Genomic DNA, 144,179 nt, shown 5'->3' on the forward strand with positions numbered 1-144,179 from the left:
GTGTCGTCCACAGCCCCACGAGGCGTTACATATCTCTCCCGTGTGTCCTCCACAGCCCAACGAGGCGTGACATTCCTCTCTCGTGTGTCGTCCACAGCCCAAAGAGGCGTTACATATCTCTCCCGTGTGTCCACCACAGCCCCACGAGGCGTGACATTCCTCTCCCGTGTGTCCTCCACAGCCCCATGAGGAGTTACATTCCTCCCCGTGTGTCCTCCACAGCCCCACGAGGCGTTACATATCTCTCCCGTGTGTCCTTCACAGCCCCATGAGGCGTGACATTCCTCCCCGTGTGTCTACATCAACTCCATGAGGCGTGACATTCCTCCACCGTGTGTCCTCCACAGCCCTATGAGGAGTGACATTCCTCCCCGTGTGTTTACCACAGCCCCATGAGGCGTTCTACATTGACTTGTAAAAGGGGGGGGTCCAGAGGACCCCAAAAAATTATTTTAAGAGCCGTCCCATGCAGTGAGTCCAGTAAAGTAGTGAAATGGTGTAGTCTTTTTTACAGTTAGATAATTGTCAAATGGCATCACCCCTCAACAACCTATGCCTCGTACGAGGTGATTTTGTGGGTCAGTGGACTCGGCGACGTTGCTCATATTATCAATCTCGGGTTTGCTTGTCCAAATGTCATTATTTACATGCCATGAAAACGCTTCACGACTGTGGCGTTGAACATTAATCGCTCACTCATAATTATGTAATAATGGAGTTTGATACAAATAGGTCATTCCGTACAGTTTGTTTCATATACATCAGTTAGTCACGTGGTTTTGTGAAACAGTTTCAGCTTATAGAAGATAAATGTTTTAAGAAAATAGCATTATATTTTATCACATCAGTCATATCTCAATTGAGAAGATGTATCATCTATTGCCTCTCTTTATGCTTAATACACAATTCAAGAAGACAGGTTCTTCTAACATGTTGATAACCATCGCAAATCAACAAAACCTGAAATTCATCTTCGATATGACACTACAACATTTTGTGCACACTCCATTAACAACATCGATATCCTTAGACCAACGAACTACTTTTGGATAGTACTTCAGAATTATGCAAGGAAATTTGAGTGTGACGTTAAAAAAAACAAGCAAACAAACAAACATATTGTAAACCGAATCATGATGATCACGATACGTAACCAGGAAGTGAATTCGGACTGACTGATATAGGAGATTTAACGTGCGCTTTCCGACTGTAGCGTATTTCGCACTCGGAGCAAAACAGGGAAATAAATAAAAGATGAACCTGTGTATTTAACCCTGCATCACAAATGCAGAGATAAAAGGTGTGCTCGTCATGCTCTGCTCTTCAAACTGAACGGTCTTATATATATAAACACACACAGGGAACGCTAGTTTCGATTTGAATGCTGTACGCCCATATAAACATTCCCTCCCCACTCCACAGTCGGTGCATGTCAATGTGCAATGGCTATAGTTATTCTGTTTCTCGAAGTAATAGCAGGTGAGTTGACATTATTTTGTTTGTTTCTTATTTGTAATTTAACGTCGCACTCGGCAATATTTCATCTGTATGACGGCGAGTTGACATTATTGATACCAGCATGGATTCCGGGGAAGAAACTAGATCCCCAGCAACTGCCTGACGTAAGTGGCGACTCAATAGGTCGTGTGGTCAGACTCGGTGACTTGGTTGTTTGAACGTCATCGCATCCTAGCTGCGTGGATCGTTGCTCATGTCAATCATTGGATTGTCTGACCAGACTCGTTTATTTAAAGAATGCCGTCATAAAAAAAATCATTGAACGGCGAATATGCTTGTCGTAAGAGACGACTACCGGGATCGGGTGGTCAGGCTCGCTGACTTGGATGATGCATGTCATCGATCCCAATTGCGTGGATCGATGCTCACGATGTCAATCACTGGATTGTCTGGTCCAGACTCGATTTTTTTTCCAAACCGCCGTCATACAGTTCGAATATTGCTGAGTGCGGCGTTAAACAACAAACAACAACTATATCTGTTTAAGGTCTTGAAGGCCAGAAACATTCACTTACCGAAGGCATCTGGATATGAATATTTGTGAATATGTGAAGTGGACATCGAAACGTTGGTTCTACTCGTAAACAATATCTTCCGTGTAAATGCTATTACACTACTTACTGGGGTTTCCGGATAGAATAAGTTACAAATACCCCACGCTCGTTGGAAGAGGTGAGGTGAGGTGAAATTGGGTTTAACGTCGCGTCCAAGATTATTGCACTTACATAGCGACGTGCATGTACGTGTGTGTGTTTGTGTGGCTGCTTGTACTAGTCCGGACTGATGCCGATTTATAGTGCTGGCCCACGGAGATACCATGCCGCAGTTTAACATGAATACCCCACTCAGACACAGTATACTGACTCCGAGCCGACCAGTCCTTGTTTTAGCCCCCTAATGCCGAGCGCCAGACAGGGTAACAACAAGTACCATCTTTTAACGTCTTTTGGTATGACGGGGTCGGGGATCGAACCCCGGACCTTCCGCTCTCTGGGCGGACGCTCTACCACTAGACCACAGATGCGGTCTCGTTGTAAGAGGAGACAGAAAGGGATAGGGTAGCCAAGCTCGATGATTTGGCTGATTGTGCGTCATCGTTCTCATAGATTCAGTGGTCTGCCTACACATTATATACAAGCCGATTTAGTACTGCTGTAATAGTGCTGAGGACAATACCCATTGACTTTCTTTAAACTATATTTGGGAGATATCCTAATCCCTACTACACTCTTCAAAACAAGAAACGCACAGGTAGTACGTAGTTCATTGAACAAGATTACACAAAAATCCGGTATATAAATTGGATATATGTTATTGGAAATAAGTTGTTGGTGGTCTGATATTCGACAAAAACGCAGCCATTGTCGAGTTGCAATGTCTTAAACGGCTTTGTTTTCACACTTGTTCAAAAATGTCATGGAGGGAAACAGTAAAGCCAAATGCACGTGCAAGTTATGGCATTCGTAACTCGTGGTAGTGGCTATAAAAAGGCAAGCATAAGCCAATAATTTGTCATTCAACTGCCAACATTTTTCAAGTTCGAAAATGCCGAAACTCAGCGCTGCCGATCGGAACATCCCCATAGGACGTACGCAAAGAGGGGAATCGCAGTCTTCTGTTGCACGCCACTTCAACGTCCACCACAGCACTGTTTGCCGCCTTTGGGACCGATACACACAGTTCAATTCCACTGTAGACCGTCCGAGCACCGGCCGACCAAGAGTTACCAGCCCTGCACAGGATCGCTACATTCAACTGTTCCACCTACACCATTGCAATGCCACGGCTACGGAGACTGCAGGATGCATCCCTGGTTTGAGGAGGATATCGGACAAGACTGTCAGAAACCATCTTCGCGAGGCTCGAATCCGACCCAGAAGACCAGTTATCGTCCCTGTTTTGCAGATCCAGATCCATCGACAGCGACGCTTGCGTTGGTGCCATACCTGACAGCCTTGGCAATTTGAGAAACTGGAGACGAGTATGGTTTAGCGATGAATCACGATTTCTTCTTCACCGGCGAGACAACGTGTTTATCGTCGTCGAAATGAGCGTTTTGCCCCACATTATGTACGTGAATTCGACAATTTCGGTGGCGGTAGTGTCATGGTGTAGGGGGCCATATCCTACATCACTAGATCTGACATGGTTGTGGTTCAGGGAAATTTGACAGCAAATCGCTACATGAATCAAATTCTTCAACCTCACCTTCTTCCAATCATTGACCGCGAGAGGGAGCTGTTTCAACAGGACAAGGCTCCACCGCACACAGTTCGTGTCACGGTTAACTTCATAATGCCAACATCAACGTCTTGCCCTGGCCGTCGAGATCTCCAGATCTCAACCCAATCGAACACCTCTGAGATAAACTCGATCGCGCCGCAGACACTCCCACAACTGGCCAACGCCTTACAATCAGAATGGCGCAGAATTCCGCAGGACAGAAATCGTATCCAGTCAGTGCCGAGGAGACGCAGAGCCGTGATTGCTGCCCGGGTCGCGTCAAACGAAATACTGAGTTCAGCGCAATCTTGTGGCCTTATGTGACATGACAAGGAACAGTTTTCAATGCCTTTGTATAACGACAACATCGAGCTCCAAAATGTCATCTTTGTATCTAATTTTCAATTACATATATCGACTTTATTATACACATAATTTTACTAAACATCTACCTGTGCGTTTCTTTTTTTGAAGAGGGCATAAAGTACACCGTAACATATTTTCTTCAGGTGTTCTAAATGAGGATGCTCGTCACTGAATTTCAATGAAAATATTACTAAAATGACGTGTCACAGGTCTCTTTCCCATGATGAGTGTTCATAAAAGGCTCGTCACACCACGGCAAACCCATTCATTTCTATGGTTTGATAACATGTCCTTTGAGTCATACGCCCATATGAAGTATTGGGCGATTATTTACACACCGTTGCCAATGTATGTCACGTTGTTGAGCTGAGTTTTTTTTATCAGTTGTCAAACGCTTATACACACACTCACCTGACTTTTTTCACGTCAATTTCAGTGCTCTCGGTGGGAGCTGAAGGGGCGTCGTGTGACGAGTGCTGGGCGACTTACAATGCTGCCACCAAAACATGCACGTAAGAAAAAAACCGTCATCGTGTACTAGTCATCATACAACTAAACTACTTTTGACAAAACAAATTGGAAAGAACCAAATGGTTAGTGGAAAAGTCGTGTTTATGACATAGGAGGAAACGTACTAAGGATGCTTATTGAGATGGTTGTATCTCTTGGGTTTTGAGAAAAGGGACAAATTGATATGCGCGTGTGCCAATTGTAACTTATTTAAGGAACAAATTATATCCTTTTTTTAAACAGACAAAAGGCAGTTTTCTAGCATTTCCAACAGTACTTTACATGTTCTGTACAGAATGACTGTTCACAATACCGATGAATTCTGGCAGATAACTAAGTGAAGATGATTGACTGTTGACATTACTCTGTAAAAAGGCTTTGACCGGTTATACCATACCGTTTATGATTCACGTTTGGTCATGCAGGTGGGGGCCTACAGATAACTGTGTAGATAATGATTCACATTTGGTCATGCAGGTGGGTACCTACAGATAACTGTGTAGATAATGATTCACATTTGGTCATGCAGGTGGGTACCTACAGATAACTATGTAGATAATGATTCACATTTGGCCATGCAGGTGGGGACCTACAGATAACTGTGTAGATAATGATTCACATTTGGCCATGCAGGTGGGTACCTACAGATAACTATGTAGGTAATGATTCACATTTGACCATGCAGGTGGGTACCTTCAGATAACTATTTAGATAATGATTGACTGTCGACCATGCGGTTGAGTACCTACAGATAACTATGTAGATAATGATTGACTGTTGACCATGCAGGTGGGTACCTACAGATAACTATTTTGATAATGATTGACTGTCGACCATGCAGGTGGGTACCTACAGATAACTATTTTGATAATGATTGACTGTCGACCATGCAGGTGGGGACCTACAGATAACTATTTTGATAATGATTGACTGTCGACCATGCAGGTGGGTACCTACAGATAACTATGTAGATAATGATTGACTGTTGACCATGCAGGTAAGTACCTACAGATAACTATGTAGATAATGATTGACTGTCGACCATATTCGTAATAACTGACAGAAAACTGTATGGAAGATTATTTCTTGTTGGTAATTACTTGCTCACAATAATGAAGAGGATGGCTGACTGTTGATTATAGGTAAATACTGACAGGTACGACGCCCCTTGAACAACATACAGAACTGATTTACCGTAGACTACAGCGAATAACCACTTTCGGAGACATCGGTTAATGTCGACTTCAACAAGGAAACTCATATATGGTTTTAAAGAGGTTCATTCTGAGACTTCTACAAGGTTTTAAAAGCAATACGTGGGATGTATGTTTGGAACATTAGAAAATGAAAGAGTTCACTATCTCAATCATTACAGTGGCAAAGACTAGCACCGTGTATGTCAACCATTTGCCAGAATGACTGAACAACACCACCATGGAACAAATAAGCCTGCGGATGGCATCTTGTTGAACGGCAGCCCATTCGCTATGCAGATTCTGTAGCCCTGGTTGATGTTAAGTAAACGTACTGCAAGCTCATCCAATAGATACTCACTTGGGTTTAGATCCTATAGTTACTTATTTCTAATACCTTGGTCTTGTGTTTACACCCTCGGCTATTTTTTCAGAATCTCAAAACACTTTATCTGAACAGGCAAAAAAAAAGCTTCATTTTCATTGTACAGAGTTATTAATAGTAATAAGTATATTTCTGTTGATATCCAGTTCTAGTTATTTCAATCATTTATTCAACCCATATTGTTTTATGGATGTGAGGTGTGGGGTTTTAGGGAGGCTAATGCAATTGAAAGAGTACATCTTAGATTTATTAAAAAGATACTAGGTGTTAAATTATCTACACCATCGACATAATTATGTTAATGGTGAATTCGGAGTACTACGATTGATAAGTGTGCGGTTTATTAGAATTATTAAATATTGGATGAAAATCTTAAAGTGTGATCCAAAACGATATTTTAGAATTGTGCGTGAAGGTCTTTTAGAAATGATGTTAAGTCATCCAAATGAAGAAAGTTGGGCTGTTTTGGTTCGGATATGTTTGGTTGGGTCAAGTTATTGTAAATGAAACTGGATTTTTGTAGGAATTTAAGCAGCGAATTCATGATATATATTTACAGATGTGGAAAAAACAATTATCAAGTCTTAGCGAAACCAGACTACGCCTATCAATGAAGGATTTCGTATGATTTGAAATGTATCTTAATAGTATTGATGTTGGTAAATACCGAGTAGCTCTAGCACGTTTTAGGCTCAGTTCATGTCCATGACTGAAAATGGGAGATGGGTTAAACCCAAATTACAGCAAGAACAGCGTTATATTCATTTTGTGAAACTGATATAGAGGACGAATACCATGTTTTAATAATGTGTCCAAAATATACAGAGTTGATACGGCTGTTTTTGCCAAATTACTCATAGTTATACCCTAGTGTTTCCAAATGTCCAGTTAATGCAAGACTGTCGCAGAGATGTCATTGTTCGATTGGCAAAGTGTGTGTACCACATTATGAATGGAAGAAAGAATTCATTATTATCAAGATATGAAAATATTTGTAATTATGTATACACTAAGGCAACTAGTGGATGGGTGGGTCGGGATTAGTAGGGGAGCAAGTCTCAAGTCGTGTTTTATCTGAAATGTTGTGGCGCGCATCGTGCGCTTGGATGTGTACTGTGTGTTACCATTTGTGTCTGGCCTGAGGCCTATAAATAAAGTTTGACTTGACTTGTGACCCGAGCTCGACGGCCACGACAGCACGTTCATGTTCTGAGCGCCCTCGAAACCTATGATTATGGGTTCGAATCCCGGTTCGCCCTGATTATGTTTCTAGGTTTGTCAGCACCATACCTGTGCTCGTGGGTTTCATCGAAGTGTTAAACGTCTGAGACTTGCATCAAGTCGGGCTTTCCTTCCACATTAAGCTGACACGCCGTGATATAACTGAAATACTGTTAAAAGCGGCGTTAAACCCAACTCACTTACTCACTCACTCGAAATCAATACAGACTCGTACCTGTGTGGAAGAGCATTGTCGTGCTGAAAGATGGCGCCTAGTGCTTGCAAAGTCTGGATAATGTGAGGGCGTACGTTCTCGTCAAGATAACGCACACCTGTTAAGTTATCCTGACTGTGAACAAAATCTGTTTTTCACCCATGGGACATTGGTCCTGACATCATGACACTTCCTCCGCCGAATCGACCCACTTCTAGTACGCAACATCCGATATAAGGTTCATTTGCATACCTGTAACTATGCATGCGTGTGTGCTATATTGACAACTTGGTGGGATGTATCGGTCAGCACTCGACCGTTTCTTGCTGTTTCGAACAAGATTACTATTATTGAAAGCTGAAAACAGATTTTTGCTGATTTCTATCAAACAAAACAAGATAGAATATGGAAAGGTACAGCATGATGAAGCCTGTATTAGTAGCTTTTATTTGATATGTAACATAGGTAACATTGAATATTTTTAAAAAAATGAATATTTATATTTTTCTATGAAAATACCAGTTAATCGGCATAGTAAAGATGACTGAATTTGAAAATGTTCCCTAACTTAGATTTTTTCTATATATTTGATATGATGTTAAGGAGGGCTTGTTAGATATGAATCAACTAAAAACATTTCTGCTGCAATTTGTGGTTGGTCTGTCGTTATTTTGACCGGACAATCATTCTGTCGCCGATATACACGGATTCGTCACCATCTCTTCTTCGAACGTTGTGGAAGCCACTGTTAACGTTAGAGAATTCACTACAGCCGCTGAAGTCGATTACTTTGAGGTACAATAACACCAACGTTGCTCAGAATCCGGCAGCTCGTAAACGATTACGGACAGTCTGGCCATAAATGAGACGTAATCCAGAAAAGTGCGTTGCAGTTTACGTTGCAGTTTACGCTGCAGTGAGTGTCCTGATTCGAAGGTGAAGGACCCGGATGTAGCGATTCTGGTGACCGGGGTTTCCCTGATCCTGGAAGGTTTCCAGTTGTGCGATGTTGACGATATCTTATGCCGATGACTTGTTCTAAACTCTCTTTCCCTGGAGGGTATATGCTACAGTCAAAGTGTAAAATGACTAAAGTTTTCACTTAGGCAATTTACAAGACGCAGAAATATTTCATTCTACAGTTATTTTACCGTCAGATTGACTAAAAGTTATTAAGAAGTTCAAAAGAACTTAAAAACATCGCAATAGACTAATAATGCCAGAATTAGAAGCAAAACAAATATTTTATATATATATATATATTGACTTTCGGGTTTTTTTTAATCCTATCATATTCAGTCACTGGGTGATGAAATAGAGCTTGTTTGGAATTCGTTTTCACGAATGGAAAAATAATTGGAAAATTTCAGTCATTTTACACATTGACCATATATATGCACGTATATCGCCTTGTGTAACATGTCCAAGGTAATACTTCTTTTACATACTTCATGTGTGTTTCATCATGTCCTATTACTATATGTATCGCCTTGTGTAACATGTTCAAGGTAATACTTCTTTTACATACTTCATGTATGTTTCTTCATGTCCTATTACTATATATCGCCTTGTGTAACATGTCCAAGGTAATACTTCTTTTACATACTTCATGTATGTTTCTTCATGCCCTATTACTATATATCACCTTGTGTAACATGTCCAAGGTAATACTTCTTTTACATACTTCATGTGTGTTTCATCATGTCCTATTACTATATATATATCGCCTTGTGTAACATGTCCAAGGTAATACTTCTTTTACATACTTCATGTATGTTTCATCATGTCATATTACTATTTATATCGCCTTGTGTAACATGTCCAAGGTAATATTTCTTTTACATACTTCATGTATGTTTCATCATGTCATATTACTATTTATATCGCCTTGTGTAACATGTCCAAGGTAATACGTAACTTCTTTTACTTACTTCATGTGTGTTTCATCATGTCCTATTACTTTATATATCGCCTTGCGTAACAAGTCCAAGGTAATACTTCTTTTACATACTTCATGTATGTTTCATCATGTCCTATTACTATATGTATCGCCTTGTGTAACATGTCCAAGGTAATACTTCTTTTACATACTTCATGTGTGTTTCATCATGTCCTATTACTATATGTATCGCCTTGTGTAACATGTCCAAGGTAATACTTCTTTTACATACTTCATGTGTGTTTCATCATGTCCTATTACTATATGTATCGCCTTGTGTAACATGTCCAAGGTAATACTTCTTTTACATACTTCATGTGTGTTTCATCATGTCCTATCACTATATATATATCGCCTTGTGTAACATGTCCAAGGTAATACTTCTTTTACATACTTCATGTATGTTTCATCATGTCCTATTACTATTTATATCGCCTTGTGTAACATGTCCAAGGTAATGCTTCTTTTACATACTTCATGTATGTTTCATCATGTCCTATTACTATTTATATCGCCTTGCGTAACAAGTCCAAGGTAATGCTTCTTTTACATACTTCATGTATGTTTCATCATGTCCTATTACTATATATCGCCTTGTGTAACATGTTCAAGGTAATACTTCTTTTACATACTTCATGTATGTTTCATCATGTCCTATTACTATATGTATCGCCTTGTGTAACATGTCCAAGGTAATACTTCTTTTACATACTTCATGTATGTTTCATCATGTCCTATTACTATATATATATCGCCTTGTGTAACATGTCCAAGGTAATACTTCTTTTACATACTTCATGTATGTTTCATCATGTCATATTACTATTTATATCGCCTTGTGTAACATGTCCAAGGTAATACGTAACTTCTTTTACATACTTCATGTGTGTTTCATCATGTCCTATTACTTTATATATCGCCTTGCGTAACAAGTCCAAGGTAATACTTCTTTTACATACTTCATGTATGTTTCATCATGTCCTATTACTATATATCGCCTTGTGTAACATGTTCAAGGTAATACTTCTTTTACATACTTCATGTGTGTTTCATCATGTCCTATTACTATATGTATCGCCTTGTGTAACATGTCCAAGGTAATACTTCTTTTACATACTTCATGTGTGTTTCATCATGTCCTATTACTATATGTATCGCCTTGTGTAACATGTCCAAGGTAATACTTCTTTTACATACTTCATGTATGTTTCATCATGTCCTATTACTATGACAATGATTGACTGGTACCACATAGCTCGAGAATCATATATAGAAGTGAATAATCGATTGCTCCCGAGTTATATCATAATTACTCATCACGAAACAGATGAGGACCGACGACTACACTGTAAAAACGTGTTTAGATCCCACAACACCAACCTAAACACGTTCCTTGACGCATACTTTTGACATGTTTAGGTCTGACCATGTTAAGTATAATGCGTTTAAGAGCTAAACGTGTTTAAGGTCTTACTGTTTGAAGGAACTGCATCCCCCCCCCCCCCCCCCCCCCCTTGAAATTCATTGTAGGTAATTTATCATAGTAATCAGTTATACTTTCATTGTCAGCTTCTGTTCTTGTATGAGAGAAATACCATTGTCATACAGCAGCAACACATTATCGACCACAACACTTTTAAAAACTAGGCGGGATACGTTCTTCACTCTAGTACCTGTGTGTCACCTTTCCAAGTCATTATGAAATTAGCTTGGGTTATTTGTACAGTTTATGTCTTTATTGTACCAAGTTCGTGCTAAGCCCTGGTGGTATATGTGTTATGCAAGTGCCAGTGAGTCTGATTTGCACATCTGATTTCAGTATATAGTATGCATCTTATCCATATTCATCTCAATTACCAATGGCCTTACATAACATCCAGGTACGTTAATAAATTAAAAACATATTTAGGTTAATAGGATTATACATAATGATACTAGTAAGCATTTTGTCGTAAACATTTTGAAACATATTTAAATTCTAAAAAATATGCAAAGTATGACTGATAACACCGGGTGCAAGATTCGAATGACATCATCTGTACATTTCAAAGTAATCCTTCTTTTCTGTTCACATTGATCTCTATATTATATTTCAGTGTTGCCTATGCCTTCATTACGTGTATGGAGGATGCCGTAGATCCCGGATGTCCAACATCGGGTCTCAACATGGCTTCGTTTATTGGACAAATTGGAGGCTGTGGTGAGTAATACTTTCTACTGATCTCATCCGCAACAATAACACTACAACACAGCATCAGGCGGTAAAGTTTCAATGTGATGTTCTCTTTTTCCAACGCAAACTGTAAATATCCCAACTGATCTAGTGAGAAGGGTTAAAACATTACAATCCTTAAACACCTGTCCCTTGAAGTTTATATCTTAATCTATAACAAGTGTGTAAGGTTATATTAGAGTGTGCTCAAGTATGTTTGCATCACGTTTACTCTTGAGAGTAATCCAAAATTACATCTCTGATGGTTTACTTCATGTATAGTATATTTAAGAAACAAACGACGAGTGGGAGTTGTTTATCGTAAAATAAAACACTGCAGGGAGAATATACCATGAGTCGTTTATTTCTTTTATGAGATATCAACGTTATGTACAGCCTCTTTAAGGATGGCGATAGATAGTACAAGCTTTAAAAACATTTGCCCGTATGTAAATAATGATGACTCCCTCAATAGAATCCGACCTCGGCAATGTCGGACAAGTCCATCTTATGCACCGGTGGGTATTTCCCGCATATTCTCCCAATCCTCACTTCAATGACCTGTATCTTTTCTCCCGATACGATTATCATATCTCTATAGCTTTGGGATGCGGTCGTTCTGCCATCGCGTTTATCTGCGTTGTCCAGCTTCATGGGAACAACATACAGGACACTCCCCTCTCAAAAATAAACGTCGTCATATATACGACGTCATCAAGTTGCAAGCGCATGTTCGAATCTCCAGAAATGGCGTCATGATAGAACAATGTTTTATCGTGAAATAAACCACGCTTCGTTCTTTATTATTCTTTGGGATTTATTGCGTGGCTGTCATACCAGGTTCAAGCGATCTTGGGTTCGAAATCCCAGATTCACCGAGATTATGGTCACTGGTCTTTCATCACAAAACTCATGTGTGTGAGAGTGCTTTCCTATTGCAGTAGGCGTAATGTCACAAAGTATGACATATAGCAATTTATAGAATATAGGAATATATGACATGTGATGATGTATAACAACTGGCAACGTGTCCAATGTAGTGATGTAGGGCATTTCAACTGTGTATGTCTTTTAGACTATCACTGAAAACTGTTCTATTATTATACTTCTCTTACCTTTCAGCTCAGACCGCCCTGTGTACCTGTCAAAAAGACCACCTCCTTCGGTGGTCCCAGGGTACACCCAGTCTATGCGAGTAAGTAGTGTTTCAAACACACACAATGGTATTTGGGTATTTTACCACACACAGACACGAACGTAGGCGCGCAAACATACAAACGCACACACGGAAGCAAACATATATCATGGATTATAACGCAGGTTCAGCTATAGGGCACGGATCAGTGTGGACCTGTAGACGAAAACGTCTGGACGCTGATACTCTTCTTGGAAGCTCCAAAATGACAACTCTTGTCCTTCAACGAGTTTTAAACACAAACGGAACCTGCCATCTGTTTGCATGAACCAATATGCATGAGTATCGCACCAATATTATTGGAGCCATTTGTGTGACCTTGGTTAGAATCTGCTGTTCTTATATCATAATAAATAAAACATGTTGACTATGTACTTATTGTTACCATGGTTGCATATCTGATCAATACGGCGAAGACATTCCCCATCTGGAAAGCCATTGATGGACTACTGGGTCACAATGCATGCCCCCAAACTGTGAATCTGGTTCGTCGTTAAGCGCCGCCTTAAATACTATTTCAGTCATATCAGAGGAGTCAGCTCAAATTCAGCGAATTTAATGTGACGTAGGTCGTAGACTACCTTACAATTAAAAGTGGTTCAAGCAACAAGCATGACGCTGGTGCTGACAAATCAAAGAGCAGCATAACAGAGAAATATCGGATTTAAACCACGATCAGCGTTTCCTGGCGTGGCTAAGGGACGCAACTATGTACATTGACTTGCGGCATCGTAAACCTTTAGGTCAGACTTGTCTCCTCTCGTCGACGGGTCCAAGTAGCTGTACAAATATGTACATAAAAAGGTGTTACTTAGTTTCAACTAATACTGTCATACAACCCACTTATGACTTGAGATGTCTGTTGACAGGAGTGAGAAGCAGAAACTTGGATGTATTGGTGGAGTGACAGATGCGGCGTGCGACACCACTACCAAAGGCCACACTATAGCCACTTCCACAGAAACAGACATCAATGCTATTGGAGGCTGTGCAGCAGGTGCGTTGACTTCTCTTCTGTTGTATCATGTTATGACATAACCTCACATTACGTTGACTTCTGTTGTATCTGACTGTTTCTGCAGTGACATTAGTTACATTATCTCCAGGCCATACAGATGGTATGTTGACTTCTTTGCATCAGTCTGTGTCTGTAGTAACACAGATATAGTCTTACATTACCCCCAGGACATGCAGATGGTATGTTGACTTCTTTGCATCAGTCTGTGTCTGTAGTAACACAGATATGGCCTCACATTACCTCCAGGCCGTGCAGCTGGTATGTTGACTTCTTTGCATCAGTCTGTGTCTGTAGTAACACAGATATGGCCTCACATTACCCCCAGGCCGTGCAGCTGGTATGTTGACTTTTTTGCATCAGTCTGTGTCTGTAGTAACACAGATATGGCCTTACATTACCTCCAGGCCGTGCAGCTGGTATGTTGACTTCTTTGCATCAGTCTGTGTCTGTAGTAACACAGATATGGCCTTACATTACCTCCATGCTGTGCAGCTGGCATGTTGGTATGTGTTAAATCAGGCGGTGTCGATGCACGTAATATACGACAACACATAACGTGAATCAAAGGTTTTGAAACTGGTACTTTGACCCTGTAGTATTAGATGTGTCTGCAGAAGCGCAGCGATTGAAAGTTTCGACTGTAAATAAAGACAATTACTGAAATCAGCCATACAAATCTCCCAACCTAGTCAATACATATCGATTTATGCGCTGAAAACACCACGATGCGAATATGCATTGAATGTTTTCTAATGCCAATGAGTAATCCCAGAAGTAATTGCAGAGTCCCCCTCCCTCGATATTAATAACAAACAATATAAACCAGATACATTCGTTGTCAATTGGAATAACGTATTTGAAGAATACCGTCTCTTTAGGGCTCATTTGGAATGGTGTTGTTTGCAAGTTATTTTCTCTTATTGTGTCGCTCGCCGTTTGAGTTCTCCATGCTGTGTTATTCCAGGGTTCACGGACACGTGTCAGTGTGAGAAGACTTACGCCCTCGCGGATATCTCCGTCACGGCCACCAGATGCACGTGAGTGTGTGGGAAGAGTGGTGTAGTGGTACAGTCAAACCGGTCAACACACATAAGTAAAAACATGAAAAAGTCAAAACGAAGATAAAGTAAATAATGTTATGAGAATTAATGTCACTCATAAATGCACATACTATTTGTGAATTACAAAACTTTTGTATAGATTGTAACATTTTCTTCTTGCTACCACTTCACATTATTTTAGTTCATAAGCATTTGAAAATATAAATTATGAGTTCGTCGCAGTTTAAGCTGTTTTCTTTTGCTTTTTGAGGTTTGAATCAACGTCGCATAGAACAGAAAATATAAACAGATACACTTTAATCCTAAATTCGAATCTTTACAACTTTTAGAAGCTGTTGATTAAGAAGACGACTGCATTGATTGAAGGGTTAAGTCCCTTTAAATAACTTGTATGTCTTTCAAAGTGAAGCACATACAGGGAAAGTAATTCATTTTCTTTTTGAAAAAATGATTCTATTTCACTGTTAAACCAAAAGCCTCATGTAAAAATGCTTTAAAAATACCACAGAAATTCGAAAGTTGCACTAAAAACACTTGAGATCAGAAAACAAACCTTTTTCTAAATTTTCTTTTTTGGTAATATTATGAATAACCTGGTCGGAAGAATGTATTATCTGTCTCTCGAGAATTAATATTGAATTTTTCTTCGCCAAGATTCAAAACTTACAAAAGGAATTCATTCGGGACAGACGATCCGTAATTCCTCGTAGATCAGGGTTTTCTGTAATTGTTAGTGATCGATATGTCATACACACACAAGTTGCTGTATTGCTGATATGGCAGTGATGCATGTTAATGTGTGTTTTTGGTCATATGTTCTACATTTACGACACGCCTCCAGCTAAAGTATTAACGTATGTTACCAGTGTAAAGAAAACGTTTGTGGATTGCCTCAAAGACAAAACTGCTGCCACTTGTAAGGCGAGTGAAACAGTTATCTCCCTTGCAACAACTGTTGGTAGTACCATCGAAACTGATTGTACAGGTGAGTTATCTTTCGCTCTTACCGACTTGTGGTTCTGTACTACGTGGAATTCACTGTTAACCAATATTTCAATGGTTATTGGTGAGTTAATTTCATCACTGTCATGAGTGAGTTGCGTTCCAGAGAAGTGACGAATCCCCCTTGACTGGTTGTGACTTTGTTCGTCACGGTCATGTAATCAATTGATATTTTGTTGTTGAACGCCGTACTCGGACATATTCCAGCTATATAACGTCGGCCTGTAAACAATCGATCTGGCACAGGCAATCCAGTGATTAATGTAAGGAGTAACGATCCACGCCGTCAGGGTACAATGACACGCAATCAACAAAGCCACTGAGTCTGACCACCCGAACCATTAAGTCGTCATTTACAACCAGCGCAGGGACTTGGTGACCTTTTCCCACGGGTTCAAGGTCATGTACCTTTACATGTCAAGCTGTCTGCTTGTGTATTATGGGGAATCGTCTAGCAATGTACTCTACTGATAACATACCTGTTGTTGTTAAAATGTAACAAAGTTGAAAGTGTCACTATAAAGCTAAATAATGATTAGGCGTCTAAATGAAATAGATTGTGCACTGAAATGTCATTACACCTTTTTTCAGGTTTCACTTCCTCAGCCTGTTCCTGTGAGCTGGAGTATGCCAAGGCTGACGTATCCTCGGCGGCAAATAGATGCACGTAAGTGCTGTACATGTGTTCCTTAAAATAACGAGAATGCCATTAATGTAGAATATTACTTGTGTTTTTGTATTGTCTCCAAAATTCTGCTTAATATAGTGTTTGTTTGCATTTATCTACTGTCAATACCGTCTCAACTACTATTTTGCCTTTTACGTCTTTCACGGCCATTCTCTGGCGTTAACGTTTTATTTTGTATTTGTATATGATTTGCTGATATTGAAGGTCAATATCATTCATAACGATGGGGTGAAGGGGAAGTGGGGTTAAAGGTCATGTTCAAGATTATAGCACTTATATTAAAGAATTGACTTTTACTTTGTGTGAGTTCATTGGAGTATGAACCTTCATAGAGTGAGGGCCAAACTGTATGAACATCGGTGCTTACGAGCATACTCAAATGAACTCACACAAAGTGAAAGTCAATTCTTCTAATTTTTATATCGCTATTCTCAGCTACAATGGACGTATACACAATTATATTTAGTTCGTGTGACTTCATGTTTACACTGACAGCCATACATGAACCTGCTGAAATAGTTCCTCAAAACGGCAAGTGACATGAGCTTATGTATGCTCAACATGCTCAACAGGGACAACTTCTGTAGTTTCTTCTGAACAAATGTACTCAAGTAATATCCTCATTAGATTAGAAAGGTCTGTTAAGAACTTCCTCAGTAAGTCAGTCACAAATGACATAGCGTCGCAATACATTTACATAAAGTACAAGACGTCAAAATGGCCGACACGATAAATGTGACGGGAGAGATTTCGGAAGTTGTTAATGAACCTGTGGCGGTTACATGTTTTAGTCATCATTGATCAACTGGCCGATCATTGTAAGGTGATTAAAGATGTGTCAAATAGACAGTAAGGTAAATTCATAGATTGCTGTAGACTGTCAGTATCAGCCTAGACACGGATCAAGTCTATACTACTATACTTTGGATGTGCATTTCTTCGTTTTGTTCATTAGGACCTCATTGGGTCGTAGCGAGGATATTCGTGAACAATCATGCAAACTCTCTTACGTTTCTCGACGATACTGAAACGCTGAGTTCAAGATTAAAGGGTCTAAATGATCAGAAAGAACGCTTCTGTATATATTCGTGCTAGGGATTCCCCAGGGGTTTCCCCAGGAGTCCGTCCGTGTTTACGTCCGTGTTTACGTCATTTCAAGAATACGGTCTTGTGAACAACGTATGAACATCCAATTGTGTCGTCAAATCCCTATATCGTGTAAACTTCAATTAAAAAAATATATCAACGTGCATACGCATGTATGTTTGTATGTCTCTGTTTGTGAGCGTGCGTGCGTGCGTCCGTGCGTGCGTGCGTGCGTGCCGATACCACGTCGCAGTTTATCATGGATACCCAATTCAGACAGTATATGCCTTATTTTGTGCGTTTGCGCCAGCATTGACGCCCTGCTTGACATGTTTGTCTGAATTTGTCTACCGCCGTTTCCTAATTACATTGTGGGTGACATCTGGCTAGCCCATCAAGCGGCACATGTACATACTGAAACATGCGGAAACCTCGAGAAGGTCAGAGACGCAGAGACTTTATATAAAAAGAGCGTTGGAACATTTCTCAAATATCATTTGCTGACATGAAACTCAAACTTTGAGGGAATTCGCGGGGAGTGGTGCAATCCCTGCAATGTCCAAAGTTAAAGGTTGCGATGGTGCTCCTGTTTTTTATTCCTTGTATATTGTAGTTTATTTATCCAAATATGTAATTCCTCAGGGCTCAACTGAACCTGGTATCCTGCCTGAAGGGCAAGACGGGTGCAGGATGTATAGGGGGCACCACCCACTCCCTAGCCACCACCGCCTTCGACACCACCATCCCTGCTATCACCTCATCAGGAACTACCTGTGGTATGTCTCATTTGTAGTTTCCAGAATGACCCTATTTGTCAACCCTCGTTTCTCCTCAAAGTAATTGCCAATACTTGTGTCAAATAGTTCCAATGTAAGTGATGTTAAACCCACATTCACTCATTCAGTTGGTACCAGCAAAGGATTATAAGAAACCCGAAAGGAAATGTTTGTTGATGACTGCTTTGTTTCATTATATACTATGTACAACAATGTTTCAAAGTGAGTACACCCAAATTAAGTGCATCATTACATGTTACAAACTGTGTACAACTATACGAAGTTCACTACTGGATTTCACCAGCTGTGTACACCCAAACTAAACCCACCATTACGGTACTCAAACTATGAACACCCAAACTAAACCCACCATTACGGTACTCAAACTATGAACACCCATACCAAGTCCACCATTACGGTACTCAAACTATGAACACCCAAACTAAACCCACCATTACGGTATTCAAACTATGAACACCCAAACTAAACCCACCATTACGGTACTCAAACTATGAACACCCAAACTAAACCCACCATTACGGTACTCAAACTATGAACACCCAAACTAAACCCACCATTACGGTACTCAAACTATGAACACCCAAACTAAACCCACCATTACGGTACTCAAACTATGAACACCCAAACTAAACCCACCATTACGGTACTCAAACTATGAACACCCAAACTAAACCCACCATTACGGTACTCAAACTATGAACACCCAAACTAAACCCACCATTACGGTACTCAAACTATGAACACCCAAACTAAACCCACCATTACGGTACTCAAACTATGAACACCCAAACTAAACCCACCATTACGGTACTCAAACTATGAACACCCAAACTAAACCCACCATTACGGTACTCAAACTATGAACACCCAAACTAAACCCACCATTACGGTACTCAAACTATGAACACCCAAACTAAACCCACCATTACGGTACTCAAACTATGAACACCCAAACTAAACCCACCATTACGGTACTCAAACTATGAACACCCATACTAAACCCACCATTACGGTATTCAAACTATGAACACCCATACCAAGTCCACCATTACGGTATTCAAACTATGAACACCCAAACTAAACCCACCATTACGGTACTCAAACTATGAACACCAATACTAAACCCACCATTACGCTATTCAAACTATGAACACCCATACCAAGTCCACCATTACGGTATTCAAACTATGAACACCCATACCAAGTCCACCATTACGGTACTCAAACTATGAACACCCATACCAAGTCCACCATTACGGTACTCAAACTATGAACACCCATACCAAGTCCACCATTACGGTACTCAAACTATGAACACCCATACCAAGTCCACCATTACGGTACTCAAACTATGAACACCCATACCAAGTCCACCATTACGGTACTCAAACTATGAACACCCATACCAAGTCCACCATTACGGTACTCAAACTATGAACACCCAAACTAAACCCACCATTACGGTACTCAAACTATGAACACCCATACTAAACCCACCATTACGGTACTGAAACTATGAACACCCAAACTAAACCCACCATTACGGTACTCAAACTATGAACACCCATACCAAGTCCACCATTACGGTATTCAAACTATGAACACCCAAACTAAACCCACCATTACGGTACTCAAACTATGAACACCCATACCAAGTCCACCATTACGGTATTCAAACTATGAACACCCAAACTAAACCCACCATTACGGTACTCAAACTATGAACACCCAAACTAAACCCACCATTACGGTACTCAAACTATGAACACCCAAACTAAACCCACCATTACGGTACTCAAACTATGAACACCCATACCAAGTCCACCATTACGGTACTCAAACTATGAACACCCATACCAAGTCCACCATTACGGTACTCAAACTATGAACACCCATACCAAGTCCACCATTACGGTACTCAAACTATGAACACCCATACCAAGTCCACCATTACGGTACTGAAACTATGAACACCCATACCAAGTCCACCATTACGGTACTCAAACTATGAACACCCATACCAAGTCCACCATTACGGTAATCAAACTATGAACACCCATACCAAGTCCACCATTACGGTATTCAAACTATGAACACCCATACCAAGTCCACCATTACGGTATTCAAACTATGAACACCCATACCAAGTCCACCATTACGGTACTCAAACTATGAACACCCATACCAAGTCCACCATTACGGTACTCAAACTATGAACACCCATACCAAGTCCACCAGTATATGCCACAAACTGTTCCATTTTCCAGCTCCATCTGATACCTGTACATGCGAGGCCACGTATGCGAAGACTGACATCTCATCTGATCATTGCAGGTAAACGTATTAAGATATGGATGACGTTGTGTTGCGAGGTGTCATCTTTCCGTGACGCAAAGGATTTACTTCTATGGATTTACATACATGATTTCTCTGTCAGGAAGGGGTATCATTTAGTATATTTTTTATTAACAGGAAACTTTATGAAAGCTTGAGTTTAAGTCGTCTTGTTGATGTTGGTAAGAGATTAGAAGAATGTAATTCATGTCTACTTTTGAGTCTTCGCTTCTAAAGGCTACCTTGTTGAAAACAATCACACACCAGTCCTATTATAGAATGAGCGAAATTCAAAACTGGTTTTCATTAGCTGCATTTTGTTTAGTAAGTAGCACTGCATGACACCGACCACAGAAGTCTCACACATCTTTCAGTTGACGTTATCCAGACTTTTGTCGTGTGTGCGTGAGTGAGTTCTTTTAATAGTATTTAGATAATATCAAGGCAAGTCAGGTTGGTGTGTGTGGAACGGTCTAAGACGTTTTGTAATTTGAAAGTTATGGGGACAGACATTTTCGTCAGACAGCAAATGTGTTTGTTCTGTTGATATTTTAAGCTCGGTCACAGCAGTATATCTTGTTACATATCTGAACAATACCAGATGCAGTTCCCCTAAATGATTTACTATAATTGCAAAAGAACAATGTCGAAGCGGATGTGGCATTTACATAAACCCGTGGACTTGCCTGCCTATTCTTCTCTAGTTTATATTTTCATAAAGGGGCCATGTTTGGGTGTTTCAAAATGATACTTTCTTCTCAATATATATTCCTAGACTACCTGAAGCTTATTGAAATTTTATGACAGTGTTGATGTTGTGCCTCTGGTCATTTTTCCAGTGCGATGAAGACCTTTGTGAACTGCCTGAAAGACAAAACAGCAGCTACTTGCAAAAGTGGCGACACAGTCATCAGCCTTGCAACTGCTATTGAAACTACCATTGGGACTGGGTGTACAGGTAAGATACAGTATTCTGACTGTACGATTGCATCAAGTTTATGCACACCCGGTGACCCAGGCAACCCTGTTTGTAGGCTGACTTCACATGATATTGTTTTGCTGGTGTACCTTTCAACACAATTTCACAAATTACGTCATAGGGTATTATTAGGTGATTATAAAGTTTGGGGTGCAGGGCCCCGTTCCACAAGGCGATGGTAGCGCATCGACAGTCTATGTAAATATAACAGTTTTAAGAGTTGTACAAGGCAAGTAATAAATTAAAGACTAAATATGCCCCCGTGTAATACCAGTTTTATGAAACTCGAGCGAAAGCGAATCATATAACAGAACTATTCACTCGTTTATAAAAAATTGTATAAAACGGTAGCGGGTTTAATGTTCTATGAACAGCCAGTTTTAAGATGTGAATGGTGTGCTTGAAAAATACTAAATTTGCTAATAATGTAGCTTGCCTTAAAAATGTTTTTTGAGAGTTCTGATCCAACTGATTCAATCCCTCCGATGTTTAAATCTCATTGACCTTTGAATGAACTTTCCATGATATCGCAATGCGTGTTTCAGATTTTGCTACATCAGCTTGTTCCTGTGAGTTGGGGTATGCCAAGGCTGATGTGTCCCCAGCTGCCGCTAGATGCACGTGAGTGTGCCATGGCAACGTCGACATTTCATTCATGTACTTTACGTCCACTTTGAGGTTTACCTTACCATCCTATAAATCGTCTGATTTCATGAGCTATCGTGCGCTAAATTGTACTCTGGATTGGCAGGATGTCCTGAAAGAATACCTTGTTTCAAATATATTGCTTAAAAAGGAATAACATGTTTTATTGGGTTAACAAAAATATCCTGTCTCTAACAAGAATCATCAAACCCCGCCCAGACCCACCCCACCCAGTAAAAATGGTGATTCCCTTACAACACTAATCTTCAGAGAGTTAAATAATCAAAAGCTTTGCTTGAAAAATCTCCATTTGTTGCTAGACACAGAGAGCATTATCACGTAAATACAATCCGTAACACTTGTCATGTCACTCGTGCGGATGACGTTAATTAACTATTCCATGTTACTGCCACAGGGCTCAACTGAATCTGGTATCCTGCCTGAAGGGGAAGACAGGTGCTGGGTGTACTGCTGGCACAGCCAGCACCTTGGCCACCACCGCCGTCGAAACCACCATCCCTGATATCGTCTCATCAGGAACTGCCTGTGGTATGTCTCATTTGTATTTGCAGTTTTTAGCAATTGTCATTTCATGTAACTTCAATATATCTTTCTTCTCATATCCAGCTCATATCATGAAACTGGCCATAAGGATATTCCACTCCGCTTACAACGTTGCAATGTGTAGGCAGTATGCCAGGTCTTGCTCCTCCATTAGTGCTATCTATCGTCTCATATTAGAGAGGGGGAGAGAGAGACTTATTGTTTTAAGTATCATTTAGGTATCATTTTCTTTACATCCATATCTATCGTCGCATATTAGAGAGAGGGGGGTGGGGGGGTGGGGGGGAGGGACAGACAGACAGACAGACATACAGGAAGACAGAGAGAGACACACACACACAGAGAGAGATATATTGTTTTAACTATCATTTTAAGTATTATTTTCTTTACATTCATATCGTGAACATTACATTTTTGTTGGTAACAAATACAGTAAATAGCTAAGTGTAGAGAAACCATACAATCCAATAACTACACTACACTACACTACACTACAATACAATTGCACGTGATCACGCACGATCATACTTACACATGCTCTATCACAAACACGTGCACACACACGCACACACAGACACAGAGGAAAACACATACTGTTATCAGTTCCAACACATACTATGCTATAACATGTATTATAACAGAAACAATATCATGTATCAGTAAAACGGGCACGACAACATTTGACGTCGTTGATACATGGCTAAACGGTATTTCAAAGTTTACCAATAATGCGTATTCAAGAGTTGCATGAACGTTTTGGCTGATGAGGAGTTGTTTAAAGACTGAATCATGTCATTCGACTTCAATGCTGTAAACGTTTCATAGCGTAAGTCAGTGTACATATCACTTTCTATGAGGAAATGTATTTCATTTTCTTCTTCATCAGGACAGAAAGGGCTCAAGTGTACCCTGTCGTTGGGGGGTACTGGGGTCAACTGTACCTTACAGTGTAGTTTTTCTATAGTTTTTACAGGCTGCCGCAAAGAAGAAGAAAAAATAACTTTCTGTTTTTCGAGGAAAAGATTTACTTTGTACGTAGGCTTCAGGTTTCAAGTCTTTCCTTGTGAGGCGGTATGTCCGGGGTGTGTTGCCGTTAGGGTCACCTTAGGGAACCAATTACTTTCATCTAGCTGATATAACCGGCGTCGAATATTATGTAAATCCATACAAGGCACATCCACGAAGTCATAAATGTTTAACCTTTTTCACACATTTTCCCCACGAGTGACCTTTGAGGGTAGACCACAAATGAATACAGACATTGGCAGTCCATGACGGATCCCCACCAAGAACCGCCTTGGGATGCTATGTGTCTCTATGTCATCCCTATTAACATTAATCTTTGTCTAAAAGATATTGTTTACAGCTTTGTATAGCTTTATCCATGTGAAATATGTGTGCATGTATGACATAAATTAAAACAACAATAACTAGACATTGAAAGATATCCGATACGTCGACACATACGAATCTGACTTACATGAGGTCAAACATTTTCAACGAGCCTATATCAAGACCTAGTTTCCACCCTTGCTGTTTCAAATTTCAAGCCGACTTTTCTTGCCTCGATCGTGGCGCCATATCCAATGAGATTGCTCTTCTTTTTTCGAATGGATATATAAAGATGACAACAATAGCAGGCGACCTGGTCGATCAGATAACGAAGAGTTTTGAGATTTTACATTTGACCGATAAAACAGAATGACAGATTCCCCCAGTAAACCTACTTATTGATGCTGCAGTACAACAATAGAGACATACAAACTACACAGTATCAAGTAACACTGCACTTCGCGGTGACATGAAACGCTCTGTAGGGCTCGACTAAACCTAGCACTGCATCTCAATCACTGCCATAAGCGTCCAGTCGTTCGATTTAAGAATACCCAATGACGTTTGCACTCAAATATATATAAGTACCTGGGCGAGTTGATTGAAAACGTTGAACCACTTCGAAAATATTTGTCTTCGCAAAAGTTTTGGAATAATTTCAGCGCATTAGCGACACACACGAAAATATCTTACATGGAGTCATACAGTGACACATATTCAACATGTGGACACATACAAAACTATCTTACTTGGATTCATACATCGATACATATACGATATGTAGACACATTCGAAAATATCTTACATGGAGTCATACATCGGCACACACAAAATACTTTACATGGAGTCATACATCGACACACACGAAAATACTTTACACGTGGTCATACATCGACACATACGTAAATACTTTACATGGAGTCATATGTGGACCCACACACGAAAATTCTTTACACGGGGTCATACATAGACACACACGAAAATACCTTACATGGAGGCATACATCGACACACACGAAAATACTTTACACGTGGTCATACATCGACACATACGTAAATACTTTACATGGATTCATATGTGGACCCACACACGAAAATAACTTACACGGGGTCATACATAGACACACACGAAAATACCTTACATGGAGGCATACATCGACACACACGAAAATACCTTACACGGAGTCAAACATCGACACACACGAAAATACTTTACACGGGGTCATACATCGACACACACGAAAATAACTTACACGGAGTCATACATCGACACACACGAAAATACTTTACACGGGGTCATACATCGACACACACGAAAATACCTTACATGGAGTCATACATCGACACTCACGAAAATACTTTACACGGAGTCAAACATCGACACACACGAAAATAACTTACACGGAGTCATACATCGACACACACGAAAATACTTTACACGGGGTCATACATCGGCACACACGAAAATACTTTACACAGAGTCAAACATCGACACACACGAAAATAACTTACACGGAGTCATACATTGACACACACGAAAATACCTTACATGGAGTCATACATCGACACACACGAAAATACTTTACATGGAGTCATACATCGACACACACGAAAATACCTTACATGGAGTCAAACATCGACACACACGAAAATACTTTACACGGAGTCATACATCGACACACACGAAAATAACTTACATGGAGTCATACATCGACACACACGAAAATACTTTACACGGGTTCATACATCGACACACACGAAAATACCTTACATGGAGTCATACATCGACACTCACGAAAATACTTTACATGGAGTCAAACATCGACACACACGAAAATAACTTACACGGAGTCATACATCGACACTCACGAAAATACTTTACACGGGGTCATACATCGGCAAACACGAAAATACTTTACACGGAGTCAAACATCGACACACACGAAAATAACTTACACGGAGTCATACATCGACACACACGAAAATACCTTACATGGAGTCATACATCGACACACACGAAAATACTTTACATGGAGTCATACATCGACACACACGAAAATACTTTACACAGAGTCATACATCGACACTCACGAAAATACTTTACATGGAGTCATACATCGACACTCACGAAAATACTTTACACGGAGTCATACATCGACACACACGAAAATACTTTACACAGAGTCATACATCGACACACACGAAAATACTTTACATGGAGTCAAACATCGACACACACGAAAATAACTTACATGGAGTCATACATCGACACACACGAAAATACTTTACACGGGGTCATACATCGGCACACACGAAAATACTTTACACGGAGTCAAACATCGACACACACGAAAATAACTTACACGGAGTCATACATTGACACACACGAAAATACCTTACATGGAGTCATACATCGACACACACGAAAATACTTTACACGGAGTCATACATCGACACACACGAAAATACTTTACACGGAGTCATACATCGACACTCACGAAAATACTTTATACGGAGTCATACATCGACACACACGAAAATACTTTACACGGAGTCATACATCGACACACACGAAAATACTTTACATGGAGTCATACATCGACACACACGAAAATACTTTACATGGAGTCATACATCGACACACACGAAAATACTTTACACGGAGTCATACATCGACACTCACGAAAAAAACTTTACACGGAGTCATACATCGACACACACGAAAATACTTTACACGGAGTCATACATCGACACTCACGAAAATAACTTACACGGAGTCATACATCGACACACACGAAAATACTTTACATGGAGTCAAACATCGACAGACACGGAGTCATACATGGGCAAAGGCCAGGGTTCCGCTGGAATGATGGAATTACTTTGTCCTGACATCCGCACATCGTGTTAGAAAAAACTAGTACGTGAGTTAGTTGGGTCTTACGCCGTTCTCAGCAACATGCCAGCAACATCACGAGAAACCAGAAACGGGATTCACTGGGAATTGGGCTTCACACACTGTAACATGTCCGGGATAGAATCAAATCCGGCGTGAATAACGAATGATTTAACCACTGGGCTACTCCAGATAACCAAGCGTGGAATGACAAATCTCTATTTTTTACAAATGGTTATTTTCCACCAGTCCTTAATGTAGGGTCAAAGATTCATTCGTTTCAGTTTGTTTTCCTCACACCACAAGGCCTATGTTGTATGTACATATTGACTACGATCACCTTCATATATAAGCAGTGTTCCTATGCACTCAGTATGTTTTACAGAGATAACTAGTGTCCGGCCATGTTTAGTTCCTGTCTTTTCTCCCCTCCAGCTCTGACGGACAGCTATACATGCGAGACTAACTACATGTTGTATGTACATAGTGACTATGATCACTTTCATATGTGTGCAATAGAAGCAGTGTTCCTAAGCACTCAGTATGTTTTACAGAGATAACTAGTGTCCGGACATGTTTAGTTCCTGTCTTTTCTTCCCTCCAGCTCTGACGGACAGCTATACATGCGAGACTAACTACATGTTGTATGTACATAGTGACTATGATCACTTTCATATGTGTGCAATAGAAGCAGTGTTCCTAAGCACTCAGTATGTTTTACAGAGATAACTAGTGTCCGGACATGTTTAGTTCCTGTCTTTTCTTCCCTCCAGCTCTGACGGACAGCTATACATGCGAGACTAACTACATGTTGTATGTACATAGTGACTATGATCACTTTCATATGTGTGCAATAGAAGCAGTGTTCCTAAGCACTCAGTATGTTTTACAGAGATAACTAGTGTCCGGACATGTTTAGTTCCTGTCTTTTCTCCCCTCCAGCTCTGACGGACACCTGTACATGCGAGGCTAACTACGCCAAGGCTGACATATCATCCGATACTAATCACTGCACGTAAGTAGATCCGCATGGAAGACAGGTCACTTAATTACTGTCGCCTGAATGTTCTCAGTAGTTTGTTGTCCTAAAAGACTAATACCGTAAATATCGTAAATGATCAATACACTGAAGACTCGTGTCTAAGTTTTAAGCTCGTTCACAGCAGTATATCTTGATACATATGTGAACAATACCAGATGCAGTTCCCCTAAATGATGCCAGGATTTACTATAATTGTAAAGGAACAATGTCGAAGCGGATGTGACATTCACATAAACCCGCGGACTTAATATGCCTGCCTATACCTCTCTTTCGATATTTTCAAATGAAGACTCGTTTTAAAATTATGTAGGTTCAATTCACTAATTCTGTCATAGTTTTAATTTTCTAATGCTGATTCATTTTCTCCTCTGGACAACTAATCAGTTTTCTTGTTTATTCGGGATATTCAAAACGAGTGCAACCTAATTTTGTTGCCCTAATCTGACTTTACATCAGCATATATTACACATAAAATACACATATGACCTTTACTGTACAGAGCACTTGGGACATTTGTGTCGTGTCTGAAGACAAAGACTGATACTGGCTGCATGGGCTCTTCAGTGACGGCTCTCGGCCTTTCCGCAGAGACAGCATACGGTACCCTGACATCTCAGTGCGGTGAGTTAGACACACATATCTATATTACACCAACACTGCAAGAAAGATATTTGATTCCTTGACTTCATGTAAAACGATCCTAAGCGCCTGTCGCGGCGAATAGCTGCTGCTCAATGTTCTATAGAAATCTGAAATCCTGCCTTCAAGATGACTACTGATACGTCGAATAATATTAAGGGTACAGCCCATCATTTGATGATTTAAACTGAGGAAGTAACGGATTTCACTGTATATCATCTTGATTCAACCAATTGTTCTTAGCAGGTATTGTTGCAGTCAATTTGAAATGTATCAATAAAGAACTGCCAATTGGCAATAAGATGGCGACGACAACATCGGAAGCTATGTAATCTTACACTGTATGGGAGTGATGAGATTAGCGACCACACAGTGCATCATCTCCAACGGTTTGTGTTGGACACAATTTCAGTAATTCTTATATATTGTTTTGGTCAATTTACAGCTATTACCACCAAAACGTGTGGCTGTGAAGTTGCCTATGTCAAGATGCCATACTCTTCAGATGGCGAGAAGTGCACGTAAGATTCCATGAACTTTATCCTTAATCATATCACAAAACCAGCGCCAAAATCATATTCTTCAACAAATGATGCCATCGTGAACGCTAAAACATGTACTAGTATTTGTGCATTTTGTATTTTCGAATGCTTTCCTTTGATACTCAGAATCAAATCAGTGAAGCCGTGGTTATTAACTGATCAGACTAGACTGATAAAAACATTAGAGGCGTCTTCTTAGAGATTATGTTTCAAATGGCCTTAGTATTATGTACAGATTCAAATAAAAATGCAGCAAAGAGGGTTTGTGGTGATCCTGGCACAGTCAGGCTGGTTAGACTCATCATCAGGCCAGGGCCTTTGCCCCCTCTACACGCAGCCCAGCCAGTGAATGGGACTTCTTCCAGGAAGCACTGCCTAGTCAAACCCACATAAAACTTTTCAGAGAAAGTGAAGACTCTAACAACACTGCATCCTTCTGAATTACCAAGATTGTCAGATGGGCTGTATTCGGACAATTCTTCTTATTATTCTTCTTCTTATTTCAAAGGTGTACATTGCAAGTCAGTTTAACCATATAATTGTCCTCCTAAAGGATATTAAGTCGGGCCTCGAGCTGGAAAAGCTTTGAGTGACCTACGCGTCAGGCCAAGGTCACAGTTAATTTCGTGTGCAAAGTATTTCTAGCTATTTGTTTTTCCTTTTATTAATTCAATATGATGTCTGTTGTGTGATATAATAATGAGCAGGATGAACAGGATTTGTATTTATGGAGAACAAGTGATGAGAACTGTCATTGCAGCGCTAGGTCATTCAGTCTTCCTTTATACGTTGTCCAATTGAAGGTGCACGTTTCGGATTTACTTGTCCTGTGTTGTATAATCAGCCAAATGATAACAAGGGGGCAGTTATTTTTGAGGAGTCAATTGTCCGGGTGGCAGTTTTCAGGAGTCAAATGTCCGGGTGGCAGTTTTCAGGAGTCAATTGTCCGGGTGGCAGTTTTCAGGGGCAATTGTTATGATGGCTGTTTTATTAGGGCATTTGTCCGGGTGGCAGTTTTCAGGGACAATTGTCTAGTTACAACACACATGGATAGCAGCAGTATCCATATAGCAGCAGTACTAACTCGTTTGTTTACATAACACAATAAGAATTAATTTTACTCTAGGTAGATAATGTTGATACATCTCACACTCTCACAATCGCGACAACTATAGTAAATCACAAATTACTGGTTCAATCTGGTAGACTGGCTGTGACATTTAGTATGTCACAAACCATGAGTATACCATGGACATTTAATACCATGAGTATACCACGGACACTAAACAACATGAGTATACTATAGACACTTAATACCATGAGTAAACTATGGACACCTAATACCATGAGTATACCATGGGCACTAAATAACATGAGTATACCATGAACACTTAATACCATGAGTATACCATGAACACTTAATACCATGAATATATCACGGACACTTAATACCATGAGCATACCATGGTCACTTAAAACCATGAGTAAACCATGGTCACTTAATACCATGAATATACCATGAACACTTAATACCATGAGTATATCACGGGCACATTATACCATGAATATACCATGGTCACTTAATGCCATGAGTATTTCATGGACACTTAGTACCATGACAATACCATAAACACTTAATACCATGAATATACCATGGTCACTTTATACCATGAGTATATCACGGACACTTAATACGATGCGTACACCATGGTCACCTTATACCATGAGTATATCACGGACACTTAATACCATGAATATACCATGAACACTTAATACCATGAGTATATCACGGGTTCTTTATACCATAAGTATACCATGGTCACTTAATGTCATGAGTATTTCATTGACACTTAATACCATGAGTATACCATGGTCACTTTATACCATGAGTATATCACGGACACTTATTACCATGAGTATAACATGGTCATTTTATACCATGAGTATATCACGGACACTTAATACCATGAGTATACCATGATCACTTTATACCATGAGTATATCACGGACACTTAATACCATGAGTATACCATGGTCACTTTATACCATGAGTATATCACGGACACTTATTACCATGAGTATACCATGGACACTTAATGCCATGAGTATACCATGGACAGTTCGTACCATGAGAATATCATGGACACTTGTAAGAGTACCAGATCTACGTGTGACTACAGGGTTCTCGCGAACCGAACACCGATTTTCGTGTCCATCCATTTAATTTTCACCGCTATTTTGCCTTTCACGCCGAATGGAATCTGTTCGGCGGATAATCGAGACTTGTTATTCCCTGGCGTAGACGTTTATTATTTATGAAACATATATTAGATAGGTCCATGGCTCATGTCAGAAAGAACCCTTCCCCCCCCCCCCCCCCCCCCCCCCCACCCCCTTCCATGACATTTTGATAAGTAGCATGTGCCCCGCTCCATCAGTGAACAACTGGGAACAAATATACCCCGCTATCATGGCAACGTCCATTGTCCTGTATTTGAAATCCATGCTGGATACAGCGAAACAACGCCGCGTTATGTATTTTAGCATTGATTTAAGATTTACGTAATGCGTGAAACATAATCATGTTTTCGTCTGGCTATATGGCGACAAATAACGCTTCCTATCTCAACCTCCGCTTTTCTCAAATTGTGGTATCACAATAATACGGACCGACTCGGTTACACGGAAACAGAGAGGATAGATTCAACCGTATATCCCAGCGGTCTACAACTGTGAACATCTATATTCACATGACAGGTTTTGCCAGCGTACCATCAAGCGGTTTACTTTTGATACATCATTCGTGCGTTGGGCTACCCTCAGTGCTGTGTGTTCATGTTGTAAGGCCACAAGATATTCACTGGTAAGCAGCGAAAGTCTCACTTCATTCTCTTACAGAGCTGAGATGACTCTCGTGTCGTGTCTCAAAGGTAAAGAGCCCGCAGATATGAGTTGTGATGGTGCATACACTTCTATTGCCCTGGCAACTGCAGCAGGGGGACAATTTGACACAATTACATCTTGTTGTAAGTTACTTTATTTGTAGATTAACAGTATGTTATATTGTTTCAGTGATGTATTTTCTTCCCTGTTCGTCCCATTGTCTTCTCCTCAGTGGTGTAGTGGACAGAGCGTCCGCCCTGTGAGCGGACGTCGGTGGTTTGATCCCCGGGCCGCATCATACCACAATACGTTAAAAGATGGTAGTTGGTGTTACCTGTCCGTGAGATATCCATGGTATGCTATGTGATGGTATCTCATTTGGACAGCACAATAAAACTGTACATGCATGTGGCTATATGAATAAAAAATCTTGAACGCGACGTTAAACCCCATTTAACTTCAACTCAAGTACCAATTTCCCAAAAGCAATACAAGTAAAGCATTATATAAGCAGGGGAAACCTATTTATATGTAACCAATATATTATCAGAATAAGTGGATGTTAACAGAGTACTTCATGTTGATTGTTGTCTTACAATTATTGAGCTTTGTGACCTCGACAAGGCCTGGGTTTGATTCCCGAACATGAGTACAATGTGTGAAGCCCATTTCCGGTGTCCCCTACCATTGCTGTCATATTGCTAAATGCGGCGCTGACATCATACTCACTCACTCACTCACTGATTCACTCATACTATTATGTACATATTTGCTTTGTGGAGTGGTCGAAATTGAAATGTAAGATAACTAATGTCTTAATGATTTTGTTCTGATTGTATGTATAAGGCATAATAACGACGTCAGTTTTTGTCACAGGTGTACATAATCAATGTATTCATTATCTTTTAAGCTCCAACTGACACATGCACGGCTTGCGAGCTGGTGTATGCTAAGGCTAGCATCAACGATCCTACAAACAAGTGCTCGTAAGTACTCAACTTGATTAATCTGAGCACGAGTGTGTGTCGAGGTGTGTGCAAGGTCCCGTAGTCTAGTGAGCAGGGATTCGAATCTCATGTTCGTCCGAATAATGGTCCTTTGTTTGACAGCCAAGTACCATGTGTAAAGGTTGTCTCGAAGACCTGCATCACTTTGGCGTTTCATGCCATGTGAAGTGGCCACGCCGTAAAATAACCTAAAATTCAATGTTTAACCCTCCTCACACTGTCGTGACAGAAGTTGCGCTATGCTTTCCATGCTTATATAACACATTGTTTTCCAGGGCTTTGGCAGCATATATAGGATGTCTGCGAACAAAAACAGCGGCTGGCTGTGTGAGCACCGACACTGTGTCCACCTTAGCGGCAACAGCTGAAACAGATTTCAAGGCCAGCTGCAGTAAATATTCTACTCGTTTTTAATAAGCTTGAACCCTCATTTATATATTTCTTTCTTTATTTAATCACAAACCAACATGTATTTATCGGTACAAACATATGCGTGACAGTGTTTATAAACACGGTAAGTAAAGTTAATGCATATGTGTGCGCAGTTTAAAGCTGAAGCTGGGGCGGTAGCCTAGTTGTTAAAGCGTTTGCTCGTCAGGCCGAACGCCCTGGTTCGATTCCGCACATGGGTACAATGTGGGTAATAATTTCTGGTTTCCCCCGCCGTGATATTGCTGTAATATTGCTAATTGCGGCGTACAACCAACTCACTCACTCACTTTAAGATGGATGTAGAAATGGTCTATTGGTCAGTTGGTAGAGATTTCGTTGAAAGTAAGCTGATGATGGAAATTGGTTTGCTGCCTTTAGTTGCAGATGTAACACCCACGTGTCAGTGTGAGATTGACTATGCCAAGGCAACCAGAACGTCGGACGCCGATAAATGCACGTGAGTAAATTTCTAGTGTCGCGACGTGTTCATGTTAAATGTGGGACAGAGAGGGAGGGAAAATATCTTTCTTTGTGTCTGAACATGGCCATGTTGGATGTAGAGTAGAAGGGTGGGGAGTATCTTTCTATGTGTCTGAACATGTCCATGTTGGATGTAGAGTAGAAGGGCGGGGAGTATATTGTCATGTGTCAGAACATGTCAACGTTGAATGTTGGGCAGAGAGAGTTGGGAGTATATTGTAATGTGTCTGAACATGTCCATGTTGGATGTAGAGCAGAAGGGTGGGGAGTATATTGTAATGTGTCAGAACATGCCCATGTTGGATGTAGAGCAGAAGGGTGGGAGGTATATTGTAATGTGTCTGAACATGTCCATGTTGGATGTAGAGCAGAAGGGTGGAGAGTATATTGTAATGTGTCAGAACATGCCCATGTTGGATGTAGAGCAGAAGGGTGGGAGGTATATTGTAATGTGTCAGAACATGTCCATGTTGGATGTCGAGCAGAAGGGCGGGGAGTATATTGTAATGTGTCAGAACATGTCCATGTTGGATGTAGAGCAGAAGGGTGGGGAGTATATTGTAATGTGTCAGAACATGTCCATGTTGGATGTAGAGCAGAAGGGTGGGGAGTATATTGTAATGTGTCAGAACATGTCCATGTTGGATGTAGAGCAGGAGGGTGGGGAGTATATTGTAATGTGTCAGAACATGTCCATGTTGGATGTAGAGCAGAAGGGCGGGGAGTATATTGTAATGTGTCAGAACATGTCCATGTTGGATGTAGAGCAGAAGGGTGGGGAGTATATTGTAATGTGTCAGAACATGTCCATGTTGGATGTAGAGCAGAAGGGTGGGGAGTATATTGTAATGTGTCAGAACATGTCCATGTTGGATGTAGAGCAGGAGGGTGGGGAGTATATTGTAATGTGTCAGAACATGTCCATGTTGGATGTAGAGCAGAAGGGCGGGGAGTATATTGTAATGTGTCAGAACATGTCCATGTTGGATGTAGAGCAGAAGGGTGGGGAGTATATTGTAATGTGTCAGAACATGTCCATGTTGGATGTAGAGCAGAAGGGTGGGGAGTATATTGTAATGTGTCAGAACATGTCCATGTTGGATGTAGAGTAGAAGGGTGGGGAGTATCTTTCTATGTGTCTGAACATGTCCATGTTGGATGTAGAGCAGAAGGGCGGGGAGTATATTGTAATGTGTCAGAACATGTCCATGTTGGATGTAGAGCAGAAGGGTGGGAGGTATATTGTAATGTGTCTGAACATGTCCATGTTGGATGTAGAGCAGAAGGGTGGAGAGTATATTGTAATGTGTCAGAACATGTCCATGTTGGATGTAGAGCAGAAGGGTGGGGAGTATATTGTAATGTGTCAGAACATGCCCATGTTGGATGTAGAGCAGAAGGGTGGGAGGTATATTGTAATGTGTCTGAACATGTCCATGTTGGATGTAGAGCAGAAGGGTGGAGAGTATATTGTAATGTGTCAGAACATGCCCATGTTGGATGTAGAGCAGAAGGGTGGGAGGTATATTGTAATGTGTCAGAACATGTCCATGTTGGATGTAGAGCAGAAGGGCGGGGAGTATATTGTAATGTGTCTGAACATGTCCATGTTGGATGTAGAGCAGAAGGGTGGGGAGTATATTGTAATGTGTCAGAACATGTCCATGTTGGATGTAGAGCAGAAGGGTGGGGAGTATATTGTAATGTGTCAGAACATGTCCATGTTGGACGTAGAGCAGGAGGGTGGGGAGTATATTGTAATGTGTCAGAACATGTCCATGTTGGATGTAGAGCAGAAGGGCGGGGAGTATATTGTAATGTGTCAGAACATGTCCATGTTGGATGTAGAGCAGAAGGGTGGGGAGTATATTGTAATGTGTCAGAACATGTCCATGTTGGATGTAGAGCAGAAGGGTGGGGAGTATATTGTAATGTGTCAGAACATGTCCATGTTGGATGTAGAGTAGAAGGGTGGGGAGTATCTTTCTATGTGTCTGAACATGTCCATGTTGGATGTAGAGCAGAAGGGCGGGGAGTATATTGTAATGTGTCAGAACATGTCCATGTTGGATGTAGAGCAGAAGGGTGGGGAGTATATTGTAATGTGTCAGAACATGTCCATGTTGGATGTAGAGTAGAAGGGTGGGGAGTATCTTTCTATGTGTCTGAACATGTCCATGTTGGATGTAGAGCAGAAGGGCGGGGAGTATATTGTAATGTGTCAGAACATGTCCATGTTGGATGTAGAGCAGAAGGGTGGGAGGTATATTGTAATGTGTCAGAACATGTCCATGTTGGATGTAGAGCAGAAGGGCGGGGAGTATATTGTAATGTGTCAGAACATGTCCATGTTGGATGTAGAGCAGAAGGGTGGGGAGTATATTGTAATGTGTCAGAACATGTCCATGTTGGATGTAGAGCAGAAGGGCGGGGAGTATATTGTAATGTGTCAGAACATGTCCATGTTGGATGTAGAGCAGAAGGGCGGGGAGTATATTGTAATGTGTCAGAACATGTCCATGTTGGATGTAGAGCAGAAGGGTGGGGAGTATATTGTAATGTGTCAGAACATGTCCATGTTGGATGTAGAGCAGAAGGGTGGGGAGTATATTGTAATGTGTCAGAACATGTCCATGTTGGATGTAGAGCAGAAGGGTGGGGAGTATATTGTAATGTGTCAGAACATGTCCATGTTGGATGTAGAGCAGAAGGGTGGGGATTATATTGTAATGTGTCAGAACATGTCCATGTTGGATGTAGAGCAGAAGGGTGGGGAGTATATTGTCATGTGTCAGAACATGTCCATGTTGGATGTAGAGCAGAAGGGTGGGGAGTATATTGTAATGTGTCAGAACATGTCCATGTTGGATGTAGAGCAGAAGGGTGGGGAGTATATTGTAATGTGTCAGAACATGTCCTTTTTGGATGTAGAGCAGAAGGGTGGGGAGTATATTGTAATGTGTCAGAACATGTCCATGTTGGATGTAGAGCAGAAGGGTGGGGAGTATATTGTAATGTGTCAGAACATGTCCATGTTGGATGTAGAGCAGAAGGGTGGGGAGTATATTGTAATGTGTCAGAACATGTCCATGTTGGATGTAGAGCAGAAGGGCGGGGAGTATATTGTAATGTGTCAGAACATGTCCATGTTGGATGTAGAGCAGAAGGGTGGGGAGTATATTGTAATGTGTCAGAACATGTCCATGTTGGATGTAGAGCAGAAGGGTGGGAGGTATATTGTAATGTGTCTGAACATGTCCATGTTGGATGTAGAGCAGAAGGGTGGGGAGTATATTGTAATGTGTCTGAACATGTCCATGTTGGATGTAGAACAGAAGGGCGGGGAGTATATTGTAATGTGTCAGAACATGTCCATGTTGGATGTAGAGCAGAAGGGTGGGGAGTATATTGTAATGTGTCAGAACATGTCCATGTTGGATGTAGAGCAGAAGGGCGGGGAGTATATTGTAATGTGTCAGAACATGTCCATGTTGGATGTAGAGCAGAAGGGTGGGGAGTATATTGTAATGTGTCAGAACATGTCCATGTTGGATGTAGAGCAGAAGGGTGGGGAGTATATTGTAATGTGTCAGAACATGTCCATGTTGAATGTAGAGCAGAAGGGTGGGGAGTATATTGTAATGTGTCAGAACATGCCCATGTTGAATGTAGAGCAGAAGGGCGGGGAGTATATTGTAATGTGTCAGAACATGCCCATGTTGGATGTAGAGTAGAAGGGCGGGGAGTATATTGTAATGTGTCAGAACATGTCCATGTTGGATGTAGAGCAGAAGGGTGGGGAGTATATTGTAATGTGTCTGAACATGTCAACGTTGAATGTTGGGCAGAGAGGGTGGGGAGTATATTGTAATGTGTCTGAACATTTCCATGTTGAATGTTGGGCAGAGAGCGTGGGGAGTATATTTCTATGTGTCAGGACATGTCCACGTTGAATGTTAGGCAGAGAGGGTGGGGAGTATCTTTCTGTGTGTCGGGACATGTCCATGTTGAATGTTAGGCAGAGAGGGTGGGGAGTATCTTTCTATGTGTCAGGACATGTCCACGTTGAATGTTAGGCAGAGAGGGTGGGGAGTATCTTTCTATGTGTCGGGACATGTCCATGTTGAATGTTAGGCAGAGAGGGTGGGGAGTATCTTTCTATGTGTCAGGACATGTCCACGTTGAATGTTAGGCAGAGAGGGCGGGGAGTATCTTTCTATGTGTCGGGACATGTCCATGTTGAATGTTAGGCAGAGAGGGTGGGGAGTATCTTTCTATGTGTCAGGACATGTCAACGTTGAATGTTAGGCAGAGAGGGCGGGGAGTATCTTTCTATGTGTCAGGACATGTCCACGTTGAATGTTAGGCAGAGAGAGTGGGGAGTATCTTTCTATGTGTCAGGACATGTCCACGTTGAATGTTAGGCAGAGAGGGTGGGGAGTATCTTTCTATGTGTCAGGACATGTCAACGTTGAATGTTAGGCAGAGAGTGTGGGGAGTATCTTTCTATGTGTCAGGACATGTCAACGTTGAATGTTAGGCAGAGAGGGTGGGGAGTATCTTTCTGTGTGTCAGGACATGTCCATGTTGAATGTTAGGCAGAGAGTGTGGGGAGTATCTTTCTATGTGTCATGACATGTCAACGTTGAATGTTAGGCAGAGAGGGCGGGGAGTATCTTTCTATGTGTCGGGACATGTCCATGTTGAATGTTGAGCAGAGAGTGTGGGAAGTATCTTTCTATATGAAAGCAAATGTCTATGTTGAATGTTAGGCAGAGAGGGTGATGAGTATATTGTAATGTGTCTGAACATGTCCATGTTGAATGTTGAGCAGAGAGGGTGAGGAGTATCTTTCTATGTGTCAGGAGAACACTATTGCTATTTGTCAGGGTACAGGTATGCCCTGGTTTGTGTGTTGCAGACAGGATGAACGAATATGTTTCTATGTTACAGGATATGTTGAATTGGGGTTTGAAAGGAACAATGCTTTTCTGTGTGACCACACAATAACTCATTATGTAAATAACATCTGGCTATTTACATTTGTGTTCTGCTGTAGCGCAAGTAAGACTCTCGTAAGATGCTTGGAAGGGAAGACCGATGTATCGTGTGATACTACTACAAAGCCTTCAGATCTTGCAGGGATGGCGGAGACTACAATGGCAGGCATCGCTAACTGTCGTAAGTGTGGTCCGGTATTGTTTTAGAACTTCTGACAGAAATCACAGACGCCTCTCAGCCAAACGAAGCACGTGTAGTGTAGAGGTCCTGTACTTAACCGCTACAACGGTTAGGTGGAAGTAGCACGGACACTGGGTCTTTTACTGATCCACTTCAGCAAATAGGTGGAAGTGGAACCTAAGTGAACGCACATACACTGGGCCTCAAACTTATCCGCTGCAACAGATAGGTGGAAGTAGAACCTACGCATACGCACATACACTGGGCCTCAAACTTATCCGCTGCAACAGATAGGTGGAGGTAGAACCTAAGTGAACGCACAGAAACTGGGCCTCAAACTTATCCGCTGCAACAGATTTGTGGCGATAGAACCTAAGTGAACACCGAGACACTGGGCCAAATGCTGACCACGTGCAACATTTCAATTCAATGATATTGCTTGGTGACAATGTTAATATATGTCAAGTACATAATTTGATAATAGTGGTTGGTGAAAATGTACATGGTGTTCAAGTAGATATATATCAATTGTTATGCTTGAAAGCTTGGTGACTATGAGTGTCAAATGTCCATCGTTTCAGTTTCCGACACGTGCCAGTGTGAGGTCGATTACGTCAAAGCAGACCACACGGTTTCAGGAAACATTTGCGGGTAAACAGAATCATATCTTATTTTTGTTTACATATAATCTCCTATAGTTATGCAAAGGTGGTCATCGGGCAGATACTCCTTTATATAAGCTCTATCCATGGACACCATGGATGCTTGATTTATGAACTGTTGTCTAACGTTCACAATACGTTTAACTCCAGGCGTGTTTGAGTTTCTGAAAACAAACACGGCAACCTCTTGCATTTCATTACAACATGGTTTCTAAATTAACTTCATTGAATTTAATTACTTCGTACACATAGATACGTTTTATAATGATGCTATATGATACAGAGATTATTACCCTCGCGTATCGCAACTACCATATTTAGGGAACAAACATATTTCCTCATGCACGATTTTACAATACGGAATAACAATCGGCTAATGATGTCTCTTTCTGTTAACTATTTCCAATTTACCAACAATTTCATTAGTACCTGATGCTCATGCATAGTATGATGTTTCCACTGAATCGTCCAACTCTTGAGTTACATATTGAAGAACTTGGTTATTCAATCAACTGTTAATTCTGTGAGTTCTGAACAGGTTTCTTCTTCCCTTTGATAAGCTGATCATGGAACACGTATGGTGTATTTGTTACAGAGCAAAGACAGACTTCCTGGATTGTATGTCCCAGTCATTTGCAGTAGGCTGCGACGGAACTAAACGACATGTCTTTGCCCAAGCCTTGGACTTAACCTCATGCAGTATGTATACTGACATTAACACAGACCACAATCAGACGTGCTTGGAGAATGACGTATAGTTATAGAATCAACTATACATAAATACATTGGTTAAATTCCCCACAGTTTGTCGGAGACCCAGAAGCGTCATAATAGCTAAGTCTAAGCTACGATATCATGATTCTTTGAGAGCCCTGAATTAAGAGATAAACCTGTTGTATCATTAACAAAGAGCTATGTTACGCGTAGATGTGACAGCGTTGTATTGACTCGGGAACCGAGCGCACAGCATGGTGATGTCATATCAACATAGATGTACATTAAAAGCACAGATGTATAGATATTCCATCATGTCAAATTAAAAGCGAACGTTTTGGTGTCCGTGACGATAATGTGTGAAGCGGCATGAATGGATGTTTTGAGATGGTTGCCGATTAAATTAAGTTAACACGATAGTGTGTGGCGTTGTCACTTACTTACTTACAGTAACTTATATTGGAGATTTAACGTGCGCTTTCCGACTGCAAGCGTATGTCGCACACGGGCACGGCCAGGCCATTTAATGTGTTTCCAAAAAGGGAAAAAGTGAGTTTGTGCAACCCAGAAGGAGGTCTTAATGGGTTGCTTATATAGTAATTTTGAGATTTTGAGATTTGGAAAGAATGCCAAGAGTGGGTGGGGGACGAACTAAGGGAGCTGTGTGTGTTGGGTGGTTGTTAGATAAGGTAGGTTTGGTTTTAATATTTTATTTGGGGTTTAAATGCGACTAATTAGTCCTGTTTTAATTAGGTATATGCCTAAGGCTTTGAATTTTTCTAATTTATTTTGTTCATTTAGGATTGATTCTAGTGCAAGTCCGGTTTTAAGATTTAGGGCGGTCTGTAGTGTTTTTCGGTGTGTTTGGTAGAGTGTGCAGTGAATGAGTACGTGTTCTGATGTTTCATGTTGTTTGCAATGTGGGCAGTTTCCTGTTGTGTGTAGATTAGCTATTTTATGGTGATTATTTAGTTAGGTGTGGCCTGTTTGTAGTGCGCTGTCACTGCTCGGGCACTGGTCTTTACGTTGCGTTACGGTCCTGTCAGTCAGAGAGAAGCGTCCAGCACTAAATTTCCCTGCTCTGTTGATAGATCTCTATCGTTATGTTGGTTGCAACTGATATATCCTTCTGTAGTGTTGTGTTCAGTTTATATATCCTTCTGTGGTATTGGTTTCAGTTAATATATCCTTCTGTTGTATTGGTTTCAGCTGATATATCCTGATGTATTAGTTACAGTTAATATATCATTCTGTTGTATTGGGTTCAGTTAATATATCCTTCTGTGGTATTGGTTTCAGTTAATATATCCTTCTGTGGAATTGGTTTCATTTAATATATCCTTCTGTGGTATTGGTTTCAGCTGATATATCCTATGTATTGGTTTCAGTTGATATATCCTGATGTATTTATTTCAGTTTCGATACCACGTAATATTGGTTTCAGTTGAGATATCCTTATGTATTGGTTTCAGTGGATATATCCTGTTTATGTGTTTAAGCTAATATATCCTTCTGTTGTATTGGTTTCAGTTGATCTATTCTTCTGCTGTATTGATTTCAGCTGATATATCCTTATGTATTGGTTTAAGCTGATATATACTGATTTATTGGTTACAGTTACGATATCACTTAATAATGTTTTCAATTGAGATATCCTGTTGAATTGGTTTCAGTGGAAACATTCTTCTGCTGTACTGATCTCAGCTGATATATCCTTCTATTGTATTGGTTTCTGCTAATATATCCCTGTATTGTATTGGTTCATCTCATAAATCACACCGTTGTGTTTGTTTCAGTTGATATATCCTTCTGTTGTATTGTTTTCAGCTACACCCTCGGGTGTATGCGCCTGTCAGGAGACATATGCCAAGGTAGACAACACGGACACGACTGCCCATTGCACGTAAGTAGACTGACCCAATCATATGGTCAGTATAAGCCAGACACTAACAGATGTGTTGTTTATTCTGTGATATTGTGGCACAACGTATGTCTTGTTTTATGATCGTCACGCTTTTGTAAACATGAAATCAACAAAGTAGACTGGAGTATGAGACTGTGTGACAAGATCAACGTTGGACCAATACATGCCTCAATATTATCACTATTCCTGTGATGTTCTCATGTGTGTGTGTGGCGGTTGGGTAGCCTAGTGGGTAAGCGTGCGCTCGTCACGTCAAAGACCCGGTTCAATTTCCGACAGGGGTACAATGTGTAAAGCCCATTTCTGGTGTCCTTCACCACGTGATATTGCTGGGATATTGCCCAAAGCGGCGTCAAACCATACTCACTCATTCTCGTTTGTATTACGCAGCGCAATAATGGCTCATCTAGACTGCTTGAACACTGAGGTTGCTACAACAGCCTGCAAGGCAGCTACATCTGTCCAGACACTGGCAGCTCTCATGGAAACACAGATAGGAACGACGTCCGGCTGTGGTGAGAAACATCGTTTCCATTTACGTTGAAAATATTTGGAAGTATAATATGATTTTAAAGAAATGACAACCCTAAAGATAACCCGACAGAGGATTTGTTTTCTCTGATGTTTAAATGACTCGCCATTGAACACTTATTGTCAATATTTGAATACGACCTTTTAAAAGACAGAAGTCTTTTGATTTCTTGTCAATTCCCATGTGCGCTGTTTTTGACCACTCGGAAAGTGTAGTTTTAGTGTTCTTATGTTCAGAAATAATATTTGATTAAGTATCGTAATTGTGTTGTTGTAAAGTATTAATACTGCTGAAACAATGAACTGGTTCTTGTGTTCGTTGCTGTTACATTTATATCTGATAGAATAATGTCATGATATAACTGTTTGTATAAGTGTTTTATCATGAACATACAATCACGTATAATCTTAAATATATACATACAAGTTGCAACTTATAATAACAAACAAAAACAATTCCAGTGCCAGGATAGCAAGAACTGATTGGAATAAGTTAGGGTAGATCAAAGCTTGAGGTTTCACTGTATAGCGTATTCGAATAAATAATTAATTACACACGTTTTTTTAACAGCCACCCTGACGTCAACTTGTCAATGTCAAGTCAATTACCTGAAACACACACGCTCAAATGATGCAGAAACGTGCACGTGAGTCCGAATCTGACATATTTTTGCAAAATACATTTGTTTATTTGTTTGTGTTTATTTCAGGTTTCTTCTTAAATAACATACACATACATCATTCCTTTCTACACACACACCTATCTGTTCAAACGCAATTCAAGGATTTATATTGAGACCAATGGTGTAACACATGTGTGCATTATCTGAAATGAGAACGCATCATGCAGTGTGACGAGTTGTCTTTAGAGAGAAACACATGCTACAACAGACATTAATAAAGACGTTTCACGTTTCACGCTTGATTAGAGGAGATTCAATCACACTATGGTTAAGACATTTAGATGTCCGTGTATTCATTCGGAATGTCATATCTGAGACCATGTCCATTCTCGTAACATTTTCAAAAATGTAGAATTTTTTCTATTTTATCTTCATACGAAATGTGCATTGGTTAGCAAGCTTAGTCATTCATAAACTGTTTTCAACTGAGAACACGTGTTTGATTAAAAAATAAATAGTTTATGTTGAATGTTATGATAAAATGTGTTAACAATTGTTGTTTTCTTTTAATAGTGTTGTTGATGATGATGATGATGATGATAAAAGTTTATGATGATGGAGATGCACTCGGCGTATGTAATTGATAAAAATGAGAAGTTATTAGTAAGTTGAAAACGTGCCTTTAGAAATAGTTTTGAGGAAATGCAGAGGTCAGCTTACTGGGCTAATAATGGAAAATGGGTTCTAACTGAGGTCAAGTTCCTTGGCAATAGATATAACATATACCAGTTGATTTGAATCAAATTCAACAAGTCCAGATGGATAACCATCAATTTCGTTCAGAGAGTGAGGGGTTGAAAATCACATTGGAAATACTTTAGCGTGTTCTCCAGGTTGAGTATACAGTTTCACCGGAACTATTTAACGTTGTGTACTGTACACCTTACACAATATAAATTAGTACTAGCTGATTGTACACATGTCTCTGTGCTTACCTGAAGGGTTTGGTATACACTTCTGTTCTGCAGCGCTAGCAAGGTGCGGCTGGATTGCCTGATGACGGCAAAGGACAATGCCTGTGATGGCACAACTCAAAGGAACACCGTTGTCACGGCTGTAAAAACACCTCCAACCTCTTGCACGTTCAGTAAGATCATTTATTTCTGAAGAATCAAACCTCAGTTTATTAAGATAAAGATAAATTAAAAACTGCAGAAGAATATTGATAAGATTCATAATCATTTCATTAAGCGGGTAGTTTTCTTTCTGGATCATATAATTGTTTCAGTAGGCACAGTAGATGGTGTCGTCTAAAGAGTCGCTTTTTTCTATGAAAAAATGTGGATTTCCCAATTGTGGGTTCGAATCCAAGAGATTCGCCCTGATTATGGCCTTAACACAACGCTGCCGGCACTATACCCATTGTCGTAGGTTTTACCTGAAGGTTAGTCTGTCATACAGACTCTGAAACAAATATATCCAAAGCAGCCCATGCAAGTCTATAACGTTTGGCAAGTCTAAATTACCACATTATCTGAAAGTGAAGGAAGTCTCTGGGCTCCTTTTATTATATGTTATAACTATAATTTAACAACTGTTTTTTTCGGTAAAATATGTTCATTTCAGAGACAAGATGTCTACCGAAAAGGTTAAACGTCTACGATAGCATCACGTTTAACTCTTTTACGTCGTGATATAATTGAAACTCGATCCAACTCACTCACTCACTTATTAATGTTTCCTGGGTCATTCTCAGAAACTAGGAACTGTTTAACCTTGTTTCAGCGGCTACCTGCACTGGTTGCATGATTCCTTATGGCGAGGCTGCATATACAGATGCTACGGCTCATTGTGGGTAAGTATATTTGTGAAATATACATGCGTCTCTCATGGTGACGCTAAATGTCCTCTTCAGTCATGAATTACTCTAAGACATGGTGTGATTTGTTTGTTTTAGACATGCCCACAGTCACCATTTTGAAAATCTTCCAAAACTGTGTAGTTAACCTCGCGCCCAAGATTGCACAAATTGTAACATTTCCCACTCTTGTAAATGTATCATACAGGGTCATAGCTTGTCGGCTCTTGTAAATGTATCACTATGAGGCGTGACTCTTGTAAATGTATCACTATGAGGCGTGACTCTTGTAAATGTATCACTATGAGGCGTGACTCTTGTAAATGTATCACTATGAGGCGTGACTCTTGTAAATGTATCACTATGAGGCGTGACTCTTGTAAATGTATCACCATGAGGCGTAACCGTGACTCTTGTAATGAATCACCATGAGGCGTGACTCTTGTAAATGTATCACCATGAGACGTAGCTCTTGTAATGTATCACTATGAGGCGTAACTCTTGTAATGAATCACCATGACGCGTGACTCTTGTAAATGTATCACCATGAGGCGTAACTTTTGTGAATGTATCACCGTGAGGCGTAATTCTTGTAATGAATCACCATGACGCGTGACTCTTGTAAATGTATCACCATGAGACGTAACTCTTGTGAATGTATCACTATGAGGCGTACCTCTTGTAAATGTATCACCATGAGGCGTAACTCTTGTAAATGTATCACCATGAGGCGTAACTCTTGTAAATGTATCACTATGAGGCGTAACTCTTGTAAATGTATCACCATGAGGCGTGACTCTTGTAAATGTATCACCGTGAGGCGTAACTCTTGTAATGTATCACCATGAGGCGTAACTCTTGTAAATGTATCACCATGAGGCGTAACTCTTGTAAATGTATCACCATAAGGCGTAACTCTTGTAATGTATCACCATCAGGCGTACCTCTTGTAAATGTATCACCATGAGGCGTAACTCTTGTAATGTATCACCATGAGGCGTAACTCTTGTAAATGTATCACTATGAGGCGTAACTCTTGTAAATGTATCACCATGAGGCGTGACTCTTGTAAATGTATCACCATGAGGCGTACCTCTTGTAAATGTATCACCATGACGCATGACTCTTGTAAATGTATCACCATGAGGCGTAACTCTTGTAAATGTATCACCATCAGGCGTACCTCTTGTAAATGTATCACCATGAGGCGTAACTCTTGTAATGTATCACCATGAGGCGTAACTCTTGTAAATGTATCACCATGAGGCGTACCTCTTGTAAATGTATCACCATCAGGCGTACCTCTTGTAAATGTATCACCATCAGGCGTAACTCTTGTAATGTATCACCATGAGGCGTAACTCTTGTAAATGTATCACCATGAGGCGTACCTCTTGTAAATGTATCACCATCAGGCGTACCTCTTGTAAATGTATCACCATCAGGCGTAACTCTTGTAATGTATCACCATGAGGCGTAAATCTTGTAAATGTACCACCATGGTGTGTAGCTCTTGTAAATGGGGTGTAGCTTCTGGGATCTTGAAAATGTATCACTCTGGGCGTAGCTTGTCGGCTCTTGCAAATTTATGTCCATGGGCGGTAGATCTTGTAAATGAATCACCCTGGGTCGTAGCTTGTCGGGTCTTGTAAGACCCAAAGACATTTGTCACTATTGTAAATATGCATACATTTAAAAAGGTATTTGCCACAAAGAATACGGAACAAATAAAATCACTATGTCTGTTTATTATCATGCTTACGAAAGAAGAAAGTATTTGCTGAACAATATTTAAAATGATGTATATTGCCACAACCATACTTCATAATGTGTTTTTTATATGGGCCTGTGGCCTGAATAAAGTATTGATTGAATGAATAAATCAACTAGTGATGAAACCCAGCGTTCGTGAAAGGTGAGCGTGTCCTACCCCACCAGTTGCATCCTTCATAAACACATGCAAAGGAATGTCAAACATTCTCTACATTATGTGAAGGAAGTACTATAGCGGACGATTATGAAAGGATTTTATCCCCTTTATTCACGTCCTGAACGAGACGCAGACAGGAATGGTAGCCTAGGAAAAATCTAGGAATGGTGTGCTTGTGCAAGTTACCTTTGCCATTTTATTGTTAGTGAGGCAGGTAACTGCTGAAGTATATAATATATTGCCTGAGAAAAGAAAGCGCCCCACTTACTAACAGCATGCTACTGGTACAGATTACTGACTTCCAAGCTTAACTGGTTCGGTAACTTAGATTATGGTACTGAGTTTTAAAATACATGCTAATAATTATACTGGCTGTGACATGTATACGCTATACTATTAATAAAATAGATCTTGAGATTATTCCTGAATTATGATTGTAATATTTCACTTTTATGACACAAACAATAGACTATCAAACAATCCCCATACCTCCTTATCCGTTAAGGCAACGATGATTTATTAAGTACATTCTTGACGCTGGATGCAAGTCAGGATCATCTTGACAAATCTGAAATTAATCTGACTTGATGATAGCATGAAACTGGTCGAAACGATGTCGAGTTGAACTGAAAAAGCGAGTGACCAGATACAAATTATGTCATAACTTTACTATAATTTACAGCGCTTTGAAAACCTACGTGTCATGTTTGGCTGGTGAGACAGGCAGTGGTTGTGACGGCGCTACAAAGCCATGGACCTTGGCCGCAGTTGCTAAGGCTTCCCTTGACGATATCGGTACCACTACCTGTCGTAAGTAAAGATTTTCAGCAACAAACAATCTTTAATTGTTTATGTCAATTGTCTTAGAGCAGGACATGCTCATCAGTAGGGCACATAACTGGTTTTTTACCCATTATTTCTTGATTCTGTTTAGAAAAGACACTGATCACCACCTATGTCTCAGAAACACACAATTTGTCGAATGACGTCAAGAATATTCAGCTGTAACATTGACCTAGTGTGACGTAATTTCGACCTTACGCCACAATAAGATTCGAATGACGTCAACTATGCCTTTTGAATGACGGAATCAATAACCTGGTGCACGAGCAGTGATATTTGCGCCAGTGCACAAACGATTTTTATTAACTCTGTTATGTCTAACCCTATGGGTAATAGATATTGAATATATGACCTCACATAAGCTTCCGCGATAGACAAAGACGAATACATACATGTTTAATGAATTTTGAAAACTACGTTTCAGTTGATTCTTCTCCTCGCTTTTCTTTGCATCACAAGGACAAAAGAATATTTAAAAGTATGATCAGTCTTCACAAGCATTATTTATGGCATTGTGAATCTTTATGTTTTTTTCCTAACCATGATCACTTTTCAAAGTATAACATTTAACATTACACATCTGTTGTATTTCAGCTTTGACTACAACGTGTTTATGTGAAATAGACTATGCATCGACTGTCATCGACACTGTCACTAAAAAGTGCAGGTATGTATGATTTAGAGTATCCATATATAAGAATAGCAACGTGAAATGTTAAGAGAGATCATTTTGCCGGCAGGCCATAATGTTTATAAGCCGACAAACATACTGTTACATATATAATACAAATTAAGGACAGTCACTATGTTTGTTTCTTGTTTAACGCCGAACTCTGCAATGTCCGGGCTATATAACGGCGGTCTGTACATAGACAATCCAGTGATTAACATCATGAGCATCGATATATGCAATTTGGCTATGATGACATGCATCAGCGATCCTGACTACCCGATCCCGTGTGTCTACTCTTAAGACAAGTATGGGTTTGCTGAAAATTATTTCTACCCCGGATCTTCACGGGGTAAGGCGGAGTCTGCCATAGGTAGCAACAATACATGCCTCAGTATACAATTATGAATCGTAATATTACTTATAACATTATAATCACGTCATTTACAGCGCTCTCAAGACCAACTTGGACTGTGTTATAAAGTCATCAACTGCATCGTGTGATGGAACGGCTCGTCACACCTATGCCGGTAGTATTAAGAGCGCTATGGATGGTACAACAGGCTGCTCTGCCAGTAAGTAGTAGTGCCTCGCTATCACTCACTGTCTCTCTTTGTCGCCATCATTATCTATCTCTCCCAATATTGTTGATGATGTACGACGGGACAAATAGTGTCATTCCAGTTTATCCATGTTCCCAGTTTCTCTGCTTCTATGTCACCAGTTATTATCGAGTTTCTTGTCTTGTTTCAGCTTATGCAAGTGCCGGAATTTGTAGAGATTGTGTGATTCCTTTTGCCCCAGCAACAACAACATGCACGTAAGTCCTGCACACGTGTTTATATTAAATACGTGTGTATATATTGAATACGTTTATATATATTGAATGTATATAAGGGTTGAATATGTAACTATACATTGGTTTCATTCGTTTGTATATAATAAGACGAGCGCCATCCTTTTTTGAATAACGTAAAGCATTTGGTGAAAAACGTACGTGCACTCAGTGCTACTAACCTTTGATCATTGCGGTTAACAATTTCATGTAATGAAGCACAATGCCTTTGGCATACAGCATCAAGTGTTGACTGCTTTAACGTATTAATCATGTGTGACGACCATTACTTCCTAGGTGTAGACACGCTGATGTTTTTTTTATTGCAGTACACTAGGGACTTATTACCAGTGCCTGTACGATACGACAGATACTACCGGATGCGGGGGTTCTAAGACCATCAAAACACTGGTTGAGGACCAGGCAACGCATGAAACAGATTTAACGTGCAGTGAGTTCAACTGTATCTTGATGATGTCGACTGAATTAAGTTTACTCTTTTTCGATTTGATGAGTTTAGATGAAATACAAAGTAGACCCTGGAGAGCTGGTCGGTGTAGATAAATACAGATTAACTTTGGAGAGCTGGTGTGTGAAGATAACATGCAAATTAAAGTTTGAAGAGCTGGCGGGTAAAGATAGAATACAGGTAAACCTTTGCGAGCTGGTAGGCATATATAAACCACAGATGCCCTTTTTAGAGAGCTGGTGTGTGAGGATAAAATACAGGTCAACCTTTGAGATTTGACGGTTAAAGATAAAATACAGGTCAACCTTTGAGATTTGACGGTTAAAGATAAAATACAGGTCAACCTTTGAGATTTGACGGTTAAAGATAAAATACAGGTCAACCTTTGAGATTTGACGGTTAAAGATAAAATACAGGTCAACCTTTGAGATTTGACGGTTAAAGATAAAATACAGGTCAACCTTTGAGATTTGACGGTTAAAGATAAAAGACAGGTAAACCTTTGAGATTTGACGGTTAAAGATAAAATACAGGTAAACCCTGTAGAGCTGACGGGTAAAAAAGGATGAACCTTTGGAGAGCTGGTGTGAGAAGATAAAATACAGTCAAATCTTGGAGAGCTGGTAGGCATTTATAAAATGTATGAACCTTTGGAGAGCTGGTGGGTTAAGATACAATTCTGGTTATACCTTGGAGAGTTGGTAGGTGTAGGTAAAGTCCAGGTTTAATCTTGGAGACTTGGTAAGTGTAGGTAAAATCCTGGTTTAATCTTGGAGAGCGTGTAGGTGTAGGTAAAGTCCTGGTTACTCTTGGAGAGTTGGAAACTGTAGGTAAAATCCTGGTTAATCTTGGAGAGTTGGTAGCTGGAGATATAATCCTTGTTAAATCTGGGAGAGTTGGTAGGTGTAGGTAAAATCCTGGTTAAATCTTGGAGAGCTGGTAACTGTAGGTAAAATCCTGGTTAAATCTTGGAGAGTTGGTAGGTGTAGGTAAATTCCTGGTTAAATCTTGGAGAGTTGGTAGGTGTAGGTAAAATCCTGGTAAAATCTTGGAGAGTTTGTAACTGTAGCTAAAATCCTGGGTAATCTTGGAGAGTTGGTAACTGTAGCTAAAATCCTGGTTAAATCTGGGAGAGTTTGTAGGTGTAGGTAAAATCCTGGTTAAATCTGGGAGAGTTGGTAACTGTAGGTAAAATCTTGGTTAATCTTGGAGAGTTGGTAGCTGTAGCTAAAATCCTGTTTAATCTTGGAGAGTTGGTAGGTGTAGGTACATTAAATGCTGATAAATGCTACTGTTAATACTCAACATTTCTGTGATTGAATTTGGAGATGAACACACTGTTGCTATCAGAGTAGAGCGATGCCATCGGTAGATTTGACTGAATAGGATAACATCACACGACAAGACTTTATACATACATAAACCTGCAATCAAATATACTTCTCACATAGTTCTACATTGAAAATAAAACTATCTACCATGACCAAATTCATTACGAATCTTTTGGTGTACACGAAGATAATAGGGGAAGATGGATGTGTCGACATGGTGCTTTGTTTTGGCTGCTGAGGTGAATTACAGAATCATCGTTGATAATCCGCCTCTAACCAATAGATGTGTCTTTATGATCAAACTTTTGTTTTTCATATCTCTTGACAAGAAAATCACAAATTATTCACACTACACGAATTGTTCTTATGCATGTTCAAGTTCCAGTTATATCTTCCACGCTTCTTTCTTCTTCACTCACACACATTGATTACATGCAGATAAAATGAAAATGTGTCAGTTCGATTTGCCTTTGATCTTCACCACACGCCAATATTCTGGCATCAGCATATTCTTCACAGAGAGCACCTCAGCAATCGTGACGTCACAGTCTGAGAAGCGTCAATTTTCAATCTCAAAACTATCCCTGAAAGCTGTGACACGCACGTTGTACATTTTCCTCACGTTTTCTGTCCAAAGTGTACACACATACTTCGTACGTTGTAGGAAGAGCAAATCAGAATTTGTAATCTATATTCAAACCTTTTTACCAACCACGAGGAACGCATATTTGTGAAATTGACTCTATTGGCATGGGTGTTTTTTTATATTTGTAACCATAGATTAACCTATCAGAATATTTGTTTTCAATGGTCATGTGTGAATCAATAATTTCCTTATTTGTAGTGTTGGGTACCGCCAGGACATGATTTCGTGGTACAAGGGGCGGAGGGGAAGCCAATTGGTTAAAGCGTTTGCTCGTCACGCCGGGATATTGCTAGATACGGTGGCCCATAAGGGACATGGCGTCTGTTTTTCCATATTTTAATATTTCACATACTTTTATCGTTACCTTTTGCAAATTAACACGTTTTGTCTTACAAATATGTGATAAATCATGTGTAAAGAAGATATTGAATCGCTGAAAAGTGAAACGAAAATGTCAAAAACTAAAATGAAAATGTAAAAAAAACAACACGAAAATGTAAAAAACTAAAATGAAAATACAGAAAACTATTTCCACCGCGGTGATAATATTTACACCGCGGTGATAATATTTCTACCGCGGTGATAAAAAAATGTAAAACTATTTACACCGCGGTGGAAATAGTTTTCTGTATTTTCATTTTAGTTTTTGACATTTTCGCTTTTGTTTTTGACATTTTCGTTTTGGTTTTTGACATTTCCATTTTAGCTTTTGACATTTTCGCTTCACATTTCAGCGACTCAATAGCTACTTGAAAGTACATTTTCCATGTTTTCAGTTGTTTTTATACATGATTTATCACATATTTGTATGACAAATCGTGTTAATTTGCAAAAGGTTACGATAACAGTACGTGAAATATCAAAATATGGATAAACAGACTCCATGTCCCTTATGGGCCACCGTAGCTAGAGTATTGTTAAAAACGGTTAAAAAACCGACCCACTCACTAAATGTGCTACAAACTTGATCTTAAATATCGTCTATACTCTCATGTGTATTCGATTTCAGCCCTTGAAGACGTGTGCCAATGTCAGGTCAACTTCATGAAGTCGTCATCTGTCCTGTGCGAGTGAGTATTTTTCCTTCTTTCTAGTGGTAAAAAAGTACAGAAAACAGACTTGGAAAGTATGTAATTAATTTTGCCATGACAACAAACGATTAATCCATGCTGATTCACTCGATCTGTATGGTAAATATGTCGTTGTGGTGTTGTTGTGTTCTTGTTTTTTTTACTATTTAAATATGTTTGCCTTTTAAATGAATCGAATGAAATTTTAGGGAATAATGTTGGCATATGCGCGGTAGTATATATCAATATAAAGTATGCTATACACGGAATTATACCCAGAGATAATTATCAGTCCCACTGTATTTATCATTGTGCCAGTACCTTCAAATCCAAATATTGACACATCTTTGCCAAGTAATATTAAATGGCGTTATTATTTCTTTAATGAAATTTTAACACATTAAACACCACTGTGATTAAGTTCGGGCAAATAAAGCATTTTGGTTTTTTGGTATACAGATAAGATCAAATTTAGAAATTAGTTCAACAGATGAAAGACTATTAATTCATTCATGAGTATTAGCTGAAGTATTTGTGACTTGATACAGTTCTCTGAAAGTAGTGATGAACTGCCTCTGGGCGTGCTCCTCTACAGCCTGTGATGGAACTGCCAAGAGAAACAGCGTGGCCACAACAGCTAATGCAAAAATAGATTCAACTTGTACAGACTGTGAGTATAAATCATCGTTTTAGGCATGAAAATACTGTGATGCCAGTGCGTAGTCATGTCCATTGAAGGAACTATTAAGCTAACACAATGAGAGGCGACAATGCTGGTAGTTGTAGACACAATTAAGCTAATACAAAATGAGAGGCGACAATGCTGGTAGTTGTAGAATCTATTAAGCTAACACAATGAGAGGCGACAATGCTGGTAGTTGTAGACACAATTAAGCTAATACAAAATGAGAGGCGACAATGCTGGTAGTTGTAGAATCTATTAAGTGAACACAAAATGAGAGGCGACAATGCTGGTAGTTGTAGACACAATTAAGTGAACACAAAATGAATGGTGACAATGCTGGTAGTTGTAGACACTATTAAGTGAACACAAAATTATTGGTGACAATGCTGGTAGTTGTAGACACTATTAAGTAAACACAAAATAAATGGTGAAAATGCTGGTAGTTGTAGACACTATTAAGTGAACACAAAATGAGAGGTGACAATGCTGGTAGTTGTAGAATCTATTAAGTGAACACAAAATGAATGGTGACAATGCAAGTAGTTGTAGACACTATAAAGTGAACACAAAATGAGAGGCGACAATGCTGGTAGTTGTAGACACTATTAAGTAAACACAAAATGAGAGGTGACAATGCTGGTAGTTGTAGACACTATTTAGTAAACACAAAATGAGAGGCGACAATGCAAGTAGTTGTAGACACTATAAAGTGAACACAAAATGAGAGGCGACAATGCTGGTAGTTGTAGACACTATATAGTAAACACAAAATGAGAGGCGACAATGCTGGTAGTTGTAGACACTATATAGTAAACACAAAATGAGAGGCGACAATGTTGGTAGTTGTAGACACTATTTAGTAAACACAAAATGAGAGGCGACAATGCTGGTAGTTGTAGACACTATTTAGTAAACACAAAATGAGAGGCGACAATGCTGGTAGTTGTAGACACTATTTAGTAAACACAAAATGAGAGGCGACAATGCTGGTAGTTGTAGACACTATTAAGTGAACACAAAATTATTGGTGACAATGCTGGTAGTTGTAGACACAATTAAGCTAATACAAAATGAATGGTGACAAGGCTGGTAGTTGAAGACATAATTACGTGAACACAAAATGAATGGTGACAATGCTGGTAGTTGTAGACAATATCAAGTGAACACAAAATGAGAGGTGACAATGCTGGTAGTTGAAGACATAATTACGTGAACACAAAATTATTGGTGACAATGCTGGTAGTTGTAGACACAATTACGTGAACACAAAATGAATGGTGACAATGCTGGTAGTTGTAGACACAATTAAGTGAACACAAAATATATCGGATTCGAACCCACGATTACAGGTTTCTGGCACGTCTTGTTGAGGGACGCCACTTGCGAAGCCCTTGACGATTGAGGAAGCATATCCACATATATATATATATGAGAAACTATTCAGGTAAATCAAGATGAGAGCTGACTATATGCTGTCAGTGAGTAGCCATATCAATGGAAGAAACTACAGTATTGAGGTAACATAAGATGAAGGCTGACTATATGCTGTCAGTGAGTAGCTATATCCATGGAAGAAACTACAGTATTGATGTTACATAAGATGAAGGCTGACTATATGCTGTCGGGGAGTAGCTATATCCATGGAAGAAACTACAGTATTGAGGTAACATAAGATGAGAGCTGACTATATGCTGTCAGTGAGTAGCCATATCCGTTGTAGGAACTATTAAGGTCACAACAGATGAGAGCCAACTGTATCTCGTTAGTGAGTAGCCTATCACTATCTATCTCTATCTCTCTATGCTGTCAGTGAGTAGCCATATCCGTTGTAGGAACTATTAAGGTCACAACAGATGAAAGCCAACGGTATCTCGTTAGTGAGTAGCCTATCACTATCTATCTATATCTCTCTATGCTGTCAGTGGGTAGCCATATCCGTTGTAGGAACTATTAAGGTCACAACAGATCAGTGGCAGCTGTATCTCGTTAGTGAGTAGCCTATCTCTATCTATCTCTATCTCTCTATGCTGTCAGTGGGTAGCCATATCCGTTGTAGAAACTGTATTGTGATGAGTGTCCTTTTCGTAACATTCCCCAACATTCTTACAAGGGCATATTGTTGTATACGGTCAAATCCCTATCTAACTGTTATGTATTCTGTATGCACATTCCATACTTTATCATATAATGAGTAGGTTTATCGGCAGGATAAAGCCAACGGATAAAATCGATACCCGTTTAGCCAATATACGGACAGAGAAGCAAATATCAAAGGTCACGCAGTGACTACTTTCAGTGTTTCCAAGGATCGCTGAATACAATGTTTGTTCCTAATACAGAATATTTACCATCCCCAAAGACACTCGCGTGATAACCTCTATATACCAACATGTAACACCCTAGGACGAACATTTGGAAATGATGATACTACTAATACATGTATAATGCTACTACCCATTCAACAGAATGTGCCATGATTCATGAAATGCAATTTTGACTGCCTTCAAGCATTATCAAAATGATTTTAAGGTAATGTCATGTATAAACAACGGCTATCCCTGTTAGAGTATCAACAACATCAATCCTTTCGTCAGGGCATTGTCATGTATTACCTATACCATCCCTTATGTCAGGGCATTGTCATGTATTATCTGTACCATCCCCTGTGTTAGGGCATTGACATGTATTACCTGTACCATCACTTCTGTCAGGGCATTGACATGTATTACCTATACCATCCCTTGTGTCAGGGCATTGACATGTATTACCTATACCATTCATTGTGTCAGGGCATTGTCATGTATTATCTGTACCATTTCTTCTGTCAGGGCATTGTCATGTATTACCTATACCATCCCTTGTGTCAGGGCATTGACATGTATTACCTATACCATTCCTTGTGTCGGGGCATTGTCATGTATTACCTATACCATCCCTTGTGTCTGGGTATTGACATGTATTACCTATACCATCCCTTGTGTCAGGGCATTGTCATGTATTGCCTGTACCATCACTTCTGTCAGGGCATTGTCATGTATTACCTATACCCTACCTTGTGTCAGGGCATTGTCATGTATTTTCTTTACCATCCCCTGTGTTAGGGCATTGCCATGTGTAACCAATACCATCCCTTGCGTCGGGGCATTGTCATGTATTACCTGTACCATCACTTCTGTCAGGGCATTGTCATGTATTACCTATACCATTCCTTGTGTCAGGGCATTGACATGTATTACCTATACAATCCCTTGTGTCACGGCATTGTCATGTATTACCTATACCATCACTACTGTCAGGGCATTGACATGTATTACCTATACCATTCCTTGTGTCAGGGCATTGTCATGTATTACCTATACCATTCCTTGTGTCAGGGCATTGTCATGTATTACCAATACCATCTCTTGTGTCAGGGCATTGTCATGTATTACCTATACCATCCCTACTGTTAGGGCATTGTCATATATTACCTGTACAATCTCTTGTGTGCTGGCATTGTCATGCATTACCTATACCATCCCTACTGTTAGAGCATTGTCATATATTACCTGTACAATCTCTTGTGTGCTGGCATTGTCATGCTTACCTTAACGTTACTTGTTTCAGGGCATGATCATGTACCACCTGTACCATCCCTTTTGTTGGGGCAATGCCATGTATTACCTATACCATCCCTCCTGTTAGGGCATTGGCATATATTTCCTGTAGCATCCCTTGTGTCAGGGCATGGTCATGTATTACCTATACCATCCAATGTGTCTGAACATTGTCATGTCATGTATTTCATATGTCATCCCTTCTGTCAGGGCATAGTAAAAAATTACCAATGCCATCCTTTATGTCAGAGCATTGTAATGTCAGTCACTACCAGCAATTCTTACTGTTAACCCTGGCATTACAAATGATGTTTGTCTCACCAACTGTTTCCTGTTTCTTCAGCATTGACTGACGTTTGCAAGTGCCAAATCGCTTACACAATTGTTGACCCCACCACCGACCACTGTGGGTGAGTATAATAATAATACTAATACTAATGATGATGATGATGATGATGATAATAATAATAATAATAATAATAATAATAATAATAATAATAATAATAATAATAATAATAATAATAACCGTCAATGTGTGATTTTGCATCAACATGTAATTATGAAATGTAAATTATGTAATGAATTTAATGAGACTGTCCAACACATTTGTCAGTGGATACCCAGCTTTGGCACAAAGAAAGTTTCTTAAACGACACGATGGTGTTGTTCGATCATTTTATTACCGTCTTCGCCATGCTTGTGGTTTTGACACACCCATGGTACGACCCAAAATATGTAGAGGGCGTCATGGAAAAAGATCAATACAAAATTCTTTGGAATTAGCCCATTTACAGCCTCAGACGTATCCAGGCCAACAAACCTAATCTTGTCCTTTTTGATAAATCCTATAAAATCATTTATATCATTGAATTTTCTGTCCCCTTCGACACTAATGTGATTGCCACGATTGAGGAAAAACATGGCAAATATGCGGACCTCGCTTTCGAAATGTCACGCTTGCATCCCAAGTACCAAGTTGTCCGACTCCCCATTGTACTCTGTGCCTTCGGTTTTGTACCTCCCAATTTGTTGACTGACATTGGGAGAGTACCCGGTTTTCTACCAGGAATACAGCCCTTCTGACAATCTGGGTAATGCAGAAGGCTAGGCAGCGCTTCCTGGGAGAAGTCCCATTCGCTGTCTGGGCTGCGTGTAGAGGGGGCAAGGTCCCTGAGCTGATGATGAGCCTAACCAGTCTGACTATGCCAGGATCACCCAAACCCTCTTTGCTGCATTTTCTATTTTAATCAGTACATGGTTATAACAGTAATAATAACGTGTATGATGTATATATTTATTATGCGCCAAATCCAGACCCTAAAGCTTCCTCAAAGCCAAACATTATAACCCCGGTCAATCGGCCCTGGTGTCCGCTTGAATATCAGTCTCAGCTCCATGGGAACATACAACCTTGTGTGACTTTTGAGGTAGACTATGTGCCAGGGACCCAATACAGGTTGGAAGAGGGATCAAGTTATTACAATGTGGGACCTGGCTGAGTGTATGTGATGGTAATTGGACTGCATGAGTAATGCCACTTTGCTGTTCGTGCTGTCAACTGATTATTTACAGGACATAGTTGTATTTATTACACAGTGTGGTGTAAAAGAACATTCACCCATTCAATGTATGCAATTCGTTCGTTCTAACAGGGAGTTAAAGAAACAGTTTGCATGTCTGGAAGGGAAAACTGGAACAGGTTGTGAAACGAGTAGAACCCTGAAACTGGTGGCTGAAGGAGGGAATACAAAGTTTGGGACCGATTCTTGTGGTAAGATATATATTTATTATTGTCTGTTGTTTTATCTCCTGGTCTATTAATGTAAAACGTGGCTATATATGCATACAGACGTCAATGACAAATGGACATCGTGTATACCGGCCATAAACTCTGTAGTATCAACTTCATTTGATATTGCTATATTATGAAAGATATATTAATGTAAATTGTTTATTTCATATCTAAGTGTGGGGACAGCTGGTTGTGATACGACATAGACGTTAATATACTGTACAGAAACCCAGCATAATCATGTGCAGATAGACAGACTCGGCCTTAAGGAATACTAGTATTACAATAAATAAAACATATTTCATTGTCATCAAACTGCATTAAAGTGTGTATAAATATCTTTGTTTTTATAAACAACATTCCCTCCCTGTCTTATGGAGCATGAGGTGTACCTCATTTTGCTGCATATTCACAACTACATTGTCAGCAAGTGCAGTGTTGTGTTGTGGGTTATTTCAGCTGCAGGAGCAACAGCCACTTGTCAATGCCAGATAGCGTATTTGATCGCCGATGTCACTGGAGCCAATAAGTGCACGTAAGTTAACATTGGCGCGTCGCTTTACATGTTCATTGGCGGTAACATAGAGGGACAAGCTGTTATGTCTGTGATGCAGTTAATGTCTAAATGCAGAGAAATGTGTTTTAAGTAACTATCAAGTCCAGCCGCTCAACAAATTGTGTGATTCGTTCATTCTCCGAAGCTTATAAGGGCCATTTTTGGTTTAGGTGGAAATGTCAAACTAGGAATATGTGTGAATGGAAAGATAATAACGGAAAACTATTTTTTCTTGCCCAAATAATGATATAGTGATGTGATGTTTATTGATAGAATGCCCTAAATGAAACAGGAAATAGAATTGGAATAAACCTTCTCTGTCCCAGACAGCTGCCCTTCATGAAATGTTTATAGTTGTTCGCACCTTTATATGTAAGCATTGCTACATTAATTGTTTGATCACAGACTTTGGTATAAATGACATATCAGCCAATGCTACATAAAAATATTAAATGTCAATGCCAGAGATATAACCAACTAAATATCCGCCGAAACAGAATCCATTAGTCGTAGAAGGAAAGGTAAAGGTGACAATTATATCACTGGATCTATGAAGATCAGCCATGACACCAGATGTTCGCTGAAGAAAGATCTACAAAGACTACGCATCAGATCTGTCCAGTTTTAGCTTGACTCTAAAATCCTTTTTTTGTACTGGATTCCAAAGCGCCATAGATACCCGACCAACGAGAAATGGCCACAATCCTTAATACAATCAAGGAAGGACTTCATAGCCACAGAAAGTAGTTGAGACAGTCGGAATTAATGCCACGTGAATTGAAAAGCCTTCAACGATTGGTTTGATTTTCATCTCAAATGTTCACTATGCCACACGACAACTTACTGAAAAACATTATACATTGATCAACTGGGCATCTGTTACTAAAGGTGCTGACCAGAGATAAACGTAAATCTTCAGACATTCAAGAATATTTGTCAAACATGAAAACAAATCAGTTCATCGATCTATCTTGAGTTTACTGAGAAAACAACATGTGTAATACTGGACTTCATTATGGCTAACAAAGAGTGAAATCTCGGGATAGGACATTTAGACAAGATTGAAGTAGGCACTCACGTGGGCACCGATTGTGCTCCCCTCCATAGCTGATTTGTTTCTTTATCCATATAAAGAGACATTATCTGCTCGGGAATTTGGTGGAGATGTTTAACTTAATCTTTAGGTATATCAGTGATCTGGTATTATTCAAAAATGGCCAAATAGGCAATTCCCTTCCAACGTTTTACTCACCTGAACTAGAGCCAAAAGAGACCCGTGATAACGCCCCATCAGTTTCATATGTATATGTCTACATAAAGATTCAGATTGACGAAACATTATCCATAAGACTGTATGACAATTGGTTAGACTTGAACTTTCCAATGGATAACTTTTACTTAATGTTGAGCAATATTCCAGCAGGTCTAGCTTTTGGTTTCTATATTTTCCAACTTTTGTGGTCGAACATAATATCTCTATCACGATTTCAAAGAGCGACATACGACCGTTGCGCAAACGTTGCCTGACCAGGGTTACAACATTCAAGGCTTGTAAGGCTTCCAGTGACCAAATTTATGTCCGCTGCAATTTTCTATTTTGACTTGTCCCACATGTTCCCGTGTTTGTTTTCTTAGGTGAACAATTGACGTGCCCTGATTGTGACGGATACTACCGATGAGGCAGTACACGCTCACCTTATTGCGAAAATTTGTGACCAAACACAATCTGATTCTTTAACAAGTGCTCATGATGTAGTCAGAATCGTGATGTGATTATGGAAATGATTTGTGTTTCATTTACTTATGTAGTTATGGTCAGTGTCTTTACAATAGTAACTGTATGTGATCAGAGAGACGGAGAAGAAGATAGCCTGTTTGTATGCAACAACAACAGCGAGCTGTGATGCCGGCGTCCCGAGAACGACCATCGTGGCCAACACAGACGACACTTGCAGTAAGATATCATGTTTCCTTGATCCCTGTAGTAAGACTGTCCTTCCTTGTGTCTGATTATGTCCAACACAGACGACACTTGCAGTAAGATATCATGTTTCCTTGATCCCTGTAGTAAGACTGTCCTTCCTTGTGTCTGATTATGTCCAACACAGACGACACTTGCAGTAAGATATCATGTTTCCTTGATCCCTGTAGTACGAATGTCCTTCCTTGTGTCCCCGCATGTCCAACACAGACAACACTTGCAGTAAGACATCATGTTTCCTTGATCGCTGTAGTAAGACTGTCCTTCCTTGTGTCCCCGCATGTCCAACACAGACAACACTTGCAGTAAGACATCATGTTTCCTTGATCCCTGTAGTAAGACTGTCCTTCCTTGTGTCTGATTATGTCCAACACAGACGGCATTCGTGATCAAGTTACATTTCATTTTCTCTGTTCATGTACAACGCTGATGACACCTGTGAAGTGTTACCTTTATTTCGTCCGGTCAAATCCAACGCAGACAATACACGACTTGTGTAACACTTCTGTATGTCCATAAAAAATGTTTGTTTAATGGCATGTATTGTACATATATATGTCATTGTGGAGAGTATTCATTTGTGATGACATATATGCATGTATATCAAAAGCGTTTCGTCGCCGCCACTACTTCAAGAAGTACATTCAGCGGAAACACTGAGTGTTAGTTATTCACATAAACAGTGGAAGGATAACTGTTTCTGTCTCACGTTGCAGGTAAAACAAGTAGCTGTTCCTGCCAGAGAGCATACGGTATTGACACAACCAGCACCGACGAGTGCATGTAAGATGTGTTTTGTTATCATATATTTCATCAGTGACTTAAACAGAAAAAAAACGTCCTATTTCTCACAACTTGCAAACCATTGGTATTGTAAATATACTCTGCAAGATGTATGTACCTTTAGTACAGAAAAGGAAAGATCAACATCTCACGGTAATACAAATAATTTATGAACATGTATATATGTCACTGAAATTGAAAATGAGAACATAATTATCAAAACGAATTAACTAATCTGTGTATTATCTAATGCACTCAAGTGTATACATTAAACATATGTTTTAATAATGACAGCGCCCAAAAAGGCGTGGTTACATGTCTGAGGACGACAACTGACACTGGATGCACAGGGGAGACTGCCTTCACCAAGACAAGAACTCAGCTCGGCACAGATCTAGAGACGTATCTTGAATCATCCACATGTAGTACGTTCCTTTGGTTCCTTAAATTCCATTGCAAACCATGCATTCATCAAAATGATATTACTATTTTAACTTGAAGAGAGTCACAACGTAGTAACGGTTCACTCGTTGCAGATGTTACAATAGCCAATATGGTCCACGGGCATATTTGGCAGGAGAGTTTCCCATCATGGCTAGTGTTTTGTAATGACGTGCACATACGAGTCTGTAAATATATTATTACAGTCCTCGGCTTTTGTGTATAGAGGATCGCGGCTAAACTAACACATGTTTCAAATGCGGTTACACGACTTGCTGTTTGCATTACAATACTACTGGTTTCACATTATGATGAAAGTAACTATAAAAGTACAATGAGAAATTTGAGTGTTATTCATTTCTATATAATTACTGACAGTGTATACATGTAAAACTATATGATACAATCAAGCGATGTCTAAACTGGTTGATAGTCTGTCATTGTAACCTATCAGAACCAAATCAGCTAATGTTATCAAATACAAGTAAGGATTTAAGTCCATTGTTTAAAGTACATACGTTTGGTGTTGTCACTGTCTGTATGCAACCACAATTCATTGACTCTCCAACTGTTTGTTAAGGTTCGGGTTTGACTGACACCTGTCAGTGCCAGATTGACTACGCCAAGGCATCAGTGGATCCTGCAGCCAACAAATGCACGTAAGTCACGTATTTAGATGGAGTAAAGTGGTCCAGGAAATCAATCAAGTCGTCCAGAGTAGATGTTTCCCCCATTTGCTCTGCATCTTCTGTGCCACAGTTTAGATGATACGTTTCTAACAACTTTACGGGATTGCATTGTTAAGTTAAAATATTACTGATTACTCCACGGGACGCCATTTTTAGTTGCTACACTACGGACTACTTGACGAGACGACATTGTTTAGTTCATTATGAACATAACATATTACTGATTACTCCACGGGATGTCATTGTTTAGTTCATTCAACAGGGACAACCTGACGGGACGCCATTGTTTAGTTGATACACTGCGGACTACCTGACGAGACGCCATTGTTTAGTTGATACACTACGGACTACTCGACGAGACGCCATTGTTTAGTTTATAAATATCGGACAATGTCACAAGATGCCATTGTTGAACTGATGCTTTACAAACAACTTCACGGGACGCCATTGCTTAGGCTCGGTTCCGTACAACGGCGGGGTGTGTGGTTTGCGAAAGTAAACTAAAAAGTAAAGTGAAATACTAACTCCTGTGTGATCTGCCCTGCGTACAATGTTCATTTGGGATAAGTGTACGAATTCTGTCCTGCAAAATTCTGCGCCATTCTGCACCATTCTGCTTGTAACGCGTTGGCCAGTTGTGGGAGTGTCTGCGGCATATTCTGACATCATGAGCATCGATCCACTCAATTGGAATACGATGACATTCATCAACCAAATCAGCGAGTCTGAGTGTTCCATTGGGTTGCGATCTGGAGATTTCGATGGCAAGAGCAAGACGTTGATGTAAGGATTATGAAGGTAGTCTACCGTGACACGAGCTGTGTGGGGTGGAATGTTGTCCTGTTGAAACAGCTCCCTCTTGCGGTCAATGATTGGAAGAAGGTGAGGTGGAAGAATTTGATTCATGTGGCGATTTGCTGTCAAATTTCCCTAAACCACAACCAAGTCAGATCTCGTGGTATAGGATATGGCCCCCTCACCATGACACTACCGCCACCGAATTTGTCGAATTCACGTATAAAACGCTCATTTCGACGACAATAAACACGTTGTATTCCATCTCACTGGTAAAGAAGAAATCGTGATTCATCGCTAAAACACACTCGTCTCCAGTTTCTCAAATTTCAAGGCTGTAAGGTGTGGCACCAACGCAAGCGTCGCTGTCGATGGATCGGTTGCAAAACAGGGACGATAACTGGTCTCCTCGGTCGGATTCCAGCCTTGCGAAGATGGTTCCTGACAGTCTGGTCCGATATCCTCCCTAAACCAGGGATGCGTCCTGCAGTCTCCATAGCTGTGGCATTGCGATGATGTAGGTGGAACAGTCGAATGTAGCGATCCTGTGCAGGGCTGTTAACTCTTAGTCGGCTGGTTCTCGGACGGACTGCAGTGGAATTGAACTATGTGTATCGGTCCCAAAGGAGGCAAATGGTGATGTGGTGGACGTTGAAGTGGCGTACAACAGAAGACTGCGATTCCCCTCTTTGGATACGTCCTATGGCGATGTTCCGATCGGCAGCGCTGAGTCTCGGCATTTTCGAACTTGAACAATGTTGACAACTGAATGACACATTATTGCGTTTTTATAGCCACTGCCACGCTTTACTGTTTTCCTCCATGATATTTTTGAACCAGTGTGAAATCAATGCCGTTTCAGACACTGCAATCGTTTGTCGAATATCAGGCCACCAACATTTTCCAATAACATATATCCAATGTATATACCGGATTTTTTTGTGTAGTCAGGTTCAATGAACTACATACTACATGTGAGTTTCTTTTTTGAAGAGTGTAAAAACACGCCCAACTCTATTGTGCGGCTCTTTATTTAGCAATCACCAATCTGGATAGTTTGGGGGGATTCATTACACAGAACACAATAAATACTTCCTATACTTTGTGTTCACAGGGCTCTGAAGGCCCTCATTGTGTGTTTGGCTGATAAGACAGCCGCGGCTTGTGATGGATCCACGTTACCTTCAACGTTGGCGGATGCTGCACACACAGACATAAAGGCCGACACTGCTTGTGGTAAGAACCTGTCCGTGACAACATCCGGCACACTGGTATTTCGTGTTTTAAGTCTGATGTTAAAAGCCATTCAATCGAATAGAATGATAAATGTTAAATGGTGCTTTGCAAGAAGTCAGATGCTGTAACTATGAACACTGTCAATGCCAATCTCTGCCAATCTTATCACAAACGGTTGCAACTGCATTCAGGATTACGATTTGGGAAAAGCGTGAAAGAGGCCGTGATAAAATATTCTAATCCTGGAATCCTTTGACAACATTTGTAATCGGTGTAATTATTTCACTGTTTATGCTTTCTGCCAAATCTATGAATATTTTAATAATAATAACTAAGCATAATACACGAATGAAAGACATACAGAATACAGATACATGATACAGAAATAATGCAAATGGCCATCATCTGTTTTTTAACCATTCCTCGCTTCAGGCTGGTCCAAATTTGTTCTGCAATGTGTTCGTTAATGTGGTTCCTGGATTGATTTTGGAGACTATTTTACTACCACACCTTGAAAACTAGCACGAGCAGTTGCAAATGTTACACTGTGATGCCCAATATGATATGGCATAATGTCTATAAACATGACTTTTGAAAACTTGTTTAAAAATGATGTTTGTTTGGGATAATGAACTAAGTATTTATTCAGTCCTTTCAAAAGTTAACACTAAGGGTTGTTACTGCAACCCCTAGAGTTCATATGGTGACAGTAGGGGTTACATTTGCAACTGCTCGTGTTCGTGTGCCAAAGATGACCTAAACTCTCTTTTTTAGAAAGTTGTATAATTGTGTTTTTGAAAACATGTTTGAAAATAATATTGGTTCGTGAAAATAAACGAAGTAAATATGCGTTTATTTAAAACAACTTACGCTTATGGTTGGTAATATAACCACTGTCATCTATATGGTGACTCTTGGGATTCCACCTTTTAGTGATCATAGAAATATAGGTTTGAAATTATTTTGCCTTAAGCCATTGGTAACAAAATAACAAAATTCCTGACAGATTATTAGCCTTAGCCATCTTTATGCCATTTCACAATGGTGTCCTCTCAAATATTTCCATATCTCAACCTGTTTTAACAAGGTAGAAAGAAAAAGATATGCACAGAAGTATTCATTAAATATCCTTACTTATTCCTTACACATATATATTCAAAAAGTTACGTTGAAAAGTATTTTTTTGACTCGTGACCTTGGTCTGAAAAGTAGGGCAAGGTGACCTTCTTCTTGATGGTAGTTGTTGACTAAGAAACATGTACTCACTATATGTTATCGTTCTAGCACAGAAATATGAATAAAGCGACAAAATCCTTCCCATATCAAACAGAAATCTCTGCAAAGAGCAGAGTCGAAAATGTAAAAGAAAATGTCCCTGATATGCCAAAGAGAAAGCTCTATAGTAACCTTGACCTTGAGTGCTCAAGTGGGGCACGGGTAGCCCAATCGTCTAAGGCGCCGCGATTCGCTGTGCAGAGTTTGGAAGTTAGTGTTTTTGCAGCGTATGAACGTTTAAGTGAAAATAATGATGACTTTAGAGCAATTATCAGCTTTGACACACCAACACAGCTGGAGCATGTAATGTTGGTCAAGGTGACCTACTTTTCATATCAATGACATGTTTTACAAAGTTAAATGAATTCAACAAACTTCATATATTGAGGGCTAAAATAAAAGAGTTATAAATATAAAAAGGTTCCTTAATGTCAAACTGAAAGCTTTTTAGTGACCTTGGCATTGTGTCATTGTATGCCCAAAACTAATCAATCCGACTCCCTTAGTTTACACATATCATGTACAAAGTTTTAATGCTGGGATTCTTTGCATAAAGAAGCTAGTGCAAAAACAAAAGCGGCAACTGGACGAGTCAGGAAAAGACAAATTCATTGAAAAAGCAGTCCGTTGAAGTTTTGTTCAAGCACAAAAACTTTTACATAAATTGTGTACACACGAAACCCCACACCGTTCTCCAACCCCAACACCAATCCCACAAACCCTGCCAACCCCCCTCCAACTAACCGCCTCCCTCCAACCCACCCCGCATCCACCGCCCTCCACCCGCGGACCGGCACCCCCATCCACACACACTCCATCTCACTAGAACCTGATCAGGATCCACTCTCTTCCTGCACCGGTTACTGTTAGGGTTTATCTTGTATAGAATATGGACAACGTCAACCCCGAGCGTAACTCGAGAATTGAAAAAAACTCGGGGTTGCAGTTGCAACCGTTAGTCTTCATAGTTACACGAATAGGTTAGGTTAACAATCGGGCAGGCAATCAACTTCAAAACAAGCGATTTTTAGTTTCCACCAATGCCTCAAAACTGAACATGGTTCATTGGAATACATCGAAGGCATAATTTTTCTCTTTACACTGAGGTTGAACCAAACAGCTGGTCATAATAAAACCAGCTTTACCCATGTTGTTACCATCTTAAAGTTATGTGTGTGAAAGTGAATAATAATCCAGATAAACGTTGTGTTTCTGACAAGTACGTATGATCATATCTGTTTGCAGTTGTTTCAAGTACATGCGAATGTGAAATCGCTTATGCAAAGACAGACGTATCCTCCAATAAATGCACGTAAGTACAAACATGTTAATTTATACTTATTCTACTACTGTTCCGTTCCTATAATGGGGGCAGATAACGCATTAATTACCCATTCCGACTGAGTGTTGTCAGTACGAGGTAACACGTGAAGATTAGGTCCCAATTGTCATCAACACATTACACAAGTGTACACCACAACAACGCCAGGCCACGCAACGCAACGCCAGGCCACGCCACGCCACGCCACGCCACGCCACGCCACGCCACGCCACGCCACCACACTGCACTGCACTGCACTGCACCGCACCGCACACACCATAGCGCACCACACAGTGTAACACAACACAAAAACAACACAAGATATAGATATATCTCATTTATCATGTATTTGAAATATCTGTTTTGCGATTAAGCATTTATTATATGATGTATATCATGTGTGAACATCGCATTGTCAGTGCTTTAAAGACCAAGATGGACTGCCTTGTAACGACAACTGGTAATGCATGTGATGGAACAGCCCGCCACACCTATGCGGCTACTGTCAGTACAGCCATAGATGGTGTCACGTCCTGCTCTCCCAGTAAGTTGTAAATGGCTGAGAACAGAGTTAGTTCGATCAGTGTTAACATCCAATTGAAAACGCAAAATGGATAACTTTTTTCTGTTACTATATTTAAGTATTCAATAGTTATTACATTCACAAATTATATCTTTATTATCCAACTGAAAATCCAAAATGAATAAATTCTGTAGCTGCATCATATCAGAAATATATTCAGCCAATCACCGAGAGCGTAATACAAGTCTTGTTGTGCATCATCTTAAGACATGCCGTGTCATCAGTATCAATTATTTTTTAATTTTGAAAATTCTTGGGGTTTTTTCTATTCTGTATTAAAACAATTATTGATCACAATTTGGGCAATATAATATTTTATGGACCCAAGAAGCTGGACTCAATATCAGTTTGTTGGGTCCATAAAGTGATATTGCCCCCATGAATGGTCAATAATTGATAAATATGTAATGTCCATCATAAAACCATGTCTTGCGTCTCACATTCTAAACGTCATCTTGTAGGCCCTGGGACTATATGCAACGATTGTGTGATTCCAATGGCAACAACAGCTGCAACATGCACGTAAGTCTTTAAATACTTAAACTGACAATGCCAAAAGTGTCCTTTATTGTGACCTTGATATGTTGAAATCAGTGAAGTCTAGGTCTGGATGCAGTGTCATGTGTCATGTGTCATGAGCATATCAATGAAATGGGTTTAAATTGATATAAATTAATCTTCGTAGTTTCCGATTGGTAGATAGATTTACGATGCTATACATTCAACACGTAATTTCTAATAGCTCATTTTTAAGGTTCCACCTTTAATTTTTTGACTAGTTTACAAGTTTATTCCTATCTTAGAAAACGGACCCGTGTATGTGTAAACGATTAATGTTTTAGGGTCAAGATGTTTCCAAAGGAAAGAATATTCATGGGGAAATATTGCAGTGGCAGTAAGATACTAGCTGTGGAAATAATATCCTTGGCGAACATTTCCACTGGAAACTTTAAGATATTACTTCTCCAGGAGACAATCTCCAGGGGGAATAAATAATCCTATTATGTATGTACTGAGTTACTTTGCATTACGTATGTACTGAGTTACTTTGCGCTACTGTCATAGCTGGCGTATGGCGCATTGGTTTTTTACCTTAACACAAGTTATTCACATCTCTGCTAACATGGTTTTGTCTTTCCTGTCACAGGGCCTTGGAGACATACTACCATTGTTTGTACAGGAAGGCAGGCATTACCAGTTGTGATGGTTCTAAAAGTATAAAAACACTCGCAGATGACCAAGCCACACAAGATAACTCTTTATCATGCAGTAAGTTAATAGACCTGATGAAAGTACCAACCAATCACATCATTGGATCGTTTGACAAATTTAGGCTCTAATGCTTTGGCGAAAGCTGAAACTTATTTGGAATCGTGGTTTAAATTCCTTGACTATTGTCTTAAGACAACAGACAGAAGCCCTTGACTCTAAACTCAATGTGTGAACATGGGTCTTGATTATCAGTTTGTGACCACGTGCGTGAACTGAATCTACATTAAAGAGAGAGTTTCAAACTCTATATGACGCTATACGAGTGTTTTACTGTTCATTTACTTTTAAACTGATAAAGATAAACTCAACTTCTAAAAGTATTTAATTACAATGTTTCTTTAATTCCTTCTTCAGTGTGAAGTTGCAGCATTCCTGAAATGCATTCTTGTGTCTTTTTTCCAGATAATCCTTAAATGTAGGGGTGGGGGTGTGGGGGTGGAGGTGCGGGGGGTGGGGGGTGGGGGTGGGTTGCTGAAACGAAGTCTTGTGGTGTATATAGTCTTGGGCTGTATATAGTCAAAACTGAAATACACTGTTGGGCTTTCAAGTAGAGATATTCCCCAAATTTATTCTTTAATACAAAATTGCTCGGTTTTCAGCATCAATGTTCTCGAAATTCATTCTTTATTAGTGATATTGCGAAAAATGCATTGCCATGACGATATTTTTGAAATTATTAGCATAGGCTATTCCTGATATGTATTCTTGTGTTTCAAATACTGAATGTATACAAAGTTGCTGAAATGCAATTTTAGGTTTTAAGTTAAGAATGTCACAAACATCTTTCACCCTATTGTAGCTTTTACGCCGATTGAAATCTCTTTCGGTGGATAATCGAGACTGGTTATTCTCTGGTTATAGACGTGATGTATCTATTAAAAGGAATCGTGTTGGTCATATGTACTTCGATATTTTTCAGTTTCACCTCGCCGGGACGTGTGTACCTGTCAGGTTGCCTTCTTGAAATCCACAGCTGCACTATGCGAGTGAGTGTTCTGCACGGTTGACACTGGACTCGTAGTGTGTTTTCTGTTTTCTGAATCAATATCACGTTTATTACGTTTGATTAACACATGTCATTTGGTCATCTATACAAGAATCTAACTGATCTCTAAACCATTTTTGTACAAATTAACTAAATGTGAAATGCATTTGATATATCAAGACCTGTTTGTCCGTCCTTTCCATTTGAGGTAAGTATGTTATTTTTGCACCTTTTAGGGGTCAGTAATAACAACTGCATTTTCGAACATATGAAAAGAAAGTGTTGTTCTGAAAGAAACTGTTATTATACTATTTATACAGCTCTCTAAAAGTTCTGATGAACTGTCTGTGGGCTGGAACAGCTAATGGTTGTGATAATACTGCTACGAGAAATGCTGTGACGACAACAGCTGATGGGAAAATAGATACTTCATGTAGAGGAAGTGAGTAGTACTTACATATTACCCAAATGTCTAACGTTCAATTAATCAGGTCAATACTAAATGAACGAGAAAGAACAAATAGGCAGTAACGTTGTAGTAGCGTTATGGATAAAGACGGACTAACTGAGGGTAACCTCTGAGCGCCCTGAATATTCTTTCTGCACATAACCTACAGTCCGTGTGAGGAAAGTAAACAACTGTTTTTGTTGTACATGTACAGTGGAAATATACTCTCAATAATAATCAGATTTATATAGAGATATGAATGTTTTAATATTGTAACATATATTTTAACTATTTTTCAGCATTAAGTGATGTTTGTGTATGCCAGGTCGCCTACGCCAAAGCGGACATGACCACTGGTCACTGCGAGTATGTATGACTTTATCATCTGGTCAGCATGTTCGAAGTTTTTACGCCTGTATTCAGTTGCACCTCCGAAAATGAAAATAAGAATGAATTTATTATTAATAAAAGTGTCCTCAATAACTTTCCCCTTTCTATCATTAATTGTCTGAAATGCAATACTCTGTAATCTGTTATATTTGTGACTTCTATGCATGTAACAAAGCACTCATCTTTCCTGACTTTCGTTTAGCGCCCTGATTGCACAGTTTGCATGTCTGGAGGACAAAACTGGAACAGGTTGTGAAGCAAGCAGAACCCTGAAACAGGTGGCTGAAGAAGGGAACACAAAGTTTGGAAGTGGATCGTGTTGTAAGATATATACTCATTAATGTATATTGCTGTATCTTGTCTGCTGGTCTATTAATGTACAACGTGGCTATAAATACATATAGACCGGCCATACCGGCCATATACACGGTTGTATTAACTTCAGGTTTATTTAATTTCATTATTGCTATATGTTGTGGTCACATACTTATAGTAAAGATCAGAACACACGCACAAATGTCTGATGTGTCAGCTACTGCTGTATGCATTGTATGATGATCACAAGCATATATTCGACGTCGGTCGTCAAATGAACGTATGCAAACTATGTAATCTAATTTCAGTCTTAGTATGTGTTTAGCTAACGCAATCCAATGTTAAGAATCTAACACATGTGAGGTTCACATTATTACAGTGTATCCTGCGATTTCAGATAAATCCCAGCATCTAAAATTTAGAATTCCAACACTGCTGGAACTACGGTGCTAAGTAAGGACTATAATACAGTTTCCAAGTTCAATGTGGATTTTTAAGCACGTGTAGATAACCTTGTGAGACCCGGGGCTGCAGTAGATCCCAAATACACTACTGCTTATTGTAATTATATAAGAGACGCCTAACGGCATTCACTCACCTCTTGTTAGCACATCTGCCGGGGTCCCTCGAGGTTGCGTCATCTCACCCATTATCTCACAACAACACTTGTATATGTATTTTCTTCGACGTTTAAGAATTTTCAAATTTACTCTACCACCATCTCAATGTTTTATAGAACATATGCTTTTAAATTCACCAGTTGGGACAGAGACCTGCCTGTTCGAAACAAAAGCAAACTCTTCAAATACTGTAACACGGCAAAATAGATTAATGGCGTCACTCTTCAGGACATCGACAGTATTTATGGGCAACAAAATTAATAGTTAATAAAGTAAATAAAATATTAAGATCCTGTTTTACATTCGGAGCATCAACTTCTTTCTGGCCGATGTTGGGATCAAACAGGGCTAGGAATCCATCCAAACGCACTTGTACCAAGTTTTCTAATATACTTTGTGATAATAATCGTTGAGCATTTATTCGCTAGTGCCACTTGAAACGTTTATGACGTTCGTATTTATTTGTATGCGTGTTTAGAAAAAAAGGTGAGACCTTGTGTCTGTAACCTAAATGTCCTGCGGGATAATCATATCTTATCTCAAAGAGCACGTCGTGGTCTGACTCGTTTACTATTTATCTTCATATCAACCGCTGGTTTGGCGGTGTGTACATATTTGGTTGACTGATTGTGATTTATGTTTCTGTCACGCTGGAAATGCAATCAAACCCGCCACACAGGAAAACAAATCTCTGTAATATTACTTTTAATGAAGAAATATTTAGCCGAAAAAATATTATATTTCTTATTTTCTTTGTCATCACATGCTAATGCAGCTGATAATCTCTTTCAATGAACGAAAGTTTGCCAGTTTAGGAGTGAGTGAGTGAGTTTGGTTTTACGCCGCTTTTAGCAATATTCCAGCAATATCATGGCGTACCCATTTCGGTAATCGAACCCGGGTCTTCGGCGTGACGAGCGAACTCTTTAACCACTAGTATACCCGACAGCCCCCAGTTCAGGATTATCGATGGAATACGGAAGTCTTTTAATATAATCTCAACTGAGGAAATACTTGTTTCAAAACTGGTTTCAAAATAGGAAACCAAATTCTCTCCTAAAATGTTCCAAGTCCACTCGCAGATGTGAGCTCATGTGCATGATCTGCGATAGATCCACTATTAAAAGTTAAACATTTACGCTGAATGTATAGCACCAAATTACCTTTCCGATTAACAACATTGCCTAGTCCTTAGAACATCGTAGCATTTAGCTACACTCATAGCTGGCTATGTAGCGTGAAACACATCGAGGTTGTCATCGTCAGAATCTGGAGCTGCCTCGAGATTTCAACCATACCATAAAGACGAAGTAATCAGGCAGTTATCTTTTAGAACATCAGCTGTACTGTCTGTAGACATTTCCGACAGACAATATGACGTTTGAAACATTGTGTTTTCACCAGTCTTCACTGTGTTCAGCAGATATACTTGCAGACCTCTCAAAAGGGACGACATTTTGGGGCTATATCAGTGAGGCATTACTGTCCTATTTTTCAGTTGAATCTGCGTTTTCCCAGTAATGATAAGGTATTACTGCGCTGGGAAAAATCTAATGTGGTTTTTCAATTTGGTTTTCCCTTTAGTTAAGAATTAATATATAATATACAGCACAGTTACATCGATGACTTCCCTTGTAATCAGCTGGGGCGGTCGGGTAGCCTAGTGGTTAAAGCGTTCGCTCGTTACGCCGAACACCCGGGTTCGATTCCCGACATGGGTACAATGTGTGAAGCCCATTTCTGGTGTCCCCCGCCGTGATATTGCTGGAATATTGCTAAAAGCGGCGTAAAACCATACTCACTCACTTGTAATCAGCTCCACAAACGTTGTAACTCAATTGCAAGTTTCAATTTCAAACTCAATGTTTTGGACGAGGGACATAATTAACTTGAAATTATATTGAAGCATGTAATATCAATTGTAGATTGTATATATTACGTTTATACATTGCGGGTACATGTATGTGATGTGTGATAACCTGGAGAGATAACCTGATATATAGAGGTTATCACGCTTGTGTGTTTGGGGATGGTAAATATCCTGCATTAGGAGTAAACATTGTATTTAGCGAAGCTACTCTAACCCGAATCTATGAGACGTCACGGCCACGTTCAAACGTTGTTGACAGTCAGCCCGTCCTGTCATAACATTAAGAAGTGCAATCGGATGTACACACAGCGACAAAACGAAACAAGGTAACAATTCAACATATTTCGACCAAATCCAACTATTTTAATTTGTGGAAAAGGTTTCAAGCCGCAGAGGTCTACAAGCACAGATATGGCTTCTGATCCCGCTTGGCTAGGCCAAGTGCCCTCGCAAAATTGTTTCGAAATTTATATCTCCAAAGTTGCCAAAACTTATAAAATGCCTTAGGTACTTCACTGTTAGACACTGATTTTAAGTATATTAGACTGTTCTTTTGATAATGATAGCAATTATCCCTGTAGTTTATCCAGATTCCCGATGGTTATTTCTGACTCGATTGCCGACTGACAAGGGCGGATATCGTTTTTATCCCTTGGCTTTATCCTGCCGAGAAACCTACCCATTATATGATAAATCACAATATATACATGTAGGCTTCTTTTTCAGCAACGACAGACACATGCGTATGTCAAAAGGCTTATTTGATTGCGGACGTTAGCGGGGCAAACAAATGCTCGTATGTATAACGATAAATCGCATCATTTATATATAAATGTATCACTGATGTGGGGATGCGTTATTATACGCCCAAAAGCAAGTTATATATAATTGTATTATTGTTAGGAATTCTGAACATAATTTGTGGAGAAATATGCAGTTACGTGTCAAACCGCATTTGAGCAGATACTTGTACCTGAATACCTGCGGTGTATATAGGCATAATATAAATGCATAATATAAATATATTTATCCAGGTACTAGTATATGCTCAATTGCGGTGTTGACATATTTGGTGTGCATATATGGATATACAACAAATATTTGCAAGGATCTTTATTGGGTTCAAGCATAGCGCACATCATTTAATATAAACTGTACACTGCTCGGACTTCACCTATGGTACAATACGATTTGTTATGTCTTTTTGGTCAGTGTCTATGATAAAGTAACTGTATGTGATCAGAGAGACGGAGAAGAAGATCGCCTGTTTGTATGCAACAACAACAATGAGCTGTGATGCCGGCGTCCCGAGAACGACCATCATGGCCAACACAGACAACACTTGCAGTAAGATATCATGTACCTTGATCCCTGTAGTAAGATTGTCCTTCCTTGTGTCTGATTATGTCCAACACAGACGACACTTGCAATAAGATATCATGTTTCCTTGATCCCTGTAGTACGAATGTCCTTCCTTGTGTCTGATTATGTCCAACACAGACGACACTTGCATTAAGATATCATGTAGCTTGATCCCTGTAGTAAGACTGTCCTTCCTTGTTGCCCCTCATGTTCAACACAGACAACACTTGCAGTAAGATATCATGTTTCCTTGATCCCTGTAGTAAGACTGTCCTTCCTTGTTGCCCCTCATGTGCAACACAGACAACACTTGCAGTAAGATATCATGTAGCTTGATCCCTGTAGTAAGACTGTCCTTCCTTGTTGCCCCTCATGTCCAACACAGACAACACTTGCAGTAAGATATCATGTTTCCTTGATCCCTGTAGTAAGACTGTCCTTCCTTGTTGCCCCTCATGTGCAACACAGACAACACTTGCAGTAAGATATCATGTTTCCTTGATCCCTGTAGTAAGACTGTCCTTCCTTGTTGCCCCTCATGTCCAACACAGACAACACTTGCAGTAAGATATCATGTTTCCTTGATCCCTGTAGTAAGACTGTCCTTCCTTGTTGCCCCTCATGTGCAACACAGACAACACTTGCATTAAGATATCATGTAGCTTGATCCCTGTAGTAAGACTGTCCTTCCTTGTTGCCCCTCATGTGCAACACAGACAACACTTGCAGTAAGATATCATGTTTCCTTGATCCCTGTAGTAAGACTGTCCTTCCTTGTTGCCCCTCATGTGCAACACAGACAACACTTGCATTAAGATATCATGTAGCTTGATCCCTGTAGTAAGACTGTCCTTCCTTGTTGCCCCTCATGTCCAACACAGACAACACTTGCAGTAAGATATCATGTTTCCTTGATCCCTGTAGTAAGACTGTCCTTCCTTGTTGCCCCTCATGTTCAACACAGACAACACTTGCAGTAAGATATCATGTTTCCTTGATCCCTGTAGTAAGACTGCCCTTCCTTGTTGCCCCTCATGTGCAACACAGACAACACTTGCATTAAGATATCATGTAGCTTGATCCCTGTAGTAAGACTGTCCTTCCTTGTTGCCCCTCATGTGCAACACAGACAACACTTGCATTAAGATATCATGTAGCTTGATCCCTGTAGTAAGACTGTCCTTCCTTGTTGCCCCTCATGTCCAACACAGACAACACTTGCAGTAAGATATCATGTTTCCTTGATCCCTGTAGTAAGACTGTCCTTCCTTGTTGCCCCTCATGTGCAACACAGACAACACTTGCATTAAGATATCATGTAGCTTGATCCCTGTAGTAAGACTGTCCTTCCTTGTTGCCCCTCATGTGCAACACAGACAACACTTGCAGTAAGATATCATGTTTCCTTGATCCCTGTAGTAAGACTGTCCTTCCTTGTTGCCCCTCATGTGCAACACAGACAACACTTGCATTAAGATATCATGTAGCTTGATCCCTGTAGTAAGACTGTCCTTCCTTGTTGCCCCTCATGTGCAACACAGACAACACTTGCATTAAGATATCATGTAGCTTGATCCCTGTAGTAAGACTGTCCTTCCTTGTTGCCCCTCATGTCCAACACAGACAACACTTGCAGTAAGATATCATGTAGCTTGATCCCTGTAGTAAGACTGTCCTTCCTTGTTGCCCCTCATGTGCAACACAGACAACACTTGCATTAAGATATCATGTAGCTTGATCCCTGTAGTAAGACTGTCCTTCCTTGTTGCCCCTCATGTGCAACACAGACAACACTTGCAGTAAGATATCATGTTTCCTTGATCCCTGTAGTAAGAATGTCCTTCCTTGTGTCTGATTATGTCCAACACAGACAACACTTGCATTAAGATATCATGTTTCCTTGATCCCTGTAGTAAGAATGTCCTTCCCTGTGTCTGATTATGTCCAACACAGACAACACTTGCATTAAGACATCATGTTTCCTTGATCCCTGTAGTACGAATGTCCTTCCTTGTGTCCCCGCATGTCCAACACAGACAACACTTGCATTAAGACATCATGTTTCCTTGATCGCTGTAGTAAGACTGTCCTTCCTTGTGTCCCCGCATGTCCAACACAGACAACACTTGCAGTAAGACATCATGTTTCCTTGATCCCTGTAGTAAGACTGTCCTTCCTTGTGTCTGATTATGTCCAACACAGACGGCATTAGTGATCAAGTTACATTTCATTTTCTCTGTTCATGTACAGCGCTGATGACACCTGTGAAGTGTTACCTTTATTTTGTCCAGTCAAATCCAAGGCAGACAATACACGACTTGTGTAACACTTCTGTATGTCCATAAAAAAATGTTTGTTTAATGGCATGTATTGTACATATATATGTCATTGTGGAGAGTATTCATTTGTGATGACATATATGCATGTATATCAAAAGCGTTTCGTCGCCGCCACTACTTCAAGAAGTACATTCAGCGGAAACATTGAGTGTTAGTTATTCACATAAACAGTGGAAGGATAACTGTATCTGTCTCACGTTGCAGGTAAAACAAGTAGCTGTTCCTGCCAGAGAGCATACGGTATTGACACAACCAGCGTCGACGAGTGCGCGTAAGATGTGTTTTGTTATCATATATTTCCTCAGTTACTTGGATATCTTAAACAGAACACAGTTCCTACTTCTCACAACTTGCAAACCAGACGTATTTCAGTATACTCGTCTAAGTTCTGCTTACCCACAATATTGTGAAGGGAAGGTCACTGAAATTGGACATGAGAACGTGTAATTGTCATAATAAATTAACGAAACTGTTTATTTGATGTGCCACTTAAGTGTATACATTGACAATATGTTTGAATCATGCCAGCGCCCAAAAAGGCGTGGTTACATGTCTGAGGTCGACAACTGACACTGGATGTACAGGAGAGGCTGCCTTCACCAAGACAAGAACTCAACTCGGCACAGATCTAGAGACGTATCTTAAATCATCATGTGGTAAGTCTTTAAGAAAGTTCCCATCGCAAAACAAAGTGGCTATACATACTGGTGAAACTAAAGTGAGTGAGTGAGTATGGTTTTACGCCGCTTTTAGCAATATTCCAGCAATATCACGGCGGGGGACACCAGAAATGGGCTTCACACATTGTACCCGTGTCGGGAATCGAACCCGGGTCTTTGACGTGACGAGCGAACGCTTTAACCAACAGGCTACCCGACCGCCCCTGAAACTAAAGAATAAACAAATGTGGGTTCATTCCTTTCTAAGTTAATACTGAACTACTGGCTATATATACAGTTGAAACTATAGAATAAATTAAATGCGGTTCCATTTCTATATAAATACTGAATTGTACAACTGGCAATACTGTTACGAAGTGAATTCTAAATTGAAACCCATATTTGTCTCAGCACATCAACGTTATTGATATACTCTCCAATTGTTTGTCAATGTTTAGCTGCAGGCTTGACTGACACCTGTCAATGCCAGATTGACTACGCCAAGGCGACCGTGGAACCGGCAGCCAGCTTATGCATGTAAGTCCACCATCCATCAATATATAAATTGTTTTAATCTCTTGTAGAAAATATGACAGTCGTGCAAGGTTGCATGTTATCGTTGTACCATTTGTGTCATAGGCAGATGGCTACGTGGGTATGAGGGTAGATATAATGGTGGATTTGGTTGACAACAAACTATTTCATGGTCCTTTTATTGAGGCCGTTCCTCATTATACTTACCACGTAAGGTTAGGATAGGTTCCATGGACCAGCAACCCATGTTGGTCGTAAGAGGCGACCAAATGGATCGGGTGGTCAGGCTCGGTGCCTTGTTTGACCGCGTGGAATCGTACCCTGTCGGCGTGATTGGTTGTTCACAATATCAAACACTGAATTGACTGGTCCAGACTCGATGTATTATAGCCAGCTCTCAGACAGCTGGAATATTACTGAGTGCGGCATTAAACAACTGACAAATCGTTATATTTCATCAGGTCGCTTGGGGAACTAATTTCATGTTTGGCGGGCAAGACTGCACTGGCTTGTGATGGAAGTATGATACCGTCTGTGCTTACGACAAATGCACAAACAGACCAGCCAACTATCTGCAGTAAGTATTCTACTTTCTCTGCGTCTACCACCTCCTTGGACTAGAGGATAGAGCGTCTGCCCGGCGAGTTAAAAGTTGGTACTTGTTGTTACCCTACCTTACGCTTGGCATTAAGGGGATAAAACAAGGACTGGTCCTCTTGGAGTCAATAACATGTGTCTGGATTTTGAACTGCCGCATGATTCCTAGTTGGACTAGCACTATAAACCCGGCATTAGCCCACCAATAGTTTAAAGGCTTTTTTCGGTCATATTCAGACAGGGCACTGTAGTAAGTACCCCAGCTCTGCACCATCTGTAGTGTCCCACCCATAGTACATCAGCTTGTAGCCACATGCAGACAGGGTGCTGTAGTAAGTTCCCCAGCTCTTTACCATCTGTAGTGTCCCACCAATAGTACATCAGTTTGTAGCCACATGCAGACAGGGTGCTGTAGTAAGTACCCCAGCTCTTTACTGTCTGTAGTGTCCCACCCATAGTACATCAGCTTGTAGCCAAATGCAGAAAGGGCGCTGAAGTAAGTACCCCAGCTTTTTACCTTATGTAGTGTCCCACCCATAGTACATCAGCTTGTAGCCACATGCAGACAGGGTGCTGTAGTAAGTACCCCAGCTTTTTACCTTATGTAGTGTCCCACCCATAGTACATCAGCTTGTAGCCAAATGCAGAAAGGGCGCTGAAGTAAGTACCCCAGCTCTTTACCTTCTGTAGTGTCCCACCCATAGTACATCAGTTTGTAGCCACATGCAGACAGGGTGCTGTAGTAAGTACCCCAGCTCTTTACCTTCTGTAGTGTCCCACCCATAGTACATCAGTTTGTAGCCACATGCAGACAGGGTGCTGTAGTAAGTACCCCAGCTCTTTACCTTCTGTAGTGTTCCACCCATAGTACATCAGTTTGTAGCCACATGCAGACAGGGTGCTGTAGTAAGTACCCCAGCTCTTTACCTTCTGTAGTGTCCCACCCATAGTACATCAGTTTGTAGCCACATGCAGACAGGGTGCTGTAGTAAGTACCCCAGCTCTTCACCATCTGTAGTGTCCCACCAATAGTACATCAGTTTGTAGCCACATGCAGACAGGGTGCTGTAGTAAGTACCCCAGCTCTTTACCATCTGTAGTGTCCCACCCATAGTACATCAGTTTGTAGCCACATGCAGACAGGGTGCTGTAGTAAGTACCCCAGCTCTTTACCTTCTGTAGTGTCCCACCCATAGTACATCAGCTTGTAGCCACATGCAGACAGGGTGATGTAGTAAGTACCCCAGCTCTTCACCATCTGTAGTGTCCCACCAATAGTACATCAGTTTGTAGCCACATGCAGACAGGGTGCTGTAGTAAGTACCCCAGCTCTTTACCTTCTGTAGTGTCCCACCCATAGTACATCAGCTTGTAGCCACATGCAGACAGGGTGCTGTAGTAAGTACCCCAGCTCTTCACCGCCTGTAGTGTCCCACCCATAGTACATCAGTTTGTAGCCACGTGCAGACAGGGTGCTGTAGTAAGTACCCCAGCTCTTCACCGCCTGTAGTGTCCCACTCATAGTACATCAGTTTGTAGCCACGTGCAGATAGGGTGCTTTAGTAATTACCCCAGCTCTTCACCGCCTGTAGTGTCCCACCCATAGTACACCAGTTTGTAGCCACGTGCAGATAGGGTGCTGTAGTAAGTACCCAAGCGAATTTATACTTTAGTTTCTTTACGGATAAGAAGTATATATCCGGCTTCGTTTTCCTCCACCTGTCCAGCATTAACCTTTTCCAAAACTTTGCTGAGACCTTGAATGTTAAACGTTGTTTTTTTCAAAATGCTAATAGATGCAGAAAAAGGTTCATGTCATAGGCTGCGTGTTGTGGTGTTGGGGATGTGTGTTTGTGGGTGCTTGTACTAGTCCGGACTGGTGCCGATTTATAGTGCTAACCCACTGAGATACCATGCCGCAGTTTAACAGAAACCAAACTCAGACGCAGTATACTGACTCCGAGCCGACCAGTCCTTGTTTTAGCCCCTTATTGCCGAGCGCCAGACTGGGTAACAACAATTACCATATTTCAAAGTCGTTTGGTATGACGCGACCGGGAATCGAACCCCGGACCTTCCGCTCTCCAGGCGGACGCACTACCACGAGTGGTCGAATAAAACTTGAATGGTAAATGTTTCGTTAAAGATATGACAGTTCGAGTATGCCGGTCTTTTGATACCATGCATACTGTCTACTGTGAATGTAGCTGAACGAGAATGATGTAAATTTCTACTTTAACTCGAATGTATGGAGCACGCCAGAAACCTATAATTGTGGGTTCGAATCCCTGTTCGCCCCGATTATGTGTCTAGGTTTGTCAGCACCATACCCGCGCTCGTGGGTTTCACCGAAGTGGTAAACGTCTGAGACCTGCATCACTTGGGGCTTTCCTCCCACATTAAGCTGACACGCCGTGATATAACAGGAATACTGTTAAAAGCGGCGTTGAACCCAACTCACTCACTCGAATGTCTGGAAGTCAGTTTACAGCGCATAATATCCTTACCAGTCTATGACTCATATCGGTGGCCTTTAACCTTTCTGTTGATCATATTTAACTGTTATTTGTTTGGTTGTTCCAAAACCAAAATTCCTGGTGAAAGGTCCCTGGCAGAAAACTCACCAATAGCTGTGGTTTTCGGGTTAAAGAAGATTTATTTTATCGGAACAGTGTTTCGGATACAAAAATACAATTTACTGCTCGTATTGTGTGTATTTATATGTTTGTTGCAGACAAGCCATCTGCCCCGACGGATGTGCACTGTTCCAGCAGTACAGACTCGAGTTTACAGCTGCAGTGGACAGACAGGCAACAGGCCACAGTGTACTATGTGGTGGAGATCAGTCGAGGCGGAGGTACAGACTGGCAACAAGTGAACGTTAGCCTCACGACAACTGACAATCAACAGTCAGCATGGATAGACAATCTTCAACCACAGACTGTATATTTTTTCCGTATCCATGCAAAGGGAACGCACTTTGCGAGCGAGATGGTAACGATTAATTGTCTACTATCAAGAACAGGTAATATTGGTCAAATATTTTGTTATTGAGAGGGTCGATTGTTGAGATGGTCGAGTCAGTACGTGAGATCACTCTAATATATGATTCTCTTTGCATTGGACTTGGTTTAAAACTGTCCGAAATTCAATCATTGTGAACACACTAACAGCAGTGCCACGATGTTTCGTTGGATGTTTAGGGTACAGGTGATTCAAAGTGCCTCCATTTATACCGAGGAAGCCTGGAGGGTGAACACTGACATTGTGCTCATATAATTACAGATGTGAACTCTCCTCAGTATCCCTGTAACCCAAAATCTGATTGGGCTCGTGAAGATGCGAGGTAGAATAGGTCTTCAGCGACCCATACTTGCCGTAAAAGGCGACTATGCTTGTCGTAAGAGGCGACTAACGGGATCGGGTGGTCAGACTCGCTGACTTGGCTGATGCACGTCATCGATCCCAATTGCGTTGATCGATGCTCATGATGTCAATCACTGGATTATCTGGTCCAGACTCGATTATTTTCAGACCGCCGTCATATAGCTTGAGTGCGGCGTTAAAAAACAAACAAACAAAAACAAAACACAAACTGATAGAGCAGGATCCATCCATCTTCTGTGAGTATTATTGTAGGTTGGGCTTCTGATGTTTAGAAAGCTCAGGACATCCAAACCAGTGTAACTTGGCTACTCAAGACAAACACCTGCTTGGCCAAGCAGGGGAAATCTGGAAGACAGATCCTTTGGCACTTGAAAGCGAACAAGCATTATCCATATAATAAGAACGACAAATCCCTTTCTTAAACAGGACAGAAGGTCACGGCATAGTCTAGACCCCACAACGTTTTGTCTTGTCTGCTTGTCTTGTTTAGGGACTTGCGTAATTTATATTGGGAGGGGGTGCGGTGAGGTGAGATTGGTCTTATGAGAGTATCATACTTTGCTGCCCCCACCCCCTCATTTTATGTAAAAAAACAAACAATGAGATACCATGCCGCAGTGTAACATGAATAACCCACTCAGACACAGTTTACTGACTCCGAGCCGACCAGTCCTTGTATTAGCCCCTTAAATGCCACACGACAAGCAGGGTAATAACAAGTACCATCTTTTGACGTCGTTTGGTATGAGGAGGCCGGGGATCGAACCCCCGACCAGACGCTCTACCACTAGACCTCGGTGGCAGGGGTACTGCTGTGCGGCGCTAGGCAACAAACAAACATATACTTCTTTATGCATATTGTGTGTGGCTGTGCTACCCTAGAGTAGGACATGCTTACACTTTTTGTGAAAACCTGGTGTCGTCACTGATTTTCAGTGATCCTTTCATATAACTGTACCACTATTTTTACATTTTTTGCACCGAATGAAATCTCGGCAGATAATCGAGACAGATTATTCTCTAGCGTTGACGGTTTATATTTTACGCATCTTATTGCAGTTGAAACAACGACCGGTATAAGTGATGGAGTTATCATTGCCATTGTACTTGCTGTTGTCCTAGCAGTTGTACTACTTATAGCTGGAATTTATGTCTACCGTAGGAGGCACTCCATTTGCAAACAAGGTGAGATTCTTCCTATATTCATTGCTGTTAAAATGCCCTGTTAATGTTCCTTTTAATAGGCGACGTTATTTAAATATATTTAAGAAATGAACGACGAGTGGAAGTTGTTTATCGTGCAATAAAACACTGCATGGAGAATTAAAAAGGAGGGGCGCACCCGTTTATTTCTTATATGAGATATATGTATCAATAATTTGTACAGATTCTTTAAGGATGATGAGTGATTGAGTGAGTACGCCGGGTACGTGGTTTTACGCCGCTTTTAGCAATATTCCAGCAATATCACGGCGGGGGACACCAGAAATGGGCTTCACACATTGTACCCGGCTCTTCGGCGTGACGAGCGAACGCTTTAACTACTAGGCTACCCGACCGCCCCTTAAGGATGATGATAAAATATACAAGGTTTAAAGATGTATACCCGCATTTTGATAATGATAACTCCCTTAATAGAATCCGATCCCGACAATGTCGGAAACAAGTCCATTCATGCACAGGTGGGTATTATCGCGATCCTGTGTTCGATTACCTGTACCTTTTCTCCCAATACCGATCGTCATATCTCTCCCATTTTGTGGCATTCGTGACCAACTCGTGTTATTCCGGGACAAGCCGAATAGCGACTCGTGCCCCTCTCATGGCCATTTTATGCGACCGGGTTCCGTCTTAGCGCAAACGGGCATACCTAAAACCATTGTCAACTCGTTGCGTAATGGTTCACATATATTTCCCCATATATTATATATATTTCAGATGCAATTAAAAGCACATCGGGACGTGCGGAATTATACAGTGTGATTGAACACACTTAATTGTGTCGTGGGTATATTTTTAGACGCAGGACATATGTAAAATCAAAAATTATTTCTGAGGGATTCTTTGATGAAGAACTAGAAATCATACGCGCATTCTGATTGGTTTGTCGTATTTTCGCACATAACATTTATCAATAGGGGGACGAGTCTTCTTGCAGGTTACGGAAAGGGGCGAGTGTTGACGAATGATTTTGTGGAAGCAATCATTCGGCCATCGCGTTTATCTGGTCGTCCAGGAACATCTATGGGGAAAAACTCACCAGTCACTAGCCTCTCAAAAATAAAGTCGTCCAATATACGACGTCATCAAGTTACGAACACACGTTTGAATCTTCAGAAATGACGTTATTATAGAACAGTGTTTTATTGTGCAAAAAACCACGCTTCGTTCTTCATTGTTCTTTGCTGATTTTCAGTGATCGATTTTTTATAATTTCCACCGTTATTTTGCCTTTTACTCCACATAGAATCTGTTTCGTCGGATAATCAAGACTGGGTTTCCCTACTGTTGACGTTTTCGAAATTTAATTATCATACCAAATGTATTGCTCCTTACGTGTGTATTCAATATATTGTGGGGAAACATATTTTATTTTTTTTATACATATTCCATCATTCATTAGTGTCATTGTTTAAGTGAAACAGACGTTTTATTCGTTTTATTGTTTCAGATGAGATTCCACGAGAACATCTACAGATGGGGTAAGATATTTATCTCTCCCCTTCGTTATATTCCGATCAAAATTCATTTTCAGTAATCATAAAAAAATACAATTAGTTATAGCTTCTGCTGTGAGAAAACTAAACCATTCGAATAAATACATCGAACAAAACATGATGTTTGTGCTGAACTGGCGGCATTTACTGGTATAATCTTGAAATTGTATTTTATAAATATTCCTCATAAGAGGTGAATTTATCAAACCTTTGACAAGATTTAAGATGTTTAACGATATGTGACGATGAAGTTCTACTATACTACGTAATAATGAGACTATGATCTGGTGGATATTACACGGACACAATATGGTTTATATAAACGCCAATGCTGTGACAGCTCCATGATTCTATATACTTCGCGATTCGTTCAATTACTGATTCATCAGCTTCTTTACTTGAAGGGGGCACGGGTGGCCCAGTGGTCTAAGGCGCCGCGATTCGCTGTGCAGAGTTGCGTCCCTTGGGCACGCCAGAAACCTATGATTGGTTCGAATCCCGGTTCGCCCCGATTATGTTTCTAGGTTTGTCAGCACCATACCCGTGCTCGTGGGTTTCACCGAAGTGGTGAACGTCTAAGACTTGCATCACTTGGGGCTTTCCTCCTAAATTTAGCTGACACGCCGCGATATAACTGGAATACTGTTAAAAGCGGCGTTAAACCCAACTCACTCACTCACTCTTAACTTGAATACCGGCAGTGTGAGTGACCTCATATGTATTGACATGTTCTGTGCACTTACGATTGAATCACGAATAGTTGAAGTAATTCTTAACTAAAGATCATCGTATGCACACACACTAACAGGGACACTTTCTTAATGCCCTCGATAGAAATGTCAACAATGTCCAAATACGCATACAGTGAATGTCTATTTACGTGAGTTATAAATGAAATAACACACCCGTTCTTGTGAGATACCTTGAACACCCGGTATCACCACTATATGATAGTGACTTATGATATAGTTGGAATCGTTCAATGGACAGGTTATTCGTGAGGATTTCTTATGATTATGAAAAGTGTTTTTGAAGCTTTTCTGTACAAAAGTCGAAAACTTTCTATGATATCTAATCTCGCTGTAACTCGGTTTGGTACCACAGAAAGTCAACTCGTATCGTAAAAATGGTGTTCTTACGATAATTCGTGTAGTATTCTCTATATGCTACCTCTGAAGAGAGTTTTTATGTCCTGGGAGTGCAATTACATCTACACATCAACAGTTTAATAATGTTGTATTGTTTGTTTGTTGTTTAACGCCGCACTCAGCAATATTTCAGCTTTATGGCGGCGGTCGACACCAGATCAGACAATCCAGTGATTGACATCATGAGCATCTATCCACGCAATTGAGATCGATGATATGCATCAACCAAGTCAGCGATCCTGACCACCCGATCCCGTAAGTCGCCTCTTACGACAAGCATTGTCGCCTTTTAAGGCAAGCATGGGTTGCTGAAGACCTATTCTACCTGGATTGTTGCATTGTAGTTATTGATACAGGTTCATAGAGGTCTATGTAGTCAGTACCAGTACTTATCTGAACTTAACTTAACAATTTCTTACGCTCACAACAGTCTGATCAACCATAGTTGTGTTTATAGATATGATTACATGTGAATATGGTTTTTTTCTATTAGAACACAACCCAGGCCAGCTGATGCTGCTGTAAACCCAGTCCATCAAGCACTTGCAGGTGACATTTTGACTTTTTTTTCACTATCCCAAAAGTGAGTGAGTGAGTATGGTTTTACGCCGCTTTTAGCAATATTCCAGCAATCTCACGGCGGGGGACACCAGAAATGGGCTTCACACATTGTACCCATGTCGGGAATCGAACTCGGGTCTTCGGCGTGACGAGCGAACGCTTTAACCACTAGGCTACCCGACCGCCCCCTATACAAAAAGACCTTATCATTTCTGTGCTGAGTTGCGCCTCTCAGTCGCGCTGGTCACGCTGGTCGTGTATTTGAATCTCGGATTCGCACCATCAGTGACACTAACACAGGCGATACAGGATACAGGGTACACTCCGCTTTTCGTGAACACTTGGTATTATCACCATTTCATAGTGATTCCTAAACACATGCTTGTGCTACAGTTCTTCAATGGCCAATGCTGTTAACGGAAATAAATAATAACTATGGACATTAAAGGTTTTGTTGCTTTCGTTTAAGACACGTGTACTTTTCACAAAGCAATACTGACGCTACAACAGTATGTGTTCATTCCTTGGGAAAGTCGTAACGTAGACTTGTCTGCGCGAGAACATGACAATCTATTCCGTCAATGCAATACACGAATACTCAACTTGTACTGTTCCAGATTCTGATGGGCCGCCTGGCGACAACCACTACTCAACAGTACAAGATGAAAACGACTATGATGAACATACGTACGCGCACGTGGTTCACTTGAACAGCCCAGTGTGACTTTGGGAGAAACGACAGCAGATTTTATATGTTTGGTTGTTCGTTAAATTTGTTTTGTTCGTTTGTTGTTTAACGCAGCACTCGATATATATATATATATATATATATATATATATATATATATATATATATATATATATATATATATATATATATATATATATATAACGTCACAGATATATGACGGCAGTCTGTAAATAATCAAGTCTGGACCAAACAATCCGGTGATCGGGGCATCGATTGAAGTTTTGGGGACATGATGACATGCATCAACCAACACAGATCCCGTTAGTCGCCTCTTGCAACGAGCATAGTTGTCTCTTGCAAGAAACATGGCTTGCTGAAGTCCGATTCCAATCCGGATCGGTTGTTGGTTGAATGGTTCCAGTCAGAGCTAGCGAAGCTACACCATGGTGTCCTGTATATAATCGATCAGCATTCATATATTGCATTAGTGAATTTCAAGATTTCTTTTCGAGAGAGGATAAAGACATGTTTATCAGTGTTTTATATAAACAAACTGATCGTTTGTGTATGCAAAACGGTAACTTGAATTACTTTACTGTGTGCAGAACGTACAAACTAAACATTCACATAAACTATTCCCATCAGACCCATTCTATTACGTTTAGTGTTCAGTTATAAACTGAAAAGCAAAACAAACTTTACGCCTTAGTTGAATGTATCATGTATTTTGATTTTCAATTGAAAATATATTATTATGATAATTGCGATTACAGTTCATAAACTGAGGTGCAAAAAACAACTACATGTACACCTCTCTGTTGATTGTATTATATGTTTGATGTTTAATTGAAAATATCTTAAATTTGCGATATTATACCCACAAATTGAACTGTACTGGTGCTTAGTCAGAAACCAAAGAATACTTCGTCAAGGTTTTATTTTAAAACATATCATTTGATTTAAGACTTTTATATATTCAATTTTCATTTGCAAAATACACAACTGCTGACGGCTATCTCTGAATTATTATCTTTGAACATCAATCAAATTTCTTTTTTCAGCACAAATTTAAAACATTTCAAACCTCATAGGGGTTATGTGGTTTACAATTTCATTTCTTACCTCGGTCTTCATTAAACCAACTTATTTTTATACAAGATTACCCAGCCACAGGTTACCTTTTACAAACTGTTGCATGAATGAGTTGTAGTTGAATAAACATACTCATATTTCACAACATTTCATTCAATTTTCAATCACATAAAGACTATTTAATCTTTCTTTTGCACCTAGTTTATGTCACTTGGTAATTCAACCGAGAGTTAATTGCATGTTACACACAATCTACAAAAAGACAACTCCTTCACATGTGTACACCTGTATGCGTCTTGCTACCATCTTAGCAATAGCATTTATAAACCAAACCAGGCTAAGCAGATATGTTTGAAAGTCTGAGGATAACGCCTGTCAATTGGTCCATCACCTGATTGTCTGGTTTGTTCACAGGCCGCCGTGGCAGCACTGCTGCTGTACGGCTTCAGGCAAAAAACACATACTTTTTTTGCAACCTGTGTAAGTGGTGGCTGCTACAGTAAGGGCAGGACATGCTTACCCTTTTCGCGAACACCTGGTGTCACCGCTGATTTTCAGCGATTCATTCAACTAATTAATCATTATTTTGCCTTTAACGCCCTATGGAATGGGGAACGTCAGATATTCGGATTTATTCTCTGACGTTGGCATTTGGAATCTAGTGTACCAGTAAGAATTCACAAAGTTCTACAGCTGTTAATTACATAAAACCCAATGAAAACAAATGGCGGAAAATCCTTCACGATGATTGTTTATGCTGCAGTGGTATCATAATATTATTAGATGTTCAACAATCCTGGACCGAATATATGAATTTGTAAATATTATTTTGCCCTTCCACTAAGCATGCAATAAACTCTTGGATTCATTATGCGTGTGTGTGTGTGTTGTTAATATTTCCTCGGGTTTTTTATGTGACAACTGATACATTTGTTTTATATTTTCTTCAATGACTGTATACATAAGGTTTGACAGCACGAGACATGTTCAGAGTTTCTTGCAGTTGAATGTATCATATATGAGGCCCGTGCTCCGCTCTTCAATCTAGGAAATAGTGTTGGAAACAAGCAGAACAGTCGGTGTTTTCAGATAGGTCTCCTGTCATCTCCAAGCGGCAAGGGAAATAACTGACTGTAAAGTCCAGTTTTCACCATTGCCGGAATTTCCGCTAGGCTGGAATTTCCTGACTCGATCGTAGCGCCAAGCTTTGCTAATTATGAGTTATGGCCCTTCTATGTCCCACCTACTGACCTCCTCCATTATCACATGCATTTGCTTCGCCAGTTGCAGTGCAGACGATCTGTTCGATTATCAACATCTTTATTGTGAAAAAGTAGGTCTAACCTCGCGAAGTGCATCAAATCACTTGGGCGTCTTTATTAAAAACATGAAAAGATTTGGAAAAAAACCTCTTGACGCCCATTTGACGGAACACATACTCCGCAAATCCGGCAATCTATCTGCACGGCAGTCGCCATGCTTATGAACCGGATGTTGCTATCGTTACGCGATTTTGATTGGACTTTGCATAGACTCGTTAGTCCAGCCAAAATATAATTCCATAATTTCAGCCTATTTCGGCAAAGGTGGAAACTGGACTTTTGAGGACAGTTAACTCCCTTGCCTCGGGAAGATGGTATCCTGTCCGCAAGTTGATAAGTCGCTCGCATCTCCCTCGTCTCATCTTATAAAGGTAAAGCCAGACTTCTAGGAGCTGTTAAATTGCGAAGCAACTCGAATGAAGGTGTTTTTCCCGGAAGTGAGGTAGGTTGGTGTCCCTAACTTCTGGCTGTCGCATGCCTCAAAATAATCTAGTCACATTAGCTCTTGACATTTTACGGGCGCTTCAATTTAGAAATGCTGCGTATCAGAGGTTAGGTGAGGTGAGGTTAGTTGAAATGGGGTTTAACGTCGCGTTCAAGAGTATGGCACTTATGTAGCGGCGTGCGTGTGTGTGTGTGTGTGTGTGTGTGTGTGTGCACTCGTCCGGACTAATGCCGACTTTATAGTGCTAGCCCACCGAGATGTCATGCCATACCTGTTTAACATGAATAAATCACTCAGACACAGTATACACCAAGCCCAACAGTCTTTGTTTTAGTCCATCACTCCCGAGCGCCAGGCAGGGTAAGAACAAGTACAATCTTTTGATTTGACGCGGCTGGGAATCGAACCCACGACCTTCCGCTCTACGGACAGACGCTCTATCCACTAGACCACCGAGTCGGTCTCATCAGAAGTAAACTTACAATATATACTCTCACATAACACTATATTACCAATGCTTCTGTGATAATGTAAATACTCTCTCCTGGGAAATGCATCTTCCAGAGGCAAGGGAGTTAACTGACCTTAAAGTTAACCCCCTTGCCTCGGGAAGATGGTGAATGCTGCTGAGCTATCATTATGTCGCCCAATACCATTCGCCGGTCGGTTATCACCATAATATCTGGGTCATTTCGGGTTTTGCCGACGTCACATGTCTTCCGGGATGGGGAGCCTCTCGCTGCCAAGCTTAAACGCTGCTGTCCACCTTGCCCAGTATTGTACTAATATCTTCATAGATGGCTTATGGCGTTAAACCCTTTTTCTGCAAGAATCACTGCACGTTCCTCAGAGTTTTCCATTTTCCAAAGATCACAGACCCCCTGCTTATTTTTATGATTTGTCACAGCATTTGCTCAGTTGACACATGTTTTTTTGTGGATACACCTCTACACATTTCTCTATTTCTCTAAACTGTGTCCCACCAGATTCCAGGGGTGGAGAAATCCGTGTCACATACATACAGTCTCTGTGGTTGTTACAAACCCTAGAAGTACATACAAACAATGACCATAAGTATACAACTTTGCAATACATGTGCATAGTCACTTGATTATTATACTAGCGTAAATATATGCAAATTATGAGGCTGAGGGTAAGTATTTTTCAAGCGTTTGTCACATGAAATCGCTCATATCGTAGGATTAATACCAACGGTCTTTGTCTTTGTTTGAATCTTTCCCGAACACGTCTGGAAACCGTTTTTCTTTTGTGCATGCAGATAAAGATACAAACCAATTAGTTTTTGCTACTGCTGTTGTTGTTGTGTTGATGTTGTTGTAGTGGTTGATGTTGTTGCATTGCATCTATCATACGGCGGATGCAAATATTTTCAATGACCGAAATTATAGTTTTTCATTTTGGAAACATGATTCTGTGAGACATTCACATAAGTAAATCAGTAGCCGTTGTGGGAAGTAAAGTGAGGCATCTAGAGTTAGATTGTTGCCACGCCGCTTTAAACAGTATATCCGTTATCACATGGGTAGCAAAGTTTACCAAGTTTACGAATATGGTGCTGACAAACCTAGATTGTATCTGGGATTCGAACCAACCGCCAGAGAATACGGCTCAGGGGCACTACACTAATGTGTGTGCGTTTGGTGTGGACGGGGGGGGGGGGGGGGGGGGGGGGGGGGGGGGGAGGGGGGGGGGGGGGTAATCGATTACAGCTGTACACTGTCATGATACCTTGTTTATAGGAACTGTTTGAGTAGCCCAACACTCGACCTGCGTTGTTTGTTTGACCTCTCGCCACCGCTTCGGGGATTCGCGCGAACGTTAGGCAAAGACGTTTAGCTATTTGTTTCAGCCATTGGGATTTACAATATATAGTTAGTTTCGATAAGATAGCTTATTTCTAAAACGGAAACGTTTGATGTTTTTCTTGACAGAGATATCATTTTTCTAATTGGAGTGAGCAGATCTGTTTTGTCCAGCTCGGCAGATATATTTAGGCAAGGTAGCTATTTCGATCAGTAGTTTCAAATAATTCAATCACTTTAAAAACCAAAAGCAATACAATGCTCGTTTAGGATTCCGCTTCAGAACAGGGCCTGTTCACAAAGCTACCTTAGCGCTAAAGTGATCGTAGCTCCAATACTTAACATGTCGTTACCTAAGATAGCTTATGCAAAGGCGGGGGGGCACCAAAAGTTGACACAAACATTGTACCGATATGGGAAAGGTACCAACGTGAATCAATTAAGCTCTGCTTCATTGTTGTGTTTGCAAACCATGTACCATCAACTTAACACGAGACGCCCCGCTACAAGATAACAGACGTTGTGTAAAAATGCGAGGAAAGATGTCAAGTTCGGTATAGGGAGTCATGTGAACATTTCTCCTTTCCTCACGCAAAATCTGCCTCTTATATTTTGGTTCGACTGAAGTCACATGAATTTTAAATTAATTTTATTTACTAGACCCCTTGCATTAATTTCATGCTTTATAAATGTTTCGACAATTGCTGGTGCACACAAGCACGAGCGTCAATGCGAAAGGATCGATAGACAGAGAATGCCGTCCTTTTCTCTCTGAATAAACAAATTTGTACTTCAGGCCACAGCAAATTGATTATTTGTTGTTCCGAATAGCGTGTTTGCTTGGTGAATTGTGGATAAGGTGAGGTTAGATGGGGTTTAACGTCGCGTCCAAGATTATTGCACTTATATAGCGACGTGCATGTACGTGTGTGTGTTTTTGTGGCTGCTTGTACTAGTCCGGACTGATGCCGATTTATAGTGCTAGCTCACTGAGATAGCCGCAGTTTAACATGAATATCCCCCTCAGACACAATAAACTGACTCCGAGCCGACCAGTCCTTGTTTTAGACCCTTATTGCCGAGCTCCAGACTGGGTAAAACAAGTACCATCTTTTAAAGTCGTTTGGAATCGAACCGGGAATCGAACACCCAACCTTCCGCTCTCCGGGCGGACGCTCTACCTCTAGACCACGGAGGCGGTCTCTGGATAAGGAACACGATAAGGGACACGCCGATAATTTACAACATGTTTAAACAAAGATATAATTTGCAAAGTCAAGACTCATAAGGCTTACGACACATAAATGAAAATCTATACATGTGTACACACACGATTATTAACTATAAAGTAAGTACGATTGAGTTACAGCAATAAATAAATTGCATCGTGATGGAAAGGAAGCTTGCTCATACAATCAATCACTATTTTGACAAGCCCAGTATCGATTATTTACAAGCTCCGGGGAATATTTCTGACTGCGGTGTAAACAACAAATACATGCTTTGTCGAGAGCGCATTGCCCGAACACAACCGAACAACGCAAAGCTTCTTATTCAGGAAACACACCAGTATTTACTCAACCTTGAATATCCCAGAGATCAGAATTTGTGGGCAGGGGCATACAGTCCCTTGACAAGGCAGGGGGTCCGCTTTTATTGTTTGAAATGATTTTACTCAAAGTTGAAAACGTTTTGTCGTGGGTTGAAAGGCGAAGGGATCGTTCTTCAACACGAAACTTTGAAGGACACGTACCGCATTTGGAATGGCCGTTTCAGTTGTGTCGGGTAAATGTGGCATGTGTTTGTGTAGTTGGTGGAACATGTCTATTGTACATTTGGTTTTATACATGCATGGTGTATATTTAGTTCAAAAATAGGGATGTGTGATAGGTGGCGTATCAGTTATTAAGTAGGTTTAAAATATTGGTAGTATGTGATGTGATTTTATTGTATGGATTAGTGTACAACACATGCATTATTTGATGGATCAGGATATGCTTCTGCATTTGTAATTATTTGTGTAGTTATGTTTACAACACGTGCACATTCGCCGCCTATTGATTGGGCAGGATTTATGCTTTTACTGTATGGACAGTTTGTGTAGATTATTTACAACACGTGCACGTTCTCCGTCTGTTGATTGCACAGGATATATGCTTTTACTGCATGCACTTTTTTATGTAGATTAATTACAACACGTGCACGTTCTCCGCCTATTGATTGGGCAGGACATATGCTTTTACTGCATGCACTGTTTTATGTAGATTAATTACAACACGTTCACCTTCTCCGTCTATTGATTGGACATGATATATGCTTTTACTGTCTGGACATTTTGGGTAGATTATTTACAACACGTGCACGTTCTCCGCCTATTTATTGCAAAGAATATATGCTTTTACTGCATGGACTTTTTTATGGAAGATTATTTATAACACGTGCACGTTCTCCGCCTATTGATTGGGCAGGATATATGCTTTTACTATATGGACAGTTCGTGTAGATTATTTACAACACGTGCACGTTCCCAGCTTGTTGATTGGACAGGATATATGATTTAACTGTATGGACATTTTGTGTAGATTATTTAGAACACGTGCACGTTTCCCTCTCGTTGATTGGACAGGATATATGCTTTTACTGTCTAGACAGTTTGTGTAGATTATTTACAACACGTGCACGTTCCCCTCTCGTTGATTGGACAGGATATATGCTTTTGTTGTCGTGGAGGACGGTAGAGTAGGCTCGAGGTTAAAGTGTTCGCTCGTCAGGCGGATGGGCTGGGTTCGATTTCCCACATTGGTACAATGTGTGAAGCCCATTTCTGGCGTCCCCCTACGTGATATTACTGAAATATCGCTCAAAAGCGGCGTAAAATACAAGTCACCCTGTTGTTGTAACACTTTTTGTTGATTACCTTATAACACGCGCACGCTCGCCGCTTAATGTGATGGGATGGTTTTAATGGGATGTTTTCATTGTATTTGCACCTGGAATAGATTACTTTCTTTGCACGTTCGTTCGTTCGTTCGTTCGTTCGAGAGAGAGAGAGAGAGAGCGCGCAATTAAATAATGGTGGATTAATACTAATGAATGGAATTAGTAAGAAATTAAACGTTAAAGAAGGAAGTTTAACCTGAAATTCTTGTGAGTAAAAGTGAGTTAATTTCAATGTACCCATGTAATGTAAATCATATCAAACAGAACGTCATACTTTTGATAAATGGAAGCTTTGATACATCACTATAAAAGACTAATGCAGGATGTAAAGGATTTATGCAGCAATGGAATTTACTTTTGACAAATCTCCATACGTTTACCTTTCAGATTCCAATCCGCACTGCATTGTCAGCTCTGGAACAATGGACGAACCCCTTTTATATTCGGAGTAAATTGGAAATAGTCCCTGCAATGACAGGAACGTATGAAGTTATGTAATTGACAATCCCATCACAGTTTTAAACAATGAAGCGCTTAAATACCAATATCAGGAAATGTTGGGCAGGAATTGCAACTGTAATTGTAGTGCTTGTTACAACATCCTTTACGTATTATAAGTCACATGGTTATTTGACTGGGTTATCACATGTTGCAACTAAACATGACCTCTATAAGAAGGCCTCGACCATCAATGCACATGCTGCACATGCTGCACCTGCGACATCTCTATCTGTTGCTGCTGAACAAGTGTTTTCCAAATGGCGACTGAAGAGTCCCCTGGATGATCTTGTTACAATCCCCGAAAGGGGGCGATTTGGTAACGCTATGTTTCAGTATGCATCGCTGCTTGGGATTGCCTTCCGCAACGGTAAGCGACCAGTCATATCCAGCACAACGTCACTCATTAAACTGTTTAATATCTCCTTCACTGACCACGTTGACACACGACGGTGGACATCCGTCCGAGAAAAACGATACGCCAGCTACGACGACCAGTTGGAAGACCTTCCAAAGGGAAACGTGAAAATACTCAGTTTTTTGCAGTCATGGAAATATTTCGAGCCAATCAAATCTCAGATTCAAAGGGAATTTCAACCAAAAGGCACATATGCTAGACTTGCTGCGAACTCGTTCAAACAATACACTTCTCCATTCCCCAATCGAACTGTCATAGCTTTACATGTCCGAAGGACAGACATAAACCAAGCATGGTATCGAAAGCGAGGCTATACAACGGCTTCTCTGTCCTACATAAGAAAGGCTGTTGCTCACATGAAACTAAAGTTCATAAATCCTGTGTTCCTTATTGCTACAGATGACGCTGACTGGTGTTACAAGCACCTAACTGCCCCGGACATTGTGATAATGCACAACATGAATGAGTACGTAGACTTTGCTGCTATGACGATGTGTGATCACATGATTATGACGGTGGGAACCTTTGGTTGGTGGGCAGCCTGGCTTATTGATGGTTATACTGTATATTACAATGGCTACCCGTTAACTGGTACGGCCATAAGCATAGGGTTTGAGAAAGGTGATTTTTACATGCCTAAATGGGTTCCTATGGGTAATTAATAATCGTTTACTTCGTTAAAACTATTTGTTGAATAAAGATGAGATAATAAGGGCATTGTTTTCAAATATAGCGGGGGAAAAGTTTTAATCACATATCAATCCTTTCGATTATTTTTATTGTCTAAGCGATCTTTGCCGGCAGTGGTGTTAAAAACCATCTTCAATCTGATTTTGGTTTTCTGAATTTTCTAAATAAATAAACTGTTACGCCTCATGTTAGCCCCGTTTTATTTTTTAAAGCACACACACACTTATATATATTGATACATACACCCAAATTTATTTTACGTGCGCCTCGAAAGTGTTATTTTTACCTTCTTTAAAAACTACCACTGTCGCAACAGCTACTACGATTGATACAACCACTATCTTCTCCCTTAATTATGTTATTTATACTGTCACTCTAATACCTCATATCTTATATCAGTATATAGCTGCATAATCCAATACTACCATACACACAACCACACTGTAGCCTCAAATGTAAAGTGTACTATCAGAAGACTATTACCAATGTAATGAATACTTTCAGTGTAATCAATACAGTAAATGTAACAAATACTATCAGTGTAACAAATACTATCAGTGTAACAAATACTATCAGTGTGGCGGATACTATCATTGTAACGAATACTATCAGTGTGGCGGAAACTATCATTGTAACAAATACTATCAGTGTAACGAATACTATCATTGTAACAAATACTATCAGTGTAACAAATACTATCAGTGTAGCACATACTATCAGTGTAACAAATACTATCAGTGTAGCACATACTATCAGTGTAGCAGATACTATCAGTGTAACAAATACTATCAGTGTGGCAGATACTATCATTGTAACAAATACTATCAGTGTAGCGAATACAATCAGTGTAACAAATACTATCAGTGTAACGAATACTATCAGTGTGGCGGATACTATCATTGTAACAAATACTATCAGTTTAACGAATACTATCAGTGTAGCGGATACTATCAGTGTAACAAATACTATCAGTGTAGCTGATACTATCAGTGTAGCAGATACTATCAGTGTAACAAATACTATTAGTGTAACCAATACTATCAGTGTAACCAATACTATCAGTGTAACAAATACTATCAGTGTAACCAATACTATCAGTGTAACAAATACTATCAGTGTAGCATATACTATCAGTGTAGCAGATACTATCAGTGTAGCGGATACTATCAGTGTCACAAATACTATCAGTGTAACAAATACTATCAGTGTCACAAATACTATCTGTGTAGCGGATACTATCAGTGTAACAAATACTATCAGTGTAACACATTCTTTCAGTGTAACAAATACTATCAGTGTAACAAATACTATCAGAGTCACAAATACTATCAGTGTAGCGAATACTATCAGTGTAACAAATACTATCAGTGTCACAAATACTATCAGTGTAGCAAATACTATCAGTGTAGCAGATACTATCAGTGTAGGGGATACTATCAGTGTAACAAATACAATCAGTGTAACAAATACTATCAGTGTAACAAATACTATCAATGTAACGAATACTATCAGTGTACCTGATACTATCAGTGTAGTGGATACTATCAGTGTAACAAATACTATCAGTGTAGCAGATACTATCAGTGTAGGGGATAATATCAGTGTAACAAATACTATCAGTGTAACACATACTATCAGTGTAACAAATACTATCTGTGCAACAAATACTATCAGTGTAACAAATACTATCAGTGTAGCAGATACTATCAGTGTAGCGGATACTATCAGTGTAGCAGATACTATCAGTGTAGCGGATACTATCAGTGTAGCAGATACTATCAGTGTAACAAATACTATCAGTGTAACAAATACTATCAGTGTAACAAATACTATCAGTGTAGCAGATACTATCAGTGTAACAAATACTATCAGTGTAACAAATACTATCAGTGTAACAAATACTATCAGTGTAACAAATACTATCAGTGCAGCAGATACTATCAGTGTATCTGATACTATCAGTGTAGCAGATACTATCAGTGTAGCGGGTACTATCAGTGTAGCAGATACTATCAGTGTAACAAATACTATCAGTGTAACAAATACTATCAGTGTAACAAATACTATCAGTGTAACAAACACTATCAGTGTAACAAATACTATCAGTGTAGCAGATACTATCAGTGTAACAAATACTATCAGTGTACCTGATAATATCAGTGTAACAAATACTATCAGTGTAGCAGATACTATCAGTGTAACAAATACTATCAGTGTAACAAATACTATCAGTGTACCTGATAATATCAGTGTAACAAATACTATCAGTGTAGCAGATACTATCAGTATAGCAGATACTATCAGTGTAACAAATACCATCAGTGTAGTGGATACTATCAGTGTAACAAATACTATCAGTGTAGCAGATACTATCAGTGTGGCGGATACTATCAGTGTAACAAATACTATCAGTGTAGTGGATACTATCAGTGTAACAAACACTATCAGTGTAACAAATACTATCAGTGTAGCAGATACTATCAGTGTAACAAATAATATCAGTGTACCTGATAATATCAGTGTAACAAATACTATCAGTGTAGCAGATACTATCAGTGTAGCGGATACTATCAGTGTAACAAATACTATCAGTGTACCTCATAATATCAGTGTAACAAATACTATCAGTGTAGCAGATAATATCAGTATAGCAGATACTATCAGTGTAACAAATACCATCAGTGTAGTGGATACTATCAGTGTAACAAATACTATCAGTGTAGTGGATAGTATCAGTGTAGGGGATAATATCAGTGTAACAAATACTATCAGTGTAACCAATACTATCAGTGTAACAAATACTATCAGTGTAGCTGATACTATCAGTGTAACAAATACTATCAGTGTAGCAGATACTATCAGTGTAACAAATACTATCAGTGTAGCTGATACTATCAGTGTAACAAATACTATCAGTGTAGCAGATACTATCAGTGTAACAAATACTATCAGTGTAGCAGATACTATCAGTGTAACAAATACTATCAGTGTAACAAATACTATCAGTGTAACAAATACTATCAGTGTAACAAATACTAACTGTGTAACAAATACTATCAGTGTAACAAATACTATCAGTGTAGCAGATACTATCAGTGTATCTGATACTATCATTGTAGCAGATACTATCAGTGTAGCGGATACTATCAGTGTAGCAAATACTATCAGTGTAACAAATACTATCAGTGTAACAAATACTATCAGTGTAACAAATACTATCAGTGTAACAAATACTATCAGTGTAACAAATACTATCAGTATAGCAGATACTATCAGTGTAACAAATACTATCAGTGTAACAAATACTATCAGTGTAACAAATACTATCAGTATAGCAGATACTATCAGTGTAGCAGATACTATCAATGTACCTGATACTATCAGTGTAGTGGATACCATCAGTGTAGCGAATACTATCAGTATAACGAATACTATCTATATATCGAAGTCTTTATAAAAAGTAAAACGAATACCATCAATGTAACGAATAATATCAGAAACAAAACGAATATTATCTGAGTAACGAATACTACCAATGTAACGAATACTATCTTCGGAACAAATACTATCGATCAAACAAATACTTGCTCGATGACACGTTTCGGCCCTTCATCAAATAAAATTCAGTGTAGGATGGATGAAAAGAACACTTAACCCCTTACGTTTCCCAAACCTTACCCCACTAAAAACGTAACTAAGAAAATGCTGACACCCTCAAAGATAATCTATTGTCAAGCGAATCCACTGATTGTACAACTGATGCGGCAGAGCTTTCGGGACTGTCTAGGCGATTTCGTTCTCCCTAAACTAGGCCACGATGAAGATGACGTTGTTAACAATATTACGATGAGAACCGCTATTTTAATCCCCGAATAGTGATTTTGTCGGAGTGAAATCACACCCCAGGTGTCCAACACAACTGGCAGGAACACTTCCGCCTCGTCCACGTTTCATTCACGCGACCAGTCGTAATCGAACGTCTTTTTAAAGAAAAGACAAAACACTTATTTAAAATAAAGATTCTGACCGGTCATACATGATGAATAGTCAGACTATCGATTAGTTGCGATACACAAATTAAACAAAAAAGAGATCGATACTTCCAAATCAATGGAAAATAATGAACTGATTGAGTAGTGACACAGCACAGCACACAGCTCGCAGCAGGAACGGAGGAGTGCAAGGTATGAATAATATATGCATCGTCATACAAGAAGTCCCAGCTAAAGACAATAAATCGAAATCAGTTAATGCACTCCTCAACCTGAATCGAACGTAATGATTGATATTAGTAATTTAACGACGAGAGGGGAACGTTGAAATACTTCAACGCGTTTAGGACAGCAAGTGATGGGTCTATTTTGCCTTTTACTCCCAATGTAATCTGTTTCTGCGTACAATCAAGACTGGTTATTCTCTGGCATTGACGTTTATATATATATATATATATGGAAGGGTCAGTTGGAGCATATTTCAATTTCCAATTCCCTATTTAATCACATATGAAAATGAAAGTTCGTCATTATATTACGTGTGCTATTTGGAGGAGATGCTTACATACTGACGTCAAATAAGATTGTATTTTGATAATTGCTTCAGTAAATTATCTACCGAACATTCGTTTGTGATTAATTCTATTCTCATTATTTGAGTTTGTCGTGAACTGCCCGTATCATTTACGATGTTGATTAATGAGTTAGGCTCAATTCCGCTTTAAACACTCACTGTTCGGTCATTTATAACACAACATTTTTCTTAAAGTTGTGTCAATTTTGTAGTGATATGCCATTGGTTGGTTGGTTGGTTGGTTTGTTGTTAAACGCCACACTCAGCAACATTCCAGATATATGACGGCGGTCTGTAAATAATTGAGTCTAGACCAGACAATCCAGTGATTGATATCATGAGCATCGATCCACGCCAATCGGCCTGAGGATCCTTTTGTGCATCCTTCTTAGCACTCCGAGAAGTGTTGACCACACGGCAAAGAGGCTCACGACCAGGTGGCACCCGTCACAAACTCTCGCAAAGGCAAGTCAATTGTTCACCTGAAAAAAAAAGTCAAAATTGGGAAGAGCATCGAACATCATTTTCGTCACTGATTTGGAAACATCCTCCACATAGCTTTAATTAAACTTTTCGATAGCTTTACTGAGACCTTGGCTGTTGTAACCTTTATCAAACAACTTTGGAGCATGAGTCGTACGCCATGTCAGCTGAATTCTGAATATAACATGAAGTCGAATGAAACCCACGAGCACGGATGCAGTGTTATCAGACCAAGCATCACAATCGGGACAAACCTGACATTTTAATTTACAATCTGAACATACTGACAGCTAAGGGTGCAGCACTGCACATCGGACGTCGGAACACAAACCCACCCATAGTCCTGACTATGAATAGGTCTTCAGCAACCCATGTTTGCCGTAAAAGGCGACTAACGGGATCGGGTTGTCAGGCTCGCTGACTTGGTTGATGCATGTCATCAATCCCAATTGCGTGGATCGATGTTCATGATGTCAATCACTGGATTATCTGATACTGACTCGATTATTTACAGACCGCCGACCATATAGCTGGAATATTGCTGAGTGCGGCGTTAAACAACCAAACAAACAACCAACCAACCCCATATTCCTCTTTCGTAGAAGAACCACCTAGTGTGAATATATAGATCTTGCTAACCAATCAATACACCGATTTACCGAGCCCTGTCAAGGAAGCTACATCAAAGTATAACGACATGTTCAGTAAATTCCTGTCCTCAGACCTCATAATTGATTTAATTCCAATGTTGCTTCAGAAACAAATATCCACGTTCAGCTAACTATGTTTAGTTGCCTCCCTCAAAGAATTTAACGATTATTAAGTTTGTGTCTCCAATTTGGTAGACACAGAGCTCCTTCAGGGTAGATGAAGATTCCTTTGTTGTCATCAACCAGTCCTTCTCATTAGTAGGCAATAGCAACTAATCACGCCTTAGACACTGATGCGTTACGTTGTTTTTCTTTAGAGTTAACGTCCGAAGGACAAGGTAAAACTATGTACACCAATCAATGACATGATCATTAGGCCAGATGAGTCGTTGGTAACGGCAGAAAAGCATCAAATGGTAATCAAGAGAAAACCAGGACTGCTTTTTCTCATATGACCAAGATTTCGCCCTATCGACGTATGCATTTTATGAATTTAACAATGCATTGTCCAAAAAGACAATAAGGAAATGTGTCAGATTCTGTTGCCTATTTTACTCTTGGTGAGGAGTCTATTTTCCTAGGAGACCGCCTCCGTGGTTGAGCGTCTGCCCGGAGACTGGAAGGTCAGTGTTTCGATCAACTGGCCGCGTCATAACAAAATACTTTAAAAGATAGTACTTGTTAAAAGATAGTACTTGTGTCATCTGCCTTGCGTTCGGCATTATCGGAATAAAACAAGGATTGGTCGGGCCGGGCCGGCCCAGATTCAGTATACAATGTACTGTACATGAGTTGGGGACACACGATAAATTGCAGCATGGTATCTCGGGGAGCTAGCACTATAAAACTGCATTTTAAGAAATTAATTTTTAGTGATCCATTCATGTTGTTTTGACCACCGTTTTGCCTTTTTGGAATCTGTTTCGGGAGGTGATCGATACTGATTGTTCTCTGGCGGTGACATTTTATATTTATCTACGGCTTTAAACAAATATTCGTTTGGCGAATTCTCATGTATAACACAACAACATCGGAGGGTGAGTGAGATGGGTTTAAACTATTTCAGCTATATTTCAGCTTATAGACGTGTATCACCTACGCATGAGGTGACTAACAGAACCGAAATCAGGGTGAATTTGGGATTCGAACCCACGATCACAGGATTCTGGCACAGCCTCATACAACTCGGCCGTGGGTATCCGGCAGTGGCAAGTTTCAACTTCATATATGTTTGTTTTTTTGGTTTGGTTTGTTGTTTAACGCCGCACTCAGCAATATTCCAGCTATATGACGGCGGTCTGTATATAATCGAGTCTGGTTCAGACAACCCAGTGATTAATATCATGAGTATCGATTCACGCAATTAGGATCGATGACATACATCAACCAAGTCAGCGAGCCTGACCACCCGATCCCGTTGGTCGCCTTTTACGGCAAGCATGGATTGCTGAAGACCTATTCTACCCCGGAATCTTCAGGTATATGTACTGCAGCGATCCCCTGTGGATCCGTCTATGTAATGAGTGCTACCGTTCAATATATTCGACGTCAACGTAACGCCAAATAACAGCGAAAGAGTCTGTGTCATCCGAGGCTACGTGCCTCGGACCTTGTTACTGGGGCAACAGCGCCTCATCTTACACCGATTACCTTTCGAACCATATCAAAACTACATATATTATTTGTTTCGTTGATAAGGAAACCTTAAGGAGTGATGTGTTTCCTTGATATGTTTCCTTATAAGGAAACCTCAACGAAAGACAGGTTTCGCTGATAAGGAGACCCAGATGAGTAGCACGTGTCGTTGATAAGGAAACCTTTATGACAATAATTCGTTGGTAAGGAAACGTATATGAAAAGCATGTTTCGATGATAAGGAAACCTTTACGAATGACATGTTTACGAATGACATGTTTCGTTGATAAAGACACCTTGACGAATGAATCAACAATCTTACCAAATATTTTCTTTATCTCGACTTGTTAATGAGTTCTCGACTCCACCAAAGCTTGCTCGAAGCACATGGCATAGTGCATATGTTGAAACCTGGATGAGTGGCATGTTTCGTTGAAAAGGAACTACAAAACTTTGACGGATGACATGTTTCGTTGAAAAAGAAACAGACGAATGGCATGTTTCGTTGAAAAGGAAATATAGAACTTTGACGGATGACATGTTTCGTTGAAAAGGAAACATAGACGATGCCCTTTCTCGTTGATAAAAAATTCTTGGCGAATGACATGTTTCGCTGGTTAACCTAGAAACCAAGGCGCTGAGGAAATATAACAATTTTCCCAATTATTCTATGTATCTTGACGTGTTATTGAGATCCCGATTCCACCAAAGCCTTTTTAAGCACATGACATATTGCATATGAGGAGGCGCATAATTTTACAGAAATGTCCTCTGAAATTGATCTCTGAACTGACGGGCAAAAGAAAGTATACCGAGTTTCTTTTTTAGGTAACTGAAAATTGAAAGAACAGTTGTTAAATTGTAATGTTTGTTTAATCGTCACTCATTCGACACCTACTATGTTTGAAATGTTGTAAATTTGTACCCAACAAAGCAAATGTATCTGTCATATCCATTTTTAAAATATAACAATACTTATTTCAACAGAAATTTATTAAATTGATTTTACTTGATTTGTTTTTTATGACGATGCGTAGAGACAAAAGAAATACACAAAATCACGATACGATACGAGTGAGTGAGTCGGGTTTAACGCCGTTTTTAACAGTATTCAGTCATATCATGGCGTGTCAGCTTAATGTGGGAGGAAAGTCCGAAGTGATGCAGGTCTCAGACGGTTTCCACTTTGGTGGAACCCACGAGCACGGGTATGGCGCTGACAAATCTAGAAACATAATCGGGGCGAACCGGGATTCGAACCCACAATCATAGGTTGCTGGCGTGCAAAAGGGACGCAACTCTACACAGCGAATCGTGGTGCCTTAGACGACTGGGCCACCCGTGCTACCCACCCACCCCACCCAACCCAACCCCACCCCCCGATACGATACGATACGAGAAGAAGCCTGCACACAACATTGACTAAGTGGTCCCCATATGGAGTCAGAATAATAACCTGGCAAATAACGTGTCGTCGTTCCCTGACGGCGTACATCGTCAATGCAGAAGTCAGCCACTGGTTCGTCTGCCCAAATTCAGTTTCCCTTTAAGTGGAGGAATAGACCTGCAGCCCTTGGTGTCTACATTTCACAACTGAGGTACAATTGAGCATGCTCTTTCTACCATTATTCTACCATTATTTTAGAGCGACATGCAACTCTTGCTCAGAAGTAATTTCATCAACGTTACAATACAACATTCAAGGCCTCAGTAAAGATTTATTTTTTTTATGGTAGACATGAGGACTAGAGAACATTCCCAAATCTGACACATCAGGGACAAAAAAGCAATTTCCCATTTTGACTTGTACTATATGTTCCCGTGGATTTCTTTCAGGCAAACAATTGACTTGCCTTTACATGTGTTTGTTTAGGCCACCACCGGTGGGGCAGGATACGTTCATCTGGTATCATCACTATTTGATAGTGCTTCATAAACACATGATATAATCGGAATCATACAATCAACTCTGTTTTTGACAAAGATTTCTCATGAGCATGGAAAGGGCTTTGTCGCTGATATTTACAAACCACCGTGGTATAACTAGAACATTGCTGTCGGGGTGTAAAAATCATTTACTTGCCATGTTTTAGTTTCGAGTCTATTATGTACCCGAGGAGCACGCCTATCAATTCGCCAATTTTGATTATTATATGTAGAAAAGTGGAATGCGCCCGACTGGCTGAGTTTGTGTATGATCGAACCCCGACGGCACTGCCATACGCCTATATCGCTAGACACTCGTTTGTCTAATCCAAAACTGCCTATATATTGCCACTCAATGTAATAAAACCCAACCTACTGATAACACACGTTCATCTTTTCCTGACATCAATAAAATATATCCGGTTGAATACAGTCGCGCATGACCTTTCCCCGGGGACAATTTAACTTCACGTTCTATTGAAGCAAAAACTCATTTGCTTTCAAATCTACATGAAAGTCTATGATATCGCAGCTTTCAACAACATATCCCTTCCCCAACGACCACCCGGAACATGGATAATCGATATATGCGCAGAAACACTCGGAGCAGCATGATCGTCTGTGATATTGCCCGGGCGATCAGGAAACACGTCTGCTAACTGTCGTCTGCTCCGGGATAGCAGAAGACACTGAAAGGATGAGGTAGCGGACCTTATAACTGCCGCAATGGAAATACATTGGAATACTCGGTTGGGGTCTAGCGCGATCATACCGGCCGTGGTTTTAATCCTACAGTTATACATAGGTGAGCATAAATTTTAACATTTCTAAAACGCTGATGTGAAATGTGCGCACTTTATTGCTTCTGGCTAAATGTCACGAAATATGTCAAGATCTGTTTTGTCAGCCTGTGATTCTGTTCATCAATAATTTCCCGGTTAAATGAATTTTGTATTCAAATGAGTGTTTGTAAAATGGTTGCGGATATGATATGCTGTGTTTGAGGAATTACATGTATTCTCAGATTCTCAAATCACATTACTTTACAATTTGAGGCGAGGTTTCCTTCATTATCCTTTTGTGTCTTCATGTTCAGAAACATGACGGATATTAATCTTTCAAAGAAATATTTGAATATATTCGTTAAAATATTGCTGTTGGGTCTAAAAGAGAACCAATATTCGTTTTCGTAAGACTATCTTGTAATATATCAGAATAAGAAGTACATGTAGCACGGTTCCACGGTAATCCTACCGGAAACCCATGTCTCCAAGAACGAGAGCACTCAGCTGAGACACTTAATAGCATGATCTGACTTACTTCAATGCGCGAGTGTCATCCATTTTTTAACACGGTGATTTCACTGATTCTATTGTGACCTGCGTAGTCGTATTAAGTTGATGGAAGCAGAAAAATATGACTGCATTTCTAATTCATCGGAATGCACATGGAAGGGTTTTTTGTCGAAATATAAACATATTAATATCTGAAATTACATTTATATAGAGTCATTTTTAAGAAGTTGAATTTGGGTTGGAGTTCGATTTGAAGCTACTTGCTCAGCCTTTCAGCACAATCAAAGGGCGTTAAACACAATTCATTCCCTCTCTCACTCTTTATCATTAATACCGGAAGCGTAGATGCCAGTGCCCACTGCTTTGTGAGGGGGACAACACAGCGTGCAGGAATCATTGCCTCGGACAGTACATCCTCGTTTACAATGTCCTGGACATTGATATCTGGGGAACAATGTCCTCGGACCATCACTCCTAAGCAACCAGCATCCACTTTTTTTTAATAAGCGGCGGACAAAGGACGCTCATTGTATCAGACTGTACATCCTCGTTCACAATGTCCTGGACACTCGGGGTTTCCTATTAATGTCTATTATTTGATGTGAAAGATAATACTGCCCACCCTGTACGCACTGTCCTGGTTGAACGTATTGTCATTTTAGCTTTGTGATGCACAATTACTTTTATTCTGGATAGATACTTCACCACGACATAACTGGCCATGTTACAATGGTGGTACGTCGTATGTTTAGGCAAGGAGTTGTGGGACGAAAACCTTAATAAAATAGGTTGATAACAATACCCGTTAACGGTTTAAACTTTAACGTCCTTTGCCAACCAAACGATCACAAAATCCTAAACTACTGTCATGACGATAACTTTGGGTTTAGCGGTACCAGTGAAGCTCATTGAAGCTCCAAGGAGCTCTCCGAATTTCCCATGAAATCCCTAAGATCACCCTAAATATTCGGAGCTCCCAGAAGCTCCTTTGAGGTGCCCGGAAATCATTGAAGGTCGAGCCTCGTATATGTGTTACACGAGAGAAGCTACAAATTGATGGTATGCTTCTGCTCTGTATTGTGTCATGGCCAGGATTGCATGTTTCTGATTCGGTTGGCTTATGGATGTTATTGTCAATTTGACAAATTACTTGAAAGAAATGGGTGAAAGTTATCATGATGTGATAAGATACAGAGCGAGTGGGTATAATTTGACGCCGCTTATGGCAGTATTCCAGTATCAAAGCGGGGATACCAAAATACCATGCGTGGAATCAAACACGAGCCATCGGCACGACGAGCGAACGCTTTTACCACTAGACTACCCAGCTGACAAGAAACAAAAGTACATAGACACAAAACATAGGCTTGCAATAATCAGTACCTTCTCCCCTGCTGTCTTGTACAAATATAAAATGTCAGATCCAAAGAATGTTATATGTGTCACTAGCGGAGTGTGCTGGATTTTACGAGTTGGTTGGTCTGCGCTTTCGTAGTGTACAAACCCACAACCTCTTTAGAACAGAACAGAACAGAACTTTATTACGCTCAGGCCGAGATCCTCGGCATATGAGGTACAAAATGACAGCAAAATACACATTATAATAGCGGATATGTGGTTAGCCGGAATGTAAACAGTGTTCTATCAGTGTCGGCGTAAGACTATTATCAAACAGAGAGATTAACGCATTAGCTCTGTTAGTCTGTATGCAAAGCTGCACAAATAACAATGGGAGAATTCAGGTGGACAATAGTTTAAGCAAGGATACGATTTATAGATGAACAACTTCTTCATTAAAATTAAGAGCGACGTTTCGGTGTAGGTTCTAACATCGTTATCAAGCAACAGCACTTGCTTGATAACGGTGTTAGAACCTACACCGAAACGTTGCTCCGTCATCCATAAATCGTATCCTCACCTAGTACTCCAACTTCTAAATCCTTCTCAAAGAAGACAACAGTTTACCATATAGATCAATATACACATGATTTGTTTGATGAATTGAGGGGTGGGATTGATTGGTCGAGGATCAGATGGATGGATCGATTGATGAAGAAGGCTGGATCGAGGGATGGGTATACAGTAAACTACGTTTATAACGAACACGCTTATAGCGAATTGGCGGATATCACGAGCTGTTTTTGGGTCCCGGCCATCTGCTGTATATATGCTTATAACGAACTACGGTTATAACGAACTAAAATTTATGGGCCCTTTGAGTTCGTTATAACCGTAGTTTACAGTAGTCAAGTTTCCCTTCATGTCGAGCAATATTCCAATAGCTCCAGGCTTTGGTGTCTTCATGTCACAACTTTGGATGTACAGTCGAGCAGTTTTATGGTAGACTTGGTTCTTTTTCAGTTAAACAGTTGACTTGCCTTTGCGTGTGTTTCTGACGGGTGCTACTAGTCAGGCAGTATGCGCTCATCTTTTCGCGAACACCTGGTATCATCACTAGTGGTAGTGATTCACAGACCCACTCATAGACACAGTCGGAAGCGTACAATTGACTCTGCTTCTAGCGGATATTTCATGTGGCTATAAAAAAGATTTTGTCGTTTGCATGGATTGATGGATGGATACCTGTACCCAACAACTATTTCGTAAACAAGTTTCATGTTACTGTAATTATGAGACGAAAAAATCTTGTCTTCACTTCACTAAACATGTTTACCCGCCGTATATTCACGGTCTTAGAGACACTCGTAAAATATGCATAATTTGTATGGATACAGAGAAACGATGTAAATTATTTATAAAGTTTCCCAAAGGGTCTAAGATGTGTTAGTATCACGGCAGCAGAATATTTATACACTTCAAAATATAAAGGTATTGATCAACATGAAAATATAAAATGTTGATCAAATTACTCATTAGGAACAATGACAGGCTCCAAACCAGATTGTGAAGCTCCCGTTGACTATTTAGAAATGCGGTCTTTTCGCAGTTCGTTGACAGTTCTAGCTCTCAACAGTTGGTTGGTTGTTTGGTTGTATGGTTGGTTGGTTAACGCTGCACTCAGCAACATGACCGCGGCTCGTAAATTATCGGTAGTCACTTAGGTGTGAGTTAACAGCTGTATCTTTATTCAATGTAAAGTGCACGTGTATTAGTCGGTTTTAACTCTGCAGAAACGACAAAAATAATGTAAAGATATCTAACAGAAGAAATAAAACAAACATATCACACAGTATCAACACACCGATGCATATACTACATTTAGATACAATGTAGTACTATGCATACTAGGAATGATATTTATACTTGATATAAATTAATGCGACATAAACATGTAGAGTAGTAGTTACAGTTAAACTAGTGGCTTTAAGCCAAATTACAACTTAAAATATTTGAGACGTTACATTATTAACGCCTCTACAAATTGCCATGCTATAAACACAATATACACAAAACATACACATAACTTACCACTGTGTGGCAAAGAGCTGACAACTATGTTCATGGTGGTCAGACCAAAGGCATCATCAGATCAATTTCCATAGTCTAGACATTTGAAACCATAAAGCCACATAAAAAAAACAGTTAAATCAAGAACACGTAAAATAACCTTTTCATACGTATCCATTCAACCTTAATCTACATACATACTGCATTCACACATGTAATATGATATTTAAGGAATGATTAATAGTTGAATTTGATTGTAGATTCAGTTTTGATTTCACTAACGAATTGTTTAACAAATGAAGAGAAAATCCCATCAGGACTAAAGCCTTTATTTGAAAAATGGGTCAAAAGCCCATGATGGGTGGACTTGCCTTGCTCCCCCACCAGCGAGATCAGGTTAGTCATGCAGTACCTTCAAGACAACACACCAGAAGGCCTAGAAGACCAACTTTCCTTCTTTGATTCTGCTTATGTGATAGGAGCTTTCAGAAGAATTCAAACACCTGCTGCACACCAAGATGAATCATAGCATTAGGTTAAATGAAGACAGCCCCACTAAGACACTCCCAGTATTCTATGTGCGCTTTGTTAAAAGACACCCAGAATAACACGCTGCAGTAAAATAATAAAATATTTTTTTAAAATTATATCTACTGAGGGCTTTTGTCCGTACACAAACAGGGAGTAGTTATGTCAATGTGAAGCTGCTTTTTTGAGACAGTTGATCTTTCTTATTCGTGCAACAACACTTTGTCTTTTATACCTCATTCTGCAGCTACCTTGTGCATTCAGTTGCTTTGGTTAAGACTGTATTTTTTGTTAGTTCGGATTGTGGGGATTGATTGCTTCAAAAATAAAAGGATATGAGGAAAAAGAACTTTTAACAAGGTTTCAGTAAAACTTTCAAAACTGAAAAAAAGACTTGAGACTAGATTTCGGCTCAATGTTTTGTTTTTTAGGAGAGTTGACAATATGCTTTCTTTATGTTTGTGAGGGGTACAACCGATGGGGGAGGACAGACGCACCTTTTGGCCAACTGATGCTATCATCACATACAATGTGCTTGTGATACAGTCGTACCATCGACATTTCTTATGATTATGGAAAGGGTTTTGTCCCTTTACAATTATATTATAAATGAAACAGTGAATGTTTAAAGCGACATTAAAACCAACTCATTTTGGTCGCTTGTTTTGTGGACGTGGATGCTCCCTTACAACACTAAGTACACGACGATCAGACACATGCATTGAGCCACAACGACAGTCTATTATGCGATGTGTGCAAACGCAAATTCATTTCCGAGTCGCAATTCATCTTTTCTAGTCGACCGTTCCTGATCCGCTCGTGACCATTCGTGTCATTCCGTCAAGACGGTCATGGAATGTTTAGAATCCACCGATGCACGTGAAAACGTGGAACCTTTTGCGGAACGAATCACTTTTATGGTTTAAACTGATAATCAGCGAAGAACTCCTGTGTATGCATCATTTAAATATGTTCTTTTACTCAAAGATTTATGAATTCAGATATGTTTTCTGGGCAGTTTATTTCCTTGTTATTTTCGAATTTTATTCTACTTACATACGTATTTAGACGTCTATTGTTAGACTAGAATGCGACGGATTATTTGGGAAGTAAGAATAATGTCTTTTTTTCAACCAATATCTTTATTCCAATAATGCATAATAAATATGAAATGCTCAGTTGAATGACGGAGCTGGTATCATTGTAGTTTGATTCTTGGAGCGAGGTAAAGTTATAATTGGTTTGGCAAAGGTGAATATTTTTAAAAGAAATAAGCGAAATGAAATATTTACAATTTCAGATTCCAGTAATAGTAATAGTATGTTCAAAGAACTCGCTATTTCCTTTATATCCGATACAATGAATTAATCGTGAAATTTGAGTGAGTGAGTGGTTTTACGCCGCTTTTAGCAATATTCCAACAATATCACGACACAAGAAATGGGCTTCACACAGGCTTTCCAGGTTTCCTCCGCCTCGCTTGGACTCTGCTGCCCACCTCTTTACGGTGCCATGGGAAGGAGGGTCTTTCCCTAGTGTTGTATTCATATCTTCATGTGTGGCTTTTGGTGTAAAGCTCCCTTTCTGCAAGTACTTCATCACTGCACGTTCCTCGAGTTTGTCCATTTTCCAAAGGTCACAGACCCCTGCTTATTTTACTGGTTTGTCGCCACGAAACAATTTGCTCTCTCTATTGACTTAAGGTCTATGACACCATGTATTGTCCCCAACAAAAGGTTTCCCTATTACGCAATTCCTTCCACATGAGGCTTAGAACCTACCAATTAATCCTCGTATATAGATTTTCCTACTTTGTACAAATTTAATAACCCCATCTGCAGGCCTTGAAAGGTTAGAAAATCATTTTACAAAGATTAGTAACAAGAGTGAGAGATATATAGCTCGCACCTTAAGTATTGTGCTGATATGAAATATCTCATTGTAAGGGACATTTTGCTTTCTCTATTTTTCGCGATGTCGACCTTTGGAAGCACGTTAGATGTGCGAGATTTCTATAGTATTCCATAGTTAAGGCCTGAACTGTTTCACTGACAACAGAACTTGTGGTTGACTTATTCCGAGATCACCATGAGCATCATGTATTTGTCCATTTATCTGGTCTGTGACGTTATCCTTCCTTAGTTTAAACCCTCTGGAATAAACAAATCAACTGCTCTTTAACCATATATAATGATGATATAATTCCCGTCCATTAATTTCACCAAAGCTATGACATTTTCAGATCACGGGGTCATGTACGTTTCAAGTAGTTCGTTACAAGATAACGCCTCTTCACTTGATTTTTGTTCTTTACTTAACCAGATCAACAAAACTTTGGAGGTCATTAAAAGCAGTTGACTTTTATGTTTGAACCGTATTTCTATTTGTTATAGAAGGTCTAGTCGAAATGTCGATAATCTATAATTATAGATGCTCGTATGGTTGTATAGCATCGTGCATTCACGTGCGTATATGACTGCCTGTACGAGACTTGACTAATGTCGGTTTTACAGAGGTAGCCCACTGAGATACTATTCCTAATGCATTTTCCGAGCGAAAGAAGTCGTAACAACATCCTCGTCACCTTGCACATTGAATAGCCAATGTGATTAACGTTAACGTTTCCAGGCTTATACAAGTCGCCGAAAAACTCCAAAAACTTGTGTTCAAAACATGACGATGATACCCGTATTAAATACATTACCATCAAATCACCAGTTCTTTTTACGTGACATTCTTTTGCCCAGCAGTGTAATTGTTTTAGGGTCTGCATGATCATGAGATGAACGAATCCCATGAATGGGTCTGTCTTCCTATTTATGTGAAAAGAAACACAATTGCCACAGTATCCCTGGCGATAGGTACTAAACAGTGTCTTTCGAATATTTGCATTGACTTCCTGTCGCTTTACAAATACATATGGATTATTTTCAACGTATTCAAATACATTCATACAACGCTCAAGGTTAATTTTTAGAAAGCTTCCTTACAGTTAATACAAAACCTGTTGTCAAGAAAATACTGACAATTGAAGAGCTATGTACAGTGATTAACATATGTGCATGCTCAATAATGTTACGTGGCAGTATATATTGTAACTTTAGTTCTGATGATAGTAAGTGGCGATTTGATTCATGCCCTCGTACAATGTTGAGTTAAAAGACCTTGATTCGGAATGGTGTTGCTTGTTTATAGTCTAAATTCTTTCCTATCGCATGACAGATTCGTTAACCCCCCGGTATTCGCAACCAATCAACATCTGTTTCCTTTCAACCACGTTTTGCAACCAATCAACATATATTTCATATCGACCACGTCTACACACAATCAACATATATTTCATATCGATGACAACTACACAACCAATCAGCATCTGTTTCCTTTCAACCATGTCTTCGCAACCAATCGACATATCTTTCATACCGACCACGTCTACACACAATCAACATCTCATTTCATATCGATGACAACTACACAACCAATCAACATCTGTTTCCTTTCAACCATGTCTTCGCAACCAATCAACATATCTTTCATATCGACCACGTCTACACACAATCAACATATCTTTCATATCGATGACAACTACACAACCAATCAACATCTGTTTCCTTTCAACCATGTCTTCGCAACCAATCAACATATCTTTCATACCGACCACGTCTACACACAATCAACATCTCATTTCATATCGATCACAACTACACAACCGATCAACATCTGCCTCCAATCGGCCATGAATACACAACCAATCAAAATCTGTTTCGTATCGGACCCGTGAAAATCCGGGTAGAATAGGTCTTCAGCAACCCATCTTTCCCGTAAAAGGCGACTATGTTTGTCGTAAAAGGCGACTATGTTTGTCGTAAGAGGCGACTAACGGGATTGGGCGTAAAGGCTTGCGGACTTGGTTCATGCATGCCATCGTATCCCAATTGCTTGGATCGATGCTCATGATATTAATCACTGGATTGTCTGGTCCAGACTCAATTATTCACAGACCGCCGTCATATATCTGGAATGTTGCTGAGTGCGGCGTTAAACAACAAACAAACAAGCAAGCAATCACATCGGGCATGACTACAAATAAGCCTGGCTATTGATATGTCTTAATCGAAGTTTTCGACATGGTTCATTATCACAGCAATAAATAGCAATAAATAACAATTGCTTTCAATCCCAATGAAGTTAATACTGCCAGGATGCGTGCGGAAACAGAAATGGGCGTTCATGGCTTAGTTTATCTAATTACACGCGAATGGTTTGCTGCAGGGATTAGACTCTATTGAACTTGTAGCTGATGAGATTTCCGAAAACCGTGAAACATTATGGCTTTGTTGTAGATGTCGATCTTGCCCACGCCACTTTCGTCATAAGCTCAGTAGCATTTATCATTATGCTGAATCAACGACAAAAGAAATGTTTAGACCGAGTCATTAAACCTCAACACAACCTTTGAAGAATTAATTCACAACTCACGATACCAAGTGAACAGTACATAGAATTTGGTTACTGTTACATTCCATGCATATTAAAAAAGTCGTTGGTTACCTGTAGTATTGTGATTAATAAATAGCTTCATTAGAAATCATCATAATTCGAAAACATGTTAATAGATGGATCACGATTTTTCTCATCCATCTAAAGTCATTGCCTGTCTGGTCTAGCTGATGTATAATCAAAGATTTCGTGTGCACCCTTCTAGCAATGTTGTCTGAATTTTGTTTTAACATCAAAGATTTCAAGTGCACCTATCTAGCAATGCTGTCTGAACTAGATTCAACATCGCATATTTCGAGCACCTATCTAGGAATGTTGTCTGAGCTAAATTTAACATCAAAGATTTCACATACACCTAGTGGGCAATTTTGACAAGACTCAAATTAACTACAACTTTTTTACGTGCACCTATCTAGCATTTTTTTTCGGAACTAGATTTAAAATCAAAGATTTGAAGTCCACCTGTCGAACAGTGTTTGCCTGTCCTAGACTTAACATCACGGGGTTTCACGCTTTAAATATTAGGGTCATTTGTACGTATTGAATGACTCTGTGTTTGCGTCTTGTCTGACCTGATATGTTTCACACGTCTAGTCGACATTCAGACATTCCCTACTGGAGGTAAACGTTGAATGCGTCGAATATTTGGATACGTTGTTCCTTGTTATACGTGTGCAGAAGGTCGATCGGATGATCAATCACATGAAACACCTGAATGATTGTGATTGAGTATGGTTTTACGCCGTTTTTAGCGATATTCCAGCAATATCGCGGCGGGGGACACCAGAAATGGGCTTCACACATTGCACCCATGTCGTGAATCGAACCCGGGTCTTCGGCGTGACGAGCGACCGCTTTCACCACTAGGCTACCCGACCGCCCCCGAAAACACCTGAAGCTCATGGTAATACACGTACATGTGAATTAACATGGAGGGGCTATACGTTTACTCTCACGTGTTATAGGTTTTTTTATTGATAATTTATCGTTTCATAACACTGGCGCACTTTTAGAAAATGGGTACTAAAAGACGAATATACCCTGCACTGTTTTATAGTATATGATCTAATACCATATAAATATATAACGTAAATGTAAGAGAATTATAAGTCTTGCTTCGCCGAAACAGAATCCATTTGTCGTAAAGAAAAAAATAGCTGTGACGACACCAGGTTTTCGCGAAAATCGTTTTATTTTATCCAAATCCAAGTGTGTACAGGACAATTTGCGGAGAGGTCGTGTCAGAATAAGCCAGCCAGAATCACATTTGTTCTTCTCGTCAGCCAGTAGCAGATCCAGATCACGAAGTCGAGGAACATGACTTATTCATGAACGTACGCCACATGATAGCTGTCGACATAAAATGCGTACACTGTGACCAATATCAATATTGTAGCGACTATGACTGTCTTAAAAGCCGTTTGTAATATTGACGACCAGAGTGGATTTTGTTGAAGGCAGTGTTACGAGAACACAACAAATGACTCCGGGTCAAAGCACTCATTGGAATGATGAATTGTACAGCGTAAAAATAAATCATCTTTAATTGGTGACGTTTACGCAATATACAGCTTTTCCATTGGACGAGAGGTCGGTCACATGACCGCGACATTGACGTTTTTTCACGAGACTGTATTCTTGAAATAAACACTGACGGACTACTTCCACTTTCATGTGGAACACCTGGGGATTCACGAATACCTACTTTTAATCTTAAACTCAGCGTTTTAGCATAAATTGAGAAACGTCATAGAGTTTGACTGCAAAAGCTCCTACGTTCATACAGTTTGACCCTCAGTCTCTGAAGGATCAAAGTCCAATGAACTGACATCAAATCTTAAATTACATTTAAGAAAATGTGATCATTACGATGCTTCATGTTTTGTGTTCATATTCTTACAATGGCTGCTTTGGCCGTTTAAGTTTGATAACCAGTTACATCAGACTATAGAAGTGAAGGGCCACAGAGACAGTCTAGAATTAGATAATGATATAATCTGGAAGCAGCCCATGTTTCACATATTTATCTAAAGAATGCGAGACATATGGTTATCTCGATATTGGTTTGATCCGACAGCATTGAAAAATATGTGGAAATTATACTATGCATGGACACATATTTCTTGAGTTTCATTCAGAATTTACATTCATTTTAACATATTGATTTACCTACTATCATTACAGTACTGTTATACTATAAATCAGTTGTGACACATAGTTTGCCTATGTATTAGCATGATCTTAATATTGTCAACGCGCTTGTGTTGACGGGGAATTAGCTCTTGGGGGAATAAAGGACAAAATCGACATCACTGTCCAGGAACGCTTTATGCACAACATGTAAACAATAAACAACAATTGCACATTGAGCGGAATACCTGCTCTGACAACACAAACACAGCAATGGGCGAACCTTCCAGCTCAGGCGTACAAGAGGTGAGCGGAGCTCCAGCTCACCTCAGGGCGTTTCCTACGAGCGGCACATCCTGCTCGAGGTCGTCCCTACACCAGCACTCGGAATACCAAGCCTGGCTAACACCCAGTAACAGTGTAATGGTAGCACACATATAGTAATGAACAAAAATGGAAAGACAATGACGTTGCTCTGGACATGGGACTTCTGGGGGTGACACAGCTTACGGGATGAACAATTAAGGCAATAAATGTCATACTATAAATAACAGTAATGAACGGGAAGTAAAGTAGCCCAGGCTGGCTGTCAGTCAATATACAATGAAATGTTGGTGAGGATTAACAACGGGGATTAGCGCCTAAAACTTAATGACAGTTAAGTTATGGAGACATGGCTACAGGGTATTTTGCCTTTGCAATCAAATGTACTTCAGACAATGGTAGTCGTGAATTAGTCGCTATGACACTATGAAATGGTGGGGGGGTGAGGGGACTGTGTATATTCGTCAATTTCTAGTTGTTCCAGTACGTTTCATGACTAGTGTGAGAACTCTGTATTTTTTTTCGTGTTTTATCTACGACAAACAGGAGAACAGTTATCCAGAGGTGAATTCGATCACCTCACTGTTTCGTGTAGGTTTCAGTTTCAGTCTGTAAACACAATGTTGTTGCGAGGCGTGAGTGTGGGTTCAGCAATGAACCTGTTGTTAAGTTATAGATGTCATGTATCTCAAGCTGATCATTTGTCAGAACATGTTTAACGTACGATTTATATTGACTTTAATATTGCTGTTGATAAGTTGATAGAGCATTTACATTTTTCGAGTGCTCAGCTAAGAGTATTTACTTCCGGGGTGGGTGGTACATCGAAAAAGCAACTCATTTGGTTTGATCATGAATGTAATGTATTGAAGCAATAGATATATACTTTTTACTTCGAATATATAAGACAGACATTAATTTAATACAGTATCTTGAAAGTAAAAAGATATTTCGTAATACTTGTATGAATAAATGACAACATTATTGAAAAGGCATCAATATTAGTACCATATTTTGAAATGTATTCAATGCAGTTCTTGACAGTGGTGTTTTCCCAGACAGCTGGAATACTTGTATGATAGTTACTCTCTATAAGAAAGGAAAATCATCTGATCCCAATAACTATCGTGGCATTTCGCTTTTGAATATCTTGTGTAAGGCCTTCACATCTATTTTGGAGGTGAGAATTATAATTTGGATGGAAATATTTTAATACATTATTCACGAGTCTCAGGCAAGTTTCAGTAAATATATGTCATTGGATTCTATATTTACTCTGTGTCAAAAATGTTTAAGAAACCCTAAACATTTTTATGTGGCATTTATTGATTTTCGCAAAGTGTTCGCTTTGGTAAATAGACAGAAATTGTTTTATGGTTTGCATAATAGAGGAATTGGTGGGAAGATATTTAATGTTTTGAGTGATATGTATTCGCAGGTAAAGGCTTGTGTGAAATCTGGTGATAGTAGAACAGATTGTTTAGCACATCTTCAGGTGTGCGCCAAGGCTGTATGTTGAGCCTAGTTTTGTTTATTCTCTGTATAATGAGTAAGCGTGGGAGCATAAACAGAGTGATATATTTGCTCTTGAAAATTTGGAAGAAATTCTGTTACTTTCTGTGGTTTTATTCTGGGGCTGAAATGAAAACTGTGACTTATTGTAACTATCTAGGCATTTTTCTTCAAAGTTAGTGTGGCCCAAAGCGTGTGAAGCTCTGGCTGTACAAGCCTATAAGGCTAACTTTCCTGTCCGTAGATTATTGAGAACGTATTCGTCTTTATCATTTGATATCATTCAAAATATATGTGTTAGTAAAATTGCACCCATGTTATTGTGTGGTTCAGATATTTGGGGATTTACGTTTCGGGTGTGATAAGAAAAGGCATAGAGTAATAATTTTAAAAGGAGTCATGGTGTCTCTAGACGCACGTCAAGCAGTGCTATATTATGTGAAGTAGGCAGAGGTTATATGTGTGTTGATTATTGAAGTGTATAGGTTATTGGTATGTTGCAGATCTTTTATGATAATGGGAAAATAAAATGGGTGTCTCACATTCGTAAGTTTTTATTTGAAACTGGTTTCTCATTTGCCTGGATCACTTGTGGTGATGTTAAAGCTTTTTGAGTATGTTTTCACAGAGATGTAGTGATATTGAGTTGCAGAACTTGCATAAGACATCAATCCTTTTTGAAACTTATTGATACTGATTGTTTAGAAACTGCGTACTGTACGCATTTGTGTATATGCAGCAATATGGGCCATATGGCTCGTACAAAAAAAACTTGGCACTTGGCACTTGGCACTTGGCACAAACTTATACCTCCACGTTTAGGCGGAAATGCCATAGCATTTGTTTTCAACTTATAGGGTTTTCCTTTTCGAACAAATCTGAAAGGTCGTTTCTGAAATGTATGAATTATTTCATTTTGTGGGTATGGTATGGAAAGGGTTTTGTCGATTTTATTGAAGGAAGAGAATAAATTATTTAGCTTTGGCAAAAAAGGAATTAAGTATTACATTGATGTCAAACTTCTAATGGACTATATATTCATTTTTTCCATTATTTCAGGTTTTTCGTTATAATTATGTCCTACTATTTCTTCCAAATATACATTGAAATTTATATTCCTCAATACTTAAATCTTGTCTGTAATAAATCTAACTTTCATATAATACATGGTTCATATCGTGTCATTGTTGTTATCCTATCCAGATCAGTTTCGTTTTATCTGTATTAACCTTTAATCACAGAAATAAAATCATTAAAGGATACTCTTGAATGAAATATATTCTTAAATCACTTCACAATTACATTTGGCGCAAGGTTAAAGGAAGTATTTAAAAGAGATAGAGCACGCCAATTTTTCAAAATTGTGTGATCCGTTTACTCTTGGAAGACAATCGCTCTTATTATGTCTCTACGTTTGTCAGCACCATGCCCGTGCTCTTGGGTTTTACCGTAGTTGTAAACGTTTAAGACCTGCCTCACTTCGGGCTTTCCTCCCACATTAAGCTGACACGCCTTGATATAACTTGAATACTGTTACAAGCGGCGTTAAACCCAACTCACTCACTCACTCACTCACTCAGAGACAAGCACGTGAACATGTGAACAGGATAAGTGGGAGAGTTGGATTTTACGACAAACATAGAGACATAATCGGGTCGGAACGGGATTCGAACCCACAATCATAGGTTTCTGGCGTGTCCAAGGGACGCAGCACTGCACAGCGAATTGTGGCGCCTTAGACGCCTGGGACACCTGTGCCTCCGCCTGTCTCTGAAATGTGATCACCTCTGACCGTAAAAGTAAAAGATGATATGGTTTATTTATGAAGTAAAATGTCACAGGTCAAGACAGAACATATAGTTGTGTTTGGCATTTGGCTACGGGACGTATTTAAGAAAACAGTTTTGGGTGACGGGTGCTATCGGTAGAGTAGAATATGCCTGTCCTTTTAGTGAACACCTGGTGTCATCAGTTAATAATCATCTCTGTTTTTCCTTTTGCACCCTATTGAAACTGTTCAGGCAGATATTTTCGGGCGTTTGTGTTTTCAGTTTTGGAACAAGCAGACTCAATAACTGGCTGACAGTAAAATATGACGCTGCATTGAGAGTCATTTGTGTCAGTTGTGTCATTTGTGTCAGCTGTAACGCAGATTATCTATACGGTATCGATGAGAAAGTGTTGAAATATTGTTGGGGTGTGGGGTGGGGTGTGTTCGGGAGTGGGGGTGGTGTGGTTGGGTACAAAATCAAGAAGACACGCAACATTAATTAAAAAGTGCTGAAATGTGGATTTGTAATATGTTTCAAGAGGACAAGTAACAATGATGAAAAGAGTGCCGACGTATGATATTAAATCCTTTTTATCTGATACGCAAATAGAATTAAAAAGGTTTGGAAAATATCAGGTTTACTCTGAAAGTAAGTAACATTGGTAAAAAGGTATTGAAATAAGGCTTCAATGTGGCACAGTAACATTGATTGACATGTGTCGAAATGCAGCTTTAAAATAAATCAAAATTTAGAAAAATACGTAAAATTGATAAAAAATGTGTTATTTTTTAATATTCAACTTCAGAAATACACAAAACGTTGATAAATGGTTATTGGAATTTGACTGAAGATCCAGTTTCAAGACAATATAGGTCGTAGGTTGACATTTCGAAAGCAGTCCTGGAATAATGGCTTATCACTCGAATGCAAACCGAACCATTCATCATTCTGCATGAACAGTTCAATTGGAAATAACAACGGATTTTGTTTCTCACGACCATAATCGGTGCCAGCTAGATTTGATTTATGATGTATGGCGTTTAAAGGAGTACAGTCAAATTAGTCGCAAACAAACAGTTTTGTTTTGCCCCATTACCACGGCAAGATCAATTTGGTATTGTTTCTGCATGACGTTATCAGCACTCCATATACTCAGAGATTCCGGATGATTACCACAATGCTACTGTGGTTCACATGCTGACCAATGTCAATGCGTTTCACATACTGCCGAGGGTCGTTGCCTATTATTGCTTTAAAGAGGGACGGTCGATAAGGTTTAAACGTTTCGTTGCTCTGCAGGCAGATTGGGGGATAACCTTATTTCCGTTTGTTTTTTTAAATTCAGGAATATTGATTTGCAGTGATCCATCCATGTAATTTTCACAGCTATTTTGCCTTTGAAATCTGTGTTATGTGATGATAATCGAGACCGGTCATTCTCTGGCGTTGACGTTTTATGTTAATATGTGGTATTCTTTGATTTAGCATGTATACCAAATCTTATATTTTTATATTAAATACAGTCTGGCATGACTATGTTTAAATGTCTCGTGTATTTGCAAGACTAAGTATATGGTCATATAAATAACAAACTGAATTGTGAAATTGTGTTAAACTAAATTGGAATATCAGAAGAAAGTCTGGGGACTATCGGTCCTTGAGAAGAGACCAATCACTACGTTCTGTACTTCCGCTCTGACATGCTCTGTTTGCTATATAGTGTGGATTCTGATTTGCTCCTTTCCGTTTAATTTTGAGATGTATTCTTCCCAGTTCCGTTGTGTGTGTATTTCTTCCTCTCTGACGTCCTATTCGGTCGGACCGCTTCCGTGGTCTAGTGGTACAGCGTCCGCCGCATCATACCATAGACGTTAAAAGATGGTACTTGTTGTAACCCTGCCTGACCCTCGGCGTCAGTACACTGTGCCTGAGTGGGGTATTCATGTTAAGCTGCGGCATGGTATGACAGTAGGCTAGCACTATAAATCAGCATCTGTCCGGAGCAGCACCCCCCCCCCCCCCCCCCCCACAAACACACACCTGCATGTACGTCGTTATATAAGTGTAATAATCTTGGACGCGACGTTAAACCGCATTTCACCTCACCTCACCTCACCTCACCTCACCTCACCTGTCGTGATGCGTCGTGTTCTGGCGTGATGCGTCGTGTTCTGGTTCGGATTTGTGCTCTTCCAAATCTGTTTCTTCGATATCTCTTCCTGTTCAATATCCTGCATGCAATTAATCCATCCTGGCCTACTAGGCAGGCATCAGTTATTACTCACTAGCATTGCCAAAGCACGTCACGAACTATATCCAGGGGTATAACACCATGGTCATGTACTGTGATGGCTTATGGACAGTTTGATGTATCATGAACATGACATCGTGCTGTCTCGAGGGAGTTAGCTCTTGTTGAAAAGATGGGCTTGGAGGAAGGACAACACACTCCCCGAAAAATACACGAAATATCCATATAAAACGTCAAAGCCAGAGAATGATAAAACCAGTCTAAATTATCCACCGGAACAGATTCCATTGGGAGTAGAAGGCAAAATAGCGGTGGAAATTATATGAAAGGATCACTGAAACTCAGTGATGACACCAGGGCCCACTTGCACAAAGCGATCTTAGCGCTAAGTGATCGTAACTCCCATACTTTATCATAGGCTTACAACAGTGTTAGCGCTAAGATGGCTTTGTGCAAGTGGGCCCAGGTGTTTGCGAAAATGAGAACCTTCGTCGTTGACCTGACTTTTCTCATTTGAAGAATGTACCGCTCACTTGGAATTTCGGGATTTTAATTCTTTTGAAGTTAGATCCCATATCATGCAGTTGAAGTTGAGTTTGTGATGATATTATTCAGTCGAACTGCTATCACCCCATACTATATCATTGAATTGTAAGTCTACAGTCTTGGCGTTATCGTTTGGTGATTAGTTTTCATAGTTAGGGCATAGTTTACTAGCCAGGGATCGACAGTCGCATTAATTAGGTGACGTAATTAGTTCTATGATTTACAGGTATACATGCGATTTTATTCAGTTACGCAAATTAACACGTAGACATAAATAGTACAGATGCTCATTTAACGGGTGTGGATTGAGATTATATGACAGTGAATGAGTTAAATTTCAGCAGAGCGACGAGAACAAATTATACCTTTTTTTTAAATCAACGTCAACGCCAGAGAATAATTAGTCTCGGATATCCACCGAAACAGATTCCATTTAGCATAAATGGCAGGCCGGTGATGAACATGATATGAAATTGATCACTTGATCGCGAAAAGGGTTAGTATGTCATGTTCCATCGGTAGCATGTACGCCAAAGCAGTAAGGCAAATATCACAGATACAATATTAAAAAAACATTCGTAGGTGTGTTGTTCGAATCCAGTTGTCTTGTCGATCATAGGTTCCGCATGGCCTGCCACTCCGAGGATGGTCTCTGACTGCATTCGTCTGTTGCCAACGTTGCCATAAACACCAAATGGTGTTTCTGTGGACGTTAAATTGTCTTGCAACGTCACGTTGACTCGATCCTGCTTCAAGCATACCAATGGCTCGCAGACGCTCATTTTCGGACAGGCGTGGCATTTCGTAATGTTGAATAATTGCGTAATTTTGTTGTTTTTCCGAGTGGTTGTTGTCAGCACGATTATAAACAATGCATATGGAATCCCGTTAACGCACATGTTTTTATACCCATTCTTGGGTAGTGAAATGCATGGGGCTTGCATAAAGGTCAACTTTTGCATTAAATGCATGCTTTTCTGTAGCAGTTGTGTTTTTGTGACTTGATTCCATACATGTACTACAATATTGAAAAATAAACTGTATATATGAAGGACGTTCATCCTCGCCAGGTTTTAGAAGAAATGCATTAGTAACACAACTGTGGTCAAAACATTGTCAGAAAATGATCTCATCATGTCGTGACCGACAACGCAGGTAGATCTTACCGATTGTTGCTTTTATATTCGTGAAGCTTACTGTTCACTACCTCGGTGTGTGTTTTAATTTTGGTTTCAGACCACTGTATGGGATAAGCATTCGGAATAATCACTTGATAAAGCTTTAGATGCAGCATTGGCTTTTGAGTTTCCCTATGTCAACACGGCTGGGAGACCAACAAAAGACGATGTCCCTTTGGCCAGTAGAAAGACCATTATGTAGTTCTAAATTCTCTAGAATTCATGAATGGCTTTAGGACACACTTTTAAGTGCCTAAGGAAGACACAAATAGTCTGCAAAGATGATAATTTGTTGACATCGTCTTTGTTGTTCGATAAAATCTAAAGCTGTTACAATAGCAATGGCCTCTGCAGTGAGAGAGTTGGGTTTAACGCCGCTTTTAACAGTATTCCAGTTATATCGGGGCGTCAGCCTAATGTGGGAGGAAAGCCCCAAGTGATGCAGGTCTCAGACGTTAACCACTTCGGTGAAACTCACGAGCACGGGTATGGTGCTGACAAACCTAGAAACATAATCGGGGCGAACCCACAATCAGAGGTTTCTGGCGTGCCAAAGGGACGTAACTCTGCACAGCGAATCCCGGCGCCTTAGAAGACTGAGCCTCCCGTGCACCCTCACGGGTAAATGAGTGTGTAGATGGGTGTGCGTAAGTGTATGCCCAAGCCTGGGTGAAGGAAATATGTGGTTGATATTTGGATGGGCTCCTATACGATTGTACATACATATAAGTACCTATCTTGCCTATGTTCATGCTATCACATTGTATAGTGAAATTATTATATTATCCTCTGTATAATAGTATTCAGAGTGTCTCCTCGGTCCAAACTGGTTTTGCATTGTCCGTATTTTACTGTGTGTACATATTTATCGCCTGTGTACATCATGTGTGATACTTCTGAACAAATCTTCAATTTTGTGTCTTGGGGTAAGTCTTAGGTGATTACTGCGAGCGCGGGAGATCCCTGTTGCTATGGCAATAATTAACCTGAGCTAACGCGATATTATAGAACTAAATGTTGAATTGTGCCATAAAAAGGACACAGCAAACAAAAAACCAGAAATCACATAAAGCGCTTTTACTGATTTTGTTGAAACTATAAACGACATGTTAATTTTGAATTACGTCTGCTGTGGCCAAGAGCAGAGAGAAAACAACGTCCATCCCTTGTTTGTTATGGAATCCTTGCATCAATTTAATGTAATTAACATATGTGAAGAAAACATGTGTCCAGTTATAACATGGCTGCCACTATATATAATCATCTATTCCTCAGATCCCAACTATTACATGAAGAGTACGATTGATTAGTTGATTCTGGGTGTTTGTATTTCATCAAACAGTCCGCCCGACATATCAAATCGATCAATACATGGGCATTGGTACAATATTCAATGACATCATCATTAAGAAACGAACATTGATCTATCGGTTGTTGACGCAAAGAAGTTGAGACAAATATGCCGGCATTTGGGTGGGTTGGGGTTGTGAATCAGCCGATCGTGATATCGTAACCAATATGTCATTCTATACTAGTGCAAGTCTTAATGTTGCTACAACTGTCTCAAGATTTTCATGTATTGTCAGTTTCCCATAAGAGTTGCGGTTCGGCAGTCTCGACAGCAACATTGTCAGTGGAGAGAAAAGATCGATACGGCAGCATGCTTTTGTTGCCGGCACATGCTAACAATGCGCGACAACGTAAACGCGAGCATTAAGATCTATATCCTTTCAACGTCGACTGCTATTGCATTATATCCAAGTGTTGTTTTCACTTCACCGGCACTCCATGTAGCACGTGTTTGCTGAAGTCTACTTAAAACGCCTGTGTGTTTACAGATCAATTGAAAAAGGCCGTAGAAATTCGCAATGAATGTTCTACAGAAAGCAATGGAAGTTCTGATAGATATGTGTTAATGTACAAAGACATGAACGCCTACATTTATCTTAAGTCTCCCTCCATCAACGGTCGATAGACATTTGTGTGTTTGCATACGTTTCTTACTAAGACATGTTTAACACTGAACGTGTTTTGCATTCTGTTTAAATATTTCACGGAACAACGGTTTTGCTGGTATTACCTAAACACGTTAAGATTCTAAGAAGATGACCAAAATTATTACCATGCAGCCATTACATACATATGTCTAGAATCCTCTAATTGCCTCTACGTATAATGCACTGGTCACGATTGTTAATGATCAGCACTGTATTGTACACCTACTGTCAGCCGGCCTGAATGAGCTATACAAATATGTCACTGTGTCCTATCATAATGCTTCTGTTGGTTTTGTCTTCCACACCATTGTAGAACAAGTATGCCAGGATGGCACACTGTCACATATGCCAATCATTATTTTGTACACTCCGAATGTTTTTGTTGGTTCTGAACATGTTTAGGTTTGAAACATGTTTGAGGATTTTGAACATACTTGTCAACAAATTTAGGATATAAACACGTTTTGGCCCACTACACGCCTTAACCTATTGGACAAAGAACGTGTTAGACTTGTGTTTTATACAAGGACATTTTGTATGATATTGATTCATAAACACATGCTTATGATGTAGTTGGAATCGTGTAATGGACTCTGCTTTTAGTTAACATTTCTTATTGGTTTTGAAATGGTTTCATAACTTATATGGACATTTATTGATTATTAATATTCGAGCGTTGTACTTGCTTTTTCAAATTTTATCAAACGTGAACATTTTCGCGACATGATGGTTTTTTTTCATTTAAGATATTTCTAAACAGAAGTGTTTAATGTTAATATACCACTGAAAAGAAGTTAAAGACCACCCGATTCGATTCATATTACTATAGTTAAACTTTCATCTTTAATATTTTATTGTTAATCTGTCATGTGAGACGTGCGCTTGTGTATGGTTGCCCCGGGTATCTCCTCCATTCCGCCTGTGGTGATACCGCACCACACAATGACGCTTCCGCCCCCGTACCAACGATGGGCAAGAATTGTAGCCCTGGCATACTGCTCAACGCTTCCGCTTCGTCGACAACAATGTTCTCTGCCATCTGTGAATCTGAGGCAAAACCTTGATTCGTCTGTGAACATGATGTAACGCCATTGCTGCACGCCCCTGATGTTGTCTAGCCCAACCCAATCTTTGGCACCTATGGTCAGCTGTTGGGGTCCCATCCTTCACGTTTGATTTAGTGTCGGAGGAATCTGTAAACAAATTTTAAATATTAATACTAACTGTATAAATAAAAACAGCAAAGTCCCTTCCATATTCACTAGTAATCTCTAACAAAAGCAGACTCGACTAACGATTCTGACTGTATCATGAGCATGTGTTTATGACTCTCTATCAAACATTTTCGAAAAGGTGAGCGTATCCTGCCCAACGGGTGGCGCTCGTCAAAACATGTCATCTGTCCTGTTTAATTAGGGGCATACTCGAAGTATGGCGGTATTTTGTGTAAGGTTATCTAAAAGTGTTGCCATGTGCAAATAATCTGCTGATAAACATATAATTTTTATATAATTCTATTTTTGGTAAACTTTTAGTCAGGAAAATATACACACTGTTATTCTGATAATTTCTGCTTTGAATTATTTTTTGGCTCGGAGGGACCTGTAAACCAGTTAAACCAGTGTATCTTTGCACGTAACATGTTTTAAGCGACAAGGTTACCCTCGTCAATTCTAGATTCAGAAAGGGCACGGGTGACCCAGTCGTCTTAGGGTCCGCAATTTGCTGCCCAGCGTTGCGCGTTTTGGGCACACCAAAAACCTGATTGTTGGTGCGAATCCCAGTTCGCCCCAATTATGTTTCTAGGTTTGCCAGCAGCATACACCTTGTACGTGGGTTTCACCAAAGTGGCAAACGTTTGAGACCTGCAACACTTCGGGCTTTCCTCGAAACATTAAGCTGAGACGCCGTGATATAACTGGAATACTGTTAAAAGCGGCATTAAACCGACTCACTCACAAGAATTAATTGATTTTAGTTAAAAGTTTGAAAGCAAACATGCAACAGAATTGTTATTGGATACGTAATTCAACATTATTCCACCACCCCCAAGCCCATCCCCACCCCCTTCCCGTGTCAATGGAGTGCCTGGTCCTTCACTTGATTGTCTGGTCAAGACTAGATTGTTTACAGGCACGACGATCGTACGACTTACGTTTTCATGCAAATTGTGTGAGTGACGGGTCCTACCTGTAGTGCAGGACTTAATTACCTTTTTCGCGAACACCTGGTGTCGATATTGGTTGTCAGTCATCCATTCAGATAAGTTTCACCGCTATTTTGACTTTTACGCCCAATGGAATATGTTCCGTCGGATGATTGATTACTCTCTAGCGTCGGTAGTTTATATTTTATTGTAGCAACTACAATGAGAAACCACGGTTTATAAATTATTCAAGATTTGTGAAAATGAGTCAAACAATTCAGTTACTTTGTCATTATTTCCACACAGACAAAATTCTATCACCTTGACAACAGAAATGTTTTTGACAATATAATTGTATGATATATTATTACTCATGCCTACTAAACCATTAAATACAAAACCTTAAATCTATAACCCGTTGCCTGGTGACTGACATATCATTTATACTATGGTGTGACGTCCGTAATAACACGTAGAAAACGTCTTCCTCCAGTAGTGTTGTCAACACAAACAAAGCATATCGATCATTTAAGAGAAAGGAAATTATCAGTCAGAAAACATATCAGAATCGAAAAGAGCTGACATTTCTGTTTCTACAATTTAGAAGAAGGATATTATTATTTGATTCGTTATTACAGTATGATGGGTCACATGGTCAACAGTTAATCCAAAGTGTATACATAATTCGGAAGTCCTGAAATAAATATGATGTGGGTAAAAATATTATGTGTTGTTTTCATTCACCTTTCAGTGAAAAACTGCACGCCTTTCTCACAAAAGAGTGAGTGAGTGAGTTTGATTTTACGACGCCTTTAGCAATATTCCAGCAATATCATGGCGAGGGACACCAGAAATGGGCTTCACACATTGTACCATGTCGGGAATCGAACGCGGGTCTTCAGCGTGACGAGCGAACGCTTTAACCACCAGGCTACCCGACCGCCCTCTCACAAAAGAGGGTGGCATTTATTTGAATCATCATAGTGTGGAATCGGGTGGGATGGTTCACTTGGTCCAACAATCAGTGTAGCAGCAGCATATCCGTTGACATCATAATATACATAAATACAAATACACACTCACGCAAACACGCACTCACGTACGTACGAACGCACGCACGCACGCACACGCACACGCACACGCACGCACGCACACACGCACACACACACACAGACACACACGTGTGCATATGTATGTCAACGCAAGAGAATAATCAGTCTCGGTTGCCTGCAGATTCCATTGAGCGTAAAAGACAATGTAACGATGTTAAATATATAACTCGATCACCGTGAATCAGATGTTCACGAAAACTCATAAACTCGGGGTGTTGTTGACGTTGCCCCTCAGCAAAACAAGTGATTGTGACTACTGGTGATTAAAGGATATTTGTCATGTGATCCATCATTTGAAATAATCCCTATCATTAGCCTGGTGCATGGTTCATGTTTACACTGCAACATGTACTTAACGATTGTTTAATTAGCCACCAGCACGTAGTGTCCCATGGGCCATCATTTCATTGCTGACCACATGGTTGATTTGTCAGCCCGGGAAATACATGTCGGTGTAAGTAAACACATCTCGTCATACACTGCCAGGTAAAAGAAAGTATTCACTTAAAAATTGTGTTGGACCAAAATATTATCAATCATTATCAAAACGTTACAAGGCTGAAAACAGTCGCTGAAACACTGCAAACTTAAGGTCTAAAACACAACTTTGATACCTGCATCAAATACAGCGCCATCGTAGAACCATTTCTTGTTTGTTTCATTTTCACAGCAGTTGATTTCGGTAGCACTGAACCAACATTGTGATTGAAGATATGAACATGCTTACAAACCTGAGTGAATGTTGTTCAGCGCCGTATTTATTCAGTAATATTCCAAGAATATCACGGCGAGCTGTAAATAAATGAGTCAGAGCCGGACAAACAATTGAAATCATGAGCAACCACCATCGGGACACCTTGACAAACCAGAGAAAGCATGAGCAACCACCATCGGGACACCTTCACAAACCAGTGAAAGCATTTGAACCGCCATCGGGACACCTTGACAAACCAGAGAAAGCATGAGCAACCACCATCGGGACACCTTGACAAACCAGAGAAAGCATGAGCAACCACCATCGGGACACCTTGACAAACCAGAGAAAGCATGAGCAACCACCATCGGGACACCTTGACAAACCAGAGAAAGCATGAGCAACCACCATCGGGACACCTTGACAAACCAGAGAAAGCATGAGCAACCACCATCGGGACACCTTGACAAACCAGAGAAAGCATGAGCAACCACCATCGGGACACCTTCACAAACCAGGGAAAGCATAAACAACCACCATCGGGACACCTTGACAAACCAGAGAAAGCATGAGCAACCACCATCGGGACACCTTGACAAACCAGAGAAAGCATTTGAACCACCATCGGGACACCTTGACAAACCAGAGAAAGCATGAACAACCACCATCGGGACACCTTGACAAACCAGAGAAAGCATGAGCAACCACCATCGGGACACCTTGACAAACCAGAGAAAGCATAAACAACCACCATCGGGACACCTTCACAAACCAGAGAAAGTATGAGCAGCCACCAACGGGACACCTTCACAAACCAGTGAAAGCATTTGAACCACCATCGGGACACCTTCACAAACCAGTGAAAGCATGAGCAGCCGCCAACGGGACACCTTCACAAACCAGTGAAAGCATTTGAACCACCATCGGGACACCTTCACAAACCAGAGAAAGTATGAGCAGCCACCAACGGGACACCTTCACAAACCAGCGAAAGCATGAGCAGCCACCATTGGTACAACTTCACAAACAAGAGAACACATGAGCAACCACCATCGGGACACCTTCACAAACCAGTGAAAGCATGAGCAGCCACCATCGGGACAACTTCACAAACCAGAGAAAGCATGTGCAGCCACCATCGGGACAACTTCACAAACCAGAGAACACATGAGCAACCACCATCGGGACACCTTCACAAACCAGTGAAAGCATTTGAACCACCATCGGTCGACCTGGACAAAAAAGTACTCATTATCACCAAATCTTTCCACCAGTAACGCCGGCGTCTTGGTGGAGCAACAACAACATCGAAGGTGGCACTCTTTGACTACTTGTCAGCCGAACATCTTTGATTTTGTGAAACTGATTAAGCCCGAGCAATCCCAAACCAAGGTGAAACATGACCAGTGTCGCTATGTTTTTTCAGGAGACCAGGGGCTTCTGAGAACTAGGTACGGACTCATCAATGGCGACTTAACTATGCCGACATATACTAACATTTAGTCTCTGAAATAAACATATTTTACAGGAGAAAAGTTGTTAAATAATAGTTAAGATATAAAAAAGGAGCCAAAAGACTTTGTTCATATAGACAAGTGTTGTTGTTTCTCTACATGGGTCATGTTTATCAATAATAATGATAATGTAAATATGAAATGTTGCTTATGTCATGAATTTAATGAGACTGTCCAACACATTGTCAGTGGATGCCCAGCTTTGGCACAAACACAGTACATTAAGCGACATGATGGCATGGCTGGATAATTTTATTACCGTATTCGCCATGTTTGTGGTTTTGACACAGGTCCATCCATGGTACGACCTGAAATATGTAGAGGGCGTCATGGCGAACAATAAATACAAAATTCTTTGGAATAGGCACGTACACAGCCTCAGACGTATCCAGGCCAACACACCTCATCTTGTCCTTTTTGATAAATCCAATAAAATCATTTATATCATTGAATTTTCTGTCCCCTATGACGCTAATGTGATTGACATGATTGAGGGAAAACATGACAAATATGCAAAACGTCACGCTTGCATTCCAAGTACCAAGTTGTCCGACTCCCCATTGTTCTCGGTGCCTTAGGTTTGGTACCTCCCAATCTGTTCACTGACTGCCAGGAATACAGCCCTTCTGACAATCTGGGTAATGCAGAAGGCTGCAGTGTTGGGGAGCCTTGTGTGGGTTTGACAAGGCAGCGTTTCCTGGGAGAAGTCCCATTCGCTGTCTGGGCTGCGTGTGTAGGGAGAGGGCAAGGGCCCTGAGCTGACGATGAGCCTAACCAGCCGCACTGTGCCAGGATCACCCAAACCCCTTTTACTGCATTTTTTTATTATTTTATACTTGCTCATGTTGTTGGGTCTATTATGAGCAAACTGAAGGACCGTTCCTTTGATATTCTTGTTGTTCAGTTTTCAGCACATCCCACGTGGTCTTTTTTCCAGTTTGGGGCGGTGTGGTAGCCTAGTGGTTAAAGTGTTCGATCGTCACGCCGAAGACCTGGGTTCGATTCCCCACATGACTACAAAGTGTGAAGCCCATTGCTGGTGTCCCCCGCCGTGATATTGCTGGAATATTGCTAAAGGCGGCTTAAAACCACACTCACTCACTCAATTATTCCAGTTTTGTTTATACAACACACTAGCTCTGAGTTAAATACTGTCATAATATATATCATGTATCACTCCATTGTCAATGTATATTGAATTTATTTCGTTTCCAATAATGACTGAAGACATAAATATAACCTTTTGTTACCCTTCATGAAGTTGCGACTTAAATACGATTATATCTCTCATACTTTAACACTGACAGTCGCAGCACTAATATCGCAAATGCAAGCTACTTACGTACATAGTTACTTAAAAGAAGCCATCGAGCCACATCCAAAGGCTGGAAGACGTACAGTAACACCTGACCAATTCGTCACAATGGAATACCAGTCTTGCACAGGGCACCAGTTATTACCACCATTTAAGGCTTTTAACAACGTTCGCCCAAAATGAAAGCCTCTTTTGGGGAATAAGCAGTATTTGAAATCTGTGCCAGATGACTACCTTTAAGATACGATATACTGATGTGTTTTCCTTGTGTCGCCAGATGTGGTGTGGGGCAAAGAGTGCCTCAAGAACCAACAGCTGGGAAAAGTTACAGGGAACACCTATCAGTGTGAGGATGCAGCTAAACCAGAGTGCTGTGAACAAGACAATTCTTTCACATGTTGCGAGTCTGCTGCCAACAGAAATTTGTAAGTATTTACTTTCTAACGCCTATCAATACGCCCGAATGCATGCTCTATTTTTAAACAAATGTGTAACATGACATATATTCATTGCTCATCTGATAGGGGAGATGGAGTAACCTAGTCTAAAGCCTTCGCTCGTGGAGCTGGGTGTTCGGGTTCGATTGCCCACATGGGTACAATGTGTGAATCCCATTTCAGGCATCCCCCGTCGTGATATTGGTGGAATATTGCTAAAAAGCGGCGTAAAGGTATCTCACTCACATCATATGGGTATCTCTTTGTCCGTCAATATGAGATCACATGGCATTTTATGAAAATCAAACTTTGTGCGAAAATTCTGCAATTTATATGCAAAAGTGAGGACCGTAAAGTTGCCTGGCGATTATCGAAATCGGACTTATCCGGATTTCTGTCAATACCGGACCACCTTTCAACATTATCTTTATTCTTATTTCTGTAGCTCCGCTATAATCTCACTTATCCGCACTTTTGACAAAACCGGCCCCAGATTCCACTGTATAATGACCCTCCTTTGTCAATGCATTTTGTCCAGCTGTCCTCCAGACTTGTTATCCGTCTATTATAGAAATGTTCTGATTGGCCCCAAAAACAGTCCTTAACAGCAGACTCTAAAGCATCATGGTCTCCGAAATGTTTTCGAAAGTTGTCGAAAGAGATAATAGGCAACTGGAACAACTTTTGAATTGTAGTTAACTTGGGTGTTGATTTCACCGAACTGTTCAAAGCCACGTGCACATTCCCTCACAGCAGCCTGTGCAACTCTGGACTATGTGAGCTGGAGCATTATCGCGCACCAGCAGAAGACCACATATTAACATCCACCGGCACTTTTTGTGTATAGCTTTCCTCTCTTCAGTCAATATGTTGGCATAATTCTAAACTCAAAACTGCTAAACACATAAGATTTGGCACCGTCTGAATTCCACCTCTTCCCAAAATTGAAGCAAGAATTGTCTGGCGAGCGTTGTGCAAATGATGATGACGTCATTTCTGCTGTGAAGGCCTTCTTACACCGCCAAGAGGAAGCCTGAACCACTAGTGGAATCAAGGCGCTCTGTCAGTGTGTGGACCTCGGAGGGGATTGTGTTGAAAATTAGTCAGGACCTAAGTCCATCAATGTAGCCTATCATAAATAGGCTCAAAACCTTTCAGACACCTCTAGTACCTCGCCCCTGGTCCTCTTAATGCTTAACATGTGCTACGAGGAAATTCCATATCATCTCGTAAAATCTCGTTGTTGCCCAACAGGATAGAACAAGTGCAGCTGTGGGGCATCGTGAGCGCCATCGCCATCATCATCGGCGTCCTCCTCTTCTGCCTATGCAAGGACGTCAACTACTGCGCATCTGACAAGACGGTCAAGGAGAAGGTGCAAGAGGTATTATGTAGGTGAGTAACGGGTAGCATATGGGTATTACATATTGTACACGTGACAGGAGGGAGCACGGGTGGCCCAGTCGTCTAAGGCTCCGCGATTCGCTGTGCAGAGTTGCGTCCCTTGGGCACGCCAGAAACCTATGATTGTGGGGTCGAATCCCAGTTCGCCCCGATTATGTTTCTAGGTTTGTCAGCTCCATACCCGTGCTCGTGGGTTTCACCGAAGTGGTAAACGTCCGAGACCTGCATCACTTCGAGCTTTCCTCCCACATTAAGCTGACACGCCGTGATTTAACTGTAATACTGTTAAAAGTGGCGTTAAACCCAACTCACTCACTACACGTGACAGGCATTAATGTTGATGCTACTTATGGTATGCAGGTATATATGTGTTTGGGAATGTTACAGGTATAATTGGGGCAGTAGGGTAGCGTAGTGGTTAAAGCATTTGCTCGTCTTGGGTTCTATTCCCCACATGGGAACCATGTACGAAGCCCATTTCTGGTGTCCCCGTCGTGATATTTCCGGAATAGTGCTAAACGCGGCGTAAAGCCCTATGCACTCACTCAAAAGTAAAATGTTGACGACACTGTGGTAAGTAGATATGATGGTATGTTACAGCAGATATAATGTTAACGTTACAGTGGTATATAGGTAAGCTACAGACATACGGTGAATGTTACAGATGACATGTAGGTACGTTACAGGTAAAATGTTGATGTTACAGGTGGTATGTAGGTACGTTACAGGTAAAATGTTGATGTTACAGGTGGTATGTAGGTACGTTACAGGTAAAATGTTGATGTTACAGGTGGTATGTAGGTATGTTACCGGTATATGCTGAGGTTATAGGTGGTATGTAGGTACGTTACAGGTATATTGTTGATGTTACAGGTGGTATGTAGGTATGTTACCGGTATATGCTGAGGTTATAGGTGGTATGTAGGTACGTTACATGTATATTGTTGATGTTACAGGTGGTATGTAGGTACGTTACAGGTAAAATGTTGATGTTACAGGTGGTATGTAGGTATGTTACCGGTATATGCTGAGGTTATAGGTGGTATGTAGGTACGTTACAGGTATATTGTTGATGTTACAGGTGGTATGTAGGTACGTTACAGGTAAAATGTTGATGTTACAGGTGGTATGTAGGTATGTTACCGGTATATGCTGAGGTTATAGGTGGTATGTAGGTACGTTACAGGTATATTGTTGATGTTACAGGTGGTATGTAGGTACGTTACAGGTAAAATGTTGATGTTACAGGTGGTATGTAGGTACGTTACCGGTATATGCTTAGGTTACAGGTGGTATGTGGGTACGTTACAGGTACAATGTTGATGTCACAGGTGGTATGTAGGATGTATGATGATAAGACAGCAGTTAAGAGGTGATCACATTAAAGATTCGCTGAATAACATATGGAATTAAGATGGCTTGACAATGATGTAAAACAAGACGAGGCTGGTCTTGATTAAGGCTCAATTGTTTTACAGTTGACAGTTGACTTGCCTTCGCATGTGTTTGTGACGGTGCAAATAGTGGGGCGCACCACGCTCACCTTTTCAAACACCTGGTATCATCATTATTTGATAATAATTCACGGACACATACGTATGATATAGTCGGAATCGTACAGTGCTTTCACTGGAGATTATTTGTGATAATATAAATGTTTGTGACGCTTTTATTTACAACTGCCATCTGCTGTTCACCTATTATTATTATTATTATTATTATTATTATTATTATTATTATTATCATTTTTATTATTATCGTATCTCTCGACAATGTAATTCGAGAACCAAAATTGTAATACTGTTTTGAAGGTAAGGGTACGTTTATTATCATATTGGATTTTTGGTCGTGCTTTTACAGGCGCAACAATAAACTGGATGATGCAAGCAAATGCGACAGCGAATACGACGACATAAACACTGGTCCGTCAACGTCACCGGTTACCAGTCTATCATCCAACGACCCTTCAACAAGGCCGACAACTGTCGACAAAATGTAACTCAGAAGGGACACCACTCGCGAACAAAGGGACATAACTCTTGTAAATAGTAATGGCGACGCAGACATTGTATAAAACAAACACTTGGCTTAAGTTTTAACAGGGTTGACGAAAAGGAACTGCTCACACAAAGGATTTAGTGCTTTGTACTTTCATCTGAATACAATATTTTTGTTATGGAAAATTAGGTTCATGAGCAGGAGAGACACTCACGAAATGGGAACAGGGTTCCAACCTGCTTTTGGTAAGCCGGACGCCGAGTCCTGGAAAGTGGTATCCTGGTGCAGTGCGGTGGGTGCCATGAAATGACTATCTGATGCCAATATTTCAATTTTATTTTTCGTCTTTTCTCCCTGAGATTATCAGCACACGTGGTCATGCATTCTCTGTGAAAATCTCAGTTTAATTTGCACTAATATGACTTCTTAAATTGGATGCCAAGACAAATTAAGTAGTATGCCAGGATGCCTAGAGGGAGCGGGCTGGCACCCTCACATCTTTCAAACATTTAGACATTGTAATCTTTAATGGGACTCCTTGATTGTGTATGAATTGTGGGCCAAGCCTGGAAACAAATACCATACCTAATATTTATTTCATGACAGTGACACATACTTGCCCGTATGTTTCCAGGAAGTCATGTGATACATGGCTCTGAATCTTGGATGATTCCAAAATTTTTCTTGTGTTCTAGATACTCGAAGATATCTGTGCAACTGTACTGTATGAATAACATCTTGGAATCGTTTGCAAGATTAAACTTTGACTGATCTTGGTGACATTTGATAACATCATTGACCGAACCATCACGATGTTGCAGAGGTCGGTCAAATCTCTAGACTGACTTTACAAAGCAAATCTCCCTAAGGCCAGAGATGCGCATGTCATTGCAGAGAGATTGCGCAAAAGTATTGAGATTGAGTAACGTGCCGGAAATGACGTGAGAGTGATGCATAATACTAACTGTTGACACCGACTCGCGCCTTACTTATGTTGTATGTCTTATTGTTTCGTCGTCATGGAAAACCTCGACTTCATATTGATGCAAACCGTACTAGTGGTGGCTGGAAAATATACACTTTAACAAGTCAAATAAATGTTTAATGTTCAGGCAATGGTCATATCCTGATTATTCTAGCCACAGAAATAACAGTATCTGTGATCAGATTTCAAAAGAAAGTATACAAGAGCTTCGACCTATCACTGATGTGTCTTTTAACAAACCACTTTAATTATGTACTAGTACTCATCAATTCCAAAATGTGCTTTTATCTGTATTAATATGATATTTTCTTATGATATAATTATCAATCATCTTCTCCTTTATAAGAATTTCGGACAGATTATACATTTATTACTATTGTTTTCTGAAATCGTTTTAACTGCAACGACAACCCAATGTTTGGTGTTTGTATTCACTTGAAAACAGAAGTTAAGTCATGTGTTCATTTTCCTCGGTATCCTTCCTTGTATAAATTCTTGTTCTGAGAAAAGTTGTTAATTTTACCTGAAGGAGCTTGGACAAGTACATATAAAAGTTTGAGATCGAAACAAAATAGAGTGCCTCATATTAAAATGGTTAAAAAAGAAATTTATACATCTGGTGTGAGACCATAATTTGTAATATCCTGTCGCAGTTTGGGAACTGTTTACAAACGACTTCATATATTCTTAATTACAACCATGCCAGTAATGTTGACTCATACCATTGTAAGCTGTTTTCACTGACGTCCGCGCCAAAGACAATTCAAGATGGCTCCTAAATAATCGCTAAGATATTTGTATTTGAAGCTGGTTTTCTAATTGAAACAAAATTGTCTTTAAATCGCGATAATGTTCTTTCGTGAGGAAGCCTGCTGCAATTTTAGAATTTATTTTTTATATTTCACTCTATGCTCTGAAACCAAATAATATGCTATCGTACAAACGAGGAGATCTTCTGACGTTATTATCTATGTAATGTATATACCGTAAGCACGACACAATAAATGTATACAATTGTTAACACTGTTTGAAATTGACACAATATAATATTTAAAAGCTATTTTGCGTAACCGCATTATCAGTGGTTCATATTGGGAAAGGGAGATCACTCTAATTTCAATCGGGAGCTATCTCCGTTGTTTTAGTATTTATGAAAAGTGGTGTCAGTCACGCTGAAAGTTGTCGTTGGTCCAATTATTTATTGGCCATCTAATCCCAAGGGTAAACTGCATTCTTAATTAAATGTTTGAAGACAATATATATTTTTCTTCCCATCCGTAAACTTTGATATTAAAAACGGTGCTTGCCAATGGAATTAATAACTCGTAAATATTCGTTTTCAACAAATGTGGGACCACTTTATTTTCTTAATAGAGATGACTGCAGGTGGGCCCACATTTCAGAAAGTCGATAGTTGTCATATGTTGAGTGTAATAATCTTCTTTGGTTGGTTAAGTGCTGGTAGCAATTTTCTAAAATATGGGCCCACTTTCCCCCTGTCATATATGGTGACCCAAACAAGTGGTCCTACATTTGTATAGGACTACAGAAAAGCTTTATTAGGTTGGCATGGTGCTGATATTTTATTTCTAACTTTGGGCAGGTATGTTTGGCAACAGGAAGGACAAGTGGTAAATCGTTACTGATAACCCTTTTCTATAACGTGGGCCCACATTGTTCCCGTCATTTATAGTGATCGAAACAAGTGGGCCCACATTTGTATATAGCCTAGCTTCATTAGGTTGCTTAATTAGATCTGATAATCAGTTTCTAAATGTGGGGACACATTTTCCGGCATAATGATTGCAACAGGAGGGACCACATTTAAAATCGCTAATCTTCATTAGGTTGGCTTACTTACAACCATGTTCTAAGATGTGGGTCCACTCCTTTCGTGATATATATAGATCTAGTGATCGATACAGGTGGGGCCACATTTGTAAATCGCTAGCCTCCATTTAGTTGACTAAGTCATTTAGTGGGCTCACATTTGTAATTATTTTGTATGTTTTTTATAAATTATTTAGTGTAACGTACGTTACCTCCACGATAGGTACACAAAGTCAGTGAAGTTCCACTCGCGTTCCAAAACAGAGTTTTTCAAAAATAATTACAACGCAAAAAACGTACTACAAGTTACATTTGTGGGACAATACCATACAATCCACGTTTTCCACTATAACACATCAATCTAATCAAAAATGTCGGTGGCGATATAAACCTGACAATTATGTCTATACTTGAATCGATCTCGGTCATAATAGAAGCCGGAACTCGTTCCATAAAAGAACAACTCATAAATATTATTGACCCCACGACCTAGTTTTGCGATGTTTGTACAAGTGAGTTCTGCTGTAGTTTCAACGCATTTGTATATTCTAATCCAATTAAAAGTCAAAATACTCATTTTGAATAGAGTACATATTCTCTAAAACAAGTGCGTTAAGTTTCGAATGTGGGCCCATCTCAACCTTTTGATTTGGCAAGCGGAGTTAGCTCCCTTCTCGAACCACCGATAATGCGGTTTCACAGAAACCGTAACACATTGCATATCACACACCCCATTCCAACCCCCGACCCCCCCACCCCCACCCCCACCCCGTTCACACACACACCACCATCGTGATCAGTCTTACTCATTGATATATAGACAGACAGATTTATTTCTAACCTACGTGTACTGATATGTCAGATTGTGTGTGTGTGTGTGTGTGTGTGTGTGTGTGTGTGTGTGTGTGTGTGTGTGTATATATATATATACACCCACGCACAATGTAGATGAATATGTTATAAACGGTGATATTAATATCAACACAGCGCAATTATATACTGATTTATTGATGCAATCATCCATCAAACAATTTATTAATGACAAATAATTGCAAATTTAAATAAAAGATTCATTTAAAGTGAACAAAATCACCGAATCATATCAATCGATGTCAACTATGGGTCCGCTTGTGTGTCCTGAGCTCTTTCAGATTATTGATGGTAAACATCAAAAGTTTTCAGATTTACGTGTGATATTGGGTATCCATGGCACCGAAATTATATGGTGGTGGTTCATCGTTGATTAAACGCCGCTAAATGTTAGCGATGTTTAATCAACGATGAACCACCTCAAAATTTTAAAACAGAATAGATATATCCCCATTCTACCATGACTAAAATGGGTTTTTTTAAACTCTTTTTCTACAAATTTAGCACAAATAACCAATCCCTGTAGAATAAATATTAATCATAGGTAATATTTAATGAATGCGATATCTAATTGTTCATCTATACCGAATGCCAAGTGTTCCAATGGGTTTTTTTTACCAGAAAGATA

At 40.0% G+C, this 144,179-nt stretch overlaps 4 protein-coding genes across 4 annotated transcripts; all 4 read left to right on the top strand.

The window, feature by feature from the left end:
• The first annotated feature begins 1,442 nt into the window (after window positions 1-1,442).
• Window positions 1,443-89,350, top strand: LOC139461603 (uncharacterized). Its single transcript, XM_071243077.1, has 47 exons — window positions 1,443-1,479; window positions 4,544-4,619; window positions 11,666-11,769; window positions 12,904-12,976; window positions 13,846-13,973; window positions 14,959-15,031; window positions 15,922-16,040; window positions 16,649-16,724; window positions 18,474-18,607; window positions 20,896-20,962; window positions 21,802-21,920; window positions 22,487-22,562; window positions 23,002-23,135; window positions 28,320-28,392; window positions 28,919-29,040; window positions 29,504-29,579; window positions 32,499-32,626; window positions 33,394-33,469; window positions 33,766-33,881; window positions 34,307-34,379; window positions 39,462-39,583; window positions 40,165-40,234; window positions 40,841-40,944; window positions 42,787-42,862; window positions 43,324-43,398; window positions 45,066-45,184; window positions 45,823-45,892; window positions 48,508-48,635; window positions 49,263-49,335; window positions 49,789-49,913; window positions 50,092-50,158; window positions 50,503-50,624; window positions 53,629-53,689; window positions 54,238-54,359; window positions 58,314-58,380; window positions 59,623-59,741; window positions 60,222-60,297; window positions 76,566-76,669; window positions 79,228-79,294; window positions 79,552-79,679; window positions 80,141-80,219; window positions 80,678-80,793; window positions 83,548-83,838; window positions 85,260-85,385; window positions 86,872-86,902; window positions 88,559-88,614; window positions 89,244-89,350. The coding sequence occupies exons 1-47, from the start codon at window positions 1,443-1,445 to the stop codon at window positions 89,348-89,350; spliced, it is 4,581 nt and encodes a 1,526-aa protein (XP_071099178.1).
• Window positions 89,351-97,464: 8,114 nt separating this feature from the next.
• Window positions 97,465-98,517, top strand: LOC139461979 (galactoside alpha-(1,2)-fucosyltransferase 1-like). Its single transcript, XM_071243471.1, has one exon. The coding sequence runs from the start codon at window positions 97,465-97,467 to the stop codon at window positions 98,515-98,517; it is 1,053 nt and encodes a 350-aa protein (XP_071099572.1).
• A 213-nt stretch (window positions 98,518-98,730) lies between these two features.
• LOC139461604 (uncharacterized) lies at window positions 98,731-104,375 on the top strand. The gene is made up of 3 exons (XM_071243078.1): window positions 98,731-98,741; window positions 99,374-99,788; window positions 104,352-104,375. The coding sequence occupies exons 1-3, from the start codon at window positions 98,731-98,733 to the stop codon at window positions 104,373-104,375; spliced, it is 450 nt and encodes a 149-aa protein (XP_071099179.1).
• Window positions 104,376-108,451: 4,076 nt separating this feature from the next.
• On the top strand, window positions 108,452-142,875 carry LOC139461980 (uncharacterized). Its single transcript, XM_071243472.1, has 4 exons — window positions 108,452-108,610; window positions 136,305-136,452; window positions 137,719-137,859; window positions 139,729-142,875. The coding sequence occupies exons 1-4, from the start codon at window positions 108,532-108,534 to the stop codon at window positions 139,865-139,867; spliced, it is 507 nt and encodes a 168-aa protein (XP_071099573.1). The 5' UTR covers window positions 108,452-108,531; the 3' UTR covers window positions 139,868-142,875.
• The last annotated feature ends 1,304 nt before the right edge of the window (window positions 142,876-144,179 follow it).

Source organism: Haliotis cracherodii, unplaced genomic scaffold (assembly GCF_022045235.1).
Source record: "Haliotis cracherodii isolate W230 unplaced genomic scaffold, xgHalCrac1.p SCAF_15, whole genome shotgun sequence".
Lineage (NCBI taxonomy): Eukaryota > Metazoa > Mollusca > Gastropoda > Lepetellida > Haliotidae > Haliotis > Haliotis cracherodii.

Bases quoted from the DNA above. Each gene is read 5' to 3' on its own strand.
- LOC139461604 (XM_071243078.1), top strand. The intron at 99,789-104,351 runs GTAACAAATACT...ATGTTGCTTCAG, and splicing joins GTGTAGCGGATACTATCAGT to AAACAAATATCCACGTTCAG.
- LOC139461979 (XM_071243471.1), top strand. From the start codon at position 97,465: ATGAAGCGCTTAAATACCAATATCAGGAAATGTTGGGCAGGAATTGCA.
- LOC139461980 (XM_071243472.1), top strand. From the start codon at position 108,532: ATGGAAATACATTGGAATACTCGGTTGGGGTCTAGCGCGATCATACCG. The intron at 108,611-136,304 runs GTGAGCATAAAT...TTGTGTCGCCAG, and splicing joins AATCCTACAGTTATACATAG to ATGTGGTGTGGGGCAAAGAG. The intron at 137,860-139,728 runs GTGAGTAACGGG...GTGCTTTTACAG, and splicing joins GTGCAAGAGGTATTATGTAG to GCGCAACAATAAACTGGATG.
- LOC139461603 (XM_071243077.1), top strand. From the start codon at position 1,443: ATGGCTATAGTTATTCTGTTTCTCGAAGTAATAGCAG. The intron at 32,627-33,393 runs GTAAGTTACTTT...TTATCTTTTAAG, and splicing joins TGACACAATTACATCTTGTT to CTCCAACTGACACATGCACG. The intron at 83,839-85,259 runs GTAATATTGGTC...ATCTTATTGCAG, and splicing joins TTGTCTACTATCAAGAACAG to TTGAAACAACGACCGGTATA.